The sequence below is a fragment of the Bos javanicus genome, chromosome Y, assembly GCF_032452875.1.
Source record: "Bos javanicus breed banteng chromosome Y, ARS-OSU_banteng_1.0, whole genome shotgun sequence".
Classification (NCBI taxonomy): Eukaryota; Metazoa; Chordata; class Mammalia; order Artiodactyla; family Bovidae; genus Bos; species Bos javanicus.
In genome coordinates this window covers 3,701,789-3,845,967 of record NC_083898.1, presented here as the reverse complement: position 1 = coordinate 3,845,967, position 144,179 = coordinate 3,701,789, and the positions used below count along the sequence as shown (strand labels likewise).

Sequence of the window (144,179 nt, the reverse complement as noted above, 5' to 3'; positions counted from 1 at the left end):
TACACCAGAAATGGTGATCTCATGGCGCACCCAGGAAACTGAGCTGTCTGGACCCAGTAGGTAATTAAGATGCATGGCCCACTTGGGACAGTGTGCTGGCTAAGCACCTGGTTGCCTGAGCTGCTGGGACCTCGGAAGGGCACAAAATGCACGTGCATCTGAGTCTGTGACTTTGCGGTGTACCTGAAAACCTGAACCTGAGCAGCTTAGACCTGGGAATTGCAGGAAATGCAGGTCCCACATTGGGCAGTACCCCTGAGGAGCAACCTGGAACCTGAGCAGTGTACACGTGGAAAGCACACACCACCGTGAGCTTGGGAAAACGCAATGTGTTCCATACACTGCAGGAACATTCCCAAAAAACACACGAGCATTATTTGTTTGCAGTGTTCCTCCCTCCACACGACTCAACTGAACAGGTGAGCCTAAATAAGTGACCACATTTGCCCCCTTATGCCAGGGTAGAAACTAGACACTGAAGAGACTTGCAAAGAGAAAAGCCAAAATAAATAAAGAAAAGGGAACCACACTTGGAGTGAGAGGTGCAACAGAATAAAACCCTGTAGTTAATATTGACTAAGCACTGGAACTGGTTCCAAATAAGAAAAGGAGTACATCAAGGTTGTATATTGTCACCCTGTTTATTTAACTTCTATGCAGAGTACATTATGAGCAATGCTGGACTGGAAGAAACACAAGCTGGAATCAAGATTGCTGGGAGAAATATCAATAACCTCAGATACACAGATGACACCACCCTTATGGCAGAAAGTGAAGAGGAACTCAAAAGCCTCTTGATGAAAGTGAAAGTGGAGAGTGAAAAAGTTGGCTTAAAGCTCAACATTCAGAAAACAAAGATCATGTCATCCGGTCCCATCACTTCATGGGAAATAGATGGGGAAACAGTGGAAACAGTGTCAGACTTTATTTTTCTGGGCTCCAAAATCATTACAGATGGTGACTGCAGCCATGAAATTAAAAGATGCTTACTCCTTGGAAGGAAAGTTATGACCAACCTAGATAGCATATTCAAAAGCAGAGACATTCCTTTACCAACAAAGGTTCGTCTAGTCATGGCTATGGTTTTTGCTATGGTCATGTATGGATGTGAGAGTTGGACTGTGAAGAAGGCTGAGCACAGAAGAATTAATGCTTTTGAACTGTGGAGTTGGAGAAGACTCTTGAGAGTCCCTTGGACTGCAAGGAGATCCAACCAGTCCATTCTGAAGGAGATGAGCCCTGGGATTTCTTTGGAAGGAATGATGCTAAAGCTGAAACTCCAGTACTGTGGCCACCTCATGCAAAGAGTTGACTCATTGGAAAAGACTCTGATGCTGGGAGGGATTGGGAGCAGGAGGAGAAGGGGACAACAGAGGATGAGATAGCTGGATGGCATCACTGACTCGATGGACATGAGTCTGCGTGAATTCCTGGAGTTGGTGATGGACAGGGAAGCCTGGCATGCTGCGATTCATGGGGTCGCAAAGAGTCCGACATGACTGAGCGACTGATCGGATCTGATCTGAAGCATTGGAAGGGGCTTATAGATCTTGTAAAGAAATACAAGCTGGAACAAGGAATTATCTGAAACTGAACTGATCCCACACTGCCCACAATGGCTCCAAAGATATTCCTAGATATAGTTTATTATAACTGTTATCAACCTTCTAATTATTTAAAATTATTTACTCTTTTTTCTTTTTAAAAATTATACCATTGTATTGGTTTTTCATACATCAACATGAATCTGCCATGGGTGTACACGTGTTCCCAATTCTGAAACCCTCTCCCAACCTCCCACCCCATACCATCCCTCTGCATCATCCCAGTGCACCAGGCCCAAGCATACTGTACCCTGCATCAAACCTGGACTGGCAATTCATTTTTTATATTATGTTATACATGTTTCAATGTCATTTTCCCAAATCATTCCACACTCTCCCTCTCCCACAGAGTCCAAAACACTGTTCTGTACATCTGTGTCTCTTTTGCAGTCTCCCATACAGGGTTATCATTACTATTTTTCTAAATTCCATATATATGAGTTAATATACTGTATTGGTGTTTTTTTTCTTTCTGGCTTACTTCACTCTGCATAATAGGCTCCAGTTTCATCCACCTCATTCGAACTCATTCAAATGTATTCTTAATGTCTGATCATTCAAACTGATTCAAATGTATTCTTTTTAATGGCTGAGTAATACTCCATTGTGTTTATGTACCACGGCTTTCTTATCCATTCATCTGCTGATGGACATCTTGGTTGCTTCCATGTCCTGGTTATTATAAACAGTGCTGCAATGAACATTGGGGTACACATGTCTCTTTCAATTATGGTTTCCTTGGTGTGTATGCCCAGCAGTGGGATTGCTGGGTCATAATTAATCCTTTAATTTTCATTTTTACCACCTATTACCTTGCAAAAAACAATCCTACTCTTTAAAGCAAATTTCATATTTTTGTGATTGATTGTGTTTTGTATTTTTAATATTGTATTTCAGAGAGTCTACCCTCTATTCTAGATGTATTTTCTTCAATTAATTGATTTGTTTTAATTGGAAGCTAATTACTTTACAATATTGTAGTGGTTGTAGCCATGCATTGACATGAATCAGCCATGGGTGTATCAGTTCAGTTCAGTTCAGTTGCTCAGTTGTGTCTGACTCTTTGTGACCCCATGAACTCCAGCATCCCAGCCCTCCCTGTCCATCAACAACTGCTGGAGTCTACCCAAACCCATGTCCATTGAGTCGGTGATGCCATCCAAAATCTCCTCCTCTGCTGTCCACTTCTCCTGCTCTCAATCTTTCCCAGCATCAGGGTCTTTTCAAATGAGTCAGCTCTTTGCACCAGGTGACCAAAATATTGGAGTTTCAGCTTCAAAATCAGTCCTTCACGTGAACACCCAGGACTGATCTCTTTAGAATGGACTGGTTGGATCTCCTTGCAGTCCAAGGGACTCTCACGAGTCTTCTCCAACGCCACAGGTTAAAATCATTAATTCTTGGGTGCTCTGCTTTCTTTATAGTTCAAATCTTACATCCATACATGAGCACTGGAAAAACCATAGCCTTGACTAGATGGACTTTTGTTGACAAAATTATGTCTCTGCATTTTAATATACTGTCTAGGGTAGTCATAATTTTCCGTCCAAGGAATAAGTGTCTTATAATTTCATGGCTGCAGTCACCATCTGCAATGATTTTGGGCCCCTCTCTCCCCCCAAAAAATAAAGTCAGGCACTGTTTCCACTGTTTCCCCATCTATTTGCCATGAAGTGATGGGACTGGATGCCATTATCTTAGCTTTCTGAATGTTGAGCTTTAAGCCAATCTTTTCAATCTCCTCTTTCTCTTTCATCAAGAGGCTCTTTAGTTCTTCTTCACTTTCTCTCAAAAGGTGGTGCCATTTGCATATCTGAGGTTATTGGTATTTCTTCTGGCAATCTTTATTCCAGCTTGTACTTCCTCCAGCCCAACGTTTCTCATGATGTACTCTGCATGTAAGTAAGCAGGGTGATAATATACAGCCTTGATGTACTCCTTTTCCTATTTGGAACCAGTCTGTTATTCCATGTTCAGTTGTAACTGTTCCTTCCTGACCTGCATACAGGTTTCTCAACTGGCAGGATAGGTGGTCTGGTAATGTACACCATGGGTGTATACCATGGATGTATATGTGCCCTAATCCTGAACCCCTATCCCATCTCTCTCCCCATCTTATTCCTCAGGGTTATCCCAGTGCACTGGCCCTTGGCGCCCTGTCTCATGCACCAAACCTGGACTGGTCTTCTATTTCACATATGGTAATATGCATGCTCCGCTTCTATTCTCCCAAATCATCCCACCCCTAGCTTCTTCCATAGAATCCAAATGTCTGCAATTTATATCTGTGCTTCTTATGCTCTCTCACATGTAGGGTCCTCATTAACATCTTTCTATGGAAATAGTGTCAGACTGTTTTTTGGAGTAGGGGAGGCAAATCACTACAGATGTTGATTGCAGCCATGAAATTAAAAGATTCTTGCTCCTTGGAAGACAAGCTATGACTTACTTAAAAAGCATTAAAAAGCAGAGACATTACTTTACCAAAAATCAACCAACGTGTCAAAGCAATCCTTTTTCCAATAGTCATGTATTAATGTGAGAGTTGGAGGAGAAAGAAAGCTGAGTGCCTAAGAATTGATCCTTTGGAACTGTGGTGTTGGAGAAAACTCTTGAGGATATCAAACCAGTCAATCCCAAGAAAATCAGTCCTGAACATACATTGAAAGGACTGAAGCTCCAATACTTTGGCAACCTGATGCAAAGAAGTAACCCGTTTGAAAAGACCTTGATGCTGGAAAAGATCGAAGGCCAGAAGAGAAGGGGACGATAGAAGACGAGATAGTTGGATGGCATCACCAACTCAATAACATGAGTTTTAGCAAGCTCTGGAAGTTGGTGATGGACAGGGACAGGGAAGCCTGGTGCGCTGTTCTACCATAAAGTGTGATGTTAATTACAGTTTATTACCATTATCAGGTTGAGGAAGTTTTCTATTTCTAGTTTGCTAAGAGTTTTTATAAAGAATGTGTTCAGTCACTCAGATCTGTCCAGCTCTTTGCGACCCCATGGAGTTTAAGCCCAAACGGTTCCTCTAGTCTTGAGGATTCTCCAGGCAAGAATATTGGAGTTGGTTGCCATGCCCTCTGCCAGGGGATCTTCCCAGTCCTGGAATAGATACTAGACTTTATCAAATTATTTTTCAGCGTTTATCAAGATGACCCTACTGTATTTTATTTTTTATTCTTTAGTACTTTGAATTACACTGATTGATTTTCAAATGTTTAACCAATCCTGCATTCTTAGGGGACAAAAATTAATAGATTATGCTGCGTTGTCTTTGTATATATTGGTATAGTCTGCGCTTCACTCTGAACACTTTCTGTTGCTACCTCTTCAAGTGCACAATTTTCTCCTGCTGTCCTGTCTAATCTGTCATTTTCTATCAACTGTGTTTGTCATATGACACTATAGTTTTCCTATCTACAAGATGAAGTTTGTCTATTTTATTATTTGCACGTCTGTACTTAATTTTACAGCATGCAAAACACAGTTATTCCAAGTATTTTAATGTCTCTGTCTGCAATGTCTTAAATCTATGCCGCTTCTGGGTCAGTTTGATTTCTCAAGGGAATTTTAATATGATTTTTTTCTTACCTTGGTGAGATTAAATATGTTTTAATGTGGTTAGTGTCTAGTCCCTTATCTTTCTTGTCAAATGGCTGCTCATGTCTTTTAAACATCTCTTAATAAAGTGAATGTCCTGTACTACATCTTTCTTAGAAAGTGTTGACTCGTGTGTGTTTCACATTTTTCTATCATTTTTTACGTTCTTTGTTCTAAAATTTTAAGAGTCATCTTTTGGGTTTGTTTATGGTGTGCTTTTTTCTACCTCTAAAATTTTAAGCAGTGTCATGCATCCAGGGTGAATAAGGAACCAGTGTACACCAGGAAGTGAGCACTTCACAGGAAACCCAGGAAGTCCCACTAAGACACTAAACCCACTAAGACAAAAAACTGTACCCCAGTGCATACCTCAGGCTGGCTGACCCTGCTTGTCAATTAGGAACAAAAGGACTGAGATGAAGCTGACACCTCATTCCCCTTTCCTCCAGAGCTAACCACCTCAATGAGAGACCTTGGGAACCAGACGGGGATACATGATTACTCAGTGTCTCTTCCAGGAAGCTGGAATCTTGTGGTAGCTCTTCATGGACAAGAATTCCACATTGGTCTCAACTGTGAGATAAGCATCGATGGAGGTGCCAGCTGGAAAACAAGATGAGAAAAGAGAAAAGAGATTTGTGGTGGCACATGTTGAGAAGACCTTTCCACACCAGGCTCACACATCTCTGAGAAAGCACCGCCCCTTCCTGGGAATACTAAACAGTCATAGGTTGTCATTCCTTTTTTGGGATAATACAGCACAACCTGAGGCATGCATTTATCTGCCTCATCCCCATCACCCTGTAGAAACCCAAACTTGGGTAGTACACCTAACGAGGTGAGCATGAGTCCTAGATGTGAAACAAGACACTTCCAAATGGACCAAGAGCAAATGTATTCAGTGCATTCTCACAGCCTGAAGACAGGGGTTTCAGACTGGAAACTAGAAAAGTGAGGACAGCTATGTGCAAACTGAACAAAGGAAGTGGGATGGAAAAGATTCCTGGTAGGTGGCCCAGAATTAAATGGTGCTCAAGATGCTTTAAGACCACCTTAGAGGAGGAAAGTGGAATGATTCTCTTTTCCACAGATACTTCGATAGAACCTAATTATCATGGAGCAATTTTAGGCAGGATATTAAAAACTAGATAATGGTGAAATGTGAGAGAGAAAAGAATGAAAGCCTGAATACTGTGGCTGTGGGGCAAGGTTTGGAGGAGATACAGTCTCCCTGCCATGTGGCCCTTCATGTAGACTTAGAGAGATAAGGATGTCAGGTGAGTTTGGAGGGTTCCTAAGGGCCATTAAAAATCCTACATTTTCCCCACCAAATCATCTGAGTTGCTCCCCATCCTCCCCTAGATGTGACAGGATGGGGCTTTGTGATGTCAAGGCCCACCCAGGACCACCATTGCCTGGGGAAGTAAATTGCTGACCTCATAAAGCATAAGGCTGTGGCCCCCTGGGAGGGGTATACATAGGGCTGCTCAGGGGCTCTGGAGCAGACCACTGCAAGTCTTCAAAATGACTAAGGTGACAAGGCTCTAGAGAAGTTATGGAACAGTGGACTCCAGATACCCAGGAAGAAAAGATGAAGACCTCCTGTCAACAGATGTCCAAAGAAGTGTCAAGGTGAGCTGAACCCATGCAAGGTCCTCTTGCCCATTGACACCTCCCCTTGTCCTTGCCAGGCCCTTACCCCTTCTCCTCCCACACCCCTTCTCCTGAAGCCATTGTTCCCATCCATCTTCACCCTCTTCCCCAAACAAACCGCCACTCTGTACTCCCTTTTTTTGTTTTCTCCAGGTGGCCAGGGTAACCCCGAGGGTGAATAAGCCATCTGGTCCTGAGCTTATTTTTTCTTCTGGTTGGAAGATTTTTTGATTAGTTTTGCTTTCCATGTTTGTGATGGGTCTGTTGAGATTATCTATTTCTTCCTGGTTCAGTTTTGGAAGGTTATACTTTTCTGAATATTCATCCATTTCTTCCAAGTTGTCCATTTTATTGTCATATAGCTGCTGATAGTAGTCTCTTATGATCCTTTCTATTTATGTGTTGTCTCTTGTGATTTCTCCATTTTCATTTCTAATTTGTTGAATTGATTCTTCTCCCTTTCTTTCTTGATGAATCTGGCTAATGGCTTGTCTTTTTTTTTTAATCTTCTTAAAGAACTGTCTTTTTCTTTCACTGATTTTTTATAGTCTCCTTTCTTTTTCACTTATTTCTTCCCTAATTTTTATGATTTCTTTCCTTCTGCTAACCCCAGGGTTCTTCATTTCTTCTTTTTCTCATTGCTTTAGCTGGGACGTTAGGTCATTTATTTGAGGTTTCTCTTGTTTCTTCAGATAAGCTTGTATTTTTATGAATCTTCCCCTTAGCACCACTTTCTGAGTCCCATAGGTTTTGGATTATCGTGTTTCCATTTTCATTTGTTTCTATGCATATTTTCATTTCTTTTCTGATTTCTTCTGTTATATGTTGGTTATTCAGAAGTGTGTTGTTCAGCCTCCATATGCTTGTATTTTTAATAGTTTTATTTTTCCTGCTGTTGTAGGTTGTTTAGTCACTAAGTCGTGTCCGACTCTTGTGGCCCCATGGACTGTAGCCTGCCAAACTCCTCTGTCCGTGGAACTCTCCGGACCAGAATATTGGAGTGGGTTGCCATTTCCTTCTCCAGAGAATCTTCCCAACCCAGGAATTGAATCTGAGTCTCCTTCATGACAGGCAGATTCTTTGCTGACTGAGCTACAACATCTAATCTTACTGCATTGTGATCAGAAATGATGCTTGAAATGATTTCATTTTTGTTTTCTTTTTCTAATTTACCAAGGCTAGATTTATGGCCCAGTATGTGATCTATCCTGGAAATGTTCCGTGTGCACTTGAGAAAAAGGTGAGATTCATTGTTTTGGGGTGAAGTGTCCTATAGATATCAATTAGGTCTAAATGGTCCATTGTATCATTTGAAGTTTGTGTTTGCTTGCTAATTTTCTGCTTGGTTGATCTATACATACATATAAGTGGGATATTAAAGTGAGATATTGCAGTCTATTACTGAATTACTTTTAATTCCCCCTTTCAAATTTGTTAGCATTTGCCTTACGTACTGCGGTACTCCTATGTTGGGTACATATATATTTATAATTATTATATCTTCTTCTTGTATTGATCCTATGATCATTATGTAGTGGCCTTCACTTTCTCATTTCACAGCCTTTATCAGTCTATTTTATCTGATATGAATATTGCTACTCCTGCATTCTTTTGGTCTCCATTTGCACGAAATACCTTTTTCCAGCCCTCCACATTCATGCTGTATGTGTACCTTGGCTTGAGGTGGTTCTCTTGTAGGCAGCATATATAAGGGTCTGGTTTTGTAAACCATTTTACAATACTTCCTTTGTCACCTATCTATCCATTTGTCCATCCCTCTTTCCAATGCACAGTCGATCTTTTTCCTTGTTGCTTTTGTTTTAAATTGCAGACATCAGTATGTGTCTCCTTAGGTATTTCAGCAAGCTTGCCATTAAGTAGTGAGCCAAATTTTTTTACAGCAATTTTCTTTGGATATTAATTTAGATACAATGAAATACAGCAATCTTTTCTTTCAGAGTCATGTTACTTTTTAACTGAAGAATAGTTGATTTACAACATTGTGTGAATGTCTGCTTTAGAGCAAAGTGAGTCAGTTAAGCACATATATATGTGTAAATACATTGTGTGTGTGTGTGTGTGTGTATATATATATATATATATATATATATATATGCATTATTTAATTTAAATTTTTTTGACTACTCTGTAGCATGTGAGATTAGTTCCATAATCAGGATTTGAACATGTATCCACTGCAGGGAAGTGTGGAATCTTACCTGCTGGACTGCCAGGGTACCCCCATATATATTTGTTTTCATTATAAGTTATCATGGGGTACTGAATATATTTCTCTGTGTTCTACAGTAGAAACTTGTCAATCCATTCCATGTACTCTAGTTTATATCTCCTCCCCCCAATCTCTTAGTCCATTGCTCCCCCAATTCTCTCTGCCTTGGAAGCCTCAAGTCTGTTATATATGTCCGTAAGCATGCATCTGTTGCATACACATGTTCATTTGTGTCATATCTTAGATTCTACATTTGAATGATATCATTTGGTATTCATCTTTTTCTGTGTGCCTCATTTCATTTAGTATGATCATTGCTCAGGCCATGCATGTTGACTCCAATGGCCTTATTTTTGTAGTTGTACATATTCTTTTATCCTTTTAACTATACATAGAGCTATTCATCTGCAATTATTTTTCTGTATATATTTTGTAAATGTGTGTAGTACACCACTCTTGGTATAGTACATCCATTTTGATTCTGTATTAGGATTTTATATGGATATGTCAGTCACTTCAATTCAATTGCTCAGTTGTGTCCGATGGTTTGGAACCCCATGGACTGTAGCATGCCCTGCTTTCCCTGTCAATCACTAACTCCTGGAGCTTGTGTCTCCTTCCTTCTCAGTTTTATTATAGTTCAGATTTCTTGTTTGACTAAGCTCTACAGAGCTGTATTTGTTGCAGCTGTACTGATTCTTGCTCCCTTACATCGATACACAGAGGCAGTCAGCAGTGTTTATTTTCTCTGACCTGCTCTCAGAAAGTGTGTACTACATCACTCTTGCTAAGTTGGCCCCTGTGGATCATGTATGTGACAGGTATTTGTGGGAATCTGTGAATTTCAGCCTACCAATATAAGCCCTCCTCTCACCTATTCCCTTTGCGAAGCATCAGGGAGTTCCATTTTACCTCGGTTGGGGTACTCACTACCAGCAATATTGTCTGTCCCATTTGAAAGGTAAATTCTATAACACAACTCTCATCTGCCCTTCTTCACTGACTCTGATTATCACCACAATTATCTGTACCTCTGACAATGTCATTATTTCCTTGTTTTAATGCCTGAGTCATATTCCGTCATGAACCCATAACCCATTCCTTTATCCGTTCATCTCTCTGTCCCCGTGTACTTCCTTTAATTTCATCTCTGGGCATTGGGAATCCTGCTGCAGTGCATGCTCTTGGGCATGTGGTTTTCAAAGTCTGTGTATTTCTGAAGTATCATAGGAGTGGAGAAGCCCTGTCATATTTTCTATTTTTTTCCATATGAGTCACGTGGACAGTGATTCTTATACTGGCTCCTCCCACTGATATACCCCCATTACTATTAAAGATCCTGCTGACTAATGTTAATCTACCATTTCTGGCCTGGTCTGTTTTCCACGGTGGCCTTTTTCACTGGTCAGAGTTGATATCTTGTGGCAGTTTGGATTTTGTATCTCTGATAAGAAACCTTGTGGAGTACTATTCATGGGCTTTTTGCTTTTAGAAAGCACTTGGAGTTGTATTTATCTGTTGATGTTTTCCTCCTGAGAGTTTTCCAGTTTTGTTTTGTGTGTATGTGTGTGTGTTTTTATTTGTTTATTTAATTTTGGGTGTGTGACCCATGACATATTCAAGGGTAGGTGTCATGTCGAGTCCAGAGGCCTTGTGAATATCAGATGTCCATCAGCGATAGTTTTGATGCTGCAGTTGCAGAGAAAATCTTCCATGCTGAAAGGTTTCTTTATTCTGTCCTCTTTTTGGATGGCCTGCACAGCCTGAGAGTTTTATTCAGGCCTGGTTGTACATTAAAGTAGAATGAGCCAGAGGATTCCAGCAAACCTGGTGACTGCTCACACTTGGTGACTGCTCACACTTGGATTTTATTTTAAGTAAAAGTTCCTATTGTATTTAAATTGATTGACAAGGAGACATTTGTTTTACTTGTACAGATTCTTGTTCAATGGGACTGAGAATACTAGGTATTCAGCTGTGCTTGTTTTCACCTACATGTTATTAGAACATGTTTCATCTACCACTCTTGCTGAACTAGGTTTGCATGGATTCTGTATTTTATATGTGTATGTGGGAAGAAATTAATACCAAGTTCCAGATGTATCCCTTCCATCCAACCAGGATCATCTGTTACCCATAGATTTCATGCCTGGTTGGATGTTCACATCACCTTTGTGTGGGTGCTAACTGCTCTGGATTTTTGTATAGCAATTGTCCGTTGCATCCCATAATGTTTCTTGAATCGACCCTCCTTCACTCAGTGTGATGATCTCTGGGTTGATCTCTCTCTCTGAAGATGGCCTATGTTCATATTTCAATCCTTGATTCAAAAATCATTCTTGACCTGTATCATGTTCCTTTATCCATTGCTCTCTCCAGGTATGCTAACTTAGCTTTCATCTCTTCAATGTTCTGAATGGTGCCACATGAGGTTTGGTATGTGTTGTGTGCAAAATCTCTTCATTTCTGAAATATTCCAGGAGAGGATCTGATTAATCAAACTGTCTCTACCTCTTTGTTTATTTATTTATTTCTCTCTCATGGGAGCACTTTTCTAGTCATGCTCATATGACTCTTACCAAGTCTATCCCACCAGTACTCTAAACTGTCCACTGTAGTAATGTTACTCTACCATTGATACCATGTCCAGCTTTTGACACATGGTCTTGTTCCATGCTCATGCAGAGGTGATAATGTCCTCACAACTTCGATGTTTATGTCTCTTAGAATTCACCCAATGTGCAAATTGCCATGTGCTTTCTTAAATAAACATGGAATTGTGTATATCTGTTCACATCCTCTTCCTGTTAGCTTCTCCTGTGTTTATGTTATTTTTCCCCTTATGTGAGCTCTTATAATTTGTTATGGGTGGGTATCAGTTGCAGCTCAGCATCCTTGTGAATAGTGTGTCCATCAGCAAGCATTTTAAGGTTGCTGTTAGAAAAAGTGTCCACAAGACGCCAGCATTTCTTCATGTCCTCCTGTTGTTGCTATGGTAACAGCAGCCTCTGTGGTTATCCCAGGCCTGGCTGTAAATGAGAGTAAAATAAGAAAGAGGAAGCCACCAAAAGCTTTTGTCTCTTTAGCCTTTAAGGTTTTTTCTTTAAGTAAAGTTTTATTTCTTATTTAAGACTATTTACACCATTGTAGTTATTGCAGGTAACCAGTTTCTCCTTCCCTTCCACAGACAATGGGAGTTTCAGTTCTTGTCACAGCTATGTTTTCAGAATCTGTTGAGGACATGTCTCTTGCTACAGGAGGTCTGTGTGGATTATGAATTGCATAAGTATTCATGGGAATAAGTCTATTGCAGTCTTCACCTTTCAGCTTCTCACCCAGTGACACCATTTGCTGGGGTCAAATGACACATTTTAGTGACACATTTGTCAGGGGCTTGAACAAGAGAAGGACTCAGCCTGGTTCATGGCAGGGACAGAGATGTATGCTCAGGAGTATTTGTCGGGAGTTTGAACAAGGGCAGAACCCACCCTGATTCAGTGCAGGAACCGAGATGCAGGCCCAGGAGTGTTTGTCAGGGGTTTGAGAAAGAGCAGGACCCAGCCTAGTTCAGTGAAGGGACCAAGATGTGGGCTCAGGAGTATGTGTTGGGGGATCTAACAAGGGCAAGACCTAGACTGGTGAACTGCAGGGACCGAATTTGGCTCAGTAGCATTTGCCAGTGGCTTGATCAAGTTCTTGACCCAGCCTAGTTCAGTGCAGCAACCGATAGGAGGACTCAGGAGTATGTGTTGGGGGATCTAACAAGGGCAAGACCTAGACTGGTTCAGTGCAGGGACTGACATGTGGGTCCAGGAGTATTTGTCAGGGTCTTCAACAAGGGCAGGACCCAGCCTAGTTCAGTGCAGGGACCGACATGCAGGTCTAGGAATGTTTGTCAGGGGGCTTGAACAAGGGCAAGACTCAGCCTATTTCAGTGCAGGGACCGAGATGTGGGCTCAGGAATATGTGTTGGGGGATTTAACAAGGGCATGAACTAGTTGATTCAGTGCAGGGAAGAGATGTAGGTTCAGAAGTATTTGTCGGAGGTTTGAACAAAGGCAGGACACAGCCTGGTTCAGTGCAGCGAGTGAGATATGGGCTCAGTAATACTCTTGCCTTGAAAAGCCCATGGATGGAGGAGCCTGGTAGGCTGCAATCCATGAGGTCGGTAAGAGTCTGACACGACTGAGCGACCTCACTTTCACTTTTAACTTTTATGCATTGGAGAAGGAAATGGCAACCCACCCCAGTCTTCTTGCCTGGAGAATCCCAGGGATGGGGGAGCCTGGGGGGCTGCCGTTTATGGGGTCGCACGGAGTTGGACACGACTGAAGTGGCGCAGCAGCAGCAGCAGCAGCGTTTCCTGGGAGATTGAATAAGGGAGGACACACCTTAATTCAGGGGCAGGGAGCGAGTTGTCGGCTCAGGATTGTTTGTCGGGGGCTTGAACAAATGCGGGAACCATCCTGGTTCAGTGCAGGGACAGAGATGTTGGCTCAGGAGTGTTTGTTAAGGACTTGAACAAGCGCAGGAAACAGTCAATTCAGTGCAGGGACAGATGCAGGCTCAGGATTGTTTGTCGGGCATTTGTAGAAGGGCAGGACCCAGCCTAGTTTAGTGCAAAAACCGAGATGTGGGCTCAGGAGTGCTTCTCAGGGCTTGAACATGGGAAGGAAACAGCCTGCTTCAGCAGGGACAATTGTGAGGTCAGGAGTATGTGTTGGGGGATCTAACAAGGGCAGAACAAAGACTCGTTCAGTGCAGTGACTGAGATGTACGCTCAGGAGTATCTGTAGGGGATTTCAACAAGGGCAGGACCCAGCCTGATTCAGTGCAGTGCGTGAGATGACGGCTCAGTAGTGTTTCTGGGGGTTTAAACAAGGGGAGGACTCACCTTAGTTCAGGGGCAGGGAGCGAGTTTTTGGCCCAGGATTGTTTGTCGGGGGCTTGAACAGAGGCAGAAACCAACGTGGTTCTATGCAGGGACTGAAATGCAAGCTCAGCAGTGTTTGTGGGGGTGTGATCAAGGGCAGGATCCAGCCTAGTTCAGCGCAGGGACAAAGATGTGGGCTCAGGAGTGTGTGTTGGGGGATCTAACAAGGGCATGACCTAGACTGGTTCAATGCAGTGACCGAGATGTAGGTTCAGGAGTATTTCTCGGGGTCTTGAACAAGGGCAAGACCCAGGTGGGCTCAGTGCAGCGAGTGAGATGTGGGATCAGTTTTTCCTGGCAATTGAACAAGGGCAGGACACACCTAAGTTCATGGTCAGGAAGCGAGTTTTAGGCTCACGATTGTTTGCCAGGTGCTTGAACAAAGGCAGGAGCCAGCCTGCTTCAGTGCAGGGACCCAGTGTGGGCTCAGGAGTGTTTGTCAGGGTCTTGAACAAGGGCAGGAGCCAGCCTGGTTCAGTGCAGGCACCGTGAGGTGGGCTCAGGAGTATTTGGGGGGGCTTGAACATGGGCAGGACCCAACCTATTTCAGTGCAGGGACCGAGATGGGGGCTCAGGAGTATGTGTTGGGGGATCTAACTAGGGCAAGACCTAGACTGGTTCAGTTCAGGAGTATTTGTCCGGGCTTGAACATGGGCAGGACCCAACCTATGTCAGTGCAGGGACCGAGATGGGGGCTCAGGTGTATGTGTTGGGCGACTAACAAGGACAGAACCTAGACTCGTTCAGTGCAGTGACCTGGATGTGTGATCAGGAGTATTCGCATGGGCTTGAGCAAGTGCTAGAGCCAGCTAGTTCAGTGCAGAGAAAGATATGTTTGCTCAGGAGTGTATGTCAGGGTCCTGAACAAGGGCACGACCCAGCCTAGTTCAGTGCAGCGACAGCGAGGCAGGTTCAGGAGTGTTTGTCGGGGGTTTGAAAAAGAGCAGGACCCAGTCTAGTTCAGTGCAGAGAACTAGTTGTGGGCTAAGGAGTATATGTTGGTGGATCTAACAAGGGCAAGACCTAGACTGGTGAATTGCAGGGACTGAGATGTGGGCTCAGGAGCATTTGCCAGTGGCTCTATCAAGTGCTTGACCCAGCCTACTTCAGTGCAGCGACCGAGATGTGGCTAGGACTTTGTGTTAGGGAATCTAACAGGACAGTACCCTGCTTCATTCAGTGCAGTGATCGAGATGTGGGCTCAGGAGCATTTGAATAAGGGTAGAACTCAGCCTGGTTCGGTGCCAGGATCAAGATGTGGACTCAGGAATATGTCTGGGGATATAAGAAGGGCAAGACCTAGACTGGCGAAGTGCAGGGATCAAGATGTGGGCTCATGAGCATTTGCCTATGGCTTTAGCAAGTGCTTGACCTAGCCTGGTTCACTGCAGGGAATGAGATGTTGGCCAGGGAGTGTTTGTCAGGGTCTTGAACAAGTGTAGTACCTAGCCCAGTTCAGTGCAGGGACTGAGATGCAGGCTCAAGAGTGTTTGTTGGGGGATTGAGCAAGGGCAAGACCCAGCCTATTTCCGTGCAGGGACCGAGAATTGATCTCAGGAGTATGTGTTGTGGGATCTAATAAGGGAAAGATATAGACTGGTTCAGTGCAGGGACCGAGATGTGGCTCAGGAGTATGTGTTGGGAGATCTAACAAGGGCAAGACTAAGACTTGTTCAATGCAGTGACCGAGATGTGGGCTCAGGAGCATTCGCCGATGGCTTCAACAAGTGCCTGGCTGAGTCTCATTCAGTGCAGCGACCGATATATAGCCTCAGGAATATGTGTTAGGGGATCTAACAAGGGCATGACCTAGACTGGTTCAGTACAGGGACCAAGATGTAGGTTCAGGAGTATTTCTCGGGGTCTTGAACAAGGGCAAAACCCAGGCGGGTTCAGTGCAGGAAATGAGATGCGGGATCAGGAGTTTTTCCTGGCGATTGAACAAGGTTAAGACACACCTACGTTCACGGGCGGGGAGCGAGTTGTAGGCTTACGATTGTTTGCCGGGGGCTTGAACAAAGGCAGGACCCAGCCTGCTTCAGTGCAGGGACTGAATGTGGGCTCAGGAGTGTTTGTCAGGGTCTTGAACAAGGGCGGCAGCCAGCCTGGTTCAGTGCGGGAACCGAGAGGTAGGTCAGGAGTATTTGTTGGGGCTTGAACATGGGCAGGACCCACCTACTTCAGAGCAGGGACTGACATATGGGTACAAGAGTATTTGTCGGGGTCTTTAACAAGGGCAGGACCCAGCCTAGTTCAGTGCAGCGACTGACATGTGGGCTCAGGATTATGTGTTCGGGGATCTAACAAGGGCATGACCTAGACTGGTTGAGTGCAGGGACTGCGATGCAGGCTCAGGAGTGTTTGTCGGGGGTTGAAAAAGAGTAGGACCCAGCCTATTTCAGTGCAGGGACCGAAATGTGGGCTCAGGAGTATGGGTGGGGGATCTAACAATGGCAAGACCTACACTGGTGAAGTGCAGGGACCGAGACATGAGCTCAGGAACATTTGCGTGTGGCTTGATCAAGTGCTTAACCCAGTTTAGTTCAGTGCTGCCACCAGTATGTGGGCCCAGGATTATGTCTTGGGGGATCTAACAAGGGCATGAGCAAGACTGGTTCAGGGCAGGGACCGAGGTTCAGGTTCAGGAGTATTTCTAGGGGTCTTGAAAAAGGGCAGGACCCAGCCTTGATCAGTAAAAGGATTGATATGTGGGCTCAGGCGTAGGTGTTGGGGGATCTAACGAGGGCAATACCTAGACTCATTCAGTGCAGTGAATGAGATGTCAGCTCCGGAGTGTTTGTCAGGGTCTTGAACAAGTGTACAACCCAGCCAAGTTCAGGGTAGGGACCAAGATGTGGGTTCAGGAGTATGTGTTGGGGGATATAACAAGGGCAAGACCTAGACTGGTGAAGTGCAGAGACTGAGATGTGGGCTCAGGAGCATTTGCCGGTGGCTTCAGCAAGTGCTTGACCCAGCCTAGTTCATTGAAGGGAATGAGATGTAGGCCCAGGAGTGTTTCTTAGGGTCTTGAACAAGTGTAGGATCCAGCCTAGTTCAGTGCAGGGTCCGAGATGCAGGCTCAGGACTGTTCATCAGGGGTTTGAAAAAGAGCAGGACCCAGCCTAGTTCAGTGAAGGGACCGAGATGTGGGCTCAGGAGTATGTGTTGGGGATCTAACAAGGGCAAGACCTAGACTGTTTCAGTGCAGGGACCGAGATGCAGGTTCAGGAGTATTTTTAGGGGTATGAACAAGGGCAGGACCCAGCCAAGTTCAGTGCGGGGACCAAGATGCAGGCTCAGGAGTGTTTGTCGGGTGACTGAACAAGGGCAGGTCCCACCCTATATCAGTGCTTGGACCGAGATGTGCCCTCGGGAGTGTTTCTCGAGGTTTGAACATGGGAAGGACGCAGACTGCTTCAGGGCAGAGACCGAGATGTGGACTCAGGAGAATGTGTTTGGCTATCTAACAAGGGCAGGACCTAGACTGGTTCAGTGCAGTGACTGAGCTGTGGGCACAGTGGCATTTGCTGGTGGCTTCAGCAAGTGCTTGACCCAGCTTCCTCCAGTGCAGGGAATGAGATGTTGGCTCGGGAGTGTTTGACAGTGTCTTGAACAAGTGTAGGACCCAGCCTAGTTCAGTGCAGGGACCAATGCAGGCTCAAGAGTGTTTTTCGGGGGTTTGTACAAGGAGAGGACCCAGCCTAATTTAGTGCAGGGACTGAGATGTGCGCTCAGGAGTATTTTGGGGGGGCTTGAATGTAGAAAGTACCCAGCCTGCTTCAGTGCAGGGGCCGAGATGTGGGGTCAGGGATATATGTTAGGGGATCTAACAAGGGCAGGACCTAGACTCGTTCAGTGTAGTGACTGAGATGTGGCTCAGGAGTTTTGTCGGGCATTTCAATAAGGGCAGAACCCAGTCTTGTTTAGTGCAGCGCGTGAGATGAGGGCTCAGTAGTGTTTGTGGAGGTTTGAACAAGGGGAGGACTCACCTTAGTTCAGGGGCAGGGAGTGAGTTTTTGGCTCAAGATTGTCAGGGGCTTGAACAAAGGCAAAAACCATCGTGGTTCAGTGCAGGGATGGAGATGTTTGCTCAGGAGTGTTTGTCAGGGATTTGAAGAAGGGCAGGACCCAGCCTAGTTCAGTGCAGGGACAGAAATGTTGGCTCAGGAGTGTTTGCCAGGGATTTAAAGAATGTCAGGACCCAGCCTATTTCCGTGCAGGGACCGAGATGTGGGCTCAGGAGTATGTGTTGGGCTACTAACAAGTGCAGAACCTAGACTCGTTCAGTGCAGTGTATGAGATGTTGGCTCAGGAACATTTGCCGGTGGCTTCATCAAGTGCTTGGCCCAGCCTAGTTCAGTGCAGCGACCGATATGTGGGCTCAGGAGTATGTGTTGGGGGATCTAACAAGGGCATGACCTAGACTGGTTCAGTGCAGGGACTGAGATGTAGATTCAGGAGTATTTCTCGGGGTCTTGAAGAAGGGCAACACCCAGGCGTGTTCAATGCAGGGAGTGAGAGGCGGGATCAGGAGATTTTCCTGGCGATTGAACAAGGGCAGGACATACCTAATTTCACTGTCAGGGAGCAAGTTGTAGGCTCACGATTGTTTGTCTGGGGCTTGAACAAAGGCAGGTCCAGCCTGCTTCAGTGCAGGGACCGAATGTGGGCTCAGGAGTGTTTGTCAGGGTCTTGAACATGGGCAGGAGCCATCCTGGTTCAGTGCAGGCACCGTGAAGTGGGCTCAGGAGTATTTGTCGGGGCTTGAACATGGGCAGGACCCACCTGCTTCAGTGCAGGGACCGACTTGTGGGTCCAGGAGTATTTGTCAGGGTCTTTAACAAGGGCACGACCCAGCCTAGTTCAGTGCAGGGACTGACATGCTGGCCAGGAATGTTTGTCAGGGGGTTTGAACAAGGGCAGGACACAGCCTATTTCAGTGCAGGGACCGAGATGTGGGCTCAGCAACATTTGCCGGTGGCTTCAGCAAGTGCTTGACCCAGCCTAGTTCATTGCAGGGAATGAGATGTCAGCCCGGTGTGTTTGTCAGGTTCTTGAACATGTGTAGGACCCAGCCTATCTCAGTGCAGGGACCGAGATTTGGGCTCAGGAGTATATGTTCGGGGATCTAACAAGGGCAGGACCTAGACTCGTTCAGCGCAGGAACAGAGATGAGGGCTCAGGAGTATGTGTTGGGGGATCGAACAAGGGCATGACCTGGACTGCTTCAGTGCAGCGAGTGACATATGGGCTCATTTGTGTTTCCTAGGAGATTGAACAAGGGGAGGACACCTTAGTTCAGAGGCAGGGAGCATGTTGTCGGCTCTGGATTGTTTGCTGGGGGTTGAACAAGGGCAGGTCCCAGCCTAGTTCAGTGCAGGGACCGAGATGCAGGCTCAGGAGTGTTTGTCGTGGGTTTGAACAAGGGCAGGACCCAGCCTAGTTCAGTGCCAGGACAGAGATGTGGGCTCAGGAGTATGTGTTGGGGGATCTAACAAGGGCATGACCTAGACTGGTTCAATGCAGGGACCGAGATGTAGGTTCAGAAGTATTTGTCAGGGGTTTGAACAAAGGCAGGACCCAGCCTGGTTCAGTGCAGCGAGTGAGATATGGCCTTAGTAGTGTTTCCTGGGGGATTGAACAAGGGGAGGACACACCTTAGTTCAGAGGTAGGGAGCAAGTTGTCGGCTGAGGATTGACAATCTGGGGAGAAATGTTCTCATATGAAATATGAATTCTCAATTTTTCACATGTGAAACACTTTCCAGATTTGTACACATGAAAGAGAATTTTCCATGATTCAGAAATTAAGATCTGAGCTAAACCTCAAGCATCAAACAGCTATATTTCATGTATTTCCCGAATACCATATAGAGTTTTCTGTATTTCTTTGATGAAAATCTGGGTGAAGATTTCCCTACATGAAATAGGTAATATATTTTACACATGTAAAATCAAAACCCTTATGATTATGCAGTGGAAGTGATAAATAGATGCAGGGGATTCTATCTGATAGATGAGTTCCTGAAGACCTATGGATGCAGGTGTGTGATATTATACAGGAAGCAGTGATCAAGACCATCCATATGAAAAAGAAATGCAAAATGGTAACGTTATGAGGCCTCACAAAGAGCTGAGAAGAGGAGTGAAGAGCTGAGAAGAGGAGTGAAGCTCAATGAAAAGGGGAAAAAGAAAACTATATACATTTGGATGAAGAGCCCCAAAGAATTGCAAGGAGAGTTAAAACCTTCCTCAGTTATCAATGCCAATAAATAAAGCAAATCAATAGAATTGGAAAGCCTACTGATTTCTTCAAGAAAAACCTGTGGTGGATTCATTTTGATATTTGGCAAAACTAATACAATTTGTAAAGTTTTAAAAATAAAATAAAATTTTAAAAAAGAAAAAAAATAAGAAAATCACAGATACCAAGGGAAAATTTCATGCAAAGATGGGCACAATAAAGGACAGAAATGGTACGGATGTAACAGAAGCAGAAACTATTAAGAAGAGGTGGGAAGATTACACAGATGAACTATGCACAAAAGATCTTCATGACCCAGTTAAGCACGATGGTGTGATCATTCACATGAGGGCCTGATGTCCAGGAATGTGAAGTCTAGTGGGACTTAGGAAGCATAACTATAAACAAAGGTCGTGGAGGTGATGGAATTCAGTTGAGATATTTCTAATTCTAAAAGATGATGCCGTGAATGTGCTGCCCTCCATATGCCAGCAAATTTGGGAGACTCAGCTGTGGCCAAAGGACTGAAAATGGTCAGTTTTCATTCCAACCGCAAAAAAAGGCAATCCAAAGAATGTCCAAACTACTGCTTAACTGCACAAATCTAACACACTCGCAAAGAACTGCTCAGAATTCCCCAAGCCAGGCTTCAACAGAATGTGAACCATGAGCTTCCAGATGTTCAAGCTGGATTTATAAAGGGCAGAGGAACCCGAGATTAAATTGTCAACACCTGTTGGGTCCTCCAAAAAGCAAGGGAACTCCAGGAAAGCAGCTACTCCTATTTGACTATGCCAAAGACTTTGACTGACACAACAAAACGACACAAGAAAACAATCACATCAAAACGTGGAATATTCTTCCAAACATGGGAATACATGCCTCCTGAGAATTCTTACATCCATGTAAATGTAATAAATATTTATCAACTTGGAAAAATTTCTCAGTAAATAGGAAAGGTGAATTATGATAGTAGTGCAGATTATAGAATGTTGTTGAGTAATGTGTAGAGCATTTGATTGGTTATTACATTTCTTTATTGATAATTCAGTAAGCACTTAAAATGTGTTATATGCAGGCTCTATGTTTCAGCTGATGTGAAAGATACATAAAGTAAAGAGGGTAGACCCAAAACACATTGAAGATATCTGTGCTCTCCTTCGTAGGAGGGCAAACAGAAGTTGCTTCCAACCCCAAGAAAGAGTAGAGACAAAGTTCTGAGAAGGGGCTTAGCATGACTGAAAATAATTTGTGTGATTGTAGCTTCAGAAGAGAAAGATAATGAAACTACTAAGGAAAACAGATATCATGTCTTCCAAGAACTTTTTAACCATGCTGATGTGCTGCAGTAACCACCAGGAATTTATTCTGTCTCTGTGGGGACAGATAAGCAACATCTAAACATGCATTTGAAATTATAGGGTGGAATCTTGGTGTCAGGAAATAAAGACGTGCCTTAAGGACAGCAGAGCAAAAATGACCCTATAGAATACCACTTGTAAAGTACATATCTTGTGCTGACCATGGGCCAGTCACTGATTATATCATGCTATCTTTTCTATCACAGTGATGGTATAATTGTGATCATGATTTTGGATATGCCACAATATCTATATTTTCAAGGATGAAATTAATTTCTATAATGAAAACAATCTGCTGTCTAATCTCTTAAGACTCTACCAGTAACTGATAGCATATAATATGTGAATGCACTGAAGTTCATACTGTGTATTTTCATTTTTCTAATTTTATTTGCATCTCTTTCTTCACCCATACCATCCTAATTTAGACACCCCTTCATTTCAGCAGGGATGATTTCAGAAATCACTTTACATCCATTACCTCTTTTCCCTTGCTTCTCATTTTCTTGCTTACAAATATTATATCAAGTGTCATTTACCTAGGTTGCATAATGAATATTTTCTTGAACTGAAGAGTTTGGAAAACCGTGCAGTAAAATAGCCAACCAATGAACTAAAGCCTCATTTTACTCTTCTTTGTTTGAAAAGAGAAAATGAAACTATGAAGATGAACATGTAAACGTATTGTTCAAATACAGGAATTGTAGGTATTTGTTGACATCTCCCAATGTAAAGTTCAATCTTCTTTAGGCTCCATAATCTGACACTTATTTGATAGGTCAGTTTTAATTAGCATAGTTTTCATATAATGATGATTATTGATGAGTTTACTTGAAAGAGAGGAGGCAGATGTGTAAGCTATTGTTGGCACTGAGAACCATGAGTTGCCTCTCTCTTGCAGGTTAGGAAAATGACTGTCATGGCCTGACATATCGCTATGCCTGACTGGAAATTTAGAAGGTTTGACCATCAGTCCAGAATAAACGCTGTGTAATGGGGATACAAAGTGGTTCTGAGAAGTAGATGTAGCTGTAGTAGCAAAGTCCTCAACGTGGCCATTTACTTGAATGTGGCTGCTATGTGAGTGCCAATTAAAAATGCTCAATATTTTTAAAACAGCAGGTTGATCTACCACAATTTGATTGGTTTTTCTAACTCATATAGGTGATGAACCGGTTAGGTAAGTCACATGGAGATAGGGCATTTGTATTAGTGACTATCTGGCTGGTATGAGGCTTTTGTATGAAAGGCACACTTAAACATGTGGAGGTTGAAAATGCACTCTCTCCACTAGTTTCTGGAAGAAATTCAGAGTTACAATCATCTTTGTTGACACTTGCTTTAACATGCTTCTTGTTATCTTGCACTAATGAAGATATTGGAGACACATTGTTAATCCCAACTCTTCTTTGCATTCTTAATAAAAGTTGGGGATGACCTCTTTTGAAATTTGGATTATAGTAGGTCTGTAACTATAATCAAAGGATTAAATTATTTAGTTTCTTTATAAACCAAGGTAAAACTGACAAGCAAAGCTAAGTTATAAAAATGTATTCCTTTAATGAAACCAATTAAATAGCATCAAATAAAACACCTCCATTAGTAGTTTAACAGGTAACATATTGTAAAGAATATGCTCCTCAACTAAAAATATGTTGTATATATACAGTACATACTATTTTAAGTAGCTTCAGGACTTGTATCTGGTTTCACATTGCTAGGCAAGTTTTTTAAGCATCCAATATTTTAACCTCCAGCTGTTCTCAACTTCAAAAAATAAAACTTTTCAACAATTTGTTAGCTCAAGTTTAAATTCTGTTTTAGCTACATATGTGAACATGCTTTCTAGGTCACATGATTTAATCTTACATATTGCCAATAAGTGAAAATATTGGAATATCTTACTCAAAAGAGAGATGTTGTTTTCTTCTTCCAGAAAGACAGGTAGTGAAGCAGATCTTTGAAAAGTTTGTTGCTTTTTATTAAATCCATAAAGGTTAGGCTGTTAAATTAAACTTTTCATACTCTTGGTTTCAAATATTCTGAAAGGTGCCTTTTTTCCAAGACTTCTTTCTTAAAGAGTTCTTCATTGATCACTATGCATGTGCCTCTCTCATCCCACCAAATAGATTCAAACTGATCACTTTCAACTATATTCCAAAGTTTTTGTGGAAATGTGAATGAAATAAAATCATTCACCTCATCGGTTTCAGAAACAGAATATTTGTAGCATGGCCTTTTTATCACAAGATCCTCAGACAAAGCCTGAAAATCATATTCTTCAATCATAGATCTCAAAACCAAGTCCCTAGTAAGTGTATAATCATACAAAGAAGATCTAATGGAGGTTTCTGAACCAGTTGATTCATCCTTAGGAGGCACACCTTGAATTTCTGAAAGAATATGTGCCATCTCAGAGAAATCTTTCTTCAGATACTTTTCTCATTTGTCTGATTTTACACACCACAACTTCAAAAATTGCTTGGCTGGCCTACAGAGAGAAACTCTCTAGACCATCACAGAGATCCTCAAAGTCAAAAAGCTGTGACATCACAAAATCACTTGTCTCCTAGCAATCGAAGAATAGCTGTGACATCACAAAATCACTGGTCTCCTAGCCATTGAAGGGTAATGTTCAACCTGTGTTTACTTCAGCATCAACTTAAAAATACAGCCTGCTTACAGAAATAGTAACCAAAACCATGAATCATGCAAAATCTCATTCCTAAAGAATTTTTACACAGAAAAATCACATCAATAAATCTACTTGGTTTCTGAAATAAAAGTGATTTATCACCCTTCTATACACACATTTGTAATATTCAGTACTGTTACCCAAGCAAAATTGGTCTACTGGTCTACAATCTTCTACCTCTCTCTCTCGGTTTCATACTTTTCAATCTTAAGAAGGGACTGCTTAGAACAGGAAAGGAAATAAAGTGTTGGACTTAGAGCTTGATCATAAATGTGACAGAAAATCTCAGTTGCAGGTTCGATTTCTTTATCAGCTCTTGGAGTGTTTGAGTCAGCAACAACTTTGGCTATTTCCTGTTGAGATGGAGCATGGAGTTGGAAATGATTCTGAATTCTAATCTTGGTATCAATATTTCTGTTATGAAAACATACCTCTATATTTTATATATGATATTTGTATATATATATAGTCATAAACTGGACAAACATTTGAAAATTGGTAGATCTTTATTAAAAGCAGAGAGGTGAGTGATATAAAAGAGTCCTCATATTTTACATTCAGCCAAGAAAACATATTTTGAAGTATTTCCGCTTACATATATTCAACAACCGAGTAGACTTTTGAATCATTCTACATTTGGTTTTAATTTTTTCCATTTCTAATATACCTAACAGGAATTAAAAGCCATTGCACTTTTTTTATACACACACTCATACACACACAGGTGTTTATATGTCAAAATATAATTTTAGGCAACTTTATTTAGGTGACCAAAGTCATTGCTTGCTCCCAAGATCTTAAATGAACTGTTTGGGAAGCCCTACATTACCTAATAACTTTCTGGCTAAATTATTCAGATACTGTTTCTGAAAAGCTCTCCTTTAATCTATCTCATCTTCCACTATTCTTTCTGTAATAAGAGGTAGGGCTCATACTTATGAGGACACCTTGAACCCATAAAATCACAACTCTCATTTACTTAGAGATTGTTCAAAGAACACTGTTGCTCTCTTCACATTGGACACAATTTTATTTTATTTATTTTTAATGTAAATATATTTATTTTAATTGGAGTCTAATTGCTTTAAATATTGTATTGGTTTTGCCGTACATCAACATGAATCTGCCACAGGTGTACACATCTGCCCCATCCTGAACCCCCTGCCTCCTCCCTCCTCATACCATCCCTCCTGGTTATCCCAGTGCACCAGCCCTGAGCATCCTGTATCATGCATAAAACCTGGACTGGTGGTTCATTTGACATATGATATCATACATGTTTCAGTGCCATTCTCCCAAATCATCCCACCCTCGCCCTCTCCCACAGAGTCCAAAAGAGTGTTGTATACCTCTGTGTCTCTTTTGGTTTTTTCTTTCTGTATAACTTCATTCTGTATAATAGGCTTTAGTTTCGTCCACCTTATTAGAACTGATTGAAATCTATTCTTTTCAATGAGTAATACTCCATTGTTTACATGTACCACATCTTTCTTATCCATTCATCTGCTAATGGACATCTAGGTTGCTTCTATGTCCTGGCTATTAGAAACAGTGCTGTGATGAACATTGGGGTACACATGTCTCTTTCAATTCTGGTTTCCTCTGTGTCTATGCCCAGCAGTGGGATTGCTGGGTCATATGGCAGTCCTATTTCCAGTTTTTTAAGGAATCTCCACAGTTTTCTCCATAGTGGCTGTACTAGTTTGCATTCCCACCAACAGTGTAAGAGGATTCCCTTTTGTCCACACCCTCTCCAGCATTTATTTCTTGTAGACTTTTGGAGTGCAATTAAATTGACTGGCATGAAATGGTACCTCATTGTGGTTTTGATTTGCATTTCTCAGATAATGAGTGATGTTGAGCATCTTTTCATGTTTTTGTTAGCCATCTGTATATCTTCTTTGGAGAAATGCCTGTTTAGTCTTTGCCCCATTTTTTCATTGGGTCATTTATTTTTCTGGAAGGGAGCTTTAGGAGTTGCTTGTATATATTTTTTTATAATTAGACTTTTTAATATCTTTATTTTATTTATTTTTTATATATTATTCTTTTTTAAAATTTTATTTTATTTTTAAACTTTACATAATTGTATTAGTTTTGCCAAATATCAAAATGAATCCGCCACAGGTATACATGTGTTCCCCACTCTATGTCACTTGCTTCAGTTCAGTCCAGTTTAGTTGTGCAGTCGTGTCCGACTCTTTGCGACCCCATGAATCACAGCATACCAGGCCTCCCTGTCCATCACAAACTCCCAGAGTTCATTCAAACTCACGTCCATCGAGTTGATGAATCCATCCAGCCATCTCATCCTCTCTCGTCCTCTTCTCCTCCTAACCCCAATCCCTCCCAGCATCAGAGTTTTTTTCCAGTGAGTCTACTCTTCACACAAGGTGGCCAAAGTATTGGAGTTTCAGCTTTAGCATCAGTCCTTCCAAAGAACACTCAGGACTATTCTCCTGTAGAATGGACTGGTTGGATCTCCTTGCAGTCCAAGGACTCTCAAGTGTCTTTTCAACACTACAGTTCAAAAGCATCAATTCTTCCATGTTCAGCTTTCTTCACAGTCCAACTCTCACATCCATACATGACTACTGGAAAAACCATAGCCTTGATTAGATGGACCTTTGTTGGAAAAGTATTGTGTCTGCCTTTGAATATGCTGTCAAGGTTGGTCATAACTTTCCTTCCACGGAGTAAGCATCTTTTAATTTCATGGCTGCAATCACCATCTGCAGTGATTTTGGAGCCCAGAAAAATAAAGTCTGATACTTTTCCCACTGTTTCCCCATCTATTTTCCATGAAGTGATGGGACCATGATCTTCATTTTCTGAATACTGAGCTTGAAACCAACTTTTTCACTCTAAAAAAGGATGTACTGTGCAACACAGAAAAACAGCCATACTCAAAATTACAATGTATAATCATTGTAAATGGAGTGTAACCTTTGAAAGTTGCATAAAAAACTAAAAAACAAATATTCTTAACATAAAAATCAAAAGATTGAAGTTTTCACTGGGAGAATATTGAAGAGGTAAAATCTTAGTATAAATATTGATAAACTTAAAATTTACTTTGATATCAAATCCTAATGGGTAACACTACCACTAGCAAATCTGTGTCATTTAACTTTCATTTTTAATGTAAGATTTATAGAAAATCCCATGGATGGAGGAGCCTGGTAGGCTTCAGTCCATGGGGTCACTAAAGTCTGACACGACTGAGCAGCTTCACTTTCACTTTTCACTTTCATGCATTGGAGAAGGAAATGGCAACCCACTCTAGAGTTCTTGCCTGGAAAATCCCAGGGATGGGGGAGCCTGGTGGGCTGCTGCCTATGTGGTCACACAGAGTTGGACACGACTGAAGTGACTTAGCAGTAGCAGTATGTTATAACAAAAGAAAAAAATGTTGTTCCTTCATTCACCAAAAAATTAAAAAAGAGGCTTTTTAGTTCCTCTTCACTTTCTGCCATAAGAGTACTGTCATCTGCATATCTGAGGTTATTGATATTTTTCCCAGCAATCTTGATTCTTGATTCCAGCTTGTGCTTCTTCCAGCCCAGTGTTTTTCATGATGTACTCTGCATATAAGTTAAACAAGCAGGGTGACAATATACAGCCTTGACATACTCCTTTTCCTATTTGGAACCAGTATGTGTTCCATGTACAGTTCTAAATGTTGCTTCCTGACCTGCATATGGGTTTCTCAAGAGTCATGCCAGATGGTCTGGTATTCCCATCTCTTCCAGAATTTTCCACAGTTTATTGTCATCCACACACTCAAAGGCTTTCACATAGTCAATAAACTGACATAGATATTTTTCTGGAACTCTCTTGCTTTTTCAATCATCCAGCAGATGTTGGCAATCTGATCTCTGATTCCTCTGCTTTTTCTAAAACCACCTTGAATATCTGGAAGTTCACGGTTCACGTATTACTTTACTAGCATGTGAGATGAGTGCAATTGTGTGGTGATTTCAGCATTTTTTTCCATTGCCTTTCTTTGGGATTGGAATGAAAACTGACCTTTTCCAGTCCTGTGGCCACTGCTGAGTTTTCCAAATTTTCTAGCATATTGAGTGCACCACTTTCACAGCATCATTCATTATTATAGAAATGAAAATTAAAATTTAAATGAGTAGTCATCTCACACTGTTCAGAGTGGCCACCACCAGAAATTCTACCAGCAAGAGTGAAGTAAGCCAGAAAGAAAAACACCAATACAGTATACTAACACATATATATGAAAAGAAGGTAACAATAACCCTGTATATGAGACAGCAAAAGAGACACTGATGTATAGAACAGTCTTTTGGACTCTGTGGAAGAGGGAGAGGATGGGATGATTTGGGAGAATGACATTGAAACATGTATAATATCATATATGAAACGAATCACCAGTCCAGATTTAATGCATGATACTGGATGCTTGGGGCTGGTGCATGGGACAACCCAGAGGGATGGTATGGGGAGGGAGGAGGGAAGAGGGTTCAGGATGGGGAACACGTGTATACCTGTGGCAGATTCATGTTGATATTTGTCAAAACCAATACAATATTGTAAAGTTAAAAAATAAAATAAAAAAGAAATCCTGGAAAGGGTGTGGAGAAAAGTTAACCCTAATACACTGTTGCTGGTAACACAAACTGGTACAACCTGTATGCAGAACAGTTTGGAGATTCCTTGAGAAACTTGGACTAGAACTGTCATATGACCCAGCATCCCCACTTCTTTGCATATACCCAGAGGGAATTAGGATAGAAAGAAACACATGTACCCCAATGTTTATTGCAATTCCTTTTACAATAGCTATGACATGGAAGTAATCTAGATGCACATCAGCAGATGAATAAATATATAAGGAAGTTGTGGAATATATACAAACGGAATATTACTCAGCTACAGAAAGGTATATATTTGTGTCATTTATAATGAGGCAGTTCATCTTTAATCCATTGTATATTCTTGCCTCCTTTGTCAAAGATAAGGTGTCCATATGTGCGTGGATTTATCTCTGGGCCTTCTATTTTGTTCCATTGATCTATATTTCTGTCTTTGTGCCAGTACCATACTGTCTTGATAACTGTGGCTTTATAGTAGAGCTTGAAGTCAGGTAGGTTGATTCCTCCAGTTCCATTCTTCTTTCTCAAGATCGCTTTGGCTATTCGAGGTTTTTGTATTTCCATAAAAATTGTGAAACTATTTGTTCTAGCTCTGTGAAGAATACTGTTGGTAGCTTGATAGGGATTGCATTGAATCTATAGATTGCTTTGGGTAGTATACTTATTTTCACTATATTGATTCTTCCAATCCATGAACATGGTTTATTTCTCCATCTATTAGTGTCCTCTTTGATTTCTTTCACCAGTGTTTTATAGTTTTCTATATATAGGTCTTTAGTTTCTTTAGGTAGATATATTCCTAAGTATTTTATTCTTTCCGTTGCAATGGTGAATGTAATTGTTTCCTTAATTTCTCTGTTTTCTCATTATTAGTGTATAGGAATGCAAGGGATTTCTGTGTGTTGATTTTATATCCTGCAACTTTACTATACTGGTCAACCACTTGTAAAAGAATGAAACGAGAACACTTTCTAACACCATACACAAAAACAAACTCAAAAAAGATTAAAGATCTAAACATAAGACCAGAAACTATAAAACTCCTAGAGGAGAACATAGGCAAAACACTCTCTGACATACATCACAGCAGGATCCTCTATGACCCACCTCCCAGAATATCGGAAATAAAAGCAAAAATAAAGAAATGGGACCTAATTAACCTTAAAAGCTTCTGCACATCAAAGGAAACTATCAGCAAGGTGAAAAGACAGCCTTCAGAATGGGAGAAAATAATAGCAAATGAAGCAACTGACAAACAACTAATCTCAAAAATATACAAGCAACTCCTCCAGCTCAATTCCAGAAAAATAAATGACCCAATCAAAAAATGGGCCAAAGAACTAAATAGATATTTCTCCAAAGAAGACATACAGATGTCTAACAAACACATGAAAAGATGCTCAACATCACTCATTATCAGAGAAATGCAAATCAAGACGACTCTGAGGTACCATTTCACACCAGTCAGAATGGCTGCGATCCAAAAGTCTACAAATAATAAATGCTGGAGAGGGTGTGGAGGAAAGGGAACCCTCTTACACTGTTGGTGGGAATGCCAACTAGTACAGCCACTATAGAGAACAATGTGGAGATTCCTTAAAAAACTGGAAATAGAACTGCCTTATGATCCAGCAATCCCACTGCTGGGCATACGCACTGAGGAAACCAGAAGGGAAAGAGACACGTGTACCCCAATGTTCATCGCAGCACTGTTTATAATAGCCAGGACATGGAAGCAACCTAGATGTCCATCAGCAGATGAATGGATAAGAAAGCTGTGGTACATATACAGAATGGAGTATTACTCAGCCATTAAAAAGAATACATTTGAATCAGTTCTAATGAGGTGGATGAAACTGGAGCCTATTATACAGAGTGAAGTAAGCCAGAAGGAAAAACACCAATGCAGTATACTAATGCATATATATGGAATTTAGAAAGATGATAACAATAACCCTGTGTACAAGACAGCAAAAGTGACGCTGATGTATGGAACAGTCTTATGGAATCTGTGGGAGAGGGAGAGGGTGGGAAGATTTGGGAGAATGGCATTGAAACATGTAAAATATCATGTATGAAACGAGATGCCAGTCCAAGTTCAATGCACGATACTGGATGCTTGGGGCTAGTGCACTGGGACGACCCAGAGGGAGGGTATTGAGAGGGAAGAGGGAGGAGGGTTCAGGATGGGGAGCACATGTATACCTGTGATGGATTCATTTTGATATTTGGCAAAACTAATACAATTATATAAAGTTTAAAAATAAAATAAAATTAAAAAAAATAATGAGGCAGTTCAACCTGCAGCCTATTACTCAGTGAAAAAAGTTAGAGAGAGGCAAATATTGTTTATTAATGCATATAAAATGCATATAAATGGGATTTAGGAAGACAGTAAGAATGATCCTACATGGAGGCTAGTAAAGAAGATCCACGTATAAAGAACAGACTCTTAGACTCAATGGGAGAGTTTAACGATGGGATGATTTGAGAACATAGCATTGAAACAGGTACATTACCATATATAAAAGAGTTGACCAGTGCAAGTTCAATGCATGAAAGATGCACCCAGCTTTTGTGCTGTGGAAGAACCCAGAAGTATGGGGTAACAAGGGAGGTTTCAGTTGTATTCAGGTATAGGGGACACATGTTTTCATGTGGCTGGTTCATGTTGATGTATATGTCAAAAACCATCACAGTAGTACATAGTAATTCTATTCAAATTTAAATAAATCACTTTTAAAAAGAATATGAAGAAATTAAAAAAAAACAAACACGTGTTCAGAAATAGCAGGGACTTGCTCCAGAATACAACCTCAACAGTTGTTTCATACCTATTAAAGAAAGTGGGCTTAGGAGGGGCAGAACATGTGTGATGGTATAGAAGCTGAAAGGCAAAGAAGATAAGCTTGAGATTGCAACTATATATTTGCAGAAAGACCTCAGTATCATAGTCTAAGTAGTGGAAGATGCATGTGGCAGAATGCAAGCTTAGATGATCGGCATGCCTACTCTGGAGCATAGTCTCAGATCAGATCAGTCGCTCAGTCGTGTCCGACTCTTCACAACCCCATGAATCGCAGCACGCCCAGCCTCCCTCAGATCAGATCAGATCAGATCAGTCATTCAGTTGTGTCCAACTCTTTGCTACCCCATGAATCGCAGCACGCCAGGCCTCCCTGTCCATCACCAACTCCCGGAGTTCAATCAGACTCACGTCCATCGAGTCAGTGATGCCATCCAGCCATCTCATCCTCTGTCATCCCTTTCTCCTCTTACCCCCAATCCCTCCCAGCATCAGACTCTTTTCCAATGAGTCAACTCTTTGCATGAGGTGGCCAAAGTACTGGAATTTCAGCTTTAGCATCATTCCTTCCAAAGAAATCCCAGGGCTGATCTCCTCAGAATGGACTGGCTGGATCTCCTTGCAGTCCAAGAGACACTTAAAAGTCTTCTCCAACACCACAGTTCAAAAGCATCAATTCTTAGGCGCTCAGCCTTCTTCACAGTCCAACTCTCACACCATACATGACCACAGGAAAAACCATAGCCTTGACGAGTCGGACCTTTGTTGGCAAAGTAATGTCTCTGCTTTTGAATACGCTATCTAGGTTAGTCATAACTTTCCTTCCAAGGAGTAAGCATCTTTTAATTTCATGGCTGCAGTCACCATCTGTAGTGATTTTGGAGCCCAGAAAAATAAAGTCTGACACTGTTTCCACTGTTTCACCATATATTTCCCATGAAGTGATGGGATCGGATGCCATGATCTTTGTTTTCTGAATGTTGAGCTTTAAGCCAACTTTTCACTCTTCATTTTCACTTTCATCAAGAGGCTTTTTAGTTCCTCTTTACTTTCTGCCATAAGGGTGGTGTCATCTGCATATCCGAGGTTATTGAGATTTCTCTGGGCAAACTTGATTCCAGCTTGTGTTTCTTTCAGTCCAGCGTTTCTCATGATGTACTCTTCTTATAAGTTAAACAGGGTGACAATATACAGCCTTGACGTACACCTTTTACTATTTGGAACCAGTCTGTTGTTCCATGTCCAGTTAACTGTTACTTCCTGACCTGCATACAGATTTCTCAAGAGGCGGGTCAGGTGGTCTGGTATTCCCATCTCTTTCAGAATTTTCCACAGTTTATTGTGATCCACACAGTCAAAGGCTTTGGCATAGTCAATAAAGCAGAAATAGATGTTTTTCTAGAACTCTCTTGCTTCTTCAAGGATCCAGCGGATGTTGACAATTTGATTTCTGGTTCCTCTGACTTTTCTAAAACCAGCTTGACATCAGGAAGATCATGATTCACATATTGCTGAAGCATGGCTCGGAGAATTTTGAGCATTACTTCATTAGCGTGTGAGATGAGTGCAGTTGTGCGGTAATTTGAGCATTCTTTGGCATTGCTTTTCTTTGGAATATGAATAAAAACTGACTTTTCCAGTCCTGTAGCCACTGCTGAGTTTTCCAAATTTGCTGTCATATTGCATGCAGCACTTTCACAGCCTCATCTTTCAGGATATGAAATAGCTCAACTGGAATCCCATCACCTCCACTAGCTTTGTTCGTAATGATGCTTTCTAGGGCCCACTTGACTTCACATTCCAGGATGTCTGGCTCTAGGTCAGTGATTGCACCATCGTGATTATCTGGGTCATGATATATTGTACAGTTCTTCTGTGTATTCTTGCCACCTCTTCTTAATAACTTCTGCTTCTTTTAAGTCCATACCTTTTCTGCCTTTTATCGAGCCCATCTTTGCATGAAATGTTCCCTTGGTATCTCTAATTTTCTTGAAGAGATCTCTAGTCTTTCCTATTCTGTTTTTTTCCTCTATTTCTTTGCATTGATTGCTGAGGAAGGCTTTCTTATCTATTCTTGCTACTCTTTGGAACTCTGCATTCAGGTGCTTGTATCTTTCCTTTTCTCCTTTGCTTTTCACTTCTCTTCTTTTCACAACTATTTGTAAGGCCTCCCCAGACAGCCATTTTGCTTTTTTGCATTTCTTTTCCATGGGGATGGTCTTGGTCCATGTCTCCTGTACAATGTCACGAACCTCAATCCATAGTTCATCAGACACTCTATCTATCAGATCTAAGCTCTTAAATCTATTTCTCACTTCCACTGTATAATCATAAGGGATTTGATTTAGGTCATACCTGAATGGTCTAGTGGTTTTCCCTACTTTCTTCAATTTAAGCTTGAATTTGGCAATAAGTGCTTCATGATCTGAGCCACAGTCGGCTCCTGGTCTTCTTCTGCTGAGTGTATAGAGCTTCTCCATATTTGGCTGCAAAGAATATAATCAATCTGATTTTGGTGTTGACCATTTGGTGATGACCATGTGTAGAGTATTCTCTTGTGTTATTGGAAAAGGGTGTTTGTTATGACCAGTGCATTTTCTTGACAAAACTCTGTTTTGCCCTGCTTCATTCCATCTTCCAAGGCCAAATTTGCCTGTTACTCCAGGTGTTTCTTGACTTCCTACTTTTGCATTCCAGTCCCCTATAATGAAAAGGACATCTTTTGGGGGTGTTAGTTCTAAAAGGCCTCGTAGGTCTTCATAGAACTGTTCAACTTCAGCTTCTTCAGTGTTACTGGTTGGGGCCTAGAGTTGGATTACTGTGATATTGAATGGTTTGCCTTGGAAACGAACAGAGATCATTCTGTCATTTTTGAGATTGCATCCAAGTACTGCATTTCAGACTCTTTTGTTGACCATGATGGCTACTCCATTTCTTCTAAGGGATTCCTGCTTGCAGTAGTAGATATAATGGTCATCTGAGTTACATTCACCCATTCCAGTCCATTTTGGTTTGCTGATTCCTAGAATGTCAACACTCATTCTTGCCATATCTTGTTTGACCACTTCCAATTTGCCTTGATTCATGGACATGACAATCCAGGTTCCAATGCAATATTGTTCTTAAAGCACCGTACCTTGCTTCTATCACCAGTCACATCCGCAGCTGTGCATTGTTTTTGCTTTGGCTCCATCCCTTCATTCTTTCTGGAGTTATTTCTCCACTGATCTCCAGTAGCATATTGGGCACCTACTGACCTGGGGAATTCCTCTTTCAGTATCCTATTATTTTGACTTTTCATACTGTTCATGGGGTTCTCAAGACAAGAATACTGAAGTGGTTTGCCATTCCCTTCTCCAGTGGACCACATTCTGTGAGATCTCTCCACCATGACCCACCCATTTGGGTTGCCCCACAGGTATGTCTTAATTTCATTGAGTTAGACAAGGCTGTGGTCCTAGTGTGATTAGATTGACTAATTTTCTGTTAGTATTGTTTCAGTGTGTCTGCCCTAACCTTCAGTTCAGTTCTGTTCAGTCACTCAGTCGTGTCTGACTCTTTACGGCCCCATGAATCACAGAACCCCAGGCCTCCTTGTCCATCACCGACTCCCAGAGTTCAAACACACTCACATCCATTGAGTCAGTGATGCCATCCAGCCATCTCATCTTCTGTTGTCCCTTCTCCTCCTGCCCCCAATCCCTCCCAGCATCAGAGTCTTTTCCAATGAGTCAACTCTATGCATGAAGTGGCCAAAGTACTGGAGTTTCAGCTTTAGCATCATTCCTTCCAAAGAAATCCCGGGGCTGATCTCCTTCAGAATGGACTGGTTGGATCTCCTTGCAGTTCAAGGGACTCTTAAGAGTCTTCTCCAACACCACAGTTCAAAGGCATCAATTTTTCGGTGCTCAGACTTCTTCACAGTCCAACTGTCACATCTATATATGATGACAGGAAAAACTATAGCCTTGACTAGATGAAACTTTGTTGGCAAAAATTGTCTCTGCTTTTGAATATGCTATCTAGGTTGGTCATAACTTTCTTTCCAAGGAGTAAGCGTCTTTTAATTTCATGGATGCAGTTATCATCTGTAGTGATTTTGGAGCCCAGAAAAATAAAGTCTGACACTGTTTCCACTGTTTCCCCATCTATTTCCCATGAAGTGACGGGACCGGATGCCATGATCTTCGTTTTCTGAATGTTGAGCTTTAAGCCAACTTTTTCTCTCTCCACTTTCACTTTCATCAAGAAGCTTTTTAATTCCTCTTCACTTTCTACCATAAGGGTGGTGTCATCTGCCTATCTGAGGTTATTGATAAATCTCCCCGCAATCTTGATTCCAACTTGTGTTTCTTGCAGTACAGAGTTTCTCATGATGTACTCTGCATAGAAGTTAAATAAGCAAGGTGACAATATACAGCCTTGACTTACTTCTTTTCCTATATGGAACCAGTCTCTTGTTCCATGTCCAGTTCTAACTGTTACTTTCTGACCTGCATACAAATTTCCCAAGAGGCAGATCATGTGGTCTGGTATTCCCATCTCTTTCAAAATTTTCCACATTTTATTGTGATTCACACAGTCAAAGGCTTTGGCATTGTCAATAAAGCAGAAATAGATGTTTTTCTGGAACTCTCTTGCTTTTTCCATGATCCATCGGATATTTGCAATTTGATCTCTGGATCATCTGCCTTTTCTAAAACCAGCTTGAACATCAGGCAGTTCATGGTTCACATATTGCTGAAGCCTGGCTTGGAGAATTTTGAGCATTACTTTACTAGTGTGTGAGATGTGTTCAATTGTGCTGTAGTTTTTGCATTCTTTGGCATTTCCTTTCTTTAGGATCTGAATGAAAACTGACCTTTTCAGTCTCTTTGGCCATTGCTGAGTTTTCCAAATTTGCTGGCATATTGAGTGCAGCATTTTCACAGCCTCATCTTTCAGGATTAGAATTAGCTCAACTGGAATCCCATCACCTCCACTAGCTTTGTTCATAGTGATGCTTTCTAGGCCCACTTGACTTCACATTCCAGGATGTCTGGCTCTAGGTCAGTGATCACACCACCGTGATTATCTGGGTCATAAAGATTTTTTTGGACAGTTCTTCTGTGTATTCTTGCCATCTCTTCTTAATATCTTCTGCTTCTGTTAGGTCCATACCATTTGTCCTTTGTTGTGCCCATCTTTGCATGAAATATTCCCTTGGTATCTCTAATTTTCTTGAAAAGATCTTTAACCTTTCCCATTCTGTTGTTTTGCTCTATTTCTTTGCATTGATCGCTTAAGAAGGCTTTTTTTAAATCTCTTCTTGCTATTCTTTGGAACTCTTCATTGAGATGTTTATATCTTTCCTTTGCTGCTTTGCTTTTCATTTCTCTTCTTTTCACAGCTCTTTGTAAGGCCTGGGGCGGCCAAGAGGAGCCAATCCACATCCGAGGTCAGTGGCAGCAGCCGGGAGGAGCTACCCCATGCCCCCACGCCCAAGGCCAGGGTCAGTGGCCGGGAGGAGCAACCCCACATCCATGGAGCCATGGCTGTACAGGCACAGGAGGGCCTAGAGGAGCTATCCAACATTGAAGGTCAGGAAGGCTGGGGGTGAGGAGATACCCCTCATCCAAGTAAGGAGCCTCAGTTGTGCTTTGCTGGAGTAGCTGTGAAGAGATACCCTATGCCCAAGGTAAGAGAAGCCCAAGTAAGATGGTAGGTGTTGTAAGAGGGCATCAGAAGGCAGACACACTGAAACCATACTCACAGAAAACTAGTCAATCTAATCACACTAGGACCACAGCCTTGTCTAACTCAATGAAACTAAGCCATGCCAGTGGGGTAACCCAAGATGGGCGGGTCATGGTGGAGAGATCTCACAGAATGTGGTCCACTGGAGAAGGGAATGGCAAACCACTTCAATATTCTTGCCTTGAAAACCCTATAAACCATATGAAAAGGCAAAATGATAGGATACTGAAAGAGGAATTCCCCAGGTCAGTAGGTGCCCAATATGCTACTGGAGATCAGTGGAGAAATAACTCCAGAAAGAATGAAGGGATGGAGCCAAAGCAAAAACAATACACAGCTGCAGATGTGACTGATGATAGAAGCAAGGTACGGTGCTTTAAGAACAATATTGCATTGGAACCTGGATTGTCATGTCCATGAATCAAGGCAAATTGGAAGTGGTCAAACAAGATATGGCAAGAATGAATGTCGACATTCTAGGAATCAGCAAACCAAAATGGACTGGAATGGGTGAATGTAACTCAGATGACCATTATATCTACTACTGCAAGCAGGAATCCCTTAGAAGAAATGGAGTAGCCATCATGGTCAACAAAAGAGTCTGAAATGCAGTACTTGGATGCAATCTCAAAAATGACAGAATGATCTCTGTTCGTTTCCAAGGCAAACCATTCAATATCACAGTAATCCAACTCTAGGCCCCAACCAGTAACGCTGAAGAAGCTGAAGTTGAACGGTTCTCTGAAGACCTACGAGGCCTTTTAGAACTAACACCCCCAAAAGATGTCCTTTTCATTATAGGGGACTGGAATGCAAAAGTAGGAAGTCAAGAAACACCTGGAGTAACAGGCAAATTTGGCCCTGGAAGACAGAATGAAGCATGGCAAAAACTAATATAGTTTTGCCAAGAAAATGCACTGGTCATAACAAACACCCTCTTCCAACAACACAAGAGAAGACTCTACACATGGACACCACCAAATGGTCAACACCAAAATCAGATTGATTATATTCTTTGCAGCCAAAGATGGAGAATCTCTATACACTCAGCGAAAACAAGACCAGGAGCTGACTGTGGCTCAGATCATGAACTCGTTGTTGCCAAATTCAGACTTAAAGTGAAGAAAGTAGGGAAAACCACTAGACCATTCAGGTATGACCTAAATTAAATCCCTTATGATTATATAGTGGAAGTGAGAAATAGATTTAAAGGCCTAGATCTTATAGAGTGCCTGTTGAACTATGGAATGAGGTTCGTGACATTGAACAGTAGACAGGGACCAAGACTATCCCCATGAAAAAGAAATGCAAAAAAGCAAAATGGCTGTCTGGGGAGGCCCTAACCTTAGGACACATCAATACAAACAAAGCTAGTGGAGGTATGGAACCTCTGTTGAGCGATTTCAGATCCTAAAAGATAATACTGTGAAAGTACTGAATTCAATGTGCCAGCAAATTTGGAAAACTCAGCATTGGCAACAAGACTGGAAAATGTCAGTTGTTCCAGTATATGTATTTTAGAGCTTGTTCTCTGTAATGGTGAATGTTTCCCACAAAGAGTTGAACAGGATTGAAGCAACATGATAGGACACTGAAAGTGGAGATACCTGTGTCGGTTGGTGCCCAATATGCTACTGGAGATCAGTGGAGAAATAACTCCAGAAAGAAAGAAGGGATGAAGACAAAGAAAAACAATACACAGCTATGGATGTGACTGGTAATAGAGGCAAGGTCTGATGCTGTAAAGAGCAATATTACATAGGAAATTGAAATGTCAGGTCCATGAAACAAGGCAAATTGGAAGTGGTCAAACCAGAGATAGTAAAAGTGAACGCCAACATTCTAGATATCAGCAAACTAAAAGGGATTGGAATGGGTGAATTTAACTCAGATGATCATTATATCTGAGTATCTGACAATTACTGTGAGCAGGAATCCCTTAGAAGAAATGGAGTAGCCATCATGGTCAACAAAAGAGTCTTACATGCAGTACTTGGATGCAATCTCAAAAATGAAAGAATGATCTGTTTGTTTCCAAGGCATACCATTCAATATCACGGTAAGCCAAGACATTGCCCCAGAAATGCTGAAGAAGCTGAAATTGAATGGTTCTATGAAGACCTACAAGACTTTTAGAAGTAATATCCAAAAAGCAGATGTCCTTTTCATTATCAGATCAGATCAGATCAGTCGCTCAGTCGTATCTGACTCTTTGCGACCCCATGAATCGCAGCACGCCAGGCCTCCCTGTCCCTCACCAACTCCTGGAGTTCACTGAGACTCACATCCATCGAGTCAGTGATGCAATCCAGCCATCTCATCCTCTGTCGTCCCCTTCTCCTCCTGCCCTCAATCCCTCCCAGCATCACTGTATGTATATATATTAACGAATAAACCTGCTGTTTAACCTCTTAGCTTTCTTCCCAATAATGGACATAAAATAATAAAACTGAAAAAGCACTAAAGTATATACTGTTCATTTGCTTTCTCTAAATGTGATTTGTACTGTTCCTTTTCCCATATCATCCTATCAGCCTCTGGCTGATCTCCAAAATTTCTTGCCCTAGCCATTCATGAGATAACTATTCCAAACAACCTCGGAGAAGAACAGCCCACTTAAGACAGTGGCTTTCCAAGTGTATGCATATATATATTTTTTTATTCTTATCTTGGGTTAGTGCAACAGCTCACTAATCTGACTGCTGTCCTTTCTCACCTCATTAAAGGTGATCTGTTCCTGTAAAGTGCTGGTCTCATTCTTTTTCTGAACCTTGCCTTCTCTAACTCCCTTACCCCATAGACAAATCGAGTGGCTGACAGGTACATAAGATGCATGACCTCTCTTGGAGGTAGGTCTGCCTACCACACAGTTGCCTGAGCAGTTTGGACCTGGGAAGGAAACAAAGCACATACCCAATTGTGTTCAGTGTTCTTGCAGATCACCTAGGAGCCTGAGTGGCTTAGACTTTGGATGTGCATGAAATACAGGGACCACTTTGAGCAGTGCACTCGCAGATCACCCAGGAACCTGATAGAAAATGAAGCAATTGACAAAGTGAAACTCAAAAATATACAGGAAGCTCATGCAACTCAATACCAGAAAAATAAACAGCCCAATAAAAAAATGGGCTGAAGAACTAAACAGACAGTTCTCCAAAGAAGATATACAGATGGCTAACAAACAAATGAAAAGATGCTCAGCATCACTCATTATCACAGAAATGGAAATCAAGCCACAATGTTGTACCATCTCACACCCGTCAGAATGGCTGTTATCAAAAAGTCAACAAACAATAAATGCTGAACAGGCTACAGCAAAAAGGGAACCCCTTTACAGTGTTGGTGGGGATGCAAACTAGTACAGCCAGTATGGAGAATGCTGTGTAGATTCCTTAAAAGCTGGAACTAGAACTGTCATGTGACCCAGGAAACCCACTGCTGGGCATACACACTGAGGAAACCAGAATGGAAAGAGACACATCTACCCCAATGTTCATCATCACAGCACTGATTCTATGTTTAGGACATCAAAGCAACCTAGATTTCCATGAACAGATGAATGGATAGTAATGCTTTGGTACATATACGGAATGGAATAGTACTCAGCTATTTAAAAGAATGAATTTGAGTCAGTTCTAGTGAGGTGAATGAAACTGGATCCTATGATACAGAGTGATGTAAGTCAGAAAGAAAAACGTCCATACAGTATATTAACATATATATATATATATATATATATATATATATATATATATATATATATATATACACACACAAAAAAAAAATTTAGAAAGATGGTAGTGAGGACCCTACATGTGAGAGAGCAAAAGAGGCACATATATAACTAGCAGACTTTTGGATTCTATGGAAGAAGCTAAGGGTGAGGTGATTTGGGAGAATAGAAGCAGAGCATGCATATTACCATATGTGAAATAGAAGGCCAGTCCAGGTTTGGTGCATGAGACAGGGCGCTGAGGGCCAGTGCACTGGGATCACCCTGAGGAAAGAGATGGGCAGGGAGATGGGAGGGGGTTCAGGATTAGGCACCCATATACATCCATGGGTATACACCCATGGTGTATATTATCAGACCATCTAACCTGCCACTTAAGAAACCTGTATGCAGGTCAGGAAGGAACAGTTACAACTGAACATGGAATAACAGACTGGTTCCAAATAGGAAAAGGAGTAGGTCAAGGCTGTACATTGTCACCCTGCTTACTTATATGCAGAGTACATCATGAGGAACACTGGGCTGGAGGAAGTACAAGCTGGAATGAAGAGTGCCAGAAGAAATATCAATAACCTCAGATTGCAGATGACACCACCCTTTAACAGAAAGTGAAGAAGAACTAAAGAGCCTCTTGAAACAGAATGAGGAGAGTGAAAAGATTGGCTTAAAGCTCAATATTCTGAAAGCTAAGATAATGGCATCTAATGCCAATACTTCATTGCAAATAGATGGGGAAACAGTGGAAATAGTGGCTGTCATTATTTTGGGGGGGGAAGGAAGGGTCCAAAATCATTGCAGATGGTGATTGCTGCCATGAAATTATAAGACACTTACTCCTTGGGAGGAAAGTTATGACCAACCTAGACAGTATATTAAAATGCAGAGACATTACTTTGTCAACAAAGGTCCATCTAGTCAAGACTATGATTTTTTCAGTGGTCATGTATGGATGTGAGAGTTGAACAATAAAGAAAGCAGAGCACCCGAGAATTAATGGTTTTAACCTGTGGTGTTGGAGAAGACTCTTGAGAGTCCCTTGGACTGCAAGCAGATCCAACCAGTCCATTCTAAAGGAGATCAGTTGTGGTTGTTCCTTTGAAGGACTGATTATGAAGCTGAAACTCCAATATTTTGGCCACCTGATGCAAAGAGCTGACTCATTTGAAAAGACCCTGATGCAGGGGAAGTTTGAGGGCAGGAGAAGGGGACAGCAGAGGAGGAGATGTTTGGATGGCATCACCAACTCAATGGACATGGGTTTGGGTAGACTCCAGCAGTTGTTGATGGACAGGGAGGCCTGGCATGCTGCGGTTCATGGGGTCATAAAGTGTCAGACACAGCTGAGCAACTGAACTGAACTGAACTTGTACTCCCATGGCTGATTCATGTCAATGCATGGCAACAACCACTACAATATTGCAAAATAATTAGCCTCCAATTAAAACAAATGAATTAATTGAAGGAAAAAAAAAACACATCTAGAATAGAGGTTATACTTTCTGAAACACAATATTAAAACTACAAAACACAATCTATCACAAAAAATATTTTAAAAATAAGAAATTTGCTTTAAAAAGTAGAGTTGTTTCTTCAAGGTAATAGGTTGTAAAAATGAAAATTAAAGGATTAATTATGACCCAGCTGGGCATACACACCGAGGAAACCAGAATTGAAAGAGACACGTGTACCCCAATGTTCATCACTGCACTGTCTCTAATAGCCAGGGCATGGAAGCAACCTACATGACCATCAGCAGACAAATGGATAAGAAAGCTGTGGTACATATACACAATGGAGTATTACTCAGCCATTGAAAATAATACATTTGAATCAGTTCTAATGAGGTGGATGGAACTGGAGCCTATTATACAGAGTGAAGTAAGCCAGAAAGGAAAAAAACAAAAACACCAATACAGTATACTAACACATATATATGGAATTTAGAAAGATGGTAACGATAACCCTGTATGCGAGACAGTAAAAGAGACACAGATGTATAGAACAGTCTTTTGGACTCTGTGGGAGAGGGAGAGGGTGGGATGATTTGGGAAAATGACATTGAAACATGTATAATATCATATAAGAAATGAATCGCCAGTCCAGGTTCAGGATACGCCAGTCCAGGTTCAGGATACGCCAGTCCAGGTTCAGGATACAGGATGCTTGGTGCTGGTGCACTGGGATGACCCAGAGGGATGGTACAGGAAGGGAGGTTAGGAGAGGGGTTCAGAATTGGGAACACGTGTACACCTGTGGCAGATTCATGTTGATGTATGCAAAACCAATACAATATTGTAATTTAAAAATTTAAAAAAAAGAAAAATAATAAATAATTTTTAAAAAATTAGAAGGTTGATAATAGAAAAACTATATCTAGGAATTTCTCTGGAGCCTTTGTGGGCAGTGTGGGTTCAGTTGAGTTTCAGATAATTCCTTGTTCCAGCTTGCATTTCTTCACAAGATCTATAAGCCCCTTCCTATGCTTAGTCAATATTAACTACAGGGTTTTAATCTGTTACACCTCTTACTCCCAGAGTGGTTCCCTTTTCTTTATTTAATTTGGATTTCTGTCTTGGCAAGTCTCTTCAAAGCCTAATTTCTCCGCTGGCACAAGGAGGCAAACGTGGTCCTTATTTAGGCTCACTTGTTCAGTTGAGTTGTGGGGAGGGAGGAACACTGCAAACAAATAACGCTGGTGTGTATTTTGGGAATGTTCCTGCAGTGTATGGAACACACTGGGCTTTCCCAAGCTCATGGTGGTGTGTGCTTTCCACGTGTACACTGCTCAGGTTCCAGATTGCTCTTCAGCGGTACTGCCCAATGTGGGCCCTGCATTTCCTGCAATTCCCAGGCCTAAGCTGCTCAGGTTCAGGTTTTCAGGTACACCACAAAGTCACAGACTCAGATGTACGTGTGTTTAGTGCCCTTGCCAGGTCCCAGCAGTTCTGGTTACCAGGTGCTTGGCCAGCGCACTGTCCCAAGTGGGCCATGCATCTTAATTACCTATTGGGTCCAGCCACTCAGTTTCCTGGGTGTGCCATGAGAACACCATCTCAGGTGTAACATGCGTCTACTCTGGAGAGATGATCTCAAGCTGCAACCCTCCTGGCAGATGTCATCTGTCCAGGACTCTAGGAAGACATGGTTGGCAACTGACAGCCTGCTCACAGTTTGGTGAAGAATGCCAGTCTTGGGCTGAGACGGCCCCTTGCCTTCTGGTTCTGGCTGTCACACACATGGCTGTCTGTCCCTTGTTGGGGGAGGGGCCTGTAGACAGCCAGCTAGTTCTGCTTTGGTATTTGCTCAATCCTTTGTTCTCCTTTCAAAGACAATGAGCAGCCTATCTGGGTACCTGGTGTCCTCTGCCAGCATTCAGAAATTGTTTTGTGGAAGTTGCTCAGCGTTCAAATGATCATTTGATGAATTTGGAGAGAATGTGGTCTCCCTATTCTATTCCTCTGCATGTTAGGACCACCCCCAACCCCCAGGTCTTGTCTATATATCCGTTTAGCCAGTCTGGGCTTTTTGGTTGGAACATTTAATCCATTTATATTTAGAATATTTATTGATATATATGCTTCTATTGGAGAAGGAAATGGCAACCCACTCCAATATTCTTGCTTGGAGAATCCCAGGGATGGGGGCGCCTGGTTGGCTGCCGTCTATTGGGTCACACAGAGTCTGACACGACTGAAGGGACTTAGCAGCAGCAGTAGTAGCATGCTCCTATTGCCATTTTCTTAATTGTTTGGGGTAAATTTTGTAGATCTTTTTTCTTCTGTTGTATTTCTTGACTATATAAGTACCTTTAACATTTGTTGTAAAGCCGGTTTTGTGGTAAAGAATTCTCTTACCTTTGGCTCGTCTGAAAAGGTTTGATCCTTGCCAGGTACAGTAATCTTGGCTGTAGATTTTTCTCTTTCAGTGCTTTATATATATCATGTCATTCTCTTCTGGCCTGCAGAGTTTCTGTTGAAAGATCAGCTGTGAAACATATGGGATTTCTATTGGATCTTACTTGTTGCTTTTAACTTGCTACTTTTAATATTCTTTCTTTGTGTTTCATCTTCCTTAGTTTGCTTAGTATATGTCTAGGGCTGTTTCTCCTTGGGTTTATCACAAATGGGACTCTTGGCACCTCTTGGACTTGATTGACTATTTCCTTTTCCATGTTGGGGGTTTTTCAAGTATAATCTCCTCTAAACTTTTCTCATACCCTTTATTTTTCTCTCTTCTTCTGGGACCCCTATAATTTGAATCTTGGTGCATTTAATATTGTCCAAGAGGTCTCCAAGACTGTCCTCAGTTCTTTTCATTCTTTTTACTTTATTCTGCTCTTCCGCAGTTGTTTCCACCATTTTGTCTTTCAACTCACTGATACATTTTCTGCTTCAGATACCCTGCTCTTGATTCCTTCTAGAGTATTTTTAAATTCATTAATTATGTTGTTTGTCTCTGTGTGTTTATTCCTCAATTCAACTAGGGGCTTGTTCATTGATTCTTGCATTTTCTCCATGTCATTTTCAAAGTTTTTGATCATCTTTACTATCATTATTCTGAATTCTTTTCCAGGCAATTTGCCTATTTCCTCTTCATTTGTTTAAATTTCTGTGTTTCCAGTTTGTTCCTTTGTTTGTGCAGCATTTCTCTGCTATTTCTCCTTTTTAAAAAACATCTTATTATGTTTGAGGTCTCCTTTTCCCAGCCTTCAAATTTGTGTTCTTTCTTCCGGTTTGTGTAAGCTTTGCATTGGGTGAGATTTGTGCTGAGTTTTTTGTTTTTGTTTTTCTTTTCCTTCTGATGTTCAGGGCTGATTGCGGGGGTAATCCTGTCTGCTGATGATTGGGTTTCTATTTTTGTCCTATTTGCTGTTTGGATGAGGTGTCCTACACTGGGTGTGACTGGTGGTTGGGTGATTCTAGGTCTTGTATTCAAGTGGTTTAATTTCTGTGAGTGAGTTCTCACTATTTGATACTCACTAGCATTAGAAGATCTCTGCTTGTATAGGGTCTTGGAGTCAGTGCTCCCACTCCAAATGCTCAGGGCTGGATCACTGGCCAGGAACAGCATTACAACAGGTGGTTTGTTATGGTATTAAGTTAGATTAAAATAAATATACAAAAAAATCAGAGAAACCAAAGGTGAACCCCTGACAAATGGCAGTTACACTGTCATGCAAATAATAATTAAAATAAAGGAATATACACATATATTCCAATATATGGGAATATACACATATACAACCATCAGCAAAATCAAAACAGTCCAACAAAAATAAAGTACAATAGACTGACCTAGCAAACAATGGAAACCAAAAATGATATCTACCAGTTAAGACAAAACTAACCAAAGAAAAACTTGGAACATAAAACTAACTAACTAAAGAACAAACTGGAAAATAAAACTAAAACAAAGTACCAAGTGAGGATTAAAGCATTGAAAATAACACTAAAAAAATGTTGAGAGGAAAGGAAGGAAAGAAAAGAAAGAAAGAATAGATATGCAGAGTTCAGTAGAGGTAGATGAAAAAGATTTGTTTAGATTAAAGTTTAACTGCAAGGGGACAAGAACAGTGGAAAGGCAAACAATGGAATAAATGTAGAAAAATATAATAGGTTTAAAAATTAAAATTTAAAACAATAAAAATAGAAAAGAATAAAAAAATCAAAAATAAATGGGAAAAAAGGAAACCTCCAAAGAACTATAAAAACCCAATTTAGAAGCAGACGTTTATCACAACAGTAAAAAGTGTGACTGATTATACACATATACATAAGCACCCACAAGAAAAATCAAAACACTCCAGCAAAATAAAGTACAATAGATTGATTGACCTGGTGAAAAAAAAATATATATATATATATAATATATTTATATAAATATATAATATATATATATAATATATTTATATAAATATATATTTATATATTTAAGGTGGTTCTGTTCTGATATATATTATTTATATATATAAATATATATAAGTTATATATATATATTATATATATAATTTATATATTTTTATATAAATTATATATAAATATATATATATCATATATATATTATTAATATTTTTTTCAGGTGGCCCTGTTCTGGTATATATATATCAGAACAGAACCACCTGAAACACAAACTGGGAAACAAAACTAGAGCAAGGTGCCAACTGGAGAACAAAGGAATGAAAATAAAACTAAGAAATATATTGAGAGGAAAGGAAAAAAAGGAAAAAAATACATATGCAAAGTTAAATAGAGGTACAGATGACTCTTGAGAGCCCCTTGGGCTGCACGGACATCCAACCAGTCCATTCTAAGGGAGATCAGTCCTGGGTGTTCATTGGAAGGATTGATGTTGAAGCTGAAATTCCTATACTTTTGGCCACCTGATGCAAAGAGCTGACTCATTGGAAAAGACCCTGATACTGGGAAAGATTGAGGGCAGGAGAAGAAGGGGACAACAGAGGATGAGATGGTTGGATGGCATCATCAACTCAATGGACATGGGTTTGTTTGGACTCTAGGAGTTGGTGATGGATAGGGAGGCCTGGCATGCTGTGGTTCATGGAGTCACAAGAATCGGACATGACTGAGCCACTGAACTGAACTGAACTGAAAGAAGATTTATATACATTAAAGATTAACTGCAAGGGGAAACAAACAGTAGGAAAAGTAAACAAATAATAAATGTAGAAAAATAATAATAGGTTTAAAAAATAAAAAAAGAGAGAGAGAAAAGGAAACTCCACAGAATTGCAAAAGCTGAATGTAGAGACAGAGGTTTATAACAGCAATAAAAATGTGACAGAAGAAAAAAAAAAGGCTCAAAAGCTTCATTAGATTTCATAGTGCCAATGAAATTGGCAACTACAATGTGGGTGAGGGGAAGGAACGAAAAACAAACAAAAATCGTAAAGAATCTACAGAACAAGCCAAAACATGAGAATAATACAGGTTTTTCTTTAGTCACTGCTATGAGAGTCCTTTCCCCCGCTGGAAATCACAGTCCACCTCACCTCCCTAGGATGCCCTCCAAAACTGTGCTGATTTCTGAACCTGATTTGGGGGCAGCTCAGATTCTAATCCGGTCCTTCTATATTTTCTTGTCTCCAATGTTCACAGCTATTAGAACTAGGATGCTTTCTTTTGTGGGCGGTATCAATGTCTTTTTATATATTCCATAGACACAGAGTCTGCCTAGTTGATCATGTGGATTTAGTCTACAGCTTGTACAGGTGATAGGAAGGTTTTGGGTCTTCTTCCTTAGCAACACTGTCCCTGGGTTCCAACTGTGGTTTTATTTCCACATCTGCATGTGAATCATCCACTGGGGTTTGCTCTTGAGACTGCACTGGAGAACTTGGGCTTGCCCCTGTGCGGGCCAGATGTGGAGGTGCAACTGCTTGGGTCACAGGGGTTCTGGCAGCACCAGGTATTCAGGGGAGTTGGTGGCTAGGGCAGCAGGAAATATAGTGCTCTAGAAGGATACGTCAACCAGTATTGGCCAATGTGCATCAGTATTTTTGCATGTAGAAGCCCCTTCCATGAGAAAGAAGCCTGGCAAGCCACAGTCTACGATGTCACAAGGAGTTGGACACTACTGAAGTGACTATCCATAGAGACAAGACTTTTTTGGCCTGTAGCAGCTCTGCTCCAGCGAGTGTTGAGCATGAACATGGCATAGCTGCTTGACTTGTGGGGACCCTGGTAGCGCCAAGTGTGCAGGGACCCTGACTGCCTCTGCCACAAAAGTTTTGGCCCTATCAGAGTCTTTTTTCCAGCATCTTGTAGCTGTTGATAAGGAGGCCTCTTTTGCTACCCATTCTCCATAGCTCCACTCTTTCAGGCACTTAGAGGGCTCCCTTGCCTGGGGTACTTCTCTGTTGTTTGGAGCATCAGGCACATAGAGGGGGGCCCTGGGTGGGGTCCTACTCTGTAGATCAGTGAGTCAGGCACTTGATTGGCCAGGCTCTCTATTGTTCAGCTGCCTATGCTGGTGCGTGGGGAGAAAGAGGCTATTGTGATGGCTGAACCGACTATGATTGACTCAGCAGTATCCCCTTGCTTCCAAGGTGCCTGGTGTTCCTCCACAGGCATTTCGCACCCCAATATCCCCCCTCACACCCCATCAGTCCGTTTCTCTGCAGTCAATAGCAGCCCTTGCGCTGGGATTGCTCCACAATCCCCAAAATCCAGCTCCCAACTGCTGTCCCTTCTAGGGGACCTGTGTCCCTGTCTGGGGTGTGTATGACTGTGGCAAGGACTGTCTGATTCTCATTCCATTTAGGCTACCACAGATCAACTGTTTTAGGCTGATCAACTCTCAGCCTAAAATATTTCTCCTCTGATCCAGACAGTTGATCCCATGTGGGGATCGGACACCTACTTTAGTTCTCCCACCCACTGAGGGCAGGTCCAGGCCTATTAACATTCCTGTTCCCCCCACCCCTAGTTCCTTCACCCTACCGAGTTTTGTGGTTCTGTATATTATTTTCCCCTGGTCAGATACTCCTGTCAGCTCTCAGCTGGTCTTCTGCATACACTTCTGTGTCTGAAGGTGTATCTTTGTTGTATCCGTGGAGAGAAATGTACTCCACTTCCAGCTACTGTTCTGCCATTTTGTTCATTGTAACGTTTTGACTACTAGAAATAAGACTTATGGACATTCATGTGCTCGTCTTTGGGTATACATTTTTTTCATACTTGCTGGTATAAACCTAAGAAAGGGATTGTTGTGTAATATGGTAACCCAATGTTTAACTTTTGAAGGAACTTCCAAACTGTTTTCCAACATGTTGTACTATTTTGTATTCCCATAAGCAGTGCATGAAAGTTCAAATATTTTCACTTCTTCATCACACTTGTTCTTCTCTGTCTTTCATTACAGCCATACTTTTGGTGTGCCCTGCATGCTTACTTGCCATCTGTATATCATTATCTAGTGAATTTCCTGTTCAAATCTTTTGCTGAATTTTTGCATTGGTGCCTTTCATATGTTCTGTCTGATTCTTAAGTTTTTCATACTTCAATGTGACATTATTTTTTTATTTTAATTTTCAATTGTCTGGCCTACTATATAGAAAAGCAATTAATTAAATTTTATATATCATCTGTATATTTTGCAATATTGCTTAAATTAATTCTTAGTTTTAGCTATTCTGTTGCTGTAGATTTCATTGGATATTCTACATAGATGTCACCAACAGATAAAAACAGCTTTATTCCATATGTATGCATTAGTATACTGTATTGGTGTTTTTTTCTTTCTGGCTTATTTCACTCTGTATAATAGGCTTCAGTTTCATCCACCTCATTAGAACTGATTCAAATGTATTCTTTTTAAAGCTTGTGGCTGGCACACTGGGATAACCTAGAGGGATGGTATGGGGAGGAAGGAGGGAGGAGGGCTCAGGATGGGGAACAGATGTATACCTGTGGCAGATTCATTTTGATATATGGCAAAACCAATACAATATTGTAAAGTTAAAAAGTAAAATAAAATTTAAAAAATAAAATAAAAATAAAAACAAACAAACAAACAAAAAATTACAACAAAACAAACAAACAAAAAAAACAGCTTTATTCTTCTTTTCCAAACTGGATAACTTCTCAATCATTTTCTAATATGACTTCATGGACAGAAATTCAATATAATGAAAGTGGACATCTTTTTGTTGATTGTGATTTTAGAAGTAAAACACTCAGTGTTCTACCATAAAGTGTGATGTTAGTGATAGAGTTTAGTACTTTCATAAGGTTGAAGAAGTTTTCTATTTCTAGTTTGCTAAGAGTTTTTATGCAGAATGTGCTCAGTCACAGAGTTGTGTCCAGCTCTTTGCAACCCCATGAAGTGTAAGCCCAACAGACCCCTCTGGCTTTGGGGATTCTCCAGGCAAGAAGACTGGAGTGGGTTGCCATGCTATCCTCCAGGGGATCTTCCCAACCCAAGGATGGAACCCAGATCTCTGGGATGCCAGGCAGTTTCTTTAATAGCTCAGCTGCCAGTGAAGCCTTTGAATACTGAAGTGGGTAGCCTATCCCTTCTCTAGGGAATCTTCCTAACCCAGGAATAGATATTAGATTTTATCAAATTATTTTTCAGCATTTATCAAGATGACCCTACTGTGTTTCATTTTCAGTTCTTTAGTAAGTTTCTTTATACTGATAGATTTTCAAATGTTTAATGAATGCTACACTCATAGGGGGACAAAAACCAATGGATTATGCTATGTTGCACTTTGTATATGTTGGGGTAGGCTGCCACAGATCAGCTGTTCCACTCTCAGCCTTAAATGTTTCTCCTCTGACCCAGACAATTACTCCAATGTGGGGACTGGAAACCTACTTCAGTTCTCCCACCCACCAAGGGCAGGTCCAGGCCTATTAGCACTCCTGTTTTTTTCCCCCTAGTTCCTTCATCCCACCTAGTTTTGTGGTTCTATGCATTCTTTTCCACTGGTCAGGTACTCCTGTCAGCTCTCAGCTGGTGAACTGCAAGCACTTCTGTGTCTGAAGGTGTATTTCTGATGTGTCCAAGGAGAGAGATGTACTCCACCTGCACCTACCACTCTGCCATCTTGTTCATCTCAACTTTTTGACTATTAGAAATGAGACTGCTGTAAACATTCATGTGCATGTCTTTGGGGAAACATTTTTTTTACACATAGTGAGGTGACCATGAGTCCAAGACTTGAAGCAAGACAGCTCCAAGTGGAGAAAGGGCAAGTGTATTCAGTGCAGTCTCACAGCCTGAAGACAGCAGTGTCTGAATGGAAACTAGAAAAAAGGAGGTGGGATGGAAAAAGCTTCTGGGAGGTGGCCCAGAATTAAATGGTCTTCAAAGTGCTTTAAGACCACCTCTCAAAGAGTCGGACATGACTCAGAGACTGAACTGAACTGTAGGAGGAAAGTGGAATGATTCTCATTTCCACAGACACTTATCATGGAGGTATTTTAGGCAAGATATTAAAATCCAGATAATGGTGAAATATGAGAGAGAACAGAAGCAAAGCCTCAATACTGTGGCTGTGGGCCAAGGTTTGGAGGAGACACATGCTCCCTGCCTTGTGACTCAACAGAGTTGACTTAGAGAGATGAGGATGGCAGGTGAGTTTGGAGGGCTCCTAAGGGCCATTAAAAATGCTGCATTTTCCCCATCAAATCATCTGAGTTGCCCCCCATTCTGCTCTAGAGGTGTCAGGATTGCATTTTCTGATGTCAATTCTCAGCCAGGGCCACCATTGGCTGGGGAAGTGAGTTGCTGATCTCATGAAGCATAATGCTGTGGACCCCTAGGGAGGGGTATATAGAGGGGTGCTCAGGGGCTCTGGAGCAGATCACTTGGAGTCTTCAAAATGACTAAAGTGACTCAGAAGCCACAAGGCTCTAGAGCACTTATGGAACAGCCAACTGCAGATAACCAGGAGGAAAAGATGAAGACTTCCTGTCAACTGAGGTCCACAAAAGTGTCAAGGTGAGTTGAACCCACCCAAGCTCCTCTTGCCCATTGACACTACCCCATGAGACCCCCTTCCCTCTACTTGCCTGGCACATAGCCCTTCTCTGCTCACACTCCTCCTGAAACCATCATTCCCATCCATCTTCACCCTCTTCCCCAAACAAATGTCATTCTGTGCTCCCTCTCTTGTTCTCTCCAGGTGTCCAGGGTAACCAGGAGGGTGAATAAGCCATCTGGTCCTGAGCTTTGTTTTTGTTCGATGGAAGATTTTTGATTACAGGTTTACTTTCCATGCTTGGGATGGGTATGTTGAGATTATCTGTTTCTTCCTGGTTCAGTTTTGAAAGGTTATACTTTTCTAAGAATTTGTTCATTTCTTCCAAGTTGTCCATTTTATTGTCCTATAGCTGCTGATAGTAGTCTCTTATGATCCTTTGTATTTCTGTGTTGTCTGCTGTGATTTATCCATTTTCCTTTCTAATTTTGTTGATTTGATTATTCCCCCTTTCTTTCTTGATGAGTCTTGCTAATGGTTTGTCTATTTTATTTATCTTTTCAAAGAACCAGCTTTTACTTTTGCTGATTTTTGCTATCATGTACTTTGCCTTTTTTTTTTTTTTTCATTTATTTCTGCCCTAATTTTTATTATTATTTTTTCCTTCTTCTAATCCTGGGGTTCTTCACTTCTTTTTCTAGATGCTTTAGGTGTAAAGTTAGGTCATTTATTTGATGTTTCTCTTGTTTCTTGAGGTAAGCTTGTATTTCTATGAACCTTCCCCTTAGCACTGCTTTTACTGAATCCCAAAGTTTTTGGGTTGTCGTGTTGTTGTTTTCATTTATTTCTATGCATGTTTTCATTTATTTTCTGATTTTTTTTCTGTTACATTTTGGTCATTCAGAAGCATGTTGTTTACCCTCCATATGTTTGTATTTGTAATAGTTTCTTTCTCCCTGTAGTTGACATCTAATCTTACCGCATTGTAATTGACATCTAATGTAATTGACATCTAATCTTACCGCATTGTAATCAGAAGAGAAGCTTGAAATGATATTGATTTTTTGTTTTGTTTTGTTTTCAATTTACCAAGGCTAGATTTATGGCCCAGTATGTGATCTATCCTGGAGAATGTTTCATGTGCATTTGAGAAAAGGGTGAAATTCATTGCTTTGGCATGAAATGTTCTTTTGATACCAATTAGGTCTAACTGATCCATTGTATCTCTTGAAGTTTGTGTTTCCTTGCTAATTTTCTGTTTGGTTGATCTATCCTTAGGTGTGAGTAGGGTCTTAAAGTCTCCCACTATTATTGTGTTACTGTTAATTTCCCCTTTCATACTCGTTAGCATTTGCCTTATGTATTGAGGTGCTGCTATGTTGGGTGCATATATATTTATAATTGTTACATCTTATTCTTGGATTGATCCTTTGATCATTATGTAGTGGCCTTCTTTGTCTCTTTTAATGCCCTTTATTTCAAAGTCTATTTTATCTGATACGAGTATTTCTACTCCTAATTTCTGTTGCTCACATTTTGCATGAAATACCTTTTCCCAGCCCTTCACTTTCACTCTGTATATGCCCCTTGGTTTCAGGTGGGTCTCTTACACAGCATATATAGAGGTCTGGTTTTGTAACCTATTTATAATACTTTCTTTGTCACCTATCTATCCATTTGTCCATCCCTCTATCCAATCAACAATCAATCTTTTTCCTTGGTGCATTTCAGTATGTGTCTCCTTAAGTATCTCAGCAAGCCTGCCATTAAGTAGTGAGTCATGTTTGTTTACAGCAATTTTCTTTGGATATTAACTTTACACACAATGAAATATAGCAATCTTTTCTTTCCTCAGTCACACCACTTTTTAACTGAAGTATAGTTGATTTATAATGTGATAATTTCTGCTTTACAGCAAATGATTCAGTTATAGACATATATATATATACACTGTGTATGAATACACATACACACACATTCTTTTATTTAATCTTTTTTTTTTTTTGGCTACACTGTGCAGCAAGTGGGATTAGTTCCCTGATCAGGGCTTGAACCTGCATCCCCTGCAGTCCCTTCCATATACTCTGTTTTACATCTCTTAACCCCAGTCTCTTACTCCATTTCTCCCCCAATTCTCTCTGCCTTGAAGCCGTAGGTCTATTCTCTATATCTAGGAGTGTCTTTCTGTTTCATACATATGTTCATTTGTGTCATATCTTAGATTCTACGTTTGAATGATATTATTTGGTATATATGTTTCCCTGTGTGCCTCACTTCACTTGGTATGATCATCTCTCTGACCATGCATGTTGACTCAAATGGTCTTATTGTTGTACCTTGTATCATTTTAACCATACATAGAGGTATTCATCTATGGTTATTACCCAAAATATATTATTAAAAGGAGTTTACAAAGCACTCTTGGTATAGTATGTCCATTTTGAGTCTGTATTAGGATTTTATTTATCTATGTTCGTCAGTTCACTTCAGTTGCTCACTCGTGTCCAACACTTTGTGACCCCGTGGACTGTGGCCTGCCAGGCTTCCCTGTCCAATTACCTACTACCTGAGCCTGCTTAAACTCAGATTCACCGAGTAGGTGGATCCACCCCACCATCTCATCCTCTGTTGTCTGCTTCTCCTCCTGCCTTCAGTCTTTCCCAGCATCAGGGGCTTCTCCAATTAGTCAGTTCTTCACATAAGGTAGCCAAAGAATTGAAGTTTCAGCTTCAGCATCAGTCCTTCCAGTGAATATCCAAGAGTAATATCCTTAAGGATTGACTGGTTTGATTTCCTTGCAATCCAAGAGACTCTCCAGAGTATATGTGGTGTGAATAAATATTTATTGTGCTTATGCTTCGTCTGTTGGAGAAATAGGAGAATACTTATGAATGCAATTCATAAAATGTCGATGTATTCTGTCATATGTATATGTGGGTATGAATAAATGTTTACTCTGCTCTTGATGAAGGTGAAATAGGAGAGCGAAAAAGTTGGCTTAAAAGTCAACATTCAGAAAACGAAGATCATGGCATCTGGTCCCATCACTTCATTGGAAATAGATGGGGAAACTGGAAACAGTGTCAGACTTTATTTTTGGGGGCTCCAAAATCACTGCAGATGGTGACAGCAGCCATGAAATTAAAAGACGCTTTCTCCTTGGAAGAAAAGTTGTGGTCAACCTAGGTAGCATATTGAAAAGCAGAGACATTTCTTTGCCAACAAAGGTCCATCTAGTCAAGGCTATGGTTTTTCCAGTGGTCATGTATGGATGTGAGAATTGGTCTGTGAAGAAAGCTGAGTGCCAAAGAATTGATGCTTTTGATCTGTGGTGTTGGAGAAGACCCTTAAGAGTCCCTTGGACTGCAAGGAGATCCATCCAGTACATTCTTAAGGAGATCAGACCTGGGATTTCTTTGGAAGGAATGATGCTAAAGATGAAACTCCAATACTCTGGCCACCTCATGCGAAGAGTTGACTCATTGGAAAATACTAGGATGCTGGGAGGGATTGGCAGCAGGAAGAAAAGGGGACAACAAAGGATGAGATGGCTGGTTGGCATCACTGACTCCATAGACGTGAGTCTGAGTCAACTCCGGGAGTTTGTGATGGACAGGGAAGCCTGGCGTGCTGCGATTCATGGGTTCCAAAGAGTCGGACACCACTGAGCCACTGAACTGAACTGAACGGATGCATATGATGCCCTCTCAAGCAGAATCAGAAAAATGCTAACGAATGTAATTTATAAAATCCGAATGTATTCACTCATATGTATATGTGTGTATGAAGAAATATTTACTGTGGTTATGCTGCCATCTCATGGAGAAATAGAAGAATTCTTATGAATGTAACTTATACAATCCAGATGCATTCTTCACATACTTAAAAAAATACTGTATAAGTTTATTTAAAAAATAATACATGTACATAACAGAAAATGTAAATTTGCTAGACAAAAACATACAAACAAAGAAAAAATCGCCCATGATCTCATTTACCATTAGCTCAGAATTCTGAGTTCCTGGGCCAGGAGATAAAATATCAGGGTGTGCTACTTCTTTTACTATAAAATATCTTCTGTTATTTGAATTTTAACATATAACTTGGTTCTGATATGTGGTTCTTGCTTTTTTACTTATATTGAAGCTTTTACTTTTACAAATGCCGTGTAATTTGACCGCATCTTTAGAGACTGCTTCTGTTGCAGTACGTGAACCATGAATTTCCAGATGTTCAAGGAGGTTTTAGCAAAGGCAGAGGAACCAGAGGTCAAATTGCCAACATGTGCTGGGTCATGAAAAAGCAAGAGAGTTCCAGAAAACATATTTTTTCTTCTTTATTGACTATGCTGAAAGCTTTGAGTGTATGAATAACAATAAACTTTGGGAAATTCTGAAAGAAATGGAAATACCATACAACTTGACCTGCCTCTTAACAAATCTGTATGTAGGTCAGGAAGCAACAGTTAGAACTGGACATGGAACAGCAGACTGATTCCAAAGAGGGAAAGGAGTACATCAAGGCTGTATATTGTCACCATGCTTATTTAACTCATATGCAGAGTACATCATGAGAAACCCTGGGCTGGAGGAAGCACAAGCTGGAATCAAGATTGCTGGAAGAAATATCAATAACCTCAGATATGCAGACCACACCACCCTTTCTGCAGGCAGAAAGTGATGAAGAACTAAAGAGCCTCTTGATGAAAGTGAAAGAGGAGAGTGAAAAAGTTGGCTTAAAGCTCAACATTCAGAAAACTAAGATCATGGTCTCATCACTTTATGGCAAATAAATGGGGAATTGGTGGAAACAGTGGCTGACTTTATTTTGGGGTGGCTCCAAAATCACTGCAGATGGTGACTGCAACCATGAAATTAAAATACACTTACTCTTTGCAAGAAAAGTTATGACTAACTTCGACAACATATTAAAAAGCAAAGACATTAGTTTGCCAACAAAGGTCCATTTAGTCAATGCTATGATTTTCCAGTAGTTGTGTATGGATGTGAGAGTTGGACTGTAAAGAAAGCTGAGTGCTGAAGAAGTGATTATTTTGAACGTGGTGTTGGAGAAGACTCTTGAGAGTCCCTTGGGCTCCAAGGAGATCCAATCAGTCCATCGTAAAGGAGGTCAGTCCTGGTGTTCATTGGAAGGACTGATGTTTAAGCTGAAACTCCAATATTTTGGCCACCTGATGCAAAGAGCTGACCCATTTGAAAAGACCCTGATGCTGGGAAAGATTGAGGGCAGACAGAGAAGGGGACGACTGTTGTGGGCCAGAGTGAGGTACTCCACCCATGACAAAGGTCATGAGGAAGGAGGCTCGACATACGCAAAGGCGGGATCGAGCTTTAGGAGTCCCCCTGGAACTCCTCGAGCATCTATCCCCATAACCAGAGCCTGCCTACTTTACCACTTTGTGCTCTCACCTACATCTCTGACTTTATGGGGGGCTGTCCCCCACCACCTCTTTTGGAGAAGAAGTTAAACTAGAGCTCCAGTTAATAAAAACTCCTGGGTGTGACAAGAGTGTTTTAACCTACAAACTCCTCTGAAGGTTCTCTAGCCTGCCTGACAGGCTTGTCCGGCCACATGTGATTGCTCACAGCCTCCCAACCGTGAGAGGCATGAGATGCATTAAACCTTCTAAAAAGAGGTTCCTTAGAAAAGTTAGAAAACTATTAGTATAAGTATAATGGGCTGATTAGAAATTGTATTGGTGAAGGGTTTTTCATTTGTTGAGCCAATATTTGTTGCTAAGTCTCCATATCCCCTGCCCTTACACACATTAATGAATATATAGAAGAAATAAGTATAAACCTTTGATATTAATCACGTTAGACCTTAGGCTAAGTAAATTCTTTGCTTAACTAAAACCCACTACACCCTCACCCTATAGGAATGTAACTTTATTTGTGTAGTGTCTGTTTTAAGAATAATCACCCCTGGAGAAATAAGTGTCCTGGTTGACTGACCACTGTCACAAGGAGAGGGTCATAAATTGTCAGCAGGCCCCCTGGCCAGAAGATGATGTAACACCCCTAAGACCTCTGTATACATTTGTATGAAGCACCTGACTTTGATGAAAGTCAGGACTGCTGACCCCGCGTGACTTTTGCATAACATCTCAGTGTATAAAAGTAGATCATGGAAAATAAAGAATTGGGATCAGTTTCTCGAAATACTGGTCTCCCCATGTCGCTCTCTCTCTCACTCTGGTTGAATCTCCATCTGGAGCGCGGAACCCGCCATGCTTACTAATTATGCCTGGGCTTCTAAGACCTGACTGGGGAGGCCTCAGTGTCTCCTCTCCTTCGGGAAAATGGTAGGACGCCTGCGGCCTACGTAAGTGGTGCAAACTTCTTGTCTTGAAGTTTTATTGGTCTCCCACATAAACCAAGCTACTCAGCCTCTTTTCTCCACTGAATTTTCCTACTGAGCTATCCTTATTCTATTACTCTTTATATCTTTAATTAATATCTAATTGAAGCTATTGTATCCTGACCCTCGCCGACGCCATCCCCGCTTCAAATACCCTGGATCAGCCGGGGCAGGACCCTGGCAGATGACAGTGGATGAGATGGTTGGATGGTATCACTGACTCAATGGACATAAGTTTGGGTGGACTCCGGGAGTTGGTGATGGACAGCGAGGCCTGGCGTGCTGAAGTCCATGGGGTCACAAAGAGTCAGACACGACTGAGTGACTAACCTGAACTTAGCCTCTTTTCAAGTGTTTTTTCATCATCTGTATGACTTCTTTGAGGAAATGTATATTTAGATCTGCCTGTTTTTTTACAGAGTTTGTTTTTTTTTTTTTTAATAATGGGCTACATACCTGTTTGTATATTTTGGAAAATAATGTCTTGATAACTAATAGGAACTGTCTATGTAGCACAGGGAACTATCCTCCATGCTCTGTGATGACCTAAATTTAGAAGGAAATTAAATGAAAGAGGTTAGGTTTATACATTGCACACCTAATTTGGTTTGCTGTACAGCAGAAAGCAACACAACACTGTTAAGCAACTATATGTGTACATACTCTAGGCTCCATTTAAAGGAAGTTCTAAATGAAGCAGAAGTAATCTACACTAATAGAACTGATAACAGGGGTTGCATGTGGAAGGACAGTGTAAGGAAGTGTACCAAAGAAATTCCCTAGGATGATGGGGAATTTTTTTTTTTAAGTGAGCATTAGATATATAATCTAGGTGAAATTGCAGATATATTTCTGAAATGTAAATTCCAAACAGGATCTTGCTAAGTGGCTCTATGTATTTATAAACTTACTAGATAATATATTGTCCTTCAGAAAGTTGCATCACACTATGCTTTCACAACACTGCTGAAACACTCCTTTTCCAATTCGTCATCCTCCATTTGGAGGAAAAATTTGGTATATATTAACTTTCTCATTGAACTTTGGCAATTTGCAATTTTCATGGTGAGAAATCACATTCCATTATTGTTTTTGTTTGCATTTCTTATATTACCAAGTAGGTTTGACGTTTCTTCCTGGTTTTTGGTAATTGTCCTCTTTTTTTCTGGGTAATTTGTATTTCTTTGTATTCTTGTTTACTTCACAATTCTTTTCCATTGCATTGTTCATCTTCTTTTCTTATTTTAACTTTGGACTCTGCATAAATGAGGTAAATGAATCATTTGTCAGCTATCTTCCAAATGTTTATCAATTGTCATTTTATAATTCCGTGTTTATTGTCTATTCAGCCATGCAGGAGGTTTACTACAAAGAAAGTTACGTAAATTTTCCCTTTTAAGCTTCTGGACAAAGAGCATGTAAAATAAGAAATTTAAAAAGTGGCCCCAAACTCTAGGAAGCTAGAGGGTGTGGTTAAAAGAATTGGGAGGGGTCAACTTTCTCTGAGTTGCTCCCCATCCTCCCCTAGACGTGTCAGGATGAGGCTTTGTGATGTCAAGGCTCACTCAGTGCCACCATTGGCTGTGGAAGTTACTTGCTGACCTCATAAAGTGTAAGGGTGTGGCCACCTGGGGAAGGGTATATATAGGGGTGCTCAGTGTGGAAAATTCTGAAAGAGATGGGAATACCAGAACACCTGATCTGCCTCTTGAGAAATTTGTATGCAGGTCAGGAAGCAACAGTTAGAACTGGACATGGAACAACAGACTGGTTCCAAATAGGAAAAGGAGTTTGGCAAGGCTGTATATTGTCACCCTGTTTATTTAACTTATATGCAGAGTACATCATGAGAAACGCTGGACTGGAAGAAACACAAGCTGAAATCAAAATTGCCAGGAGAAATATCAATAACCTCAGATATGCAGTGAAGAGGAACTCAAAAGCCTCTTGATGAAAGTGAAAGTGGAGAGTGAAAAAGTTGGCTTAAACTCAACATTCAGGAAATGAAGATCATGGAATCCTGTCCCACCACTTCATGGGAAATAGATGGGGAAACAGTGGAAACAGTGTCAGACTTTATTTTTCTGGGCTCCAAAATCACTACAGATGGTGACTGTAGCCATGAAATTAAAAGATGCTTACTCCTTGGAAGGAAAGTTATGACCAACCTAGATAGCATATTCAAAAGCAGAGACATTCCTTTGCCAACAAAGCTTCATCTAGTCAAGGCTATGGTTTTTCCTGTGGTCGTGTATGGATGTGAGAGTTGGACTGTGAAGAAGCCTGAGCGCCAAAAAATTGATGCTTTTGAACTGTGGTGTTGGAGAAGACTCTTGAGAGTCCCTTGGACTGCAAGGAGATCCAACCAATCCATTCTGAAGGAGACCAGCCCTAGGATTTCTTTGGAAGGGATGATGCTAAAGCTGAAACTCCAATACTTTGGCCACCTCATGCGAAGAGTTGACTCATTGGAAAAGACTCTGATGCTGGGAGGGATTGGGGGCAGGAGGAGAAGGGAACAACAGAGGATGAGATGGCTAGATGGCATCACTGACTCGATGGATGTGAGTCTGAGTGAACTCCGGGAGTTGGTGAGGGACAGGGAGGCTTGGTGTGCTGCGATTCATGGGGTCGCAAAGAGTCAGACATGACTGAGTGACTGATCTGATCTGAGGGGCTCTGGAGTAGACCACTGCGAGTCTTCAAAATGACTAAGGTGACTCGGAAGCCACAAGGCTCTAGAGCTGTTATAGAACAGCTGACTCTAGATACCCAGGAGGAAAGGATGAAGATCTCCTATGAACTGAGGTCCAAAGGATGTGTCAAGGTGAGCTGAACCCACCTAAGCTCCTCATGTCTTTCTCTGAATTATTTAGTATGTTGAAAAAAATATATCATTATATTATTCTTTCTTATGGCTAATATTCCATTGCATGCATAATATATCTGTCTTTATCCATTCACCTATCTATGGGCATTTAAGGTTGTTTCCATGTCTTTGCTACTGTACATTGTGCTACTATAAACACTGTTGTGCATATCACTTTTCTGATGGGAGTTTTCATCTTACTGGATATATGCCCAGTAGTGTTATTGTTGGATCATATAGTAACTGTATTTTTAGAGTTTAAAAAAACTCTATACCGGGGAAGGAGGTGATGGGCAGGAGGTTCAAAAGGAGGGGATATATGTATCATATGGCTGATTCATGTTGAGGTTTCAAAGAAAACAACAAAATTCTGTAAAGCAATTACCCTTCAGTAAAAAAAAAAATTATTATGATTATTATAAAATAACTGCTTACTGTTTTCAATAGTGGCTGCATCAGTTTCTTGATTTTCATGTATAGTAGTGGTAGTGAAAGTCACTCAGTCATGTCCGACTCTTTGCAACCCCATAAATTATACAGCCCATGGAATTTTCCAGGCCAGAATACTGGAGTAAATAGCCCTTTCCTTCTCCAGTGGATCTTCCCCACCCAGGGATCGAAACCAGGTCTCCAGCATTGCAAACTCATTCTTTACCGGCTGAGCCACAAGGGAAGCCTGGTTTTTCACGTATGCTGCTGCTGCTGCTAAGTCGCTTCAGTTGTGTCCGACTGTGCGAACTGACAAGACAGGAGCCCACCAGGCTCCCGCATCCCTGGGATTATCCAGGCAAGAACACTAGAGTGGGTTGCCATCTCTTTCTCCAATGCATGAAAGTAAAAAGTGAAAAGGAAGTCACTCAGTCCTGTCCGACTCTGCGACCCCATGGACAGCAGCCTACAAGGTTCCTCTGTCCATGGGATTTTCCAGGCAAGAGTATCGGCCATTATAGGATGTTGTTAATCTTTCTGCAGTACATGGTTGACTTACATGTTTTTATTCCAAATATATTTTTCTTCTTCCTTTTTTTTTTTTTTTAATATATACTCTTAGGAGTGGAGCTGTCAGGTCATATGGTCAGTCTCTTGTATTCTTTAAAAGGCACTTTGTAGTGACATTTATAATGGCTCCTACCAAGTATATCTCATTAATTCCATAAAGATTCCCCTTTAAAAATGTTCCTCTACCATGTCTTCTCTGTATAGTATTTGATAGTTTTTCACTACTCAGAGGTGATACCTCATTAGTATAGTTTATGTATCTATAATAATACACTTGGCTTTTCAGGTGGCACTGTCATTAAGAATCTGCCTGCAAAGACAGGAGTCAAAGGAGATGTGATTTGGGAAGATCCCCTGGAGGAGGAAATGATAACTCACTCCAGAATTCTTGCCTGGAAAATTCCATGGTCAGAGGAACTTGGTGGGCTATGCTTCCTGGGATCACAAAGAGGTGAACCCAAAAGAATTCTCAGTAATTCAGTATAATGAGTGTATTTCATGTGCTTTTAAAGAAATACTGAGAACTGTATTTACCTGTTGGTATTTTCTTCCAGATATGGTGTGCTATTTGACATTTTTCATTCACACAAGACAGTTAGCAATTTTTGAAAGACAGATATCATGTAAAGCCCAGCAGCCTTGGGAATATTAAGTGATTCTGTTTTGTTTTTGTTTTTTTTTTTAAGCTGTATTTAACTGTTGATGTTTTCTTCCTGAGAGTGTCCTGGATTTTTTTTTCACTTTTTTTTTTTTTTTTTTGATGAGTGACTCCTTTCATGTTCAAGGGTAGGTGTCATGTCAAGTCCAGCAATAAGACCTTGTGTATATCAGATGTCCATCAATGATACTTTTAAGGCTGCTGTTACAGAGAAAACCCTCCATGCTGCAAGGCGCTTATTGTTTGCTCCTCTTTTAGGATTGTCTGTGATGTCTGAGAGTTTTTGTCAGGCCTGGAAGTACATTAGAGTAGAATGAGCCAGAGGATGCCACCAAACCTGATGTCTCCTCACTCTTGGATCTTTGAAGTAAGTGTTCCTATTCTCTTTAAGTTGAAGACAACGATGAGTTGGTTTTACGTGTACAGATTCTTGTTCTGAGACACTGAGACTACTTTATGTATTCAGCTGTGCTTGCTTTTCCCTACATATTATTAGAAATTGTTTTGTCTACAATTCTTGCTGCAATAGGTTTATATGGATTTTGTATTTAATATGTATCTGTTGGAAGAAATGAATACCAAGTTCCAGATGTATCCCTTCCATCCACCAAGGTCCTTGGCTACCCTTAAATTTCTTGCCAGTTGGATGTCCATGTCACATTTGTGTTGGTGCTCACTGCAGTGGATTTCTGTATCCCACCACTCCATTGTATCCTATGATGTTTCTAGAAATGTTCCTTCATTCATTGTGATGATCTCTGGATTTATCTCTATCGGTGAAGAGGGCCTACTTTCAAATTTCAATCCTTGATTCAAACTTCATTCCAGACCTATATCACACTTCTTTATCCATTCCTCTATCCAAGTACACTATCTTAACTTTCATTTCTTTGATGTTCTGAATGATGTGGCAGGACCTAGTTTGTGGTGAGTGATACTGGAACTCTATTTGTGTCTGAAATACTCCAGGAGAGGATCTGATTTATCATACTGTCTCTACCTCTTTATTTATTTATTTTTCTCTCATGGGAGTGCACTTTTCTAGTCATGCTCATAGTGGCTTTTACTAGGTCCATTAAAACATTACCTTAAAGCATCCACTGTACTAATCCTACTCTGCCATTGATGCCATGTCCAGGATTTGACAGTGGCCCTTTTCCATGCTCAGGCAGAGGTGATAATGTCCTCAGAGCTTAGATGTCTGTATCTCTTAGAATTCACCCTATGTGTCATGTGCTTTTTTAAAGAAACACGGAATTGCATTTACCTGTTCATATCCTCTTCCTGTTAGCTTCTCCCAAGTTCACTTTACTTATTTTCCCCTCTGTGAGCCCTGAAAATTTGTTAAGCATGGGTATCAGTTGGAGCTCAGCACTCTTGTGAATAGTGTGGCCATCAGCAAACATTTTAAGGTTGCTGTTAGAGAAAATGTCCAGAAGGCGACAGCATTTCTTCATTCCCCCCTCTTATTCCCATGGTAACATCAGCCTCTGTGTTATTCCCAAGTCTGGTTGTAAATGAGAGCAAAATGAGACACAGGTAGTCACCAAAAGTATTGGTTGTTTACTCTTTGATCTTTTTTTTAGGTGAAACTTTATTTTTTTAAGACTATCAACACCGTTTTAGTTGTTTCATGGAAACAGTTCCACCTTCCTTTCCACAGATACTTGGAGGAATTCAGCTGTGGCTATTGTCAGAGGTATCTTTTGGAATCTGCTGAGTACATGCCTCTTGATACAGGAGGTCCATGTGGATTATGAATTGCATAGGTATTTGTGGGTATAACTTTATTCCAGCCTTCACCTTTTGGCCTCTCACCCGCCAATACCCTTTGCGAAATGTAATTTTCTTACCAGGAATGTAAGTCCATTTCACTTTTCTTTGGGTACTCATTCCATCAATATGTTTTTTAATCCCCTCTGGAAGGCCTATGTTGTAATATCTCTTTAATCCGCCCTTCTTTACTTACTGTGATTCGCTCTAGATTTCTGCATATCCCCGTAAATGGATTTTTTTTTTTTTGGCCTTTTCATAATGTCAGAGTCATATTTTTTTGTGTCTCTATGTCCCATATGTTTCTCTTTTCATTTGCAGCCAGCGATTCTTTCCTTTCATCTCTTGGGCATTGTGAATGCTGCTGCTGGGCATGTTTGTGGAGGTGGGGTGTTGTCATGTGTTTTCCACAATCTGTTGATTGCTCAAATCCTCTGGGAGTGGAACTGCCATATGACATCATCTGTGTCATTTTGTGATTCCAAGGCACTTTGACAGTTATGCTTATAAGTCTCTGACCACTTACCTCCCACCAATGGCATACAGGGGTCCTCTTTACTAACATTGCTCTACTCTTTCTTGTCTGTAGAGTTTTGGATAATGGCCTTTTTGGTTTCTCATTAGTGATATTGCCTTGCACTTTAACTTTTCAATTCACTGATAATAGAGCAAATGAGGCACATTTCCAGAGGCTTCTTTCTAAGCATTGACTAAGTATTTACTTGTTGATGTTTCCATCCTAATCATGTGATTTGTGCCCATTTTTTTTTTGTTTGTTTGTGTTTTTTTGGTGTGCCACCGCTGGCCATTTTCTAAGGGTAGTTGTCATTAAAGCCCAGACGCCTTGTTTATAGTCAGTATCCATCAGCCCAGGGTTCAAGGTTGCTGTTCCTGAGTGTGGAGAAAAGGCATCAGCATTTCTTTGGGTTCTCCTCTTGTTACCATGGTAACTGCATCTTTAGAAGTATGTGGCATTTCCACTTGTAAATGACGGTAGTATGAGATAGAGGAAGCCCCTGAATGCTTGTGTCTCCTTCCTACTCGGTTTCATTGTAGTTCATATTTCTTTTTTGAGGAAGGTGATGAACATTGTTGCCTTTGTTGTGGCTGTTTTATTATTTATTATTTGTTGTGGCTTTTTGTAGCCTTTGTTGTGGCTATTTATTATTAGATTATTCCAATTCCTGCTCCCTTACACCAATACACAGACATTCAACAATGGTTATTTCCTCCGACCTGCTCTCAGAAAATGTGTAGTATATCACTCTTGCTAAATCAGTCCCTGTGGATTATATATTTGACAGGTATTTGTGGGAATCCATGAATTTCAGCCTACCAATGTAAGACTTCCTCTCACCTATCCCCTTTGCTAAGCATCAGGAAGTTCCCATCACTGGATGTCCATTTTATCTTGGTCGGAGTATTCACTGCCAGCAATCTTGTCTGTCCCACTTGAAAGGTAAATCCTATAACACAGCTCTTATCTTCCCTTCTTCATTGATTCTGGTTATCACTTATCTGTACCTCTGACGACATTATTTCCTTGTTTGAAAGTGTGTGTCATATTCCTTCATGAACCCGAATCCCATTCCTTGAACCATTCATCTCTTCCTCACTGTGTAGTGTACTTTGTTTACTCTCATCTCTGGACATTGGGAATGCTGCTGCAGTGCATGCTCTCTTGCATGTGGTTTTCAAAACCTGTGTCTTTTGAAGTATCCTAGGAGTGGAATTCCAGACCACCTGACCTGCCTCTTGAGAAATCTGTATACAGGTCAGGAAGCAACAGTTAGAACTGGACATGAAACAACAACCTGGCTCCAAATAGGAAAAGGAGTACGTCAAGGCTGTATATTGTCACCCTGCTTACTTAACTTATATGCAAAGTACATCATGAGAAATGCTGGGCTGGAGGAAGCACAAGCCAGAATCAAGATTGCTGGGAGAAATATTAATAACTTCAGACATGCAGATTACACCACCCTTATGACAGAAAATGAAGAGGAATAAAATGATGAAAATGAAAGAAGAGTGTGAAAAAAGTTGGCTTAAAGCTCAACATTCAGAAAACTAAGATCATGGCATCCAGTCCCATCACATCATGGCAAATAGACAGGGAAGCAGTGGAAACAGTACCTGACTATTTTTCTGGGCTCCAAAATCACAGCAGATGGTGATTTCAGCCATGAAATTAAAAGATGCTTGCTCCTTGGAAGGAAAGTTATGACCAACCCAGACAGCATATTATAAAGCAGAGACATTACTTTGCCAACAAAGGTCCATCTAGTCAAGGCTATAGTTTTTCCAGTAGTCATGTATGGATGTGAGAGTTGGACTATAAAGAGAGCTGAGTGCAGAAGAACTGATGCCTTTGAACTGTGGTGTTGGATAAGACTCTTTAGAGTCCCTTTGACTGCAAAGAGATCAAACCAATCCATCCTAAAAGAGATTAGTCCTGGGTGTTCACTGGAGGGACTGATGTTGAAGCTGAAACTCCAATACTTTGGCCACCTGATGCAAAGAGCTGACTCATTTAAAAAGACCCTGATGGGACATGGAAGCAACCTAGATGTCCATCAGCAGATGAATGGATAAGAAAGCTATGGTACATATACACAATGGAGTATTACTCAGCCATTAAAAAGAATACATTTGAATCAGTTCTAATGAGGTGGATGAAACTGGAGCCTATTATACAGAGTGAAGTAAGCCAGAAGTAAAAACATAAATACAGTATACTAATGCATATATGTGGAATTTAGAAAGATGGTAACAATAACCCGGTGTACAAGACAGCAAAAGAGACACTGATGTATAGAACAGTCTTATAAACTCTATGGGAGAGGGAGAGGGTGGGAAGATTTGGGAGAATGACATTGAAACATGTAAAATATCATGTAAGAAATGAGTTGCCAGTCCAGGTTCGATGCACGATAGTGGATGCTTGGGGCTAGCGCACTGGGATGACCCAGAGGGATGGTATGGGGAGGGAGGAGGGAGGAGAGTTCAGGATGGGGAACACATGTATACCTGTGGCGGATTCATTTTGATATTTGGCAAAACTAATACAATTATGTAAAGTTTAAAAATAAAATAAAATTTAAAAAATAAATAAATAAAAAGACCCTGATGCTGGGAAAGAGTGAGGGCAGGAGGAGAAAGGGATGACAGAGGATGAGATGGTTGGATGGCATCACTGACTCAACAGACATGGGTTTGGGTGAACTCCAGGATATTGCAATGGACAGGGAGGCCTGGCGTGCTGTGGTTCATGAGGACATAAAGAGCTGGACACGAGTGACTGAACTTAACTGAACTAGGAATGGAGAGGCCGTGTTATACTATCAAGTACTGTTCATGGGCTTTTTGCTATTTGAAAGCACTTGAGTTGTGTTTACCTGTTTATGTTTTCTTCCTGAGAGTGTCTCATTTGTGTGTGTGTGTGTGTTTATTTATTTATTTAATTTTGGGTGTGTGACTCCTGATGTGTTCAAGGGTAGGTATCATGTTGAGTCCAGCAGCTTTATGAATATCAGATGTCCATCAGTGATAGTTTTCAGGCTGTGGTTACAAAGAACAGCCTCCATGCTGCAAAGCTTCTTTATCCTGTCCTCTATAAGGATGGCCTCTGCTGCCTGAGAGTTTTAGTCAGGCCTGACTATACATTCGAGTAGCATGAGCCAGAGGATGCCACCAAACCTGATGTTTCCTCACTCTTGGATTTTAAGTAAAATTCCTATTCTATTTAAGTTGATTGACAAGGACGCATTTGTTTTACGTGAACAGATCATTGTTCCATGACATTGAGAATACTAGATGTTCAGCTGTGCTTGCTTTCACCTACATGTTATTAGAATGGGTTTTGTCTTGGTGAAGTAGATTTATGTGGATTCTGTATTTTATATGTATCTGTGCAAGAAATTAATACCAAGTGCCAGATATATCCCTTCTGTCAAGCAGGGTCCTCCACTAACCCTAAGCTTCTTTCCAGGTTGGATGTCCATGTCACCTTTGTGTGGGGTCTCACTGTTCTGAATTTTTGTATCACACCTCTCCACTTAATCCCATGATGATTCTTGCATCGACCTTCCTTCACTCAGTGTGATGATCTCTGAATTTATCTCTATCTGTTAAGATGACCAATGTTCATATTTCAGTCCTTGATTCAAAATTAATTCTATACCTATATCACGTTTCTTTATCCATTGCTCTTTCCAAGTATGTTATCTTTACTTTCATCTCTTCAATGTTTAAAATGGCGCACCAGGACCCTGTTTGGTGTGTGTGGTGTCCGAAACCTATTCATTTCTGAAGTAGTGCAGTAGAGGATCTAATTAATCATACCGTCTCTACCTCTTTATTTATTTATTTATTTTTCTCTCATGGGAGTGGACTCTTCTAGTCATGCTCACAGTGGCTCTTACCAGATCCATTCCACCAGTACCCTAAAGCATCCAGTGTACTAATGTTACTCTACCATTGATGCCATATTCAGCATTTGACAGTTGCCTTTTTCCATGCTCAGGCAGAGGTGATAATGTCCTCACATCGTAGATGTCTGTATCTCTTAGAATTCACCCTATGTGCAAATTGTCATGAGCTTTTTTAAAGAAAACAGGGAACTGTGTTTACCTGTTCATATCCTCTTCCTGTTAACTTCTCCTGTGTTTACTTTATTAATTTTCCCCTCTGGGACTCCTGGAAATTTGTTAAGGGTGGGTATCTTTCGGAGCTCAGCACTCTTGTGAATAGTGCAGTCATGATGGCACCCCACTCCAGTACTCTTGCCTGGAAAATCCCATGGACAGTGGAGCCCGGTAGGCTGCAGTCCATGGGGTTGCTCAGAGTCGTACAGGACTGAGCAACTTCACTTTCACTTTTCACCTTCATGCATTGGAGAAGGGAATGGCAACCCACTCCAGTATTCTTGCCTGGAGAATCCCAGGGACAGGGGAGCCTGGTGGGCTGTCGTCTATGGGGTCGCGCAGAGTCGGACACGACTGAAGCGAATTAGCAGCAGCAGCAAGCAGTTTAAGGTTGCTGTTAGAGAAAATGTCCACAAGGCGGCAGCATTTTTTCATTTCTTCCTCTTGTTGCTATGGTAACAGCAGCCTGTGCGGTTATCCCAGTTTAGTTCAGTCAGTGGCTCAGTCGTGCCTGCCTCTTTGCACCCCCATGAATCTCTGCACGCCAGGCCTCCCATCACCAACTCCCAGGCCTGGTTGTAAATGAGAGTAGAATGAGGCACAGGATGACATCAAAAGTTTTTGTCTCTTTAGCCTTTGAGGTTTAAATCTAACTTTATTTCTTATTTAAGACCGTTTACACCAGTGTAGTTGTTGCAGGGAAACAGTTTCTCTTTCCTTTCAACAGATAACTGGAGGTATTCACTGTCGTTATTGTCAGAGTTATCTTTTAGAATCTGCCGAGTACATGTCTCTTGATACAGGAGGTCTATGTGGATTATGAATCATATAGGTAGTTGTGGGTATAACTTTATTCCAGGCTTTACCTTCTGGCCTCTCACCCTTTGCTAACTGTAATTTTCTTACCAGGAATGTAAGTCCATTTCACTTTTGTTTGGATACTCATTGCTATTAGTATGGTTTTTTAATACCCTCTGGAAGGTATATGTTGTGATTTGTCTTTAATTCGCCCTTTTTTACTTACTGTGATTCACTCTAGATTTCTGCATATCCCTGAAAAATGGCATTTTTTTTTTGCCTTTTCCTAATGTCAGAGTCATATTTTGTTTTGTCTCTATGTCCAATATCTTTCTCTTCTCGTTTGCAGCCAATGATTCTCTTTCCTTTCATCTCTTGGGCATTGTGAATGCTGCTGCAATGCATGTTTGTGGGGTGGGGGTGTGGGCATGTGTTTTCCATGGTCTGTTGGTTTCTCAAATTCTCTGGGATTGGAAGTGCCACATGACATCATCTGTCCCATTTTTTGAGTCCAAGGCACTTTGACAGTCTTGCCCATGAATGTTCTGATCGCTTATCTACCACCAGTGGCATATAAGGTACCCCTTTACTAATACTGCTCTACTCTTTCCTGTCTATATAGTTTTGGATAATGCCTGTTTTATTTCTCACTAGTGATATTGCATTGCAGTTTAATTTTTCATATCACTGATAATAAAGCAAATGAGGTGCATTTCCAGAGGCTTCTTTCTAAGCATTGACTGGTATTTAGCTGCTTAAGTTTCCTTTCTGATCGTATGGTTTGTTCTTGTTTTTATTTCAGCATGCTACCCATGGCCATTTTGTAAGGGTAGGTGTCATCTAGAGCCTGGTCGCCTTGTGAATAACCAGTGTCTATTAGCTTAAGGTATGTGGTTGCTGCTCCAGAAATGGGCCACCAGACGGCAGCATTTCTGGGGGCTCTCTTCTTGTTAGTATGGTAACTGTATCTTTAGAGCTATGAGCAATTTCTGCTTGTAAATGAGAGTAGAATGAGCTAGAGGAAGCTCGGCCCCCCACCCCTAAAGCTTGTGTCTACTTCATTCTAGGTTTTATTGTCATTCATATTTCTTGTTTGAGTTTGTTGTTTCTTGAGCAGCAAATTTGTTGTTCATATTTCTTGTTTGATTTGCTTTTGTTGTGGCTGTATCAAGTCTTGCTCCCTTACACCAGTACACAGAGGCATTCAGCAGTGGTTATTTCCTCTGACCTGCTCTCAGAAATTGTATAGTACATCACTCTTGCTAAGTCGGTCCCTGAAGATTATGTATGTGACAGGTATTATTGGGAATCTGTGAATTTCAGCCTACCAATGTAAGCCTCCCTCTCACCCATCCCCTTTGCTAAGCATCAGGGTGTTCCCAGCACTGATGGGAACCCATTTTACCTCAGTCTGTGTACTCACTGGCAGCAATATTGTCTGTCCCGTTTGAAGGGTAAATGCTGTGACACAGCTCTCATCTGCCTTTCTTCACTGAGTCTGATTATCACCATACTTTTCTGTACCTCTGACAATGCCATTATTTCAATGCCTGAGTCATATTCCATCATGAACCCAAATTCCATTCCTTGATCCATTCATCTCTGCATCCTGTGTACTTTCTTCATGTTAATCTCTGGGCATTGTGAATGCTGCTGCAGTGCATGCTCTCTTGCATGTGGTTTTCAAAATCTGTGTATTTCTGAAGTATCCTAGGAGTGGAGAGGCCTAGTCATACTGTCACTTTTGTCTCCGTAAAATCACATGGACAGTGATTTTTATACTGGCTCTTCCCATTGATAATGTTAATCTACCATTTCTGGTCTGGACCATTTTCCATGGTGGCCTTTTCCAGTGCTCAGATTTGACGTCTTGTGGCAGTTTAGATTTTGTATCTCTGATAAGAATCCCTGTTGAGTACTGTTCATGGGATTTTTACACAATTCATAGGGTTTTTGGTTTTTGAAAGCACTTGGAGTTGTATTTACCTGGTGATGTTTACTTCCTGAGTGTGTCCCCATTTTGTTTTGGTTTTTGTTTGTTTTTAATAGTATTATTATTATTCTTGATGTATGACTCCTGACATGTTGAAGGGTAGATATCATGTTGAGTCTAGCGGCCTTGTGAATATCAGATGAACATCAGCAATAGTTTGAAGGCTGTAGTTACAGAGAAAAGCCTCCATGCTGCAAGGTATATTCCCTCCTCTTTTAGGATGGTTACTGTTGTCTTAGTGTTTTTGTCATGCTTGGTTGTACATTAGAGTAGAATGAGCCAGAGAAGCTACCAAACCTGGTGTCTCCTCACTCTCCTTAGCTCAGCCTTCCTTAGCTTAACTCCCTTTAGCTTAGCTGTCCTTAGCTCAGCTGTCTGTAGTTCTGCTTAGCTTAGCTCTCTTTCATTTTGCTCTCCTAAGCTCAGCCCTCCAAGCTGTCTTTAGCAGAGCCCCTCTTAGGATAGCTCTCATTAGCTCAGCTCTCCTTAGCTTAGATTTCCTTAACATAGCTCTCCTGTCATTAGCTTAACTCTGCTTATCTTAGTTCTCCATAGTTCAACTCTCCTCCTTAGGATAGTTATCCTTAGGATAGGATAGGATAGCTATCTCCTCCTTAGGATAGCTATCATTAGCTCAGCTCTCCTCAGTCAGTTAGTTTAGGCATTCAGTCTTGTCCATATCTTTGCGACCCTGTGGACTGCAGCACACTTGGCCTTCCTGTCCATCACCAACTCCCAGAGTCTACTCAAATTCCTGTTAATTGAGTTGGTAATACCATCCAACCATCTCATCCTCTGTTGTCCCCTTCTCCTCCTGCTTTCAATCTTTCCCAGCATCAGGGTCTATTGAAATGAGTCAGTTCTTCACATCAGGTGGCTAAAGTATTGGAGTTTCAGCTTCAACATAAGTCCTTCCAAAGAATATTCAGAATTGATTTCCTTTAGGATGGAATGGTTGGATCTCCATGCAGTCCATGGGACTCTCAAGAGTCTTCTCCAACACCACAGTTCAAAAGCATCAATGCTTCAGCACTCAGCTTTCTTTGTAGTCCAACTATCACATCCCTACATGACTACTGGAAAAACCATAGCTTTGACTACACGGATCTTTGTTGGCAAAGTAACGTCTCTTCTTTTTAATGTGCTGTCTAGCATTTTAATATATATTGGTCATACCTTTTCTGCAAGCAGTAAGCATCTTTTCATTTCATGGCTTCAGTCACCATCTGCAGTGATTTTGGAGACCCAAAAATAAAATCTGTCACTGTTTCCACCGTTTCCCCATCTATTTGCCATGAAATCATGGCACCAGATGCCATGATCTTAGTTTTCCGAATGTAGAGCCTTAAGCCAACTTTTTCACTCTCCACTTTCACTTTCAAGAGGCTTTTTAGTTCCTCTTCACTTCCTGCCATAAGGGTGGTGTCACCTGCATATCTGAAGTTATTGATATTTCTCCCGGCAGTTGTGATTCCAGCTTGTGCTTCCTCCAGCCCTGCATTTCTCATGATGTACTCTGCATATAAATTAAATAACAGGGTGACAATATACAGCCTTGATGTAGTCCTTTACTTCTTTGGAATCAGTGTATTCCATGTCTAGTTCTACCTGTTTATTGTTGACCTGCGTGTATATTTCTCAAGAGGCAGGTCAGTTGGTCTGGTATTCCCATCTTGAAGAATTTTCCACAGTTAGTTGTGATCCACACAAAGTCTTTGGCACAGTCAATAAAGCAAAATTAGATTTTTTTTCTGGAATTCTCTTGCTTTTTGATGATCAAACGGATGTTGGCATTTTGATCTCTGGTTCCTCTGCCTTTTCTAAATCCAGCCTAAACATCTGGAAGGTCATGGTTCACGTACTCTTGAAGCCTGGCTTGGAAAATTTTGAGCACTATTTTACTTGCATGTGAGATAAGTGCAATATGTGTGTCTCTCAGTGTGTGTGTCTCTCTCACAGTGTGTGTTTGAATATATCACTGTGTGTGTGTCTCTCTCTGTATGTGTGTGTCTCTCTCTCAATGTATGTTTCTCTCTCTTTGTGTGTGGGTGTCTTTCTCTCAGTGTGTGTGTTTCTTTGTGTGTCTGTCTATGTGTCTCTCATGTGGCTCTATGTGTCTCATTCTCAGGGTTTGTGTCTGCTTGTATCTCAGAGTGTGTGTCTCCATGTGTGTGTGACTTTCTGAATATGTCTTTCTCTATGTGTCTCTGTGTGTTCATTGGTGTCTCTGTCTGTGTGTGTGTCTCATTGTGTGTGTGTGTGCCTCTCATTGTCTGTGTGTGTATCTCATTATGTCCTTTTCTTTCAGCATGTATGTTTATCTCTCAGCGTGTGTGTGTGTCTCTCTCACACTGTGTGTGTGTGTCTCTCAGTGTGTGTATGTATTTTTCTCTCTCTATGTGTATGTGTCTCTCAGTTTGGGTGTGTTTTAGTTTTATGTTTATCAGTTATCTCTCAGTCTGTGAATGTCTCTCCCTCAATGTGTGTGTCTTTGTGTGTGTCTCTGTGTGGGGGATGTCTCTCAGTGTGTGTGTGTCTGTCTCACTGTACATTTGACTCTCTAAGAGTGTGTGTGTCTCTGTTATGGTGTGTGTGTCACTGTCACAGTGTTGATGTCTCTCTCTCAGTGTGTGAATTTTTCTCAGTGTGTGTGTTTCTCTGAGTTTGTATGTGTCTTTCTCAGTGTGTGTGTCTCTTTCTCAGTGTGTGTTTGTCTTACTTTCAGTTTGTGTGTGTCTCTCTCAGTGTGTGTCTCTCATGTGTGTGACTCTCTCTCAATGTGTGTTTCTCTCTCTTCGTGTGTGTGTGTGTCTTTCTCTCAGTGTGTGTGTCTCTAAGTGTCTCTTTCTCAGTGTTTGTGTCTGTTTTTATCTCAGAATGTGTGTCTGTCTCAGTGTGTGTGTGTGTCTCAGTGTGTGTGTGACTCTCTCTAAATGTTTCTCACTCTGTGTGTCTCTGTGTGTGTGGGTGGGTGTCTCTCAGTGTGTGTGTGTCTCTCTCTAAGTGTGCGTGTCACAGTCTGTCTGTGTGTGTGTCTCCCTCTATTAGTGTGTTGGTCTTTCTCACAGTATGTGTGTCTGTCCCTGTCTCAGTGTGTGTCTCTCTCACTGTGTATGTGTCTCTGTCTTTCAATATGTGTATACCTCTCTCCGTGTGTGTTTCTCTCACTCAGGATGTGCATGTGTGTCTCTCTGAGAGTGTGTGTATCTCTCAATGTTTCTGGGTGTCTCTCTCAGTGTGTGTATGCATCTCACTCAGTGTGTGTGATTTTCTCAGTGTGTATGTTACTCTATTTAATTTTGTGGGACTCTCTTTCAGTGTGTGTGTGTCTCTCTCAGTGTGTGTGTGTGTGTGTGTCTCTGAATGTGTGTGGGTCTGTCTCTCAGTGTGTGAGTGTCTGTCTCTCAATGCATGTGTCTCTGTCTCTCAGTGTGTGTGTCACTGTCATTGTGTGAATTTCTCTCACTGTTTGTGTGTCTCACTCAGTGTGTGTTTCTCTCAGTGTGTGTGTCTCTCTCAGAGTGTATGTGTCTCTCAGAGAGTGTGTGTGTGTGTGTCTCTCTTGGTGTATATGTATTTCTCTCTCAGTGTGTCTGTGCATCTTTCTCAGTGTGTGTCTCTGTGGTGGGTGTCTGTGTCTCTCAGTATGTGTGTGTCTTTCTCAGTATATGTGTGTCTCTCTGTGTGTGCTTCTCTCTCTCAGTATGTTTGCATTTCTCAGTATGTCTGTGTGTGTCTCTCAATGTGTCTGTGTCTCTATCAATGCTTTTAGTGTCTCTCTCATTGTGTGTGTGTTGTCTCATCGTGTGTGTTTCTCTCAGTGTGCATGTTTATGTCTCAGTGTGTGTTCCTCTCTCAGTGTATGTCTCTCAGTGTGTGTGTCTCTCTCACATTATGTGTTTGTGTATCTCAGTGTGTGTGTGTGTGCCTCTCGGTATGTGTGTCTCTATTATGGTCTGTGCGTCAATGTCACAGTGCTGGTGTGTCTCTCTCAGTGTGTGAATTTCTCTCAGTGTGTGTGTTTCTCTCTCTGAGTTTGTATGGGTCTTTCTCAGTGTGTGTGTCTCTTTCTGTGTGTGTGTGTGTCTCTTTCTCAGTGTGTGTGCCTCTTTCTCAGTGTGTGTTTGTCTCACTTTCAGTTTGTGTGTCTCTCTCTCAGTGTGTGTCTCTCATGTGTGTGCCTCTCTCTCAATGTGTGTTTCTCTCTCTTTGTGTGTGTGTGTCTTTCTCTCAGTGTGTGTGTCTATGTGTCTCTTTCTCAGTGTTTGTGTCTGTTTGTATCTAAGAATGTGTGTCTCTCAGTGTGTGTGTCCCAGTGTTTGTGTCTCACTCTCAGTGTGTATGTGTGCCTCTCTCTCAGTCTGTGTTTTCTCTCTGTGTGTTTTTCTCAATGTGTGTGTGTGTCTCATTGTGTGTGTTTCCCTCAGTGGGTATGTTTATCTCTCAGGGTGGGTGCTTGTTTCTCTCAATGTGTGTGTCTCTCTCCCTGTGTGGGTCTCTATCTCAGGGTGTGTGTCACTCTCTCAGTGTTTCCATCCCATTTAGTGTGTGTTTATGTCTCTCAGTGTCTCTTTTGCTCTCTGTATGTGTGTCTTTCATTGTTTCTGTATCTCTGTGTGTGTGTGACTCCTTCAGTGTGTGTGTGTTAGTCTCAGTGTGTGTGTTAGTCTCAGCGTGTGTGTCTCACTCTCAGTGTGTGAATCTCTCTCAATTTGTGTCATTCTGTATCTTTCAGTGTGTGTTCCTCTCTCAGTTTGTGTCTCTCAGTGTGCATGTTTCTCTTACATTGTGTGTTTTTCTATCTCAGTGTGTTGTGACTCTCTCTGTATGTGTGTATCTGTGTGTGTCTTTCTCAGCGTGTAGGTCTCTCTCTCAGACTGTGTCAGTCTTTCAGTGTTTCCATCCAATTCAGTGTATGTGTGTCTCTCTCAGTGTGTGTGGCTCTCTCAGGGTGCTAGTCAGGCTTCTCATTGTGTGTTCCTCTCTCCCATTGTGTGTGTCTGTGTGTGTGTGTCTCTCATGGTTTGTTTGTGTCTCTCTCCCACTGTTTGTGTGTCTGTGTGTCTGTGGGTCTGTATGGTCTCTCTCTCAGTGTGTATGTCTGTCTCTCTCAGTGTGTGTATATGTTTCTCTCAGTGTGTGTCTGAGTATGTGTGTGTGTCTATCAGAGTGTGAGGGTCCCTCTCTCCTTGTGTTCATCTCTCTCAGTGTGCATGTGTGTGTGTCTCTCTCAAAGTTTGTGTATCTATCAGTGTGTGTGTATCTCTCTCAGTGTGTGTGTGTATCTCACTCTGTCCGTTTGTGTTGCTGTGTGTGTGTTTCTATCTTTCAGTGTGTGTGTGACACTTTCAGTGCTGCACTCGATGGCCTGGAGGTCCTACTTGCTCTGGATGTCCACCCCAGGTGATGTTGACCTGGCAGACTGGTGGGGCCTGGGGGTGTGAGCAAGATGCAGCCAGGGCAGGAGGATGAGGGGTCACCTGGGAACAGGCGTTCAGGTGTACAGGACTGGGTGAGGGGCAGAGGGGACAAAAGGCATGTGCCCCCTCCAGTGTCCCTTAAAGTGGGGAACAAGGGGGCTCGTGAAGATGGAGGAGCTGTGGCGTGTGGAGTGAAGAGCCCTCATGGGGTCCTGGTGCCCGTAGGCCTCTGCACAGCTCAACATGTCCTCCATGGCCCTGCAGGCGGTGGAAGCTTCAGGTGTTGGACTTGCGCCGGAACTCCCAGCAGGACTTCTGGACCATGTGGTCCGGCATCACGGCCAGCGTTTTCTCACTGCTGGAGCCTGAGCCAGCCCAGCCTATGCAGAAGAGGTGCAAGGCAGAGGCGCAGGCGGGGCTGAAGCCGGCGCAGGCCCCTGTGCAGGTGCTGGTCGACCTGTGACTCAAGGAGGATACCTTGGAACAGACCCTCTGCTACCTGCTGAAGAAGGCCAAACAGAGGAGGAGCCTGCTGCACCTGTGCTGCCAGAAGCTGAGAATCTTCACCATGCCCATGCAGAGCATCAGGGGGATTCTGAAGTTGGTGAGGCTGGACTCTGTCCAGGACATGGTGGCGAACTGCACCTGGAAGCTGGCAATGCTGGGCAGGTTTATGCTGCGCCTGGGCTGGATGGGCAACCTGTGCTGGCTGCTGCTCTGGTGCATCCATCAGTTGTATGCAGTGAGAAAGTAAAAACGCCTATACAGCCTTAGATGGATGGAGATCTAGTAGTAAGATAGTACTTTAGCCAGAAATGGAAATTTCAGCCAGAATCTGAAAAGTGTATCTTTGAAGGAGAAGAGGGACTCAGGCCTGAGCACACTGCTCCATGCTGGAGCCTTGGGCTCTGTCAGCTGTACCTGCCGGGGTCTTCATGGGACAGGCCACACAGGCAACGATCCAGTCAAGAAATTTCTTTACCTTTCCATCACGTTGGCAATTGCACACTTTGCTTTTGCTTCTACATGAAGTTTTACCTTTATCCCAGACAGTTTGGTTTCTTCTCTGATTTTCACCACTTGTACAGACTGTTACAATATTTCTTAACCAAATAGAATTTGGTGGGATGGGGGATGGCACGGAGGGTGGATCAGTAAGTTGGGGTGAGAGTGAGGGGATGGGTCACACCGAACAGCATCTGGGATCATAGTTCCCTGATGGGGATATACCTCGTGCCCCTTCAGTGAATGCTCAGAGTTCTCCTCACTGAAATGTCAGGGAAGTTCCTGGAACTGATTTAATGAAAGACATCCAATTAGGATGAATTTTGGGGTTACATTTTACATTTTAGTTTGTTACCAGTGATTATAGTTCATATCATTTTATAGTTTTGTGATTTTACTAGATTAAAGGGTTTTGGGGTTTGTTTGTTTGTTTTTTTAGCTAAAAACTGTTTTTTAATTCCATGAAAAAAAAAAATCTGTAGAATAGTTTAAATAGTGGTCGCTTTGTTCTGTATATGAGTGCTTTGCTCCATTCAACCAAATGGTAAGAATATTTGTAGAAGAGACACACAGTGAAAGGTACATCTTTTTATTAAGTGACATAACAGCACCGGTTGCATGAGTTATTGGTTGGAGTTTAGAGACAGGTTGTGTTGGGCTAAACTCCTTATTCCTGTTTTCAGCCCTTGAGTAATAATCAGAAGCTTTCTCTGAAGTGAGTGGGGTCAGCTGTCAGACTCCTAGATATCTACCAGCCATCAGGGATTGGGATTAAATGCAGCAGCCAGTAGATACGGGATGGGGCAAGATGTCACCTTGTCACTTTGTTGCTCCCTGGAGAGATGCTTGTCCTTGTACCAGTGGGGCCAAAGCTGTGAGTTTGTAGCCAGAGGATGTCTCTGACCCTGCCTTGGGTTCCCCTAGGGTGGAGGGACAGCAGGGTCTCCCAGGTTTCTTGGCCAGAGAAGAACCCCCACCCCTTCCCCTGCTCTCTGACATCCCCCCAGGACTCATTCCAAATTAGGTTCTGGTTCTGCAGGACAGGCATCCAAGCCCAAACCCGACTGCCAGAGCTGGCTGACCAGAGCCTGCTGTGGAATGAGGCCTTGGCCATGCGGCCCTGGAGGAGCTCTTCCTGCTTCTGTTTATGGTGGCTTTTTCCAGGAGGAACATCCAGGCCCTGAATTCAATGGTGTGGGCCTTGCCCTTCCCCTGCCTTCCACTGGGGATCCTGATGAACGACCACCAGCCTCATCTGGAGACCTTCCAGGCTGCACTCGATGGCCTGGGCGTCCACTTGCTCAGCAGGTCCGACCCAGGTGAGGTCGACCTGGCAGACTGGTGGGGCCTGGGGGTGTGAGCAAGATGCAGCCAGGGCAGGAGGATGAGGGGTCACCTGGGAACAGGGGTTCAGGTGTACAGGACTGATTGAGGGGCAGAGGGGACAAAAGGCACGTGCCCCCTCCAGTGTCCCTTAAAGTGGGGAACAAGGGGACTCCTGAAGCTGGAGGAGCTGTGGTGTGTGGAGTGAAGAGCCCTCTCGGGGTCCTGGTGCCCATAGGCCTCTGCACAGCTCAACACGTCCCCCATGGCCCTGCAGGCGGTGAAAGCTTCAGGTGTTGGACTTGCACTGGAACTCCCACCAGGACTTCTGGAACACATGGTCCGGCATCACAGCCAGTGTTTCTTCACTGCTGGAACCTGAGCCAGCCCAGCCCATGCAGAAAAGGTGAAGGGCAGAGGCACAGGCAGTGAGGAAGCCGGCACGGGCCCGTGTGCAGGTGCTGGTTGACCTGTGCCTGAAGGAGGATACCCTGGACCAGACCCTCTGCTACCTGCTGAAAAAGGCCAAACAGAGGAAGCCTTCTGCACCTGTGCTGCCAGAAGCTGAGGATCATCGCCATGCCCATGCAGGGCATCAGGGGGATCCTGAAGGTGGTGCAGCTGGACTCTGTCCAGGACCTGGAGGTGAAATGCACCTGGAAACTGGCCATGCTGGGCAGGTTCATGTCACACCTGGGCCGGATGGGCAACCTGTGCTGGCTGCTGCTCTGGCACATCCAACCATTCCATCCTAAAGGAAATCAATTCTGAATATTCTTTGGAAGGACTTATGTTGAAGCTGAAACTCCAATACTTTAGCCACCTGATGTGAAGAACTGACTCATTTCAATGGACCCTGATGGTGGGAAAGATTGAAAGCAGGAGGAGAAGGGGACAACAGAGGATGAGATGGTTGGATGGTATTACCAACTCAATTAACAGGAATTTGAGTAGACTCTGGGAGTTGGCGATGGACAGGAAGGCCAAGTGTGCTGCAGTCCACAGGGTCGCAAAGAATCGTCTGTAACTGCTGGGACCCAGCAGCCCATGTCCACTGCATCCATCCTGCCATTGAATTCAACTAGTCATGTCCTGTAGAAACATCTTAATTCCTGCTAACCAAATACTAGTAAGCTGAAATAGGCAAGTAACATTTGTTTACTGTTTGTTTCCCACATTGAGAATAGTGTATTGTTTTGTGCAGGGGGAGGTCATACCCATATGAGCATTAGCTTGTGGCCGGAAGACCCCCTGCCTTCCCATCAAGAAGGTGAGAGGCCAGCTCCAAGCCAGTGAGATACCTTGTGTTCCGGTGAAACAGACCTCTCCTTCCCACATCCCGCCACCTGCCACCTCTGCCCCTGGGACTGACTGCCCTCTTTCTCCCCAGGTTCCTGAAGACCCCTCTGGAGACCCTGTCGATCACCAACTGCTGATTTCAGGGTGAGACCTGACATACCTGTCACAGTGCCCAAGAATCGGCCTGCTGAAGGACCTGGGCCTCAGTGGTGTCAACCTGACCAGCCTCAGCTTGGAGCCCCTGCAGGTCCCGATCGAGAGGACCTCGGCCACCCTGCAGGACCTGGACCTGGACGAGTGAAGCATCATGGACACCCAGTTCAGCGCCCTCCTGCCCTCCCTGAGCTGCTGCTCCCAGCTCACCACCTTCAGCTTCTGCGGCAACCCCATCTCCATGGCCGTGCTGGAGAGCCTACTGCACCACACCATGGAGCTGAGCAAGCTGAGCCACGTGCTGTACCCTGCAGCCCTGGAGAGCTATGAGGACATGTGCAGCACCCTGCACCTTGGCCTTCTGGCTCAGCTGCATGCCATGGTCAAGAAGCTACTGTGTGAGTCTGGGCAGCTCAGCATGGTCTGGTTCAGCACCAACCCCTGTCCACACTGCAGTGACCAGATCTTCTATGACAATGAGCCCATCCTGTGCCCCTGCTACATGCCTGCCTAGCCCAGCTCATGAGTTGCAGGCTTTGTCTGAGGCACTGGGACACTGCCACCCAGACCTCAGTGCATCTAGAAGAAACACAAATCACAGTTTCAGACAATTGTTCAGTGCATGCGGGAAAAGGAAAGTTGATTTACAGTAGGCTGTGGGGAGGGGTTGGTGGGATTTTTGGAGAGACGTGTTCCTACAAAGTTAGAAATGTGAATCTGAATTTTGGAGGGGGATTTTTGGGCTTGGGAGGTTGATGGTGTCATTACCCCTGTGTTGGATTGTTCCAAAGAAATAAAGGGAACGTCAAAGTCAATCATTTGGTGCCCTCTGTGATCTGTGATGATGATTCTCCCCTCTAAACACATGACTCTCCTGTTAGTGGTTAAATAAAAGGGCCTGAGTGTGAGTCGGGCCTAGATGCTCTCTAATAGGCAAGGATCGGCTACAGTAGTTCAGGGCACCATTTACCCACTCCCCGTGGTTCTCATTTCCAGGGAATCTTCACTTATTTCTGAGGCTGTTCAATCTGTCATCATATACAAGGGGCATCCTCAGGGTCTGGAATGAATTAAGTGTCCAGGAGTGAGCACTGCTTCAGGGAACCTTCTTCCAAGGGACCCTCACTGCTTACCCCACCCAGACCATGGACTGGAGAATTTTCCCCAGTGGATTCAGCAGATGAAAAGCCTCCATCTTGGACCCTGGGCAGTGCCAAGATGGATTCACTGTGCAAATTCAGGCCCGGAGTCCTGGGGGATATTCACCCTCAGACCATCTGGAGCCTCTGGGACCCACCAGCCCGTGCCCACTTTCCCACTGCTCAGCCATATTTGACTCTTTGGGACCCCATGGACTGTAGCCTGCCAGACTTCTCTGTCCATGGAATTCTACAGGTGAGAATACTGCAGTGGGTAGCTGTTCTCTTTTCCAGGAGATCTTCCCAACCCAGGGATTGAACTTGGGTCTCCTGCATTGCAGGCAGATTTTTTACCGTCTGAGCAACCAGGGAAGCCTCCTGTTTCTAAGAGACAACCCAACATCCCTAAATCCATTGTCTAAGTGTGCTTTTATGCCACTAATATCCCCACAAGTTTTATTTTGTTTTTTACATTAATAAAAACTTTCACACACATTTATTCAAAGGCTGAAGGAAATCCATTCCCAATCATCAAAAAATGTCACTTCCAAGTTCAGTATTTCAGTGTTGAGGGTAACTTGGCACTTTTCTCCTTGGTATGATTCATTTGTAACTTTTTTTAAAATAAAACATTAATCCTTAAGTTTTTACTTTAAGCCACATGGTAAAGATCAAATTTCCTCCAAATCCTGGTTCTCTGCCAACCTGGCCACACTATGGCTTTTAACTAATTCTCCTTGCCCATCAGAGCTCTTTGCTGAGACCAAGTCCTCTAAGAGTCAGAGAAGATTTATCAACTAAACAAAATAACAGCACCCCTTCAGAGTGGAGGGCTCCAACTATACCACTTTTTGTGACCGAAGGAGCTGGGACCTGATTGGACCACCAAAATTTTGATCTAGATATGTCCTGAATATTAGCATCACCTTGATTTGAGCTTTCCTGGTGGCTCAGATGGTAAGGAATCCACCTGCAATGCAGGAGACTCAATCTTAGTCCCTGAATGGGGAAGATCTCCTGCAGAATTTACTGGCTACCCACTCCAGTATTCTTTCCTGGAGAATTCCATAGAGGAGCCTGTTGGGTTCCAGTACATGGAGTCACAAAGAATCAGACAGTACTGACACTTTCACTTCACCTTTAATCCTGTGGGTAAGCAGGTGGTGCAAGTCATCATTGATTGAGTTTTTCAATGTGTCATGGTCCCTTATATTTTTGTCCCTCTCTGTCCCACCCTTAAATTAAGCTGCAAAACCATCCTTTTATGATTTCTTACTCAGGGAATTAGAACTGAGAGCAGAAGCAGCAAGAAGCCAGAAGCTCTGCACTGATTAGGTGAGAATGAAGGAGGAGAGTGAAAGAGCTGGCTTAAAACTAAGTGTTAAAAACACTAAGATCATGGCATCTGGCCCCATTACTCCATGGCAAATAGAAGGGGAAAGGGTGGAAGTACTGACATATTTCCTCTTCTTGGGATGTGCAATCACTGCAGTGTTGATTGCGACCATGAAATTAAAAGATGGCTGCTTCTTGGCAGGAAAGCTATGACAAACCTAGACAGTGTGTTGCAAAGCAGAGACGTTACTCTGCTGACAAAGGTCTATATAGTCAAGGCTATGGTCTTCCAAGTGGTCATGTATGGTTGTGAGAGCTGGACCACAAAGAAGGCAGAGCGCCAAAGAATTGTTGCCTTCAAGTTGTGGTGCTGGTGAAGACTCCTGAAAGCCCCTTGGACAGCAAGGAGATCAAACCAGTCAATCTTAAGGAAGATCAACCCTGAATACTTGTTAGAAGGCTTGATGCTGAAGATGAAGGTCCACTCTGTTGGTCATGTGATGTGAGCAGCTGACTCACTGGAAGAGTCCCTGATGCTGGGCAAGATTGAGAGCAGAAGGAGAAAGGGTGACAGAGAATGAGATGGCTGGATGGCATCACCAATGCAATGGACACGAACTTGGGCAAACTTCAGGAAATGGTGAGGGACAGGGAGGTCTGGCACACTGTGGTCCATGGGGTTGCAGATACAACTGGGCAAATGAACAACAACAATCTCTTGAGATAAAGCTGTTCCAGGGAGAGTAGAAGAGGAAAACATTTGTGAGAACAATGGAAGTGCCAAGTTCTCCCCTAGAGACGGAGGAAGTGTGTAGAGTCTGGCCACCTGGATTAGTGCTCTCCTGAAAGGTGTGCCTTCTGGCCACCTTGTAGAGTCCACTTCTCACACAGCCCTGATCTGTAGGTCAGCAGGCACCAGGCTGTGTCCCGAGGGCCTGACCTCCTCCTGGGTACCAGGTTCTCAGTTGGTGTGAGATGCCCAGCCCTGTTGGTGGACACTCAGGCTGACCACATGTCACTCCACAGCCACAAGCCCAAGGGAGCTTCCTCCTTGACCACAGCAATGGACCTGAACTGGACTCAGCCTTGGGGTTGTCCATGGAAGGAAAGGTGGGAAAGGTCATGTCTGTCTTTATTTTGTTTGTTTGTTTGTTTCTATTGTTGGCCAGCCAGTGCAGCTTGCAGGATCTTAGTTCCCCAACTATGTATAGAATCCATGCCCTCAGCAGTGAAAGTGCAGAGTCCTAACCACTCCAGGACTACCAGAGAGTTCCCAGTAGGTCATTTCTTGAGCCTGGCAGATGGCCCAGAAGTCTGACGTTGGCTGCTGAGAGGCAGCCTTCTATGGGTCAGGCTTGGGTGAAGTCACAAAACATCCCTCTCTCCCTGATCTCTGGGAGCCCTGTGACCATGGCCCATATCATAGAAACTTCTGGAGGTAGAGAGAACTGAAGGACGACATACCCCCTCCCCACTCATATTCCTTTCCTGGCTACAGACCCAAAGGCCTTCCAATAAATTCATCTGCTCTCAACCCATCTACAGAAAGCATGCTGTCCTCCTTCCTGGAAACCTTCCCTGAAGAAAAGGTTGAAATCATGTCCTCTGCTTCTTCCTAACCTAACATGTGAAGGCTTTTCTGTACATCCAGTGATAAGCTTCTGCTAGACAGCTATGGGTTTTCTTCCTTTTTTTTTTTTTTTGTTAAAACACATACTCCCCTTCACAACCAGGATGGTTTGAGCACGGGCCTCACTCTGTTCTCAAGGTTCTGTCCCTCACAGTCTAGGAGAGAAGTAAAGAAAGTTGGGGCCAGAACGAGAGTTGGGTGGGGACTTTTAGCAGCAGTGGTCTGCAAGAAGGGGTCCACAGGAGCAGGCTGTGTCCTGGAAAATCTGGGTGGGTGGGCATTTGTTGATGTTTAGAAGTCACCTGGGAGCTGAGTCATCACCTGCATACTCCCTACCTGTCCTTGAGGTGAGCCCTCTCCAGGGACTCCTGATCTAAAGAACGCATTAATGTACTAAGGTGGCCACAAGATATACAAGAGACCTAAACAACAGGAAATTGTTTTCTCCCAGTTCTGGAGGCTAGAAGTCCAGGATCAAGGTGTTGACAGTGTGGTGTCTCCGGAGATCTCTTTCCTTGATGCACAGACAGCTGTGTTCTCTTGTCTTCCTGTCCCTTTATATCCATGCATCCTTGATATCTTGTGTGTCCTAATTTCTTTCTTTCTTTCTTTTTTTTTCCTGGACGTGCTGCTTCACTTCTGGGTCTTAGTTTCCAGACCAGGGATTGAAATTGGGCCCTTGGCAGTGAAAGTTCTGAGCCCTAACCACTGGCCTTGCAGGGAATTCCGCTCTCTCTTTTTACATAGAAAACCATCAGATTGGACTAGGGCTTACCCTAGTGACTTCGTTGAATTTAACTACCTTGTTAAGAATATAATCTACAAATATAGTCACATTCCAAAGTGGTGGGGGACTTCTACAGATAATTTTTTAAATGAATTATTTTATTTGATGGCATCAATTGTTAGTTGTGGCATGTGGGGTCATTGGACTTCCTGGCAGCACGTGGGATCTAGTTCCCTGACCAGGGACTGAAGCCCAGCCCCCTGCACTGGGAGTGGAGAGTTTTAGCCACTGGATCATTGGGAAAGTCCCCTCAACATATGGATTTTGTAGGACACAATGAAGCCCAAAACAGGGTTGATGGTAGGGTGATGTGCCTGGCTACACATTGTAGCCTCACGTGTAGCTTCACGTTGCACCCTACCTGCTCCTTAGAAATATCTGAGACGCTTAGTAACGTTGACTCCCTGGTCCCATTCCTGGAGATACTTATTCTGTGGGTATGGAGTAAGATCGGCAAAATCAACCAGAACTTTTCAAAATCAATCAGTACTTTTCAAAACTCTCTAGTACTCACTGTTTAATATGGACACCTTAAGCAGCCTGGGCAACACCTGGAGTTTGTGAGAAACTCAAGACTCTCAGGCCCCACTCACAACTGTTGGACGAGAATGTGTTTTTGCACAAGACACGTAGGGAATTCCCTAGATTCACTGAGGGTTAAGAAGCACAGCCCAGGAGATTTGCAAGTGTGGCCCAAACTGAGAAGTTTGGATCCAGATCTCTGAGCTTTGCTTATACCCTAACTTCCTTTAGTACGAAGGACATCCAGAAGCCCCAAGACAGGGTGTGGAGGTCCTAGAATCTCTGAAGAGTGGTGGGGAGGATGAAGCTCCCAGCTCAAGCTACAACATCTGATTGGTTTATTGAATTACCAATAACCCGCTCCTCCCAAGGCAGGTGCTCAGTGTGTCACATGAAGAAAAAATGAATTCCTGACCCTCAACCCTCAGGGTCTCCTGAAGGAGTAGATTCTTGGATATTTTAAGCATGTTTTTACTGTTGTTTGGGCACCCCTTGTGCCTCAGCTGGTAAAGAATCTGCCTGCAATGTGGGAGAACTGGGTTTGATCCCTGGGTTGGGAAGATCCCCTGGAGACAGGAAAGGCTACACACTCCAGTATTCTAGCCTGGAGGATTCCATGGACTGTATATAGTCCATGGGGTCAGAAGGGTCAGAAACGACTGAGGGACTTTCACTTTCACTGTTGTGGTTTACTTGCTAAGTTGTATCTGAGTCTTTTGTGACCCCATAGACTGTAGGCTGCCAGGCTCCTCTGTCCATGGTATTTCCCAGGCAAGAATACTGGAGTGGGTTGCCATTTCTTCCTCCAGGAGATCTTTCCGACGCTTTGATTGAAACCAGGTCTCCTGCATTAACAGGTGGATTCTTAACTGCTGAACCACCAGAGATCAATCTTTCCCAAAGTATTGGATGATTTTACACCCTGGGACTCACGTCACATCAGAATCAAGTGAGGCAAACATTGAACTTTTAGATTCCCAGGCCCCCTCCTCGGGCAATTTTAGTTTCTTAGGTATGATATGCAGCCCTGGAATCTCTATGTTTAATAATGTCCCAGGTGATTCTGAGATTTGAACAATCTTTAGAAGCATATGAAAGTGAAAGTGTTAGCCATCCAGTTGTGTTTGACTCTTTGCAAACCCATGGATAGTAGTTCCCCAGGCTCCTCTATCCATGGAATTCTCGAGGCAAGCATATTGAAGTGGATAGCCATTCCCTTCTTCAGGAGATCTTCCTGAACCAGGGATCAAACTCCTGTCTCCTCTACTGCAGGCAGACTTTTTACTGTCTGAGCCATCAGGGAAGCCTAGAAGCATAAATACGTGGTCAACATTTTCCTTCCTTTCCCCTAAGTTTTTGCAAACATTTTAAAATTGACATCCAAAATGTTTTTATTGTAAGTGTAAACACAGCAAAGGATGTACCTTTGGGCATACAATAAAAATAAACCCTTTAAGTAAATCAAACTAGGAATTCCCTGGCAAACCAGCATTTAGTGCTCAATGCTTTCACTCTGGTGATCTGGGTTCAGTCCCCGGTCAGGAAACTAAGATCCTGCAGGAAGTCTCATGGTGTGTCCATAAATAAATAAAACTGTTAATATCATGCTTGCAAATCTATCCAGAAGAATGTAAAGAGCATAGAGTTCAAAAATATATATATTTTTATTCATTTATTTGGCTGCCTCGAGTCTTAGTCATGGCATGCAGGATCCTTTGTCCTTTCTACTGCCCTCTGGCATGTGGGATCTTAACCACCATGTATTAAACGCACGTTCCCTGCATTGGAAGGCAGATTCTCAACCAATGAACCACAAGGGAAATCCCTAGCCTTGGGTTTTGATACTCACCAACATTGCAGAAGGACATGGCAAGGCAATCCAGCATTTTTGCCTGGAGAAGTCCAAGGATAGAGGAGCCTGGCTGGCTACAGTCTATGGGGTTGCAAAAAATCAGACAAAACTGAGCAACTAGGCACAGCACTCACCATCAACCATCTAAAAAGAGTATAAAACGAGCTGTTTCTAATGGTCAGTTCTGTTTTTTTTTTCCCTGCTTCATTGAGATGTAATGGACACATATTGTGTAAATTTAAGGTGAACACATGTTGATTTGATAAGAATAGTGTTTTTGATGTTATATCTGTTACAACACTTGAGATCAAATTCATCAGTGAACCTCATTTTTGTTCTAATTCAGTGACTCTGTTACCTTATAAGGAATGGAAATACACATATTTCTTCTCTGAAACCCTCCCTCCCCCTAAGTATCTGTGTGCACAGGGCTGTAAAGGCAGTGGGAGGGAAAGCTTGAGATATAATCTCGGTGGTGCAAAGGGGAAGGAGAGAGAAGAGGGGGAATGAGGGAGGAAGGCAGAAGGATGGGGACCAGGGTGTGACCTGACACCCCTGACGTGGTTTAAGAAAGCATGAGCCCCTGCCTAGAAAAAGTTCCTGGGGTTCAGCATGACGATCCACAGTGAGGACCCCTGAAATCCAGCGGGTGCTGAGTCTTCAAGTGCCGATCATTTGGGAGTAAGCTTGCTTTCTGCTCTCCTCACCATGCCACCCACCCCCAACCCACCACCCTTGCTCCCAGAAGAGGACAGGGGTTTGCTGTTTGCAGCTGGAGAATTTTCTGGTATTGGAAGAGGACCCCTGCCTTTTTAGGTTCCTGACATCAGCCCGAGGTCTGTGGGAATCGCTGTGTGGACCACCTTCCCCTGCCCTTAAGCTACTGAACCCCAAATAACTAAAGATGCAGATAAACTGGAGATAAGGTGGTGGGCCTCTGGATGCCAGAGAGGAAGTGGGGACTCTCACCACACTGAGACCTGGAAAACAGCCCCTGGGTGGGACCCTGAAGCCCTTTCCTCTTTGTAACAGTTTGGTAGAAAAGTTTCTAGTTGAAAGATCCCATGGGGAAAAAGTGGTTCAGAAACCTGAGTGGAGCCTGGTTTGGATACTATGGATTGGATTAGAATGGGCTTTCAAAGGCTTGGAATCTCCTGATCCAGCCTCACTGAGAAAAGGCTTTTGGAGAGCCAGGTAGGATTTTCATGAACACTGGACACAGGAAGCGGTGCTGGTATTTCCAGAGAAATCTTTCTGGGGCATGGAGACAGAGACACTCCAGCTTCACCCTCCACTGGAACTCAGAATAGGAAGTGTTTAGCTGCACTGAGTCAACTGGACTTCAGAAGCTGGTGAGCCATGGGGTTTGGAATGCTTCATTTTGTTCTCTACAGCCATGAGTTTGCAAAATTTCTCTGTAAAGGGCTAGAGAGTAACCGGGCATTAAGGGCCAATGCGGTCTCTGCCATTAGCAGTGTGAAATAGCCTCGGGTACCCACTCCAGTGTTCTTGCCTGGAGAATCCCACGGACGGGGAGCCTGGTGGGCTGCCATCTATGGGGTCACACAGAGTCCGACAGGACTGAAGTGACTGAGCAGCAGCAGCAGCAAATGATCATGGCTGTGTTCCAATAAAACTTTATTTGTGACACTGAAATTTAGATATCATATAATTTTCACATGTCACAAAATATTCCTTTGTTTCCCCCCAAATTAAAAAAAAATAAAAATATTAAACATTTTTTAAAGTTAATAAAAAAAAAAAAAACTAAAACCTAAAAATCATTCTTAGCTTGCTCGTTGGGAGAAAAAGCAAACAGGAAGCAAGCCAATTTGTAAATTCCTGTTTAAACCATTTGCCTATATAATGCAGCTAGCATCCCATTAGTGACTTGTGACATGAATTTAGTAGGCTGGATTCTGCTTATGAAAAACAGAAATTTCCATTAAATCTAACATGACATCATCTGTAAGATACAGCATTATTCCTTTTTTTTTTTTTTTTGCCACACCCAGTGGCATGTGGGATCATAGGTCTCTGACAGGGATTGAAGCCATGACCCTGGCCTGGAAGTGAGGAGTCTTAAATACTGGATCACCAGGGAAGTCCCACAGAATTATTTTTCATACCACTATAAAATATACATGTATATACATATGTATATGTGTGTGTTCAGTTGCTTCAGTAATGTTTGACTCCTTGCAACACTATGGACTTGGAGAAGGCAATGGCACCACACTCCAGTACTCTTGCCTGGAAAATCCCATGGATGGAGGACCCTGGTGGGCTGCAGTCCATGGGGTCGCTGGGAGTCGGGCACGACTGAGCAACTTCACTTTCACTTTTCACTTTCATGCGTTGGAGAAGGAAATGGCAACCCACTCCAGCGTTCTTGCCCGGAGAATCCCAGGGATGGTGGAGCCTGGTGGGCTGCTGTCTCTGGGGTCGCACAGAGTTGGTCGCACAACTGAAGCCACTTAGTAGCAGCAGCAGCAGCAACACTATGGACTGTAGCCCACCAGGCTTCTCTGTCCATAGGATTCTTCAGGCAGGAATACTGCAGTGGGTTGCCATGGCCTCCTCCAGGGGGTCGTCCTGACCCAGAGATGGAACCTGCATCTCTTACATCTTCTGCATTGGCAGGAGAGACCTTTACCTCTAGGGCTATCATTTACACACAACCAAACAAACTATAATATGCTACTGATGAAATGTGATCTGGTATCAGAAATGGTCAAATGTAAACTGTATAATGTCCCTTAATGAAACATGTTAATGGCATGGAAGCTATCAACAAATGTATTACATGGAGAGAAATTGTGTTACAAACCTTTTATTTCAATGACCACTACTGCCCCTGTCAGCATCCAACTACATACTGGCTGACTTTCTCCCTTGCATGATACTTTTAATTCATTAAGATTTGGAATTCATTAAATGCTTGGAGAAACTGCTTCTCAGCTTCTTTGCTAAGATCAATTTAAGAACCTGGGGAGCCAGGAATTAGTGGGTCAAGCCTGTGGTACAGATAAAAGATTGTATTTATAACAGTTACAGTTTATTTATGCAGCAGACATGTAGCACTGACAGACACCAAAACTTGTTCTAGAAACAAAAATACAGCAACCCAATAGCTCTGGAGTTGAATATGGCATGTGAGTTGGGGGAGGCTGTGATTTCTGACATCAGGATCAGGGAAGCCTGGCAGAGAAACTGTGGACTGAAGCAGGTCAGGAGTTGGGTGACGGTACTTGAGACAGTGTCCAAGGCAGGGGGAGTAGCAGAAGTCCTGAGAAGGCCCTGTCCTCTCTTCTCGGTACCCTTGGGAGATTGGGTCTGGGAACCCTGCACCCACAGATACCAAAATCCATGGATGCTCAAGTTCCTTATATAAGGTGTAGTCTTATATATGGTGTAGTCTTTGCATGTAACTTAAGGGGATGCTCCCACATGCTTTAAATCATCCCCACATTCCTTGTAATACCTAATACAATGTCGATGCTGTGTAAACAGTTTCAAGTACAATGTAAATGCTATACATATATATATATATATACACACATATATGTGTATATATGTATATGTATGTATTTTTGTACATATGTATGTATATGTATATATAGTTGCCAGCATGAGGCAGGTTCAAGTTTTGCTATTAGAACTTTCTGGAATTTTTTTTTTTTTTTTGATCCATGTATAGACTCTGGTGCCTTCTGGACTCAGAGAGTGGAGGGAGTGAGGTGCACCCCCAAGGGACAGCTGGGGGCTCTTTTGGACATTTTATGTTGGTCAGCATTTCTGAGTGAGATTGGAGATCTATAAGCAAAGTGGTGCCTACCAGCTCTCCTGTAGAGTTGAACAGGAGCACTGGGGCCACTATGGGGAGACAAGGCAAAAGTAGGGTCTGGAGAAGGAAGTTTAAAATGATCATGTCACTTAACTGAGTTTGAGATGTTTCCTTATGTCTAAGGGTGTTAATAGTTATCTCAATGTTTCAGCTGATGATTAAATCAGGTACTAATTTTGTCTTTTGAAAGAAATATAATCATCACCACTTATCTGCAGAGAATAAGTTCCAAGACCCCCAGTGGACATCTGTAACCTCACATAGTATCAAACCCTATATACACAATGGTTTTTCTATACAAACATACCTGTGATGCAGTTTATTTTATAAAAGAACAGTAAGAGATTGGCAACTTCCTAATAATAACAGGAAAGTGAAAGTGAAGTTGCTCAGTCGTGTCCAACTCTTTGCGACCCAATGGACTGCAGCTTACTATGCTCCTCTGTGATGGGATTTCCCAGGCAAGAATTCTGGAGTGGGTTGCCATTTCCTTCTCCAGGGATCGAACCCAGGTCTCCTGAATAGTAGCAGACACTTTACCATCTGAGCCACCAGGGAAGGTGTAATAATAACATAGAACAATTATAACAACATATTTTTATAACAGTTTTGTGAATGTAGTCTCTATGTAAAATATATTACTGAACTAATTTAGTGATTTTTTTTTTCACCCTAACTATGCACTATGCTCTGTGGCCATACCTTTTGCAGTTTGCAGTTTGACAGCAAAACTAACCCAGATTTCTTTTCTCTGCTTCACATTCACCACAGATATTAGCAACCTCAACATACATTTTTTTTCTTTTTATATCAAATTGAGAACTTTGATCTTTTCACTTAAAGGTAGCACTTAAAGGATTCTCTCTGGCATATCTAAATAACCAACATCACTCCACTTATGGTTTGGGGCCATTATTGAGTAAAATAAGGGTGACTTGGTCACAAGCTCTGTGACATCTCAACAGTCATTGTGGTAACCGAGTGACAAATGGGTGAGATGTGCAGGACTAAGTTCGATTCACATTTCTGGGCAGGAGGAAGCAGGATGGTGTGAGATTCCAATCCTACTCCTCAGAATGACATGCAATTTAAAACTTATGAGTTATGTATTTCTGGAGTTTTCCATTTAATATTTTCGGTGAACAACTGAGGGTTAACTGAAACGACAGAGAGTGACACCTGAGATCAGAGGGGATGACCTTGTCCTGTGGTTGCCTTTAGGTGGAAAAAACACTGGAAGGGGCCACTTGAAGCCAAAAGTGATTGTAAAATGGCCCATCTCTTCCTGTGTGAGGAAGCACAAGCATGACCACAACCCGAGACAAAGACCGCAGGGTCCAAACCCAGAGATGAGGACAATGATGATGCCGAGGTCATCTTTGTTGGAGTGCAGCACGTCAATGAGGATGCTGAAACCCTCTTTGTCAGAGTGATTTCAAGTTCAAAGCCAGTCATTTCTAACATTTTGAACAGAGTGACCAGGGATGCATCTTCAAGAAGAAAGAAGGGCCACGTGAGTCCAGATCCCTCCTGCACATTGCAACCTGCAAATCTCAGGACCCCAGCATCAGAACCAGTGGCTGTATCATTAGCTTCTCAGTCTGAATGGGGAGGAAGATACAGTCCTATTATTTATGAGCCTTCATCTAAACCTAATTATAAAACAAGCCCTCTGGAAGCTGTGCTTCACAATTTGGAATTACTCTCTCTGCGGCCTCATTGTCTATCTGGAGCTGGTCTCTCATTAGGAGGCAAGGATGAAAGTCCTTTTAATTCAAAGCAATGTCCCACTTCAGATGTAAAATGTAACAGTGGGAATCCCAAAAGACCCAAACTCAGCAATGGAATCCCAGGGGGACCTGCCTCCACCATGGCCCCTGTAGGTATCTCTCCTACAAAGAACACGATTATGACCTTAGAAGATCTCCCAACCTCACCGAGCCATGTTAACGGTGGGGCATCATTTTCATGGACTCACGCAAATGACCAGGCATGCTTCAGTCTTATGGATCCAGACAGAACATGTAGTTGGAGGGGCTGGAGAAAACGGACTTTTTGACTCTTGCAAGTCAGAGCAAGACTGTTGATCCCATGAAAGGAAATCTGATCATGTTACTTGATGACTTTTACTATGGACAGCATACAAGAGATGGGCAGCCAGAACAGAAGACTCACACAGCCTTTAAATGCCTCAGTTGCTTGAGAGTTCTAAAAAATGTCAAGTTTATGACCCACGTGAGGAACCATCTGGACCTGGAGAGGCAGAAGGGTGACAGCTGGGAAATCCACACTACCTGCCAGCACTGCCACCACCAGTTTCCCACCCCGTTCCAGCTGCAGTGTCACATTGAAAGTGTCCACGCTTCCTGGGAGCCCTCCACGGTCTGTAGTATCTGTGAATTGTCCTTCAAAACAGATCAGGTTCTCTTACAGCACATGACGGACAGTTACAAACCTGGCAAAATGCCCTATGTGTGCCGTGTTTGCAATTACAGATTGTCAGCCTTGGCTGATGTAGAGGCACATTTTAGAATGTGGCATGGAAAGAAGAACAATTTGCTTTGTCTGTTTTGCTTCGAAATTTTCAAACTGGTGACATCCTTCGTAAATCACACTTGGAGGCCCTGAAACAAGAGGGTCTTTCCATGTTCCAAGTGCTGGCTACAGTGTTTGAAAATGAAGGAAAAGACAGAGCACCAAACAAAGAATCATCAGTCATTCAAAAAGCCAGAGCAATTGTGAGGGTTGCCTCCTGAAACAGAGGTCATGATCCAAACTTCAGTTCAGCTGGGACTGAGAGAGACAGCATCCATCATTGTGAGGAACACTGACTCCCAAGTGCCACCCAGAAAAACTACAAAGAAGATTGACTACAAACACAAAATATTCCAGACGTGTTGCAGCAAGGGATCTGGCTAAAAAATTATGTTCTACCCACCTCCAGAAATTCAAAACAGCTCTATTGAGGTTCAGCCAGCTGTACATAAAGACCCTGCCTGGCTTTTGTTGTTCAGTTTCTCAGTTGTGTCTGACTCCCTGTGACCCTATGAACTTCAGTATGCCAGGCTTCCCTGTCCATCACCATTTCCCGAAGCTTGCTCAAACTCATTCCATTGGGTTGCTGATGTCATCCAACCATTGTGTCCTCTGTCACGCATTCTGCTCCTGCCTTCAATAGTTCCCAATATCAGGTTGTTTTTTTTTTTTTTTCCCAATGAGTTGACTCTTCCCATCAGGAGGCCAAAGTATTGGACTTTCAGCCTCAGTTCTTCCACTGAATATTCAGGGTTGATTTCCCTTAGGATTGACTGGTTGGATCTCCTTGCAGTCCAAGGGACTCTCAAGAGTCTTTGCCAGCACCACAGTTCAAAAAATCAATTCTTTGGCACTCAAATGTCTTTATGGTTCAGCTCTTCCATCTGTATCTAATTACTGGGAAAACCATAGCTTTGACTTTATGGACATTTGTTGACAAAGTAAATGCCTCTGTCTTTTAGTACACTGTCTAGGTTTGTCACAGCTTTTCTTCCAAAGAGTGAGCATCTTTTAATTTCATGGCCTCTGTAACCATCCACAGTTATTTTGGAACAAAGAAAATAAAGTCTGCCTTTACTGTACCTGAGATTGTACTTGCTTCATCTCTCTACAACTAAGTAGCTTTGAAATCTCCATGTTCCTTCCTGGCCACTCTCTTCTACCAAAGTAACCACTTCTCTGACCTCTAGCACCAGGGATTCATTTTTCTTTGTTTCAAATTTTAAATAAATGGAATCACACAATAGAGTTTCTGTTCCTCTGGTCTTGGTTTTCTTTTAAATTAGTGAGATGCATTCTTATTGTATGTAGCTGTGGAACATTCTTTTTTATTTCTGGGTAGAATTCCCTTGGATGAATGGGCATAGTCTTATATGTCCATTTTACTGTGCCTGAAATTTGAGGCTCTTATTTTGCCTTTTTGAATAAGCTGCCTATGAACCTGTGTGTGTCTTTCATAGTAATTTCTCTAGGATAGCTATATCTGTATGTCTAGACATGAGCTTTTCTGATAATGCATGTGGTAGTGGTTTAGTTTCTAAGTGGTACTGAACTCTTGCAACCCCATAGACTCTAGCCCCCAGGCTCCACTGTCCATAGCACTTCCCAGGCCAGAATAACACAATGGGTTGGCATTTCTTTCTCCAGAGGATTATCCTGACCCAGGGTTCAAACCTGTGTCTCCTGCATTGCAAGCAGATTTGTTACTGACTGACCCATTCTAATATGCAGGTACAGTCAAGTGCGTTTTCAAACTGATTGAAGCAATGTGTATTTCCACTAACAGTATTGGCACTTCCATTTCTACCAAACACTTGACACTGTCAGTCTGTTTCATCATATAACTGAGCAGGACCCTGTAGGGCTTTCCTAGGGACAGACCACCCCCTGCCCACCCCCACCAATGTACCCTATCTCTTATCTGTAGAAAAACTTTAGGTCCTAGACCTTCCATGAGTTTCAAAGAACAAATTTAATTAGAAGTGAAAAACTGCAGAAACAAGAAAAAAATCAAGCAAGATGAACAATAATTTGTTGTTGAGCAGTTGTGTTCACTCTTTGCGACCCCATGGACTGCATCACACCAGGCTTCTCTGTCCACAATCTCCTGGAGCTTGCTTAAGCTCAAGTCCATGGAGTCTGTGATGCTATCCAACCATCTCATTCTCTATCATCCTTTCTCCTCTTACCTTCAATGGTCTCCAGCATTAGGGTGTATTCTAATGAGTCGGCTCTTCCCATAAGGTGGCCAAAGTATTGGAGCTTCACTTTCACCATCTGTCCTTCCAGTGAATATTCAGTGTTGATTTCCTGTAGGAATGACAGGCTTGATCTCTCTGCAGTCCAAGAGACTCTCAAGAGTCTTCTCCAACATCACAGTTCAAAAGTGTCCAGTCTTTGGTGCTCAGGCTTCTTTATGGTCCAACTCTCACATCCATACATGACTAGTGGAAGAACCATAGCCTTGACTCCACTGACCTTTGTTGGCAAAGTAATGTCTCTGCTTTTTAATATGCCATCTAGGTTTGTCACAGCTTTTATTCCAAGGAGCAAGCATCTTTTAAATTCGTGGCTGCAGTCACCATCTGCAGTGATTTTGGAGCTCAAGAAAATAAAGTCTGTCACTGATTCTTTGTTTCCTCGTCTATTTGCCATGAAGTGATGAGACCTTTGACTGTGTGGACCACAACGAACTCTGGAAAATTCTTAAAGAGATGGGAATACCAGACCATCTGACATGCCTTTTGAGAAATCTGTATGCAGGTCAAGAAGCAACAGTTAGAACTGGACATGGAACAAGAGACTGGTTCTGAATAGGGAAAGGAGTATGTCAAGATTGTGTACTGTTGCCCTACTTATTTAACTTATATGCAGAGTACATCATTAAAAATGCTGGGCTGGATGAAGCACAATCTGGAATCAAGATTTCTGGGAGAAATAGCGACAACCTCAGACATGCAGATGCTGCCACACTAATAACAGAAAATGAAGATCCTCTTGATGACAGGGAAAGAGGAGAGTGAAAAGCCTGGCTTAAAACTCAACATTCAAAAAATGAACATTGCGACATCTGGTCCCATCACTTCATGGCAAACAAATGGAGAAAAAGTGAAAATAACAGCAGATCTTATTTTCTTGAACTCCAAAATCACTGTGGATGGTGAATGTAACCACAAAATTAAAAGTAGCTAGCTCCTTGGAAGAAAAGCTATGACAAACATAGATAGCATTTTAAAAAAAATGCAAAGGCATCACTCTGCTGACCAAAGTTGTTATAGTCAAAGCCACAGTGGCTCAGACAGTAAGGAATTCACTTGTAATGTGGGAGACCTGGGTTTGACCATGGGAAGGACATCCCTGTAGTCCAGTAGTAAGACTCAGTGCTCCCCAATTAGGGAGTCCAAGTTCATTCCCTGGTCAGGGCATTAGATCCCACATACTGCTACTAAAAATACTGCATGTGACAGTTAAAAATCCTGCCTCCCACATGCTACAGTGAAGACTGAAGAGTCCTTGTGCTGGAACTAAAACCAAGCACAGCCAAGTAAATGAATAAGTATTTGAGAGAAAGAAAGAAAGAAAAAGATATGAGAATTCCCTGGTGGTTCAGTGGTTAGGACTTGATGCTTTCACTGCCAATGGCCAGGGTTCAACACCCTGGTTATGGAACTAAGATCCCACAGGTTCCATGGCATGGCCAAACAAAAACCTAGAAAGATAAATACGGAGGAAATAACTCCCAAAGTTTGAAAATGAAGCAATATAACTTCACCCAGGCTGAGGATAGATTAAGGATTGCCAGGAACCCAAAGTGCCAAAGTGGCACCTCTGTAATTCACTACTGCTTCTAAGTCACTTCAGTCGTGTCTGACTCTGTGCAACCCCATAGGTCACACAGCCCACCAGGCTCCCCCATCCCTGGGAACAATGGAGTGGGTTGCCATTTCCTTCACAATGCATGAGAGAGAAAAGTGAAAGTGAAGTCGCTCAGTCATGTCAGATTCTTAGGGATCCCATGGACTGCAGCCTACCAGGCTCCTCTGTCCATAGGGTTTTCCAGGCAAGAGTACTGGAGTGAAGTGCCATTACCTTCTCCATCTGTAACTCACAAGCTTCTTTAATGTTGTGGTTTAGGCTCCTCCTACTCCTGCTTCTGAACCTGAATAACTTACTGCTCCTGAGAGAAATTGTTATGGGAAAAATAAAATATTTAAGCTGAATGATATTGAAAAAAAAAGTCACAGAAATTATAAAAAAAAAACTATAGGTACAAAATTGATAACATATACCAAAAAGCTAAAATTAAAAAACTAGATAGAGTTTGGAATTTCAAAAATACAATGTTAAAGAAACGAAGAAAAGAAGGAAAAAAAAAAAACAAGGTCAAAAAATTATAAAATATATATATATGAAGTTTGCTGAAGAAGAAAAAAATAGGGTCTTTTTTTTTGCAAAGTAATAGGTTATAAAAGTGAAAATTAAAGGAACAATAGAGGACTTAAAATTATTTTTTCCAAAAATTAAAAAAAAAAGATAAAAATAGTAAAAATATATCTAGGACGTTTTCCGGTTTTGTTGTGAGTATTGTGGGTTCAGTTCATTTTTGGCTAGTTCCTTGGTCCGACTTATATTTCTCAAGATCTATAGGCCCCTTCCTATGTAGTCCGTAGTAACCACGGGGTTTTAATCTATTGCCTGTAGCTTCCAAGGCGTTTCCCTCTGTTATAACTTCTTCTGTTTGCTGGTTTCTTCAGTGTCTGGTTACCGCCCTGACACAAAGGGGACGGTGGGGGAAACTTTTTTTGAATGAAATTGAAAACAGAAAATTTTTGAGATGGATATAAAGCAGTTTCATGTGTTAATGTGCATTACATTTGAAAAGAAGAAAGGTTGGCAAAACAATGATCTAAGTCAGTGCTATTCCTAGAAGTTTCTGCAGCAATAGAAAAATTTTAAATAATTGTTACATGTATGCCCTAATAGGGATGACCAGTTTTTCACATATATAAATGCGTATGTTTCTCTTCTCTGAGGTTACCTGTTTATATCCTTTATCTGAATTTTCAGATGGAGTGTTCATCTGGTAGGATTTTTTTTTTTGGCTTTGCTGTGAGGATTAAGGGATTTAGATCTTCAACCAGGGATGGAATCTCTGCCCCCTGCAGTGGAAGCACAAAGCCCTAACAACCAGATCACTAGGGAATTCTCAATGAATATGTTTTCTATGTCCTTGTCTAATATGCCACTTTGGAGATGTTAAAATGTAGCTAGTGTGACTGAGGTATTAAATCTTTGTGTGTGTTCAGCAGGTTCAGTCCTGTCTAACTCTTTGTGACCTTATCAGTGTAGCCTGCCAGGCTCCTCTGTCCATGGGATTATCCAGGCAATAATATGGGAGGGGGTCGCCATTTCCCTTTCCAGGGGATCTTCCCAACCCAGGGCTTGAACCTGGGTGTCTTTTACATCTCCTGCATTGGGAGGCAAGTTCTTTACCACTAGCACCACCTGGGAAACCTCTTAAATCTTTACTTTAATTTAATTAAATTAATTTAAAATGAAAAGATATGGCTAGAAGAACCAGATCTTCCTTATAAATGAGTTTCAATTAATTTGTATACTCAGTAACTTGTGTTTCTCTTAGATATTTTCCTCAAGATGAGAGTCCATGCCCCTCCCCAAGTGTAGGCTGGGTTTAGTGACTTGTTTCTAAAGAACAGAATATGTCAGAGGGAAGGAGATAACTTTATAGCAGAGGAACTAGTGGTAAGTCATATTGATAGTATGAATCCTTGATGGGAAGTGATAAGAAAGATATTTTGCCTTGGAGGTATAGTTCTAAAAATATATAAACCCCAGTGCAACCAGGAGAAACATATCAAACCCATATTGAGAGTCATTGTGCAAAATGCCTGTCCCTGAAGGACTCCTGAAAATTGTCAAAAGTCATGTAAAGCAAGGAAAGTTTAGGAAACTGCTATAGACCAGAGTAAACTAAGGGAGGTATCCTTAGCAAAAAGCTATATATCCTCATGCAGTTCAGTATCCTGTATGGGAATATGAAACTGGAAAAGAACATTTTTGGAAAAGCTGGTAAAATTTGCATAAAACCTGGAACTTAGTTAAAGGTACCCTACTGAAAGATGCTGGAATAATTGTGAGGCTTAAAAGAGGTCGTTTCACAGATATATATATTTTAAACATTGAAAGTATTTTGTCTACATCGCACCCACTTCATTTTGACTTCACTGGAATGGAAATCTAAAGTATGGTACACTTAACTGAATTGAAATCTTCAAATACAAAGGATCAATAATATTTATATTGTGTGATCTGACCATATGCAATCATGAGAAATTGACAAAGAAACATCTTTTAAAATGCCATTCATTTGGAAAATATCACTAACTACATTAATCCATAATATATATCTCCATGGAATTTTCAGGCAAGACTACTGGAGCAGATTGCCATTATTTTCTCCAGGGGAATCTTCCTGACCCAGGATCGAACCTGGGCCTCTTGTGTCTCCTGCATTGGCTGGAAAGTTCTTTACCAGTTGAGCTACAGGGAAGCCCATACAATATATAATCTTTGTCTTAAGAAGAGAATATTAGGATATACTTGGAAGTGAATGATAATGAACAAACTATGCAGCAAAAATTGTGAGACACAGTTAAAGTTGTATGGAGAAACGATGGAAACAGTGACAGACTTTATTTTCCTGGGGTCCAAAATGATTGTGGGTGGTGACTGCAGCCATGGAATTAAAAGATATTTGCCCCTTGGAAGAAAAGCTATGATAAACCTAGACAGCATATTAAAATGCAGAGACATTACTTTGCTGACAAAGTCCATCTAGTCACAGCTATGGTTTTTCCAGCAGTCATGTATGGATGTGGCAGTTGGATCATAAAGAAGGCTGAGTGCCAAAGAATTAATGCTTTGATCTGTGGTGTTGGAGAAGACTCTTGAGAGTCCCTTGGACAGCAAGATCCAGCAGTCAATCGTAAAGGAAATCAACTCTGAATATTCACTGGAAGAACTGATGCTGAAGCTGAAGATCCAATAGTTTGGCCACCTGATGTGAAAAGCCAACTCAGTGGAAAAGACCTTGATGCTGGGAAAGACTGAGGGCAGGAAGAAGTGGGCAGCAAAGGATGAGATGGTTGGATAGTATCACCAACTCAATGGACATGAGTCTGAGCAAACTCCAGGAGATAGTGAAGGACAGCGAAGCCTGGTGTGCTGCGTGCAGTGCATGGGGTTGCAAAGAGTCCTACATGATTGACGGACTGAACAACAACAACAACAAATTAAAGTAAACTTATAGCATTACATATAAGAGAAATGAGAGTTACAAATAACTATCTCAAAAAGTTGTAAAGATGCGCAACAGAACAAACTTATAGTGATAAGAAGGAATGAAATTAATAAAGAATGAAAAATGAATATAATAGAGAAGAAAATATTGTAACAAAACCAAGACTTTATTCCCCCATATGACTACTAGGAGACTTCCAGCAGAACAGAGCATTTTAAAAAGATTCTGTAAAGGGCCCAAAAAGAACTATTTTAGGCTTTGTGAATATGATCTTTCGCGATTGATCAAGTTTTCAGCCATAGACAATAACCAAAGGAACTGGCAAGTCCCTGTTTCAACTTTAAGGACACCAAAAACTGAATTTCACACAATTTTCACGTCAGAAAATAATATTATTTTCGGTTTTCCTCAGCCATTAAAAAGTGTAAGGCTCTAAAATTTTAAAAAAAGAAGTAAACCTCATTCTCAGCTCACTAGGCTGCTGCTAAGTCGCTTCAGTCCCGTCTGACTCTGTGCGACCCCATAGACAGCAGCTCACTAGGCTCCTCTGTCCCTGGGATTCTCCAGGCAGGAATACTGGAGTGGGTTGCCCTTCCCTTCTCCAATGCATGAAAGTGAAAAGTGAAAGTGAAATCGCTCAGTCGTGCCCAACTCTTAGCGACCCCATGCACTGCAGGCTACCAGGCTCCTCGGTCCATGGGATTTTCCAGGCAAGAGTACTGGAGTGGGTTGCCGTTGTCTTCTCGGCTCAGCTCACTCTAGCTGTGCAAAAACGGGGGCAGGCTGCCCTGCATTGATGGAAATGGAATTCCAAGAGGAGGGGCTTCAAGATCCAGGTGTATGGTCAAGTTTCTTAAGCAAGGGGCAGGTCACCCCTGAGGGCTGTGAGTGCTAGACACCATCATTGAAGTCCCCTGGTAGACTCGGAGGTCGTTCTCAGCCCTGTGCCCTGGCGACTGTGCAATCTATTGTTTTTCTTTTTTCCCCTTTGGTGAGCTGCGCAATCTTGACAGACCCAAGACACTTCAGATTCAGGTTCAGCCTGACCACGCCTCCAGCGTTTGCCTCCAGAGGTGGCCACCGCGCGCGCATGCCCAACTCGGCCTTACGGCCAATCCGACTGCAGGCGCCAACACCTGGCAACCAATCATCCTTGGCAGCGGGCCCGCCGGCAGTTGAAGCGGCGTCCCAGGCCTGAGGAGGCGTCGTCTCTTCGGGCTTTCCTCCTCAGGCTTAACCCAGGGACCGCCGAGGTGCAGGTGAGCTGCCGGCAGTTCTGGCACTGCCGCCAACGGACGGTAAGGACTGGGGCCTGGTGCGGCCAAAGCGGTGCCGGGGTGCCCAGGGAAGGGTTTCTCAGGTCCCCAATCGCGCGGGGCCTTGCTCGGCGGGGCGGCCTGTGAGGGCCCACGGGCCCTCAGGAGGGAGCGTGAGGCCGGGCCTACAGGCCCCAGGCCCCTTTCGCCCTCTCCCCTCTCTAGTCTGGGTGGGAGCAGCTCTCCAGCAGCCTTCCTGTCCTAGGGGTGGGACAAGCCAGCTCGCGGAAAGGGCCTGTCATGCCCCCAGCCCCCCGCCCCTCCCAGGTCTCCTGTGGAACTTAATATATTTAAACACACACACATACACAAGTCTTCACGGCGGGTTTGTGACTCGGGCCCAACCCGGTTCTGCAACCAGACACAGTCAGGCGGGCACAGCAAAAAAAAAAAAAAAAAATCGATCTAGTGGCCTCTCCACTGCCGCGGCGCTTTGGTCGTTTTCCTGTTTGCTCTGCCTCTCCTGGGGGCCCCGAGATTCAGGCCTTTGGTTCGGAGAGTTGGCAGATGAGATATTTGTTTGTTTGTTACTGAGAGAAGGGAGATGGGAGGAAGAAGCTCAGGGAAGAGGAGTTCAATCACTCGCTCTGGTTGAGTGTGTGACACCTGGTCAGCATCCGTAGGGTAGGACCAGGTAGGGCCTGGGGGATAGAACGTTTCCAGAAGAGGTGACTCACCCTGACCTTTCCCTCTGCCCAACCCCAGGATGTGACCTTCTCCTGCCTGGGAAGGGCACTCAGGTTTTCAGTGTGCCCCTGAGGTAAGGTGACAGACATTTTTACAATAAGGAACAAAGTTGTGTCTTTCTTGCCTTCCGTTTTTCTCCTTTCATTCATGGGCTGACATGTTGCTGTGGAGAGAGAGTTTTCCTGGGGATTAGCTGACCCTGATTGTGGGTGGTGACTTCAGGGCAATCATGGTTTCAGGTCACTCTGAAGCTCTCTGAGTTGCAACATTAAAAGCAGGCAGGGAGGCTACTGGCTTGCTTTCTCCTGCATTCTTGAAAGAAAAAAAAAGTAAGAGCACCATGGGTTTTAAGCTGTGTAGAGCTGACTCCTACCACTTGGTGAGGCTAAAATGGGGCAATGCACATATCCTAAGGTTTTAGCTACAAAAGCAAAGTAATGAAGGTATGGGAGTTCCCTGGTGGCCTGGTGATTAGGATTCTTGGCTTTCACTGCAGTGGTCTGGATTTAATTTCTGGTCAGGGAACTGGGACCCCACAAGCCAAGCAGCGTGGCCAAATGAATAAAGTGGTTCATTCAGAGAAAATGTGTTGTGATTTAACATGTTTACATGGGATTACTTGCTCATTTTTGCACCCTTAAGAGCTTTATTTCATTAAGTAATTGAACTCCACTGGATGGGGGCGGGGGAACATCTGAGTTCATTTCATGCCAGTAAACAAGATGATAGGTAGCTCTATGCCCAGCAACTTGTGCCTACAGCTCTGTTGCATAGTTATCTATTGCTGGTACAGCTTTGAACTTGACAGCATGTTTGGTTTTGGTCACAACATGTGGCTTCATAGGATATTAGTTCCCCAACCAGGGATCAAACACAGGATCCTGGCAGTGAGAGGGCTGAGTCCTAACCAAACCACTGGACTGCCAGGCAACTCCTGTTTTTAGGTGTCTTGGTTTGTTTTGTGTTTTTTAAGTTTTACCATATTTATAGGAGAACTCTTCTGTGTGTAAGTATGATGTGAATGATATTATAACTCAAACTGTTTGTGTTGTACATATTATCTCAAAATTGAATAGTTTGAAAGAACTTACACTTGATATCTATTGGTCTAGAATCCAGTTGGGTAGTTTAGCCTCAGGGTCCCTCCTGAGGTGGTAGTCAAGCTTTTATCTGGTTTGGCAACCTCTGAAGACTTGGCTTATTGAATCTAAGTTCTCTCACTTGGCTGTACTCATGAGGCCTCAGTTCCTCCTTCTGTGGGCCTCTCCAAGGGGCTGCTCGTGTGGAGGCTGCTGTCTTTTCCCAGAATGAGTGATTCAGGAAAGAACTTGCACCCACGATAAAGTGCAGAGTCTTTTTTCAGACGTTACACTTCTCTATTTGCTTAGTCTCACAGGTCAACCCTGTGATAGTTTGAGAGAGAACTACATAGGGGTGGGAATATCAGGACATGTGATTCACAGGGTCATCTTGAAGGCTGGTGACCATACCCATTAATCCACCATGCCAGCCTTTCTTCATATGATCTCAGTTCTGTTACTGTGAGCGAATTATTTGGCTTGTGTACACTTCTTGTGTGCTGCTGCTTCTGCTGCTAAGTCACTTCAGTCATGTCTGACTCTGTGCAGTCCCATAGACAGCAGCCCACCAGGGTTCCCCATCTGTGGGATTCTCTAGGCAAGAACACTGGGGTGGATTGGCATTTCCTTCTCCAATTCATGAGAGTGAAAAGTGAAAGTGAAGTCTCTTAGTCCTGTCCGACTCTTTGAAAACCCAAGGACTGTGGCCTACCAGGCTCCTCCGTCCATGGGATTTTCCAGGCAACAGTACTGGTGTGGGTTGCCATTTTCTACTCAATTCTTGTTTATTCAGTGATATTCTAGCAAGTCTCTTCTTTGTCCTGGATTAAGTTTTCTGTTTCTCTGGACGGTTCCCATCAGCAAACAGACTGACTATAATGTCACCTCTCATTAAAAATCTGTCTTTTGTGACACATCCTGCTTCTGCTTTTTTTATTTTATGTTTTCTTATTATGGACTTCTGCAGAGTTGTTTGTAGAATTTTTTTATCTCCATTTCTCTCATTTTCCTTTAAATCCACTCTTGTCAAGGTCACCAGTGAATTCCAAATGTTTAACTCAGTGGTCAATTTTTATTTTTTTTTATTTTTAAAAAATTTTATTATTATTATTATTTTAAATTTACAATATTGTATTGGTTTTGCCATATCAACATGAACCCGCCATGGGTGTACACGTGTTCCCCATCCTGAACCCTCCTCCCACCTCCCACCCCATACCATCCCTCTGGGTCATCCCAGTGCAGCAGCCCCAAGCCTCCTGTATCCTGCATTCAACCTGGACTGGCGATTCATTTCGAATATGATATTATACATGTTTTAATGCCATTCTCCCAAATCATTCTCCCCTCCCTCTCCCACAGAGTCCAAAACACTACTCTATACATCTGTGTCTCTTTTGCTGTCTTGCATACAGTGTTGTTGTTACCATCATTCTAAATTCCATATATATGTGTTAGTATACTGTATTGGTGTTTTCTTTCTGGCTTACTTCAGTCTTTATAATAGGCTCCAGTTTAATTCACCTCATTAGAACTGATTCAAATGTATTATTTTAAATGGCTGAGTAATACTCCATTGTTTATACGTACCATGGCTTTCTTATCCATTCATCTGCTGATGGTCATCTAGGCTGCTTCCATGTCCTGGCTATTAGAAACAGTGCTGCAATGAACATTGGGATACACATGTCTCTTTCAATTCTGGTTTCCTCAGTGTGTGTGCCCAGCAGTGGGATCACTGGGTTGTATGGCAGTTCTATTTCCAGGTTTTTTTTTTTTTTTCTTATTTTTTTTAAGGAATCTCCACACTGTTCTCCCTAGTGGCTGTACTAATTTGCATTCCCATCAGTAGTGTAACCCTTTTCTCCACACCCTCTCCAGCGTGTATTGCTTGTAGACTTTTGGATTGCAGCCATTCTGACTGGCGTGACATGGTACCTCATTGTGGTTTTGATTTTCATTTCTCTGATAATGAATGATGTTGAGCATCTTTTCATGTGTTTGTTAGCCATCTGTATGTCTTCTTTGGAGAAATGTCTATTTAGTTCCTTGGCCCATTTTTTGATTGGGTCGTTTATTTTTCTGGAATTGAGCTGCAGGAGTTGCTTGTATATTTTTGAGATTAGCTGTTTTTCAGTTTTTTCATTTGCTATTATTTTCTCCCATTCTGAAGCCTGTCTTTTCACCTTCCTAATAGTTCCTTTGTGGTGCAGAAGCTTTTACGTTTAATTAGGTCCCATTTGTTTATTTTTGCTGTTATTTCCAATACTCTGGGAGGTGGGTCATAGAGGATCCTGCTGTGATGTATGTCGGAGAGTGTTTTGCCTATGTTCTCCTCTAGGAGTTTTATCATTTCTGGTCTTATGTTTAGATCTTTAATCCATTTTGAGTTTTTTTGTGTGTGTATGGTGTTAAAAAGTGTTCTGCTACTGCTAAGTCACTTCAGTCGTGTCTGACTCTATGCAACCCCATAGACAGCAGCCCACCAAGCTCCACAGGCCCTGGGATTCTCCAGGCAAGAACACTGGAGTTGGTTGCCATTTTTTTCTCCAGTGCATGAAAGTGAAAAGTGAAAGTGAAATCACTCAGTCATGGCTGACCCTTAGCGACCCCATGAACTGCAGCCTTCCAGGCTCCTCTGTCCATGGTATTTTCCAGGCAAGAGTACTGGAGTCGGGTGCCATTGCCTTCTCCAAAAAGTGTTCTGCTTTCATTCTTTTACAAGTGATTGACAAGTTTTCCAGCACCACTTGTTAAAGAGATTGTCTTTTCTCCATTGTATTTTTTTACGTCCTTTGTCAAAGATAAGGTGTCCATAGGTGTGTGGGTTTACCTCTGGGCTTTCTGTTTTTTTTTCCATTGATCTATATTTCTGTCTCTGTGCCAGTACCATACTGTCTTGATGATTGTGGCTTTGTAGTAGAGCCTGAGGTTGTTATTTTATTTAATTTATTGGCAGCCTTTATTAGAGCAGTTCATTTCCTCCTCCCTGGAAAAAAAAAATGTTTCATTTGGATTACAGAATGCTTCTCTTTCCTGCTTCTCTTCTACCTACAGTTCTCCCAGATACAATGTGTGACCTTTGTGTCTGGCTTTATTCAGATGCCATGTTTTCTTTTCAAATATTTATTTATCTAGCTATGTGGCATGTGGGATCTTAGTTCCCAGCCCAGGGATGGAACCTGGGCAGAGTCTTAAACACTGGATCTCCAAGGAAGTCCCCTAGTTTGTGTATTTTCAAGATTCATCCATTTCATGGCTGTATAGCAGCACATTTTTTTTTATGGCTGAATATGGTATATCAATATGGTATGTGGCTTACCTGTAGTCCATTGTGAGCGTATACCACCATTTATTTATCCATTCATCAACTAATGGATAATATTTGGATGGTGTATTCTTTGTGGCTATTGTGAGTAATGTTGCTGTGAACACTGTTTTTGCATGGACTTAACATTTTCATTTTTTATGGATATATACAAAAGAGTGAAATTTCTGGATCATGTGGCTACTGTATATTAATTTTTGAGGTACTGACAAACCACTTTTCCAAAGTGATTGTACCATTTTACAGCAATTACATCAACAATATATGAAGATTCCTTTTCTCCACATCCTCTGCAGCACTTGTTATTATTCCTCTTTTTGATTACAGCCAACCTAATGGTAGGAGAAGGCAATGGCACCCCACTCCAGTACTCTTGCCTGGAAAATCCCAGGGATGGAGTAGCCTGGTGGGCTACAGTCCATGGGGTCGCTAAGAGTCGGACATGACTGAGCAACTTCACTTTCACTTTTCACTTTCATGCATTGGAGAAGGAAATGACAACCCATTCCAGTGTTCTTACCTGGAGAATCCCAGGGATGGGGGAGCCTGGTGGGCTGCCATCTGTGGGGTCGCACAGAGTCAGACACGGCTGAAGCGACTTAGCAGCAGCAGCAACCTAATAGGTGTGAAGTAGTATCTCACTGAGACTGATTTACATTTTGTTATGGGCTTCCTTGGTGACTCAGAAGGTAAGGTGTCTGCCTGCAATGCAGGAGACCTGGGTTCGATTCCTGGGTTGGGAAGATCCTCTGGAGAAGGAAATGACAATCCACTCCAGCATTCTTGCCTGGAAAATCCCATGGACAGAGGAGCCTTATAAGGCTACCGTCCATGGGGTCGCAAAGAGTCGGACATGAGTGAGTGACTTCACTTTCTTTCACTTTCAGTCATGTTAAGCAGTATTTTTTGTGATTATTGGCCATTTGTATATATATTTGGTGAAAAGTCCATTCAAATTCTTTTCCTGTTTGTTAGATGTTTTTTAATTGTTGTAAAAAATAAACATCTAACTTAAATTTTTACCATTTTAACCATTTTTACATGCTAAGTATTTCACACAATTTCATCAGCCTTTTTGGAGAAAGAAATTTCAACCCACTCCAGTATTCTTGCCTGGAGAATCCCATGGACAAAGGAGCCTAGTGGGCTACAGTCCATGGGGACACAATGAGTCATACACGACTGAGCAACTCACACAAGTACACACACACACACACACAGAGTCACAGTGTTGTTTTGTTGTTGTTGTCATTTTTTTAGCTGTTCTATGCAGCTTAAATGACAGTTTCCTGGTTGAGAATCATACCCAGGCCCCTGATAGGAAAGTTTGGAGTCCTAACCTCTGAAATATCATGGAATTCCTTATCACATTGCTATGAAATAGATCTCTACACCTTTTCATCTTGCAAAATTGAAACTCTGTACCCATCACCTGTCCCATTAAACAACTCCTCTTTTCTTCCCTGTTTCCATGGACCCTGGACTCCATCATTCCACTTTGTTCCTTTCTATTGCTTGACTATATTAGATATTTCGTATAAGTGGAAACATACAGTATTTGTCTTTTTTATGACTGGCTTATTTCCTTTGGCTTGATGTCTTTTTTTTTTTTTTTTGGCTTGATGTCTTAAGTGATCATGAAGTTGTAGCTTGGGGCAGAATTTCCTTTATATGGCTTAATAATGTTCCATTATATGTATGTATCACATTTGATAGATGTTTAGATGCTTCCACCTCTTAGTTGTTGTGATTAGTGCTGCTTTGAGCATGGCTGTGCACATATCTCAAGACCCCATGTTAACTTCTTTTTAATTTATATTCAGAAGTGGAATTGATGAATCATGTGGTAGTTCTATTTTTAATTTTTTGAGGAGGCTTTATACTGTTTTCTGTAGCAGTTGCACCATTTTAAAATCTATCCATAACACACAAGGTCCAGTTTCTGTACATACTTGCCAAGAGTTTTCCTTTCCTTTCCTTCCTTTTATCTTTCCTTCATATGTAAACACACACACATGCACGAACAATTTTTTTCATATCCTTTTCCATTACTGTTTATCACAAATTATGAATATAGTTCCTTGTGCTACACAGTAGGATCTTTTTACCTATTCTATATATTAACATTATAGTTTGCATCTGCTAGTCACCAGCTCCCAATCTATGCCTCCCCCACCCTTCCTCTCTTGGTAATCACATAGTCTGCTCACTATGTCTGTGAGTCTGTTTCTGTTTCACAGATAAGTTCATTTGTGTCATATTTTAGAGTCCACATGTAATTGATACAATATGATATTTGTCTTTCTCTTTCTGACATCCTAAGTATTCTTTTTAATGCTAATGTAGAGTCAAGTGTTTACTTGACTTCATTTTCAGAACATTTGTTGCTACTGTATAGAAATGTGATTGATTTTTAAAATATTTATCTTATATTCTTCAAGCTTTTTATTAATTCTAATACCTGTGGTTTCTTTGGGATTTTCTATATATAAAAGTATGGTATCTCCAATATACTTTGACTTTTTCCTTTCCATTCTGAAGGCTGTTTTTTTGTTTGTTTGTTTGTTTTAAGCAACAACAACAATTCCTTTTTCTTACCTGATTGCTCTGGTTATAGAACTGCCAGTATAATATTGAACCAAAGTGTAGAATAGACTTCCTTGTGTTTTTCCCAATCATTTGGAATAGACTTCCTTGTGTTGTTCCCAATCTTATAGGGAAAGCTTTCAGTGTTTCATTATTAAGTATGATGTTAGCTGTGGGTCTTTTACAGGTACCCTTTGAGAAAGTTCTCTTCTGTTCTTAGTTATTAAGTGTTTTACTTTAACCCCTATTATGAAAAGGTGCTAGATTCAGGGAAATGCTTTTTCTGCAGGCAGATGTGTTTTTTGTCCTTTATTGTATTAAAATGGCATCATGTTGATTGACTTTCATATAATGAACCAACTTTGCATACCTCCATAAATCCCACGTGATCATGGTATATAATCTTTTTTATATGTTGTTAGGTTTTGTTTGCAAGTATTTTGTTGAGGACTCTTGCATCTGTATTCATACAGAATATCCGTTGTGTGTGTGTGTGTATGTGTGTGTGTGTGTGTGTGTGTGTGTGTGTGTGTGTGTTTGATGTCTCTGTCTGATATTGGTATTAGAGAAATACTGGCATGACTTTGCCTGATATGTGGGGAAGAGACATGTGGAATGAAGGATGAAGCATTGTTGGATTTAAGTTTAGTCAGGATTAGAGGGAGAAATTTAGGATATATCAGTGTGGATTTGGGGGTGAGATTATCAAGAGAGTTCATTCTCAATTTCCTAGGCCTGTGTTAAGTGCTTGACATTGAATTATGCTGTTTGTTAACTATGTCTAGATACTTTATATTTGAATTTGCTACCTATTTTCTGTATTAACATTTATGAAATTAGTATTTGTGAATCAGTTGTAATGTGCATTTAAGATAAGTTTTTTTTTTTACAATTTTACTACAAAACAAGATGCCATTAAATAGCAGACGCTTTTTAAAAAGAGCTTAACCTTAAGTCTAAGAAATAAGCATGTTTGTCTTTAAGGTGCGGAAACACATTTAAAAGTTATAAATTTGCCCAAAAAGATGCAGCTGGTGTGTGATTAACTTAGAATTCCAGCTTAATCTTCTTTGACTCCAAAGTCCATGTTTTTATACACTGTACAATAGTGCAGTTGTAAAAATACTCGTCCTTTACATGTGATTTCTCCTAATGATCAGTGGGGGTGTTCTGTTTTTTGTTTTTTTTTTTTTTTTTTAATTAGAAGAGATTAAAATCAACATGGGACAAAGCTATGATTCTTGAGTCATGTAGACTTCTAGTCATAGGTTATTCAGCTGTCATTTAGTCTCTTTGATGCTCAGTATCTTTATCTGTAGGATAAGGGTGTTTATAACTACCCTAGAGTTTTGGAGATAACCAAATAGCACATTTTTCTGTACTTAACTAATATGTAGTATATTTATACCTAGGTGGCAGTTTATTTAAAGGAAGCACTGGGACTTGTGGTCACACCCTCCAAGAACAAAAAAGTATTTAAAATATGGAACCACCATGGATGTCATGTGAAGAAGAACAAGAGCCAGAACCACAGAAAAGCGAGGGAGAAACCAAACTAGTAAATGATGAAGATGCTGAACTGATCTTGGTTGGAGTGGAACATGTAAATGAAGATGATGATGTGATCTTTGTTGGGATGACCTCAAATTCAAAACCAGTCATTTCAAACGTACTGAACAGAGTTACCCCAGGTTCTTGTTCAAGGAGAAATAGGTATGGTCACTTCAGGAAAGATAATGCTCAGAAATTACAGCCTGTTAGTCATGTGACTCCTACATCAGAAGCAAAGACTGTCTTGCCAGTTTCTGTCTCTGAATCAAGATCAACAGATAGTCCTATTATTATTGAGCCTTTGTCCAAAGCGGATTATAAAAATATTTCACCACAAATAATGCCTAATAGCTTTTCAGAGTTATGTTCTCCTTTGATTACCTTCACAAGTTCATTGCAGCATCCAGTAGAAACAGCAGTTTCTGCAGGAGATATGGATAAAAGTCCTCATGTATCAAAGCGACTTTCCACTTCTGAAACAAATAGCACAAGTCCCAAAAGGCCTACACTCAGTGATGGAGTTATAGGAGAACATTCTTTAGCTTTGTCCCTTTCAGGTATTTTTCATACAGTGACTACTCAGCAAAGCACACCAGACAGTGTTCATACCTCATTAAGCCATGTTCAGAGTGGAGAACCTTGTCCAACAGCTTTTCCAAAGGACAATGTTCATTGCAAGCCTGTAAGTCCTTTATGGGGAAATGTATTGACAAAAACTGACTTTCCAAGTGTATCAAGTCAAAATAAGATTGCTGATCCCACAGAAGGCAATCTGATTGTGTTACTTCGTGACTTCTACTATGGACAGCATATAGGAGATGGGCAGCCAGAACCAAAAACTCACACAGCCTTTAAATGCCACAGCTGCTTGAAGGTTCTAAAAAATGTTGAGTTTATGAATCACATGAAGCACCATTTGGAACTTGAGAGGCTGAGAGGTGACAGCTGGAAATACCACACCACCTGCCAGCACTGCCACCGCCAGTTTCCTACGCCCTTCCAGCTGCAGTGTCATATTGAAAGTGTCCACACTTCCCAGGAGCCCTGCACAGTCTGTAAAATCTGTGAATTGTCCTTTGAGGCAGATCAGATTCTCTTACAGCACATGAAAGATAATCATAAGCCTGGTGAAATGCCCTATGTATGCCAGGTTTGCAGTTACAGATCATCATTCTTTGCAGATGTGGATGCACATTTCAGAGCATACCATGGTAACACTAAGAATTTACTTTGCCCCTTTTGTCTCCAAATTTTTAAAACTGCAACACTATACATATGTCAATATAGATGGCACTAGGCAAAGAGTTTTCACCAGTGTTCCAAATGTCGGCTACAGTTTTTAACTTGTAAAGAGAAAAGGGAGCACAAGACCCAGTGTCATCAAATGTTTAAGAAGCCTAAGCAGCTAGAAGGATTACCTCCTGAAACAAAAGTTGTTATTCAGGTATCACTGGAACCCCTTCAACCAGGATTGGTGGAAGTAGCATCCATTACTGTGAACGCATCTGATTCTGAACCATCACCCCCCAAATCTAAAAGTAGGAGGTCAAAAAAACCCAGTTAATTCTACTTTAAGTAAGTCTGAAGCAAGTATTTCAAAGTTATAAACTCCATTAAAAACAAAAAATTCAATTATAGCATTATTCAGTAATAAATGTAGAGAAACCAATGCATAATTTATGTGTTTTTGTTTTAAATACATGAAGTATAGTTTTGTTTGAATATTGAGATGTTATTTAAAAATATATTACCTGTTTTTCATACAATTGTCTTAACACTAAAAAAGTATGTGTGCGTGTGTGTGTGAGAGAAAGAGAAAACGAGAGAGGTGGAGAAAGGAAAAGTAACAACCTATTTTGGTATTTCATGTTATTTGTAAGTTCGAAAGCTCTACTATACATATAATCTGTAGAGTGTTTTAGCAACGTAATTTTCAACTGTTTTCATGCCTTGAAGATCTCAGTATTAACTATATAGCCAGATTGGAATGGCTTTGTTATGGTATGGTCCCTTGTGCTGCTGAACTCTCTGAAGTGCCTCTGTTTTGCTGATCTAGGGCCCTGGCTCCAAAAGCCTGGTGTGGAGAAGTTGATGGAGAAGCTATGATGTGAGTTTGGACCAGACATGGGATTTAGTCAGTGGAGAGCTGTGGCTTCTTGTCCCAGTTGAGGAAGAGGCATGCATTCACTCCAGGCATGGAGCCAAGGCAGAAGGAACACTGTCTCAGAGTGTCTTTACCTAGCCCAGGGACATCTCAAGGAAGCCACCCGTTAAAATGCCTGTGTTTGGTGAGAGGCCCCTGCAAGCATCAAGCAGGCCCTGTGTTATCATTGACTGCAGTTGGAGAAGCAGAGATAGTTAAGAGAATGGGACCTGGTGCCTGTGGACCTCCTGTTGAGTGATCAAAAGGGGAATTTGATTCATTCCATCCCCTTTCCCATTTGGCTAGCCTTTAGTCACAGTGAAGTAGCCATATCTGTCTCAGTCATAGTAGTAAAGCAAGTTAAGATTCCCAAGTAAAAAAGCCTTGACATCCAGTTTGATTTGCACTGGACCCATAGTTTTAACTGAAAAGGATCAAACACAGGGAATCTGTTCAGTTTATGAATTGGGCTAATTTTAATTCTCTTACCCTTAAGCTACAATGGAGTTGTCTGAGAATAGTAAATGTAGTGGATACAAAGGGTCCAGGGTGATTAAACCCTCTATATAACTTTTCCTTACCTTTTCCAGTTACATGTATCTTACCCTAGTTGAACATGTGAAGATTTCAGTTTTGTATCTTATCTTGCCTTGAACACGAATGTATTGCAGTTAACAGTTAATTCTTTGTGTGTGTAATTTACCATTTTATCAAACTAATACTGATTTTCAGTCTTACTTGACACCGTCTGATGTGCAGGAATTGTCTCATTTATTTCAGTAATTATCAGGTCATAGAATTATTATCCTTCCTCTACTCTATCCAGCTATCTAGTCTGTGATTATACTTGTGGAAACCTTTTTTCTTGCGGTCTCCAAGAGCTCTTTCACAGACCTGCAGGGTACCCTCTAAGTATTGGTTCCTGCCGGGAGCTGGTGAGGCATTCCACTCATGACAAAGGTCATGAGGAAGGAGGCTCGGCATACGCAAAGGTGGGATTGAGCCTCAGGAGTCCCCCCGGATATTCTCGAGCATCTACCCCCCAAAACCCAGAGTCTGCCTTCCTTATTGCTTTGTGCTCTCACCTCTGACTTTACTGGGGGCTGTCCCCTACCACTATCTCGCTCTCTCTGTCAAACAGTTAACTTACAGCTCCAATTAATAAAGTTCCTGGGCAATTAGGAGTGTTTAAACCCGAACCCCTCAGATGGCTCTCTAATTCGCCTGACAAGCTTACCTGGACTCCTACAGCTATGAATACTATTGTTTACAGTCTCCTAGCCTCGAGAGGCACAGGAAGCTTAAGATATTCAAATAGCTTAGAACCTCTCAGAGAGTTAGAAAGTGTCAGAATAAACTAGTAAAGGATTTCATTGATGAGCCAATGTTTGTTGCCAAGATTTCACATCCCCTGTATTGTATCCTTGAATATGTATTAATTAATAGTTGGTATGTAGAAAAAATAAGTAGTGGCCTTGGTGTTAGTAACTTTAGACCCTTAAGGTAATAAATTCTTTCCTTTGTTGTAAACCCATTACACATCTGCCCTATAGGAATGCAATTTTATCTTCAGAAGATGGCGCAAAACCTTAAAATAATTACTCTTAGAGAAGAAAAGTCTTATGGTTCATAAGTCTTTGTCAAGAGCCATAAAATGTTAATAGGCCTTCTGGCCAGAAGATGATGTAAATCACATAAACCATTTGTATATGATAAATTTGCAGAAAAGAAACCCTGGCTTTTGATAAGGATCAAAAATTGCTGACTTTGCATCCCCTATTATCCTCTATGTGTAGCTTAGGTTATAAAAGCCCCTGTTGAAAATAAAGCTATGGGCCTTGCTCACCAGAGCTTGGTCTCCCCATGTCATTTTACTCCTTAACTTCCAGCTGAGTTTCCATCTGGAGCGCAGATATCCTCTGTGACCATTTATTTGCCTGGGCTTTTAAGACCCACTCGAGAAGGTGTCTAAGGTGGGGCACCTTCTGCTATTCCAGAGGGCGCCTGCGGCCTCCGTGGTCAGAGCTAACCTAGTGTCACGGGTTATATTGATTTTCCGCGTAAACCAAGCTACTCAGCTTCTTTTCTCCACTGAATTTTCCTACTGAGCTATCCTCATTCTATTACTCTTTATATCTCTAATTAACATTTGAATAGGTCACCTAAGCTGTCTCTCCTTCGAATACCTTGGATCAGCCGGGGCTGGACCTCTGCAGGTTCCTGAACATCAGCACACTTGGCTTCCTCTGTGTGTTCCTGGAGTTGAGTCTCCTCCTCGAGTTGAATGCCATACCTTCTCCACTTCTGGCACAGGTACCTAGCAATCTCTGTGCACCATTCAAGGAACCTGGGATCCTGGCTGTATACCTATGCCAGGAGAAATCTCTCCGTTTCCTCTTCCTTTCTCCTCCTCTTTGTCTCTTCCCACTATTCCCCCCACCCTCCACAATTTACTTAAATGCTCTAAGCTTTCACAAAATGCTGGAAAGTGGTAATCACCAAGGTGTTAGCATCCGTCTCAGACATGAAGTGGATGGACTACAGATGACTAAGCTGTAGTAAGTCTATTGTCTCCATTTTAGGTAATTTCTTGAGTGTAAATTCAAATACAAGTAGATTGTATTTATTTATTCAATGCTTGATTGATTGATTTGCACTTTGAGTATATTACTAGGCCTTTCCAGTTAATTTGCTTGGGCCAAAGCACTTTGCAAAGTGTCAGCTTAAACCACTTTTAGGTGTATAAAGTGTGTGTGTGTGTGTGTGTGTGTGTGTGTGTGTGTGTGTGTGTTTGTGTCCTGGTCTCAGGTGAAAACTCTATGTATAAATAAATGTACAGACTATTGCATTCTTATCTCCTTTATTCTATTTCTATAGTAAAAATATGAAATGTTTTATTTATATGTTTTTATTGTTGCTTAGTATTTTGAACACAGTTACTGTTGTTTGCTCTGAAGTATGCTCCTAAGGAGTACAAGTTGTATCTATTGCCAAATAAAAAGGTCCCAGTGATATGGTCCCTGACTACTTCCTCTCTTCCATTCTCTGTCATTCTACTCTACTATTTTCCCCACTGGTGCCCTGTTTTTGAGAACACTGGCCTTGCTTTTCCTCAAGCAAATTCCATTTCTTCCCGATCCAAAGACTTTGCAACTGTTGTTCTTCTGGAAATGCTTTTCCCCTAGGCCTGCATGGCTTGCTACCTCCCTTGTTTGAGCTTCACCAGTGCTGTTCAAATCACACAATGAAATCCTCAACCCCCTCCATTTCCTCCTCCTTAAAGGCACTTTAAGTCTATACCCTCTTCTTCCCTCTCCAGCCTAAATTTCCTACTTTACACACACACACACACACACACAAACTGAGAAGAGATAATAACATCAGGGCTTTGCTTCTTAGAATTAGCTTGAGTCAGTTTCTGTGCCTGCAAATAAAATATGGTTAATAGCGAGTTGAGTTCTTTCAGGAGCTTCCTCTGTTTTTCTGTTGATATCTCTGTATTTTTTTCAGGCAATGACACTTTGTTTTGTTTACAAATGTATTGAATATCTGTCAAGATCACTATTTTGTTATTGCCCTTTGTGAATTCCTTGTCTACTTTGCTTGTTCTTTCAGGTAAAATTTATTGTTTTATTAATGTTGCCAAAACATTCTAAGTAAAATTACTATTTATAGAAATAAAATGTTTTTTACAAAAATATTTCTGCTGTCCATATTTTTACAAATAACATGGCATATTTCTATTTCTATTTTTTAAAATAATCTTATTGTGTTGGCCAGAAATTCTAAACAGTGATGTGTAAATGGGTTTTCTTGTGCTTAGTACCATCAAATGCAATGAGGATATGGCTTAATGAATTTCTATTTCTGTTTTTAGATTTTAAAGAGAATTGTTTTATTGGATAGTTTACAACATCTGTTGAGACATTTCCTTTTCTTTCTTTCTCCCTTCCTTTCCTTTTCTTCCTTTCTTCCCTTGACTCTCTTCCTCTTTCTTTCCTTCCCTTTCTTTCCCCAGGTTTTTGCTTGACTGGATCTTTCCGGAAACAAAAGTAATTCCACTCAGAGTTGAACATTATCCTTTCAGAACCGCATTCCATTTCTCATTTCTAGTATTGGAATTAACCTCCTCTTCCCCTTATTAGATTGCCACAGTTGTATCAGTGTTTCTGATTTTCTTTTTCCAAGAAGCAGCTCTTGTTTTATTATCCCAACAAGCTTTATTTTTGTTGTTTTCTATTTTTGTTTCAATTCATATATACCTTCTACTTTCTTTAGATTTTTTCCTTATAACCTTGTATTTTAAAAGCTTTCTTTACAAATTTTAATGGAAATATATTTGATTTACAATGTTGTGTTTCAGATGTATATCACAGTGATTTAATTATACAGATACATATCTATTCTTTTTTAGGTTCTTTTCCAATGTAGGTTATTACATGATGCAGAGTCTTTCTTTCTTTTTTTTTTTTTTAAATAGATTGTTTAGGGCTTGACCTAACTTTATTTAAATAGCAAATTTTGTCTAAATCCCAAATATTTTTATGTATACATTTTTTAACTAATATTTCATTCTCTACGATTTTTTGGCAAGTTAATTCCAAAGATTTCACTCTTTGCAGGCTTAATGTTTTAATTTATAGTTTACTGAGAATTAAGTTTTCCTTGGAGCTCTGAGGGTATGTGTGTATATACACTGACATGTCTATATACACATCCTTTTCAGATTACTACATTTTTTTTAGTATATATAAATGTATTTTAAAAGCTATTTTCTGTTTGTATGGTAAAAACATGAAATGTTTTAATTCTAAAAATTTGTTTCCCAAATGAATATAGTATAAAAAGTAAAGGTATAAAACTATTCCTTTGAGAATAATCCGTACTAACAGAACTTGGAAATGTTAAAAAATTACACATAACACTTACTAAAGGTGGTAAGAAAAACTTTATTCAAAGTAAGAGTACTACAGCGGGGTCTTATAATACGGGAGAGAGATTGAGCTTAAGTCTGACTCCAGTAGGGACACAACTAGGATTTATAGCTATGGAACAGGGTGGGTCCATGGGATTGCAAATAGAGACTAGGAGACTGCAATGAACAACAACAGAGTGGGTGTCAGTGAATGGAAACTTATTAAGAGGGCCATAAGGGTGAGGGTGGATTCTGGCTCAACTGAGAGGATCATTGCTGAGGCTAGGCAAGGCTGATAAGATATTGAGGTGAGTGATAAGGAATTTGATCTGATACTGAGGGTGGTCAGATCAAGGGTGAGGTATGTTTTCTAAACTGAACTAGCAGATTCTGGCTTAGATTGGACTAAATGGGCAGGCACCCTGGGATAAATACATGGCCCAAGGTTGGCAGTGCATTAATGAACTACTGCTACATAACAAATTACCCCAAACTAACAGCTTAAAACAATATTATCTCATACTGCTGCTGAAAGGAATCCAGGAGTAATTCAGTTGAGTGTTCTGGCTCAGGGTTTCATGAGATTGTCATTATCTGAAGCCTTGACATGGGCTGGTGGATTTCCTTCCAAGATGGCTTACTCACATAACTGTTGAAACCAGTTTCCATGCTGGCTGTTGGGAGAAAGCCTCAGTTCTTTCCCATGGGCCTCTCTACTGGGTTACATGAGTGTTGTCAAGATACTACTAAGCTGGCTTCTAGAGTGAGTGATCCAAGAGGATGAGCAAGGAGGCTGCAGTGCCTTTTATGACCTAGTCTCAGACACTTCATTTTCATTTCTACAATATTCTAACATTAGAAGTGAGCCACTAAGCCCAGCCCACATGTGAAGGGGAGTATAAAGGTCCACCCTTGAAAGAAAGGACTTGTGGACATCCTTTAAAACCATGTGGTACCCACATGGCCACAAAATTGTTTACATACTTGTATGTCCAAAATGCATTTTCCTGCCAATGCTTTCAAATAATTTATGCATTGTAACATTAACTTGTAGTTCAGGACCTTGTCATCTAAGTCAGTTTCAGATATGGATCAGGGTCTACTTGTGCAATATCTCACGTGTTCAGTCGCTCAGTTGTGTTCTACTCTTTGTGACCCGATGGACTGCAGCACGCCAGGCTTCCCTGTCCACCATCAACTCCAGGAGCTTGCTCAAACTCAAGTCCATTGAGTAGGTGATGCCATCCAACCATCTCATCCTCCGCCGTCCCCTTCTCCTGCATTCAATATTTCCCCCATTAGGCTCTTTTCCAATGGGTCAGTTCTTCGCATCAGGTAGCCAAAGTATTGGAACTGCAGCTTCAACATCAGTCCTTCCAATGAATATGCAGGACTGATTTACTTTAGGATTGCCTGGTTTGATCTCCTTGTAGTCCATGAGACTCTCAAGTCTTCTCCAACACATCAGATCAAATTATACAAGTGTAATTCCTCTAGACCTGATGATCTGTTAACAAAAGAGATGAGTTAATCTGCTCACTTTCACAGCCAACATACAGTGCTGGGTCAGGCATAGATAACCTTTATAGACACTCCTGTTCCAGAAAGGGGAGGGGAGTGGGAGTCAATAGTAGCAGTTCTGAAATCCCACAGGTTCTTGTTGGCAGTCCTTTGATTAGGATTTAAGGCCTGGAAACTTCCTAGGCTTCAGTCTCTGAATTTTTAATTCTGCCCTCTGATATGATTCCATTGCATGAAAGGTGGCTAGTATATGGTTACAGTGAAACAGTCTCCCTAGCCTGCTTCCTGCTTGTCGAAGGTAGAAGTCCAGAGCTCTCTTATTTTGTACTATTTCTAGTCCTTTCAGTCCAAGCTGAACTTAAATATGTTATCTTAAAAACTTGGTGTGTTTCCTGATAATCTTACTGGTGTTCATGGCAAAGCACCCACTCTAAAGCCACAATCACACGTTTTCATAAAAAGTCCTCCTCTGTCTTGGTTTTCTGCTGAGATAGCTGAGGGATAACACCCTGAAACTTGGTAGAAATCTTATTGTTTGACTGAAATGATCTCTGAGTGACACCCCTAAACTCTTTGGAGGGCATTGGCCTGCCTAAATAATGCCATGAAGCATCCCCTTCCAGCTTTCTGAGGCTTAACAAAGAATTTTACAGTCACACTCATCTTTAGACAACCTTTATTAAAAAAAAATAAGAAGAATGACCTGTAGGTGACATAAATGTTATATTTAGACCATCTTATATCAATGCCTTGTATATGAACTTGCTTCAGAGCCATTAATTTTCGCATCTTCTGTCATCTTAAAAGACTGGAAAATTTCCAAATCAGCAAGTTCTGTCTTATTTTTAAATAGTCTTTCTCATATTTATTTATTTATTCATTTAATTTCCCTTCATATTTTACTATAGGCAGCAAGAAGAAACCAGGAAGCACTTTTGGCTGTTTGGCTGGAATTCTCCTTGGCTAGATATCTCAATAAATAAGATACAGTTTCTCCTTCCAGGTCATTAGGTACATTTTCTACTTTTCATAAACTGCAGGTGTAGTGGCCTTTCCTCGGCCCACTCTCCAGGCTCTTTCCCCTGCCTCTCTTTTCTGCCAGGCATCCAGGGTGCACCACTGTGATTCCATTTAAAACGTGTTTGCTCATTGAGATAACGGGGATTGATTCCCTGGCTTCAGTCCTTCTGCTGGCCAGAGTCTATGTACCTTTCCCTAAGACCTTCATGTTTTCGCTATCCAACTTCCATCACCTGGCTATGTCAATTCCGACAGCTCATACTCACAAGCGTACTGGCAGGGACTTCTATGTGCACACATGTGTGTGTACACAGTAACATCACTGAGAGGAAACTTGCACATATGCAGAAATACAAGCTTTCTTCTCCAGGAACATGAATTTTGGTAAGCACCCAACTTTCTTTGTCCTGGTTGTTTTCTTTCACTTGCTAATTAATCATGTCACGTTGCATTTCTAACTCTGTGCTGCTACTGCTGCTAAGTCACTTCAGTCATGTCCAACTCTGTGTGACCCCATAGACGGCAGCCCACCAGGCTCCCCAGTTCCTGGAATTCTCCAGGCAAGAACACTGGAGTGGGTTGCCATTTCCTTCTCCAATGCATGAAAATGAAAATTGAAAGAGAAGTTGCTCAGTCGTGTCCGACTCTTCTCGACCCCAAGGACTTCAGCCTAACAGGCTCCTGCGTCCATGGGAATTCCCAGCCAAGAGTACTGGAGTTGGGTGCCATTGCCTTCTCCATCTAACTCTGTGACTTATCCTCAAAGGTTTCAAAATCTTGACATTTGCTTATGACAGGGATCGACCTGCAGCGCTCGCCATGAACAGCTGTATGACATGCGTGTGTGTTCTGCATTCTCCCATCACCTTGGACAGCTTCACAGTACCAGTCTCTACGTTGGCCTGATCCATTGCCTGTGCATTCCTTCAGGGGACCAGAAAACAAGGACCTCTGGGCTCAGCTAGCTTGGAGAACCGCTTTTTTGGTGTGCACCTACCTAGGTCATTCCTTGTCAATGTTGTGGCCCTCTTGCTAGCTTACCACCCGCTATGGCCCACAACATTGTGAGTGAGGCTCTCTGTTCTTCCTATCAGTGTAGCTTTCTATGTGCACCTATATACCTGTGCCACCAAGTGCTATGTCCATATAGCAGAAAAAGGCCAAAGAGACGCCTGAGCCTCCAAGAGCCCCAAGAGACTGTGATAGGCCTGGGTCTGAGCCAATGTTGTGAAGATGCTCATGGATACAGGGTCTCTTCCAATACAAAGAATGGAACCTGAGGCCATAAAGGTAAGGTGGCATCGCTACACGTCTTCCCTTCTGTTTAACACTACCCATGCACACGGAGTCCCCAAACAGATGATGCCCTGGAAAACCTTCCCTTTCTGGGACCACAGCTAATGCCTCCCTTGGGAAGAAAGAAGCTTTCTATCTCAAATGCACCAAGAGGGCTTGAAACACCCAAGCCACAGTGATTTGCTAAATGCCAAAACTCTCAGTTGCTCTCATTAGGCCCAGGTAGGACTCCCTACAGGCATGCATCTCTGCTTGCCTACACAGCCCACGTGCCAAGGAAGCCAGTCCCCAGTTAGGCCCGGGGGCATCCAAGATGGTCACCTGGAAGGCAGCTTCCTTCTGAGTGTCACCGGGTGCAGATCCCCTACGACAAAATCAGAGCTTTTGCTCCAGCAAGACTTCCAGAATCCTCTCTCAGATGCAGACACACACTATTGCCTCTCAGGCCCCCAGAGTCAGAGGCAAGACCCCAGAGGAAAGAAGGAGTTCACGTCAGGACTTATAGTACACACCATGGTGTATCTTTGGTAGGACAGCTATTGCCTAGACCCTGGACCCTGAAAACCAGCAGGCCTCTAACTGCCCCCAGGGGCTTCCCTGTATCCCACTCTCCTGAGGTCCCTTGGGACATGCAATTAGCTCACCTTCCTTGCTCCCTCCCCGTTTCCTCCCTCACAGGCTCATCCGGGCAGAGGGTCAGACACTTACACCCCCTTTCACTTTCCTTGCCTTTCTGCACTGCCAGGGAGGCAGGCTAGAAGTGCCTGTAGGCATGCCACACACACACCCTGTCTCTCCTAGGATGCCTGTGGTTTTGCAGGTACAGCTTACTTTAGCATGTCTCGCGTTTTGTGTCGCAGTTTGTGCCACTCTCAGGGAGGGAGTGTGCTGGCTGATGGGCTGCTCCTGGGCAGCACTGGCCCAGGACCTTCCCAGTTCTCCTTCTCACGTGTGTGAAACAAGTCTCCAGTTAAGCAGGCAATCTGCCTCTTTCTCCTTCAGGGCTCTGCTCAACTCGGCAGGACCTTAGCATCCTCGCCATCCTGGGTCTTGCCATAGCCATGTCCACCATTTCAACAGGCCGGCCACGGCCCCCCAGACTGAAGGCCCCACAGGCAGTGGTTTCAAAGCCCCACCTTACCTGATTGGCCCTTTGTGAATCCTCAGACCATGCACCCCCTCTTCCTAGTCCAAACACACCCAACAATATAGTAGAAATGGTGAGTGTGTTTTGTAATTGGCCTAATTTCAGATATCTGGAGCCACGGTCTGGAGTTATCACTAGCCATCCTTTTCTTGTTCCCACCCTGGACAGGGTCACTGCAGAGATCCAGTGACAAACCACCTTCAGACTGGGGATGCTCGTGCCTCCTCTTATGGTTGCTCAGCACCTCGTCTCCTGTAGCCTTCATCTCTGCATCTGCTCTGGGCCACACACACACACACACACACACACACATACACACACACATAAACACAGCCGACACATGCACATGCATGTGTACACACACATGCTCAGCACGGGGACACAAACACAAACAAGGTACACAGGTGTTTCAGAAGGTTAACACAACTGAGTCCTGCAATGTCGGAGATGGTGACAGTAGGCACCATGTCCTGCCCTTGGGGCTCCCTGTCCACCTTCCCCAAACTCTTCCATATTTTCCCAAGGCAGCTTGAAGCTGCTTCCAGTGCAGCATGTGTGGTGGTGGTGAGATGCCGAGTGATGAATGTGGAAATTCACAGAAGATCCCAAAGTCAGCACAGAGGTGCACTGGGACCCTGGAGTGGACACCCTTTCAATGATATGCCTTCCCAGGGTAAGGGGAAGGAGTGAAGTGCCCAAGCAATCTCAAACTCAGTGAGTAACAGGAGCCAGGGGATGGCAGGACCCATGGAAGGATGATTCTGAAAAAAAGATACTTAATTCACCCTCCCTCTAATAGTATCACCTGGACTTTGGCACTGCAACCACAGCTGATTTGAGGTACACTTGCTTCACTCATGGACACACCGAATCCCCAAATCCACAGTCTCAGGAGGTCACTTGCACATGCACGACCCAAATTCAGGCTCCACAGCCAGCTTTCATGAGTCTGAGCATCCCTATTTGGGAAGGGACAGTGTCCTAGATACTACACAACTGTCCCTTCAGGGCCCACCTCCACACCTCCTCTCCACATATGTTTCTGTCAGTTACGCTCATGGAAGAACCTTCCTCCCCAGGGTACTACTTCAGGGGATCATCCCACACATCTTTGCTGATGATCTGCTGGCAAAATGAGCAAGGTGAGCCAGCAACCAAGAATTCCATAATCAATCGTTAACTGTGCAGGTCTCAAACCACCACACCTCAGCAATCCTGTTCGATTCTAGGCAGTTTTGGCCTGACAACCAGCTCAGAAAATTAAGGCTCCTGGTGTCCAGCCTGTGGCTGGGTGCTCCCCATTCGAAGCCCCAGAATCAGTCGACAGGAGTGGAATGACGTGCCCTATACCCTGCAGAAGACAGGGGAGATGGGTGCGGATCCCACACCCTTGCACACCCACACTCTTCACCCTGGGAGCCATGTTTTACAAACGATGTCAAGGTAACTATACTTAGTGATCACCGTGCTCAAGAAGTAGGGGTGGTCCTGAAAGGAGAAGATCACCTTGCAGGGGGACCATGGATGGCTCTGCAACTGCACCTGCCAGGGTAGGGAGGAGGGAAAAGGTTCCTGCACCTCCTCCTCCTCCTGAGCAGCGGACTCCAAGGGCAGCAGAAAGGATACAGCTATGGCCCAGAAGCAAGGGATGCCCTGGATGATGGCGCTCCTCCGAGCCAAGTCAGGCTTCCTCCTCTGATGGTTCTTGCGCATGAACCAAAAGTAGGCCCTACAGTTTTCCTCATGCTTAGACCTCAGTTCCACCTTCAGGGTGGCCAGTGCCTGCAGTGCATCTTGCCCTGGAAGCTCAGTCGATCTCCTGGGCCTTTCCTGGCTATGCTCCTCCACCATCTTCTCTTCAGCTCCTGGGAGGACCCCTATTGCTGCTCTTCATCTGCCACAACCTCCACCTCCTCCATGATGTCTTCTGCAGGCAGCTGGAACCCCCGCCCGATCCCCGCTGCATCTCCGTCCACCAGGGGCTCACTGTCGTCCACCGCCTCCAACCTGAAGAGGGTGGCCTCTTTGCCTGGCACTACAACTAGTGGCTCCAAGGTCCCAGCCACGCAAAGCATCAGGATAGCAGGCCATGGGCCCCAGCACCCTGAGCACCAGGGCTTACAACTAAGATGGTCCAGGGTCCCAGGACACTCCCGCATTCCTCTGACCGCCTCTCACGCTCCTCTTGGCCCTGGTCGCGAACCCAGGTTGGGGCAGATACGAAGGAATGGGTCAGAATAGCACAACAAGTGGTGCACAAATGTGGCTCAGGCTGCAGTAATCCTGTGGGACCCACTAGCTCTTTGGGGGCAGGGAGTGAGGGGGATGGTAGGGAGATGGGAGCTCGTGTGTGTGGGGTGGCCTGAGGCTGAAGAATGGGTTGGTGGACAGCACAGGACATGGTGAACGGGCCCTGGGGAGATCAGCCAAATAGGCGGGGCCCTAGGCTGTGAGCCACTCTCGAGCTGCTGGCCCAAATTAGTGCAAAGGCTGAGAGTGTGGTGGGCGGCACCCTTACGGACACATCCCTAGACCAGATGGCATCTTCGACGGTTCCTGGTCTGCAGCCCACCCACGTGGCATATTCTGCTCCAGGGAGGTAGTGGGTTTTGCATCTGCTGCTAGCCCAGGCACAGTCATTGACCAGGCTCTGGAAATTCCAACCACAGGTTCCTGCTCCACAGTCCAAACAGCAAACTCCTGTGTCCCTCGGGCCCGTCAATAACTGGGAACTCTCCCTGAGTATCAAAGGATAAGCAGGGGCACCACGTGCCTGGATACTTTAATCCATGGGATAGAGAACCTGTTCCTGTCTGGATGCTAGGGAAGTAGGGAAAAACCCCACTGTTTGCTACAGTTGATCTCCACTGTTCAGGGACACCAGAGCCTTAGGGTACAGAGCTTAATCTGTGTCTCTTTATCTCTGCTTCTGGCATAGCACTGTTTGGGGCAATCCTTCTATGTATGTACCAAGGGCTGGTGTCTGTGTGTCTCCATCTCTCCACGTGGTGCTGTTGCTGTCTGGCACACTCTGGACACCAGCACTCATATGAGAAGCTTATCCATGGCATGAAGGCAAGCCCTTCTCCTCCTTAGTGAGTTGCACCAATGGGAGATCCGATTTTTTTAGTCCACGCGTTCAGATAGTTCTTTCTCAAACTTGAAAGCCAACAGTGGGTGGTCACTGCTGAACTGCAGAAGGGGCCTGGCGACCCTCCTTCCATTGCTGGACAGATGTGAATGCTGCACAGGCCTGAGGTGGCTTGGCCACACTTTGCACAGATGGAGAAATGAGGCATGCTCTCCTGGCATAAGGGAACTCCCTGAACATTACTCGAATACCTGCCAGGGAGACAGTAAGGACAGCTCCCCTTTGAGTTCCACGACCCACCGGTGCCAGAGACATGCACGTCTGCCCATGTACGCTATTGAGGCCCTTTCAATGTGTGCCAGGGTCCAGCCCCAGCACCATCCAGGGATACCCTCAGGAAACATGGTGTCAGCAAGAGAGAAAAGTAAAGGAGAGAAAAAGAGGCTGATATTCCCTGGTTTACGCAGAAAGCCAATAAAGCCCCTGACATGGGACTTGCTCTGTTCACAGAGGCCACAGGCGCCCTCTGAATGGAGCGAAGATGCAGAGCACCTTCTCGATTGGGTTTTAGAAGCCCTGGCAAAAAAAGTGAACTCAGAGAGCCTCTGTGCTCACGGGAATCTGCCTGAGAAAAAGAGAGAAAGAGAAAGAAAGAATGTCACGGGGAGACTCAGCTTAGGTGAAATGGGTCTGCAGCTTTATTTTCAAAAGGGCTTTTATACCCTGAGTTACACATTTCCAGGAGTGAAAGATGCAAAGCTATGCAGAATCAGCTCAACATTCCATCAGTTTTACCTTTAACGAAACCAGGACATTTTCTGCATAACTTTCCCCAAAAAAGGGTCTTATGTTATGTACATTATCTTCTGGCCCTGTGACCTGTTAACATTTTGTGACTCTTTCTTGATAAAGTTTGGTCAACCAGAAAACCTGATTTCCCTTTATCTTTCCAGTTTGCAGTCCCCCTCAGGAAACAGAGTTACATTCTCATGAAGCAAAGGTGCAGTGGGTTACAACAAAGAAAGTACTTATTAACTCCAGGGTCTTATGTTGCTAATACCAAGGCTACTGCTTGTTTTTCTTGAACACCAACTATACTAGCTAATGCACTTCCAGGTGCACATTGGGTAAAGGACAAGGAAACTCGATAGCAAACATTGGCTCAACAATGCAGTATTATTCTAATAAAGCTTTTTTTTTTTTTTTTAATCACTCGAAGGTTATGCTTGGGGTGCTGTGAACAATCATGTGCATTAGTTACAAGAGTGTGGATAAAACTGCCAAGCAAGCTAAAATAGTAACAGAGGGGTTAGATTTAAAATGTTCCTTTCAAGCCCAGAAGACTTATTAACTAGAGCCTTAAGTTGATTTTCTTCCGAGAAAGGTGGTCCGGGAGAGCACCCTGTTAATGTCAAAAGAATTGGTGAAAGGCATAATATAGTAAACAGTAGACAGACAGATTTTGGTTTTGGGGCAGATGGTTGAGCAGGTCTAAGGAATCCCTCGAGTCCTGATCCGCCTTTGCTTGTCAGTTCTTCTCCGCATGACCTTTGTCATGGGTGGGATCTTCCGTGGTGGCTCCTGGCATCTCTCCCTTTTTTATTTTTTAAAACAGCCAGATGTAATTCAGTCGTGAGCTTCTGAGTGCTCTGTCGAAGAGTTCTGACAATACAAGGAAGAATAATTATGAGAAGCAGAATTAGAATGGCCACAGCAGCGTAGCTAAAAATAGTAGACAGAATGTTCGTTTCCTGAAATAAGGTTTGAAAATGTATGAAAAAAGGTCATTTGCTGCTCCTGTGGCAGTAAAATCCAATCGGGAATGTTCCATGGTCTTTATCTGAGTGTGAAGTTTTCCTAAATCTAAACTAATGCTGGAGCTATTCCATGCCCCCGGAATGTGATTTCTAATTTTCTCCCAGTTATAATCTGTCTTGTTTACTTTCATGGGTGTTACACAAATCCACCGGTAGTTGGCATGACAGGACAGAGACAATTTTACTTGTAATGCCTGTAATTCAGTCCCAATATTCATTACTGCTTCCTCCAGGGCATCTACCTCCATTTCTAGTTTCCTATCTATAACTTCCTGCCAAAGCTAAAGAGCCATTTTTAGACATGAACATGAACGTGAATGTGAAGTCACTCAGTCGTGTCCGATTCTTTGCGACCCCATGGACTGTAGCCTACCAGGCTCCTCTGTCCATGGGATTTTCCAGGCAATTTTAGACATAGTATTAACATATTGAGCAGTATGCACTTTTTGAGTCAATGATATCGCCGCCAAAGTGACAGAGGTAATTGCAGTTATTAAAGCTGATATTCTCAAGAAAAGCAAGCTCACAGTCACGATCACATCAAATCTTGTAATTGTTGCAACACAGCAAGACCACAGTTATCATGCCAATAAGTGATTACAGTCACAGGCACTATAAGATAGGGTGGACTTCACAACACTGCAAAGGAGCAAATGTTATATTGAGGGTTCAAACAAGATGAGAGCATACATTGTTCACAAGATACTATGTTAGGTCCACCTGAATAATTTATTTGTATATTAAGTCCTTTGGAGTCATTAGTGAAGAGAAAAACATAGGGAGAGGGTAGGCAAGCTAAAATAAAATAAGTAGACTCGTTTTTTGGTCGGGATATGGTTACGTCCATTTGCCAGAGAGCATTAGGCCTAAGGCCTAGGAGATTTACTCCTAATGGTGGAGATGGATTAAATATTGGGAAATTTGGACATAACTTAACCATTTGTCTAGGCTGTTTCTTTTAGGGATATGAAATTCATACCTTAAACCAGCTGCATTTTGATGGTGAATTTTGTGAGAATTTTTGGCTTTGTCCATCTTTTTATGTACGTTTAAAGCAATTACTTTAGTCAATGCATCTGCCAAAGCATTTCTTTCATGTAAAGGGCCAGACAAGCCAGAATGGGCTCTAATATGTCCCACAAAATATTTCTTATCTCTGTGTTTAATCTCTTTCTGTAAATCAGATAACAAGGAGAATATAGTAGTGTTTTTTTTTTTTTTTTGATATTAGCAGTCTCTATATGAGGAAACAACCCTACAATATATTGGGAGTCAGTCAAAAAATTGAAGGTGTGGTATCTTAAATGTTGAAGAGCCCAAATAACTGTTCATAACTCAGATCTCTGGGCAGATGTCTCTTCAGTTACCTGAACATGGGATATTTTATCAATAATTGTGTCTGCTTTAACGTTAGAGGAATCATCTGTGAAAACTAAAATTGTCCCTTCTAAAGGTTAAAGTCCAGCAATGGTAGAGACGTCTGCTCCAGTATCTAACAGCCCTATTTCATTTCCTTGAATTAAAAGACCTTTTGAAGACCTAGAAGGTGTAATTTCCTGAACCCAAAAAGCTAGATTACTAGATCCAAATACTCTGTGGCCCCTAGCTTGAGAAGTCAAGTTTTTTTTTTTTTCTTTCTGATAATAACTTAAAAGCAAAAGCTGTGTTATTCTTTGACCTTTATTAATTTGCACAGTTTTGGTAAGTGGCAAGATCAAAACTTAAATTTCCCCAATATAATCAGAATCTACTACAACAGGCACCAGTGAAATTCCTTGAAAAGAAAGCGAGCTACGCCCAAGCACAAATCCTACAATACCCTCAGGTAGGGGGACAGCCACTCCCATTGGAATTGGAGTAACCTGGCATGTCCAGGGTTAATATTGTTGTTAAGTCCCCTTACCATTCTGCTTCTCTCCTAGCCTGGGTGAGGCCCCCCTGAGGGTTTTTCTCCAAGGAGCACGCTCTGCATATTGTGTATGCGTCTGCTTTAAAAGTTCTGTTGTGCAAAGAACTTTTTATCTTCCTCAGCCTTAGGCAACACCTTGGGAGGCTTTGGGAGGTGCAAACGGAGGGGGCGGCAATCACCTTAAATCAGAAAGTGGTGGGATAAGTTTTTAAAGGTTTTTGCAGAGGGGGAGGGGGCTCACCAGGGTGCCTGACCATAGGATCCTGTAAGCCCCCTCTTTCCTCGGGAAGTAGAGTACAGTCTCCCTCCTTTTTGTTCATCAATGGCAGAAAATATGATTTGCGCAAAAGTGGAGACCCACCACTGACCGCTATAGCCTCCCCTATAGGCTGTCTAACAGCCTCATGACAAGGGTCCAGGACATTTCTAATCATATTTCACAGAGCAAAAGCATATACAGGAACATTTTCTGGCCCATGCAAAGTATAAAACAAACATAGAAATTTAGACAGTCTTCCTGTGCTTTTTTTAATGTCTCTATGGGCTAACATGTGAAGTAATACTTCAATAAACATTTGTCTATTCTTAGATGCAGAGAAACCTATTTTTCTAGAGAATATTCTTATTCATTCTGTACCCTCTTCACCCTGCTGGCAGTTAGGCAGGTACAATCCTAACCGCCCCTCATTACGGTCTCAAATTATTTACCCTTCAGATTTATGAGCAGTATCTAAAGTGTCCTTAATCATATTCCAAAGAGAAAGGGTGTCAGTGGTTACTTTTTCTGGGCAATGCATAGCATAATAATTTTGTACCTGTTTCCCTACATTTTCCCAGGTATCTAGGTTACCAGTGCCCTCTTCTGGAAACCAAAGACATTGCTCTTGTACAAATGTGAAAAAGGATTGAATACTAGCCTTCTTAACTTTAATTCCTCTTTTATTTAACAATTGCAAGGTTACTCCTATAAAGAGTTGTTGTTTTTTGATTCGTTGTTATCCGTGTCAGTGATTTCTGTCTTCAAGGAAAGATTCAACACTACCCACTCTTCCTCACCCTACTTATCTTATGCAAGGGGGGTTGCAGCACCCTAAGTGGTATCCTAGCTGTCCCCAAAACTGGACAATTGGGAGACTTACCTTCAGCTTCCTGTTCTGGGCGCCACTTGCCGGGGTCCAGCCCCAGCAGGATTCAGGGATACCCTCAGGATGAACGGCGTTGACAAGAGAGAAAGTAAAGGAGAGCAAAAGAGGCTGATGTTCCTTAGTTTACACAGAAAGCCAATAAAGCCCCTAACACAGCACTCGCTCTGTTCATGGAGGCCACAGGCGCACTCCCGATGGAGCGAAGACGCAGAGCACCTTCTAGATTGGGTCTTAGAAGCCCGGGCAAAAAAGTTAACACAGAGAGCCGTTGTGCTCTAGGGAATCTGGCTGATAGAGAGAGAGAGAGAGAGAGAGAGAGAGAGAGAGAGAGAGAGAGAATGACACGGGGAGACCCAGCTTAGGTGAAACGGGTCTGCAGCTTTATTTTCAAAAGGGGCTTTTATACCCCGAGTTACACATTTCCAGGAGTGAAAGATACAAAGTCATGCAGAATCAGCTCAACATTCCATCAGTTTTACCTTTATCGAAACCAGGACATTTTTTGCATAACTTTTCACAAACAAGGGTCTTATGTTATATACATTGTCTTTTGGCCCTGTGGCCTGTTAACATTTTGCAACTCTTTCTTGATAAATGTTGGTCAACCTGAAAACCTGCTTTCCCTTTATCTTTCCAGTCTGCAGTCCCCCTCAGGAAACAGAGTTACATTCTCATGGAGCAAAGGTGAAGTGGGTTACAAGAAAGTACTTATTAACTCCAGGGTCTTATGTTGCTAATACCAAGGCTACTGCTTGTTTTTCTTGCATACCAACTATACTAGCTAATGCACTTCCAGGCGCAAATTGGGTAAAGGACAAGGAAACTCGGAAGGAAACATTGGCTCAACAATGCAATAATATTCTAATAACGCTTTTTATCACTCGAAGGTTATGCTTGGGGTGTTGTGAACAATCATGTGCATTAGTTACAAGAGTGTGGATAAACCTGCCAAGCAAGCTAAAATAGTAACAGAGGGGTTAGAATTAAAATGTTCCTTTCAAGCCCAGAAGACTTATTAACTACAGCCTTAAGTTGATTTTCTTCATAGAATGATGGTCAGGGAGAGCACCCTGTTAATGTCAGAAGAATTGATGAAAGGCATAATATAGTAAACAGTAGACAGACAGATTTTGGTTTCGGGCAGATGCTTGAGCAGGTCCAGGGAATCCCTCGAGTCCTGATCCGCCTTTGCCTGTCAGTTATTCTCTGCATGACCTTTGTCTTGCGTGGGATCTCCCGTGGTGGCTCCTGGAAAATGTGATTCTGTTCTCCATGTGAGAACAAACCCAAGCCTGCCTTGTCGCCCAAGCCTGTGGGGCCGGAAGCAGTAAGAGGATCACGCTAAGCTATCTGTCCTATAGTCCTGATACCCAATATATGTGTTCTGCAAAGAGTACAATTAGTAATGTTTCAAACTGGAAGACTCTGCAGGTAGCAGGTCCTTATGCTGCACTTCTGGTCCATCACTGAAAGCACAGGAAAAAGGCAAACCTTGCTCATGCTCATGGCAAGGTCAGGGAAAGTATGCCTGGCACTTCAGAAGGACAGAACGGCCCTTGTAGCCGGGTGGTCAAGGGGTTGTGTGGTCACCCACTTTGGCTTCTTTGTCTGAGGTTGCTGTCTGTTCTGTGTCTTGGAACCTCTGAACTCTCACTGGTCGCCCACAGGCACTTTCCTCCTGCCTCTCCTTTCTGCCAGGCATCCTTGGTGCACCATTCTGACTCCACTTAGAACTTGCTTGCTCGGTGAGATAACAGAGATTGGTACCCTGACTTCAGTGCTTCTGCTGGCTGGAGTCTAGGTGGAGTCTTTCCCTATGACGTTCATGCTTTGCTATTCAACTCCCATTACCTGGTTAGGTCACTTCCGACAGCTCATACTCATAAGCGTACTGGCAGGTGGTTCTGCATGTGCATGTGCATGTACACAGTAACATCCCTGAGAGGAAACTTGCACATATGCAGAAGTACACGCTCTCTTCTCCAGGAACATGAACTTTGGTAAGCACCCAACTTTCTTTGTCCTGGTTATTTTCTTTCATTGCTCATCTCAGGTTGCACTTCTGACTCTGTACCTTAGCGCCAAGAGTGTTTGAACCACCCAGACTTCACTGATTGACTAAATGCCAAGACTCCCTTTCAGTTGCTCTCATTAGGCCCAGGTAGGTCTTCATACAATCAGGTATATCTGCTTTCCTAACAGCCAAAGTGCCAAAGAAGCCTGTCCCTGGTTGGGCCCAAAGACATCCAAGACAGTCACCTGGAAGGCAGGGTCCCACTGAGTGTCACCTGGTGCAAATCCCCTATGACAAAATCAGAGAATCTGCTCCAGAGAGAGAGAGCCACAATCCTCTCTCAGATGCAGATGCACACCTTTGCCCCTCTAAACCCCACAGCCAGGGGCATGACCCCAGAGGAAAGAAGGAATTCACATCAGGACTTTCAGCACACACCATGGGGTATCTTTGGCAGGACCGCTATTGCCTAGACCCTGGACCCTGAAAACCAGCAGGCTTCAAATTACCCCCAGGGGCTTCCCCATCTCCCCTCCCCCGAGTTCCCTTGGGACATGCAATAAGCCCACCACCCTTGCTTCCTCCCTGTTCCCTCCCTCACAGGCACAACCCAGCGGAGGGCCACACACGTACACTCACCCCTGCACTTTCTTTGCCTACCTGCACTGCCAGGGAGGCTGGAAGTGCCTGGAGGCATGCCACACTCACACCCTGTCTCTCCTAGGATGCCTGTTGTTTTGCACGGACAGCCTACCTTAGCTTATCTTGTGTTTCGTGTCACATTGTGTTAGTGTGTGCCACCCTCATGGAGACAGCATGCTGGCTTTTGGGCTGATCCTGGGCAGCACAGGCCCAGGACCTTTCCAGTTCTCCTTACATGTGTGGAACAAGTCTCCAGTGCAGCAGACAATCTGTGGCTCTTTCTCCTTCAGGTCTCTGCCCTTTTCTGCAGGACCTTAGCCTCCTCACCATCCCAGTCCTGCCATAGCCACATCCACCATTTCCAAAGGCTGGCCTATGTGACCGTGGACTGAGGGCTCTACAGCCAGTGGTTTCAAAGCCCTACCCCACCTGATTTGTCCTGGGTGAATCCTCAGACCATGCACCCCCTCTTCCCGGTCCAAACACACACAACAACACGGTAGAAATGATGAGCTTGTTTTTGTATTTGGTCTAATTGCAGATTTCTGGAGCCATGGTCTGGAGTTATCACTGGCCATCCTTTCCTCATTCCCATCCTGTACAGGGTACTGCAGAGATACGGCGACCAACCACCCTTAGACTGGGGACGCCTCGTGCCTCCTCTTATGGTTGCTCAGCACCTCCTCTCCTGTCGCCTTCATCTCTGTGTCTGCCCTGGCATGGGAACACAAATGCAATCAGGAAACACAGGTGTTTCAGAAGCCCGTGTTCCTGATTGTGTTTGTGTCTCCATGCCAAGCATGTGTGTGTATACACGCATGTGCTTATGTCGGCTGTGTTTGTGAGTGTGTGTATGTGTTTGTGTGTGTGGCCCACGGAAGACGCAGAGATGAAGGTGACAGGAGAGGAGGTGCTGAGTTACCATAAGGGAGGCATGAGGCGTCCTCAGTCTAAGGGTGGGTGGTCTCTGCAATGTCAGAGATGTAGTCGGTAGGCACCATGCCCTGCCCTTGTGGCTCCCTGTTCACCTCCTCCACAAGCTCTTCCGTGTTCACCTCCTCCACAAGTTGTTCCCTCCATGAGCTCTTCCCTGTTCACCTCCTCCACGAGCTCTTTCATATTTTCCCAAGGTAGCCTGAAGCCACTTCCAGCACAGCATGTGTGGTGCTGGTCAGCCGCCAAGTGATGCATGTGGAAATTCACAGAAGATCCCAAAGTCAGCACACAGGTGCACTGGGATCCCAGAGAGGATGCCTTTTCAATGATAGACCTTCCCAGGTTAAGGGGCGGGAATGAAGGGCCCAGGCAATGTCAAACTCAATGAGCGATAGGAGGCCGGGGGATGGCAGGACCCATAGCAGGATGATTCTGAAAAAGATACTTAATTCACCCTGCCTCTAGTAGTATCACCTAGGAGTCTCATGCTGCAACCACAACTGATTTGAGGGAGACTTGTTTCACTCACAGACACACTGAATGCCCAGGCCCCAGTCTCAGCAGGCCACCTGCTACAAGCATGGCCCAAATCCATGCTCCTCAGCCAGCTTGCATGAGCCTGAGCATCCACATTTGGGGAAGGACAGTGTCACGGCTCCAACATGGCTGTCCCTTCACGGCCCACCTCCAGACCCTTTACCACATGTGTCTCTGTCAGTTACCACTCATGGAAGAATCTTCTCTCCTGGGGTAGTACTTCAGGGGATCGTCCCACTCGTCTTAGCTGATGATCTGGTGGCAACACGAGCAATGTCAGCTCTGGGCTGACCAGGACCCGAACCTTCCCATGAGCAGCCAAGAACTCCAACATCAATCATCAACTGTATGCAGGACCAAAACTAGTCCACCTCAACAATCCTGTTTGATTCTGGGCAGTTGTGGCCTGACAACCAGTTGAGAAAATTAAGGCTCCTGGTGACCAGCCTGTGGCTGAGTCCTCCCTGTTCAAAGTCCCAGAACCAATGGACTGGTGTGGAATGATGTGCCCTTTACCCTGAAGAAAGACAGGGGAGATGGGTGCGGATCCCGCAGGTGAATCATGCACACCCACACTCATCACCCCAGGAGCCACGTTTTACCAGTGATGTCAAGGTAATACTTCTTAATGATCACTGTGTTCAAGAAGTAGGGTTGGTACCGAAAGGAAAAGATCAGATTGCTGTGGGACCGGGGATGGCTCTCACCTGTACATGCTAGGATAGGGAGAAGAGAAAGGTGCAAGCTTCTAGGGACCTCAGCTTGCCTCCCATTAACAGCTTCCACGAAGCTTCTCCAAACTCTCACATTGTAGGAACATGATAATATGATCCTCCCACTCCCCACCAAGTCCCATACCCACCCGTCTTCAGTCTCCCTCACTGACCTGCAAATTGATCAGGTAGCTGAGAAAGTCTTTATCTTGGTCGCTGATCATGACAGAAACTTGAGGGTGGTTCATAATCTGCTTTAGGTCAAGGAGCCATATTGGCCACATGCTAAGCCAAGAAGAGCCAGGAACATCAGCCCTAGTCTGGGGTGGAAGGACACTGGAACAGGCATCATCAAGGATGCTGGCACTTCTGCGTGCCCAGCCACCACTGATGTCCTCAGGCCCTGCCATACCATCAGGCACGCTCATGGCTCTGGGTTCCTTGTGGTGTTCTGTATCTGAGGTGGTCTGCATTCCCCAAGAAGGGGCTGTTTCTGATCCCTACTCTTCTCCAGACCTGTGTATGCTGAGTAGTGGCATGTCATTGCTTACATGGTCAGACTTGCAGCCATTGTAACAAATCGTGTCCAAATGCAAAGGAGTTGGTGTGTGTTTGTGTATGTGTACATGTGTCTGTGTGTACGTGTGTGTGACTCCCATGTCTCAGTTATTTTCGGGATCATCCACATTTACAATAACTGTCTGCTGAGGCCGCTCTGGTGTACTGTCTCTGGTCATTCCTGACTTAGAGGCCTTGGAGCTGCTCCTCCTCAGATGCAGGCCTGAAGTAGACACACAGTCATGGCGGTGACACTCACAGATGTGGCCCTGCCTGGACTCTACTCAGCTGTGCCTTTGGAGCCTGCCAATTGCCCAGTACCACACTTCCTTCAGGGTCCACCAGCACGCATCCTGCGCCCTCGCCCCCACCCATCCTCCTGCTCCTGCCCCTGCACCTCCTCCTCCTCCTGAGCAGCAGACCCCAAGAAGCAGCAGAAAGGATACCACTTTGGCCCAGAAGCCAGGGATGCCCTGGATAATGGCACTCCTCTGAGGCAAGTCCTCAGATGGCTTCCTCCTCCGATGGCTCTTGCACATGAACAAAACCTAGGCCTTGCAGTTTTTCTCATGCTCAGAGCTCAGTTCCACTTGCAGGGTGGCCAGCGCCTGCAGCACATCTAGCGCCAGAAGCTCATTCAGGCCTCCCGGCTGTTCCTGGCCCTGATCCTCTAACACATTCTCCTCCAGGTCTTGGGAGGACCCCTGTTGCTGCTCCTCATCAGCCAAAACCTCCACCTCCTCCATGATGTCTTCCACAAGCAGCTGGAACACCCACCTGATCCCCACCACATCTCTGTCCACCAGGGCCTCGCCATGCCCTGCCGCCTCCATGCTGACGAGGGTGGCATAGTCGTCTGCTGTGACAACTGGTGGTTGCAAGATCACAGCTGTGCACAGCATCACAAGGGCAGGCTGCAGGGCCCCATCCCCCTGAGCACCTGGGCTCACAACTAAGTAGGTCCAGGGTCCCAGGATGCTCCCGCATTCCTCTGACCACCTCTCGTGCTATTCTTGGTCCTGGCCATGACCCCAGACTGGGTCAGATGTGAAAGGATGGGACATAAGAGCACCAAAGCAAGTGGTGTGCAATGGCGGCCCAGGCTGCAATAAACCTGTGGGACCCACTTGTTTTTTCGGGGTGGGGAGTGAGAGGCATGGTTGGGAGGCAGTGGCTGGTGTGTCTGGGGTGGCCTGAGGCTGAAGAAAGGGGTGGTGGTGAGCCCAGGACCGGGTGAATAAGCTCTGGTACATCAGCCAAACAGGCACGGCCCTAGGCTGTGAGCCACGCATATTCTGCTGACCCAAATCTAGACCAATGGCTGAGAGGGTAGTGGACGGCACACTTATGGACAAGCCCCTAGACCAGAGGGCATCTTCCGCAGTTCCTGGGCTCCAGTTCCACCATCTGGCCAGATGCTGCTCTAGGGAGCTAGCAGGTTTTGCATCTGCCGCTACCCCAGGAGCTGTCATTGACCTGGATCTGTAAATTCCAACCACGGGTTCCTGCTCCGCAATCTGAACAACACACTCCTGTGTCCCACAGGACCTTCAATAACTGGGAGCTCTCCCTGAGTAGCCAAATGATACACAGGGACTCCAGGTGGCTGGATACTTTTCTCCATGGGGTAGAGTACCTGTTGCTGTCCAGATGCTAGGGGAGTAGGGAAAAACCCCACCGTTTGCAGCAGTTGATCTCCATTGTTCAGGGACACCAGAGCCTTAGGGTACAGAGCTCACTCTGTGTCTCTTTATCTCTGCTTCTGGCACTGCACTGTTTTGGGCAATCCTTCTGTGTATGTACCAGGGCTGGTGTCTATGTGTCTCCATCTCTTTAAGTGGTGCTGTTCCCCTTTGCCACTGTCTGGACACCAGCACTCATACAAGAAGCTTATCCTTGCCGTGAAGGCAAGCCCTTCTCCTCCTGAGTGATTTGCACTAACCTGAGATCAGACTTTTTTTTTTTAATTGAAATTTATTTATTTTAATTAGATGTTAATTACTTTACAATATTGTATTGGTTTTGCCATACATCAACATGAATCCGCCACAGGTGTACACGATCTGACTTTTTTAGTCCACACGTTTGGAGAGTGCTTTCTCAAACTTGAAAGCCAACAGTGGGCGGTCACTGCTAAACCTCAGAAGGGGTCGGGTTACCCTCCCTCCCTCGCTGGACAGATGTGAACACTGCACAGGTCTGCAGCGTCTTGACCACACTTTGCACAGAGGGAGAAATGGGGCATGCTCTGCTGGCATGAGGAAACTCTTTGAACCTTGTTTAAACATACCAGTGGGACACGAAGGACAACTCCCTGTTAAGTTTCATGACTCCCTGGTGACCGAGACATGCATATCTGCCCATTTACCCTATCGAGGCCCTTTCAAAGTGCTTCTGTTATCCATGTGAGAACACGTACCAGCCTGCCCAGTCGCCCAATCCTGTGGGGCCGGGAGCAGCAAGAGGATCAAGCTAATCCATCCATCCTATAGTCCTGACCCCTGATATATGATTTCTTCAAAGAGTACAAAGAATGATGTTTCAAACTGGAAGACTATGCAGGTAGCAGGTGCTTATGCTGCAGTGCTGGTCCATTTCTGAAACCTCAGAAAAAAGGCAAAGCATGCTCATGCTCATGGCAAGGTCAGGGAAAGAAAGCCCAGAGTTTGATAAGGTTAGAAAGGCCCTTGTAGGCATGTCCAAGGGGCTGTGGGATCACCCACCATGGCTTCTGTGTCTTGGGATTGCAGCCTGTTCTGTGTCTCAGATCCTCGGCACTCTCACTGGTCACCCCCAGGCACTTTCTTTCTGCCTCTCCTTTCTGCCAGGCATCCTGGGTGCACCACTGTAATTCCACTTAGAAATTGCTCACTCAGTGAGATAACAGGGATTGGTACCCTGGCTCCAGTGCTTCTGATGGCCAGAGTATGTACCTTTCCCTATGACCTTCACGGTTTTGCTATCCAACTTCCACCACCTGGTTAGGTCAGTTTCTACACCTCATACTCACAAGTGTACTGGCAGGTGCTTTTCATGCACATATGCACACACATGCGTGTGTACACACCAACATCCCTGAGAGGAAACTTGCACATATGCAGAAGTACAAACTTTCTTGTCCAGGCGTATCAGTTTTGGTAAGCACCCTATTTTCTTTGTCCTGGTTATTTTCTTTCACTTTCTCATCAATCATGTGAGGTTGCACTTCCAGCTCTGTGACTTAGCCTCAAAGGTTACAAAATATTGGCATTTGCTCCTGACAGGGACCGATCTGCAGAGCATCAGGCAGGGTTGGAAATGCTCGTCCTGGAGAGCTGAATGACATGTGCCTGCGTTCTGCATTCTCTCATCACCTTGGACAGCTTCATAGTACAGTCACGCTGGCCTGATCCATTGCCTGTGCATTCTTTCAGGAGACCAGAAAACAAGGACGTCTGGGCTCAGCTGACTTGGAGAACTGCTTTCTCAGTGTGCTCCTATCTAGGTCATTCCTGGTCAATGTTGTGTTCCTATTGCTAGCCTACCACCCCCAACAGTCTGAGTGAGGCCCACTGTTCTTTCTACCTGTGTAGCTTTCTGTGTTCACCTGTCTAACTGTGCCTCCAAGAGCTACCTCCCTTTAGCAGGAAAAGGCCAAAGAGATGCCCGAGCCTCCAAGGGCCCCCAGAGTCTTTGACAGGCCTGGGTTTGATCCAATGTTGTGAAGAAGGTGCACATAGATAGATGGTCTCTTCTGATACAAGGCATGAAACCCGAGCCATAATGGTAAGGTGGCATTCCTACAGGTGGTCCCTTCTGTTTATTCCTACCCAGACCCATGGAGTCCCAAACAGATGATGATCTGGGAAACCTGCCCTTTCTGGGCCCACAGCTCATCCCTCCCTTGGGCAGAAAGCAGCTTTTCTATCTCAAAAACACCAAGAGGGTTTGATTCCACCCAGGCCTCATTGATTTGCTAAATGCAAATACTCTCTTTCATTGGGTTCATTAAGCCCCGGTAGGACTCCCTACAGCCAGGCATCCCTGCTTACCTATACAGCCCACGTGCCAAGGAAGCCAGTCCTTGGTTGGGCACACGGACATCCAAGACGGTCACCTGGAATGCAGCTTCCCTCTGAGTGTCACCTGGTGCAGATTGCCTACAACAAAATCAGAGATTTTGACCCAGAGAGACTGCCAAAATCCTCCCCCAGGTGCAGACACACACCTTTGCCCTCAGGCCCCCAAAGCCAAGGGAAAGACCCAGAAGAAAGAGGGAATTTATATCAGGGCTTTCTGCACGAGCCATGGGGTATCTTTGGCAGGACTGCTATTGCCTTTCCCCTGGACCCTGAAAACCAGCAGGCTCCAAATTGCCCCCAGGGGCTTCCCTGTCTCCCACTCTCTCAAGTTCCCATGGGACATGCAATAAGCCCACCATCCTTGCTTCCTCCCTGTTCCCTCCCTCATTGGCATACCCCGGCAGAGGAGCACACACGTACATCAACACCTGCACTTTCTTCGCCTATCTGCACTGCCAGGGAGGCTAGAAGTGACTGAAGGCATGCCACGCTCTCACCTTGTCTCTCCTAGGATGCCTGTGGTTTTGCACGGACAGCCTACCTTAGCATGTCTCGCATTTTGTGTTACATTGTGCCAGTGTGTGCCACCCTCATGGAGAGAGGGTGCTGGCTGATGGGCTGATCCTGGCAAGCACTCGCCCAGGACCTTCCTGGGTCTCCTTCTCACATGTGCGGAACAAGTCTCCAGTACATCAATCTGTGCCTCTTTCTCCTTTGGGTCTCTGTCCTTCTCAGCAAGACCTTAGCCTCCTCAACCATCCCAGGTCCTCTGTATCCACATCCACCATTTCCACAGGACGGCCCATGTCCCCACAAACTGTGGGCTCCACAGGCGGTGGTTTTAAAGGCCCACCCCACCTGATATGCCCTGGGTGAATCCACAGACCATGCACCCGCTCTTCCTGGTCCAAACACATACAAGAACACGGAGAAATAGTGAGCGTGTTTTTGCATTTTGTATCATTGCAGACTTCTGGAGCCAAGGTCCTGAGTTATCTCTGGCCATCCTTTCCTCATTCCCAAACTGGACAGGGTCACTGCACAGATAGGGCGATCAATCACCCTCAGACTGGGGACGCCTTGTGCCTCCTCTTCTGATTGCTTGGCATTCCCTCTCCTGTCGCGTTTATCTCTGTTTTTTCCCTGGGCTGGACACACACACACACACACACACACACACACACACACACACACACACACAGGCGACACA

At 42.9% G+C, this 144,179-nt stretch overlaps 1 protein-coding gene and 4 pseudogenes across 2 annotated transcripts; 3 read left to right on the top strand and 2 right to left on the bottom strand.

Annotated features, from left to right (window-relative positions):
* Positions 1-22,285: 22,285 nt before the first annotated feature.
* On the bottom strand, positions 22,286-24,150 carry LOC133243838 (heat shock transcription factor, Y-linked-like; annotated as a pseudogene).
* A 28,388-nt stretch (positions 24,151-52,538) lies between these two features.
* On the top strand, positions 52,539-118,071 carry LOC133243829 (zinc finger protein 280B-like). Of its 2 annotated transcripts, XR_009735210.1 has the most exons (3): positions 104,089-104,216; positions 113,366-116,565; positions 117,864-118,071. XR_009735210.1 is itself a non-coding variant. In XM_061410558.1 (2 exons), the coding sequence occupies exon 2, from the start codon at positions 113,437-113,439 to the stop codon at positions 114,799-114,801; it is 1,365 nt and encodes a 454-aa protein (XP_061266542.1). In that variant the 5' UTR covers positions 52,539-52,692; positions 113,366-113,436; the 3' UTR covers positions 114,802-115,173. The 2 variants fall into 2 exon arrangements, 1 of the variants encoding a protein (XP_061266542.1); XM_061410558.1 differs by lacking the exons at positions 104,089-104,216; positions 117,864-118,071 and adding an exon at positions 52,539-52,692 and having other exon boundaries at positions 113,366-115,173.
* Positions 78,838-82,774, top strand: LOC133243808 (melanoma antigen preferentially expressed in tumors-like; annotated as a pseudogene).
* On the top strand, positions 89,867-96,467 carry LOC133243807 (zinc finger protein 280A-like; annotated as a pseudogene).
* Positions 118,072-137,814: 19,743 nt separating the features above from the next.
* LOC133243839 (testis-specific Y-encoded protein 1-like) lies at positions 137,815-140,067 on the bottom strand (annotated as a pseudogene).
* Between the last annotated feature and the right edge of the window lie 4,112 nt (positions 140,068-144,179).

Excerpts from the sequence above, each read along its gene's own strand:
- LOC133243829 (XM_061410558.1), top strand. The coding sequence starts at position 113,437 with ATGGAACCACCATGGATGTCATGTGAAGAAGAACAAGAGCCAGAACCA.